The following is a 134,069-nucleotide window of genomic DNA, read 5'->3' as shown; positions in this document are numbered from 1 at the left end:
GAAAGTTAAGATTTTCCTTTCTCATAAATTAGATTATTTAGGTGCTAGTACTGACTGTGAGTACAGCCATCTGCAACAAGGTTTCAGGAATGCCACCATCCCTAAAAAGCCTCAGTGTGCTGCAAAAGCATCCCAGAGGGCACCAGAAGGTCACCTGATTCACTCTGCATTAAAAGCTTCTGATCTGAAAGGTTTCATTCACTTTCAGCAAATGCATGTAGGAATTTATCGCTCTTTACCCAGATTTTAACAAATTTAGAAACTCCAAAAGCAGCGAGAAAGCAAGAATAAACCCAAAAGAATGCAAAAGCTTGCCCAGCCCAGGGGCCAGCAGGACAGACTCCCAGTGCACTGAGCTGCTTCATTCAGGGTGTCTCTCTGATTCCCTCAGCTTTTGTGCTTTTCACAGGTAGGAAATACCAGCTGGCAGGAAGCCAGAGCATGGAGATCACACGGAAAGCAGAGACTCATTCTCCATTTAAGCACATTGCTGCCTGTGCTGTGAGCTGCCTGGAGGCTGCAGCCCCTGGAGAAGGGAGAGCAGGGTTCCCAGGAGAGGGAGGAGGGGGATGCCAGGCCGTGCCCCCTGTCCCTGTGCCCGAGGAGGGTCAGTGTGCACCCACAGCATGGAGAGGCACAGCCCGGCCCTGCCACACTCCCTGGGCACCTGGGCTGCTCCTGCTCCCTGCCCAGCCTGCTGTCCCTGCAGCCCAGACACACAAATCCTGCAGCCAGGCTGAGGCCAGCCACAGGAGCTGCAGCCCGGGGCTGGGGCTCCCTGCCTTCCCCATCCTGCTGCTGCCAGAGCAGCCTGGCCAGCCAGGACCCTGCTGCTCTGCTTATCACACACCCCAAAACGGGCCCACTTATCTGCTGGCACCAGCCCAGCCCTGCTGCTCGGGGTCACCTGAGCCTTTGTGCCTCTGGCACGGGCAGATAACTCCCAGCACAGAACAAAACCTGGTGCCTGACTGAGCAGAGCTCCCCCAGGCCAAGCACGGCCCCGGGCAGCAGGAGGAGGCACCCCAGAGCAAAGGGGGGCTCATTTACACTCGGGGCACTGCTCAGACCTGGGTTTGGGCACGGTTTTACAAGCTGGGGGCTCGCAGGGGGCTGTGATGAGGCATCTGCAGCCAGAAATGCAAATGCTTCCGAAGCAGCAGAAACAGCACACCAGACAAGGAGCACAAGGGGCATCACCCACATCTGGCAGGGCAGCAGTTACTGTGACACAACACTCTCTCCAGATAAGGTTTGTCTAAGCTAAGATCCAGCTCAAGACCCTCTGCTGTTCACGGCCCCTGGGAGGGGCTGCAGAAACAGCACCTGGGAAGGCACCCTGCCCTGCAGAGACAGGGGAGCACAGCTCAGAGCAGACAGAGCGCCTGCACACGCTGCAGCCTTCCCCAGGCTGGGCTCCAGGCCACCCCGGACCCCAGCTCACACACAGGCACTGCTTTGGTGGCACCTCCACGCTGGGACCACGGAGCAGGAGCACTGACCTCCCACCCCACGCTGGGACCACGGAGCAGGAGCACTGACCTCCCACCCCACGCTGGGACCACGGAGCAGGAGCACTGACCTCCCACCCCACGCTGGGAACACGGAGCAGGAGCACTGACCTCGTTTACGTTGATTTTCGACTTTGCAGACGATTCTAGAAAGGCACAGTTACACCACTGGCGTGCTAAGTTCTGCCCCTGCTCCTTGCCCACGACTCGCTCTTCCTCCAGGTCGCATTTATTGCCAACCAGAATCATGGGAACCTGCAGAGGAGCAAGCAGAGCAAGATCCATCAGCAAGTTCATCTTCAGACAGCTCTGTGCTGCTCTGGCTCTCAGACTGGGGAGGAGGAAATGCAGCCTGGGAAATGCAGGGTGAAAAATGCAATGTGGGAAATGCAGGGTGAAAAATGCAATGTGGGAAATGCAGCCTGGGAAATGCAGTGTGAACTATGAAACCCAAAAAAATCAGGAGGCAATGATGAAGTGGCTCTGCTCCTCTCCAGTGGGAAATCACTGCTCGCTTCATTTGGTAATTTACAATGCACTGTGTGTTTTTAATCTACTTCAGTGTTAATATTTGTGGTCTCCTCCTGACACAACTACACTCAAGATTATTTTTTCTCTTTAAAACTCCCAGCCATACCCATTAGAGAATGATCATATTTTTATTTTTGAGACATAAATTTTCCTTATTACATCAGGAACCTGAAGTCACAGTACAGATGAAGCAAATGCAAAAAACGCTCATTTGAAATCAGATCTACAGGATATTTACGACTCAATCAGCTTAGATAGAGCTGTAAATATCCTGCTCTTTACAGTTTTCTAGGCAGTTAAGAGAAGATTTCTCATACTGAAACATGAAAATGTGTTATGAACGTGTTCAGCAAAAAACCAAAGTGTATGAAAATGTGAAATAATAGGGCAAAAAGTGATCCTGAGATGAGTAAGCAGTACAGGTTTGAAAGACATGAAACTGTGTAAGATTATTGCAGAAGGTATTAATGGTTTACCCAAAAATGGAATTTGGTGAGCAACTACCTTTGATAATTTACTGTCAGGTGTACAAGATTGGAATTTAAACTCTTCCAGATACAGATAATGTCATGATTTATGTACTGGGACTTTAGACACATTCTGGTATGAAAGACAGAAAGGAGCACATTTCCTAACCCAGCAAAATGCAGCTTAAACGTTCAAAAGGTTCTCAAGCCCAGTTCAACAGGTAACACACAAAGCAAATGAATGCATTTTAACTTTCAGTCAGCTCCTGAAGCCAAGGACAGCAGCAGGGTCTGCTGAGGGATGAACCTGCCCAGCTTAGGGCAGAATTCCCCTGTGAGCTCCAGCACAGGGTCCTGCCAGCAGGGATTTATGGCACCCTGCTCTTTTGAGTTTTAAAGTTCTCCTGAAAGTTCCTGAGCCTCCTGATATTTACATATTTCAGCTGAGCTTTCCCACACACTGTTCATGTAAATAGTGATTGTTTTACATTCTTCTCTGTGGGAGCAGAGAACTGATGGGCTGTTGGTTTGACCAGTGTGGTTGGAGAGGTGGCAGTTTCACCCCCAGTCCACTGCCACTTTTACTATTGCATATATGGTGGAGTCAGAAATTACGTTTGCCTTTTTGGGTTCCTTTTCTTTCCTTTTACATCCAGCCTGCTTGTGTGAGTTATTTGGTATTGCAGTGTGACAGATTCACCCCGCAGCAATCCCTGCCCCAGGGAAAAGCAGCTCTGCAGAAACAGAAGCTCAGCTTGTTCAAGCAAGGAGAGCCCAGGGCCAGAGAAGCAGCCCAGACCACGACCCAGGGGCACAGCCACCCTCACCCATCTTGTGCCACACACCAAACTCCCCACAGCTGTCCGTCCTTCCTTTCAAAAGGGCTCTGAACAACCAAAACCCCCAGCCAGGACTCTGCCAGGCCCTCAGTGGTTCTGTTCCTGCCACTGTGTGAGCTGTGGGTGACAGGTTCTGCTGAGTGCTCAGCAGCTGCTCCAGGGCTGCAGAGAATTCCCAGCTGAGCCCTGCAACGCCCCAGCTTTGGGCTTCCACTGCCCCTTCACAGCTCTGCAGGAACCCTGCCAGGCTCCAGAGCTACGGAGAACATCCTCACTGATATTCCTGCCTAACTCTGAGGGAAATAAAGCACAGAGAAAGAGGAAAATGCGAAGCCTGGAAAGGAGTTTAAAGGAAAAAAGCTAAGTAATGTTGCCTTCAATCAACTCCCAGCATTGCAAAAGACTGTGGCTTCCAGGACATGGGAAAATCTGATTTTGTGATGCCCCTTAGCAGGTGCTGTGCCTCAAACAACACCACTGAAAACTACAAGGCTCTGAAAACTTACTCAACACTGCCCAAGGATATTTGAAAGAAGCTTTGTATGCAAACATACAGGCCGTAGTGGTTTTGGGAGCAAAGCTTCTTCACCATTGGCTGAAGTAAACCCCAACATGTTCTACTCACATCTTCAGTGTCCTTGACCCGTAGGATCTGTTCCCGCAGGTCCTGCAGGTCGTTAAACGTGGACTGTGCTGTTATAGAATATACTAGTGCAAACCCCTGCCCGTTCTTCATGTACAGATCCCTCATGGCTGTGAATTGCTCCTGCAAGCAAACGGTTTTTACAGCAATTAGCTGGGGAATGCAGCTAATGAACAGTTCCAAAGGAATACCTTTATTGTACTGGAGACGAGAATGCAGTGCCATGCAGCAAGGATTTACATATTTACCCCTCACAGAAACCCACTGAAGCATGGAAATTGAATAAAGGCATTAACACTCTCTTTCCCTTTGGTGTTTTTACCCCTTAATAAAGGGCTTCTTGAGAAAAGGGGGAAAAGATGAAGAGCAGCAATAAACCATCTCTGAGACAGACTGAAATGCCAGAGCAGGCTGGACAATGCCAGGGCAGGCTGGACAATGCCAGCTTGGAGCTGCCTCTGTCCCAGCAGGGCCAGGACTTTTTCCAGACCCACACAACAACAATTCCTGCCCCTGCTGGTGGGAATTTCCAGGGCTTCCTCAATCAAAGCAGCTTGCAGGGGGCAGCAGGTGCCTGGGGTGTGCTGCCAGCCCCTCGGGGTTTGTTTGTTTGGGGCCAGGGCCGTGCCAGCTGCAGGTGACACTGGGGGGGACAGCAGGAGCCTCCCCGGCAGCAGGGCAGTGCCAGGGAGGTGCCAGGGCCAGGTCTGCCGAGGACAGAGGTGCCACACGGCCGTGGCACCTGCTGGGGAGCAGTCCTGTGCCTGGCACTGCCTGGCACTGCCCTTGCACGCTGGCTGCTTGCAAAGCTCCTGTTTAAAATCCTCCCAGAGCACACTGCTGACATGGGGTGGCACCAGCCTCTGTGTCCCAGCACTGGGGCACCAGCTGGGCACAGAGCTCACCAGGCCACTGGCACTCACCTCACCGGGTCTGCTTATTGAACAAAATCCTTTATGTAATTGATTGCCTCTGCCTGGGCAGGATCACCACTCTTAAGGAGGAACTGCACAGCAATTAATAAAGAAATGCCACTTACTGTCCCTGCTGTGTCGAGGATCTCCAGCATACACTGCTGACAGTCTACTTCCACTTGCTGGGGAGAAAGGGGAACAAAAGGCTGAGTGAATTGTCTGCAGAGGGCCAGGCAAGAGGGATGTCAGCCCAGCCTGGAGCTCTGCACAAAGGGCTCTCAGCAGAGCAGCACCTGCCCTTCCCAGGGCTGAGCAGCTCTGCTGTCAGAGGATTAATTCTGCCCCACGCCAGCATTTGGGTCAGCTCACATGCTCCACGGCTCCCTTCATTAGCAAGGCTTAAATGAGCAGCTCACTGTAAACATCTCAACTTAAGTGAGATTGGAAACATCTTGGCTTAATCCACTCTTACAAACCAAAGCACCTTCAAACTTTAATTTTTCTTTGCTGCCCGGAGAGAAGGGAATAAGGAAGAGAAGAAAATGCAAAATATTTCAGGGTCCTCACAGTGAGACTCTGCAAATCTTCCATTCACTGAGAAATGTCTTGGATCTAACGAGGGTAATTCCAGGAAAGTCAAGTAAATTTTACAACAGAACTCATACCACAATTTAATTTAATTTAATTATCAGAGGCACAAATGTCACAAGTTTTTAGTGCATGTTTTGGTGCCTTTCATTTGGTGACATTTCTGCTAATCCGTGGAACAAAGGCTCACTTGCCATCGGGCAGGGAAGAAAGCAGCTCTGTGCCTGGGGTTACGTAACAGCTCACACCCTGCACCCACAGCAGCCCCCAGGATTCTGTGTTCTCTGTTCTGTGTTCCCTGCAGACGGGGAAAGAGATAAAAACCACGGTGCTTTACCTTTCTGTATGAATCTTCTATTGTTGGGTCATATTTTTCCACAAAAATTCCCTGAACGAACTGTACAGTCTGGGGAGGAAGGGAAGAACAGAAATCCCAAGTGAGCTGAACACAACCAGAAACATTCACCAAGAAGCACTTCAGCAAAAAGTAACAACACTAAAGCTGCTGTTAAAAGTCAATAGTGGGGACCAGAGAAAATGACATAAAATTTCAATTTTGGAAATAAAATTTGTCGGTTTTCTGTTAAAATCACGTTATTCAAGCATGCTTTCAATACTTTTTTGCACGACAACTGTTTGCTGGTTTGTCTCAGAAAAGAGATACCCTCAAAAGTGCCTTTACTCCACTGCCTGTGACTTCAGGATAAAAATCACCAAATACAGAGGCGTTGAGATTTCAGCAGCAGCACAGACAACCTGTGCACGGTGGGAAATGCACATTTCAGTGGAACTCAGCACAGAGCTGCCCGGGCCAGCGCAGAGCAGCGGTGCAGGGCAGCAGTGCAGGGCAGCAGTGCAGCCTGGAGGGGCTGCAGGCACTGAGGAGCCCTCACCCATGCACAGGGCAGGTTTCCTTCCCTGCACTCACAGCAAACCTGCTCCAGCCCTGACTCCCAGCTGGCACATCCCTGACAGCCCGGTGAGTGCCCTGCCTTCTGCCAGGACTGTTTTCCTCCTCCTCTGGGAGGCAAAGCTCCTTTTTCCTCCTCACCTGCAGTGATCTGCAGGGAAGCAGTGCAGGAGGGTCTGAAGAGTTGCTGGTATTTGTAAAACAAGGTGGTGTTCGTTTGTGAGACTGAGAGCTGAGGTCCCAGCACTTAATTCTACACACCAAGTATCTTTTGCCCACTGAACCTTTCACAGGTTTTATACACAAATTCTGCAAACTTGTGAGGAAAGTCTGAGAAGCCACAACTACCTCATTTCAAAATCGTTCTGTATCACTAAATAAGCATCCTACACTCCAATGAATGAAGTCTCTGCTTCTCCAGTGTTTTCTGCTCGCACTGAGCAGCAGTGCAGTGTGAGGAACAGGTCTCAGAGCCCTGGAGGTGGATCACAGGGCCCCAGCAGCCAGAGCTGGGTCAGGCTGTGCCTCACATGGCTCCTGTGCCTTTCAGCAGGGTCAGGCTGGCACAGCTGCTCCCACGGAGGCCAGAGAAGGCAGCTCAGTGCCAGAGGCTCCCAGAGCACTGGCACATTTGTGCCCTATTCCTGGGGGCTCTAAAGCAGCCCCGAGTGTGACAATCTGACCTGTAACACTCCTGAGCTCTGGTGGACTTCATTTGTTATAGGTGAAAGGAAAGCCCAGGGGAGAAGCTACAAATCTGGGGGTGCTGGTGGCTTCTGTGCAGATCCAAGACTTCTAGAAGTTTCTCTCTGTTTGGGTAGTGCAGTCCAGCTTTATTTTCCAGTTCTCTGCAAGGCTTTGCACCACTGGGCACCCTTGTAAATTATGTCACCCACTGCCACTCCAGGAGAGTTTTAGCCTCAGAAATGGGATTAAACTGCTGTACAGGAAACAAAAGTTGCTAAACAACTGTGGCTTTATAACTGTGAAGGTTTTCTGCTACTCCACCACTGTTCCCAGAAGCACCATCAGCACTGTGCTGGCACAGAGGAGTTAAAACAAGGAGGATGGATCTGCAGTGAAACAACCCCATATTGTCATCTGCACCCGAGTGCAAACAGAGCTGGAAACGAACACCAGGCTCTTTGTTGCACAGGTCAGTTTGTACAGTTGGAAGAATGACATTTAAAGTGACCCCCATAGTATTTTAAACCCCACCTTGTAACCTCTCCTTGCTAATGCCTGTAAATAAGTACACAGACTCTGAAAGCTAAATATTATCCACTCCTAGCTGCTAATTGGCAATTACTGTGTGTTCCTAGAAACATTATTGCTGCATATGAATTACCAAATATGCTGACTTAGCACCCAGCCTGTCAAAAGGAATTTAACTTTCATTTACCAGACTATTTGAGTATTTGCATTTCAGCTGTTAAAAAGGTCGGGGATGGTGCTGACTCAAGACTTCACATCACAGAGAAGGAAATTCAAGTATGTCAGATGCTGAGTAATTTTTATTTACAGCATACTACTAAGTGCCCCATTTCACCTAGTGAGTCTTGCAGTGTTACATAAGAAAATTAAGATAATCAGGGAAGTTCTGGTGGAAAAAGTAATACAGATTGCTTACATTGCTGTGGAAGAACAGAGCTTGTAAAACAATTACACCTTGTAAACACCTTGTAGTGATTAGGACGGGATTGCTGAAAGTGCATCAAATTTGATATACAAGTGAATAATCTGCTGCTATTCACTGGGATTCTGCAGGTGATTTACCAGGATTATTACCTGGCTGTACCAGCAGAATAAACAATGAGGCAGGACGTGAAAGGCTGCTCAGGCATTATCATGCCTGTGACAAGGAACACTGCAGTTCCTTGTTGTAGATAACTCACACTTGACCAGTTCTTTGCCTCTCTGCTGGGGAGAGCTGCTTGACTGGTGAGTGATAAATGGGTGACACAAGTCTCTCTCACAGTGCTTCGCTATCAACTCTGCTGTGTAAGCCTCTCCTCAGGAACAAGACAAGCACTTCAGGAGTGCAAAGTGCCATCAGCCTGCTCCTCCCTCTGCAGGGGCTGCAGATGATGCTCAGGGCCGCTGTTCTGGGTCTGGCTGCTCACCCAGGATGGAAACCCACAGCCCCTGAGGTGTGCAGGGCTGAACCCCAGTTCTGTGATTGATTCCAGCCACAGCTCTGCTGTGCCACTGCTGGCTGGGCTTTTCCCACTCACAGATATTCATCCGTGTGTAACGGGGCGCTCCAGCGGGAAGGGACGTGATACGCTAATTACCAGCAATTAATCACCTCTGCTAAACCACGGCACGCCTCCTCAGCGTGTCCCAGTGGCTACGTGGGGTCCTGGCACACACGAGAGGTCCCACAAGCTCCCCAGAGCAGCGGCGTGCAGCCAGCCAGGCAGCCGCAGGGCCGGGCACGGGCTCCGGGCTGCTCCCCAAACTCACCAGAGCAGACTTGCCCACGCCTCCTGAACCGAGCACCACCAGCTTGTACTCACGCATGGTGCGGTGTGTTCAGAGAGCCACGACCTGCGGGCAGAGAAAGGGCAGCAGGTAAACACAGAGCTGGCACTGTGACCCACCCTCCCGACAGCGCTGGGCTCGTTCTCCACCTGAGCACTCCGGCTGAGAGGAGCCCAGGAGCCCAGCGCAGAGGAAATGGCCAAAGCTGGTCCTGGCAGTGCCCGGAGGAAGAGGATGGACACAGCAGGGGACAAACACAGCGGCTGTGCCGGGCACCGGAGCTGCCACCGCCCGGCCTCTGCTTCCTCAGCATTTCACGGCACAAACCAGAGCACGGGGCAAGAAAATTAGATCAGAAAGAAGCAAGTCAAGAGGTTTCCTTCTCCCCTCCACCCCCAGCAGGGAGGGATTTAGGTCAGTGTTTTCTCTCTGGAAAAGGTCAGGCCCGGCGCGCGGCTGCCAAGGCAGAGCGCTCTGCTCTGCCCGGCACAGGCTCTGCCTTTTTATGGAAATCTTGCAATTCCCTCAAGTCGCTACGCAGCAGCAGCAAACTTCTCCTTCTCCCCGAGATTCCCTGACAAATAAGGCATATGACAAAGGCGGTGATAAACACTGGCAGGGTGTTTACAGAGAGCAGGCGGGGCTGTCCCGCTGCAGCAAACAATGAGCTCAGCCCCGATCCCTTCCGCAGGGACGCGCTTCCTTCCCAAGTAAGGGCAGCCTCCCCGGCTCCCCGGCCTTCCAGACGGACCTGCCACAGCTTTTCTGGGCTCCCCGCCTTCCAGACGGACCTGCCACAGCTTTTCTGGGCTCCCCGGCCTTCCAGACTGACCTGCCACAGCTTTTCTGGGTTCCCTGGCCACAGCCTTTGAAAACAAAAATGTCTTCCGAGGAGTTTGGTACAGAAATGCTTCAGGAGCCTGTGAAGAACAGGGGCTGTATGTTCAGCTGTGCAATGTGGACAACTCCCTGACAATCTGTGCCTCAAGTTTATGTCATCATTCAACAGGGCAGGTTCTCTTCTGTCATTTGGACTCCCAAGGGAAGATGCCAGAGTCAAGAGGAACCCCATGTGCTCCTGCTCACCCACCACTGGTCTGAGCTGAACTGGGACCAACAGGGAGCTGGGACCCTCCCCAAACATCCCCACAGCCTGTGCCAGGGGCTGAACATCACCCAAGTATGGGTTAAACAGAAACTCAAAAACCCCATGTGCCGCCGCAGAGAGACACAAATCTCTGGGCTCAGTTTAGCACGACTTTACACTAACTCTTAAGCCAGAATAACAGAAATAAAGGACTTGCCTGTGCTGAGGCTCTGCAGTCACAGAGCCCAGCTGCCCTTCCCTCACCCCAGCCTTGGAGAGGGAGCAAGGCTCAAGCAACCAGTGAGCCCATCAGTTTAAGCACCTGGAGGAGGTTTTTCTTCAACTCTTGAAGCCCACGTGAGCTGCAGCTGCCTAGCTGCAAGTTGTGAAATCAAGTCAAACAGAAAGGGGTTTTCCAGAAACTGTCTAAAAGTAGAGCAGGCGATGTCTGTGCACTCTAGGACATTGACAACAACCCTGGCTAAATTCTGGGAACTGGGAGCTCTTCTGCTTGATCATTTCCCTGAGAAGTAACATTCACTTCCTTTCTTTCAAAAAATCATGATTTTGAATGAGAAAGAGAGGGGAATTCCACTTCATTATTTTCCCTTTGATAACCCCTAGAAACTAAAAGCTGATGCATCTTTAATAAAGCATAAATGCAATTTATTGATCCAGTTTTTCTTCATTTCCCTACAGTCTCACAGTCAATTCCACCAAAGAAAACTCAGAAAGCAATCAAGCTAAGGGTTAAATTTAGCTGTGAACTATTTCACTTATTTATAGTAGAAAATAGTTGTGGGAAAGTTTAAGCTGGGAGCAGCACAAGACTAACTTCTCATTTCTTCTCTACAGTATTTGCTGATTTTTTTTTTTCAGGTGCAACAGGAAACCAAGATCCTGAAAGGCACGAGCCTTATTACTGTAAACCCCACATGCCTTAATTATCTTGTAGCTCTTTCACAAGTATGTTAATGTTATCTGTTTATACAACATGAATAGAGTGCTCAAGAAATTACTATGCTGCATCCCAGCCAACTTTTCATTTGGCAACTGCTGAAGCCCACCTAAATACAGTCGGACACAGCAGCATTCATTTCCATCCAGAGCTCTCTGTAGCAGAGTCACATGCTGCGAAGCAACGGCTCCACTTCCAAATGGAATTAAACTATGGGTGCTAAGTGTTCCTTTAGAGTCAGGAGTATGATCACTGAAGAGTGTAAAAAAAAATAACAGTAAATGTTGTGAAACTGGTCTCATTACTTCTGAATGCTGCAGTGCAAGAACAAAGCACAGCTGAGTGTGTGTCCTTGCTCCTCTCGCCAGGCACGGCCCCTGAGCTCCAGCAGGACAAGCAGGGGCACAGAGCACAGTCCCACCCCAGCACTGCCTGAGCTGCAGCTCCCTCTGCCACTCCAGCACTCTCCAAACCACCCCCAGGGTAATAAACCACAGGGCTCTGGCATCTACAGTCACAAAAAAACTGCTGCTACACCGCACACCTGATCCACCAGAATCCACCTGTGCTCGGTGTTCTTTACCAGGAGCATCTCTGCTCTGCTGCTGCCGTCACCAGCACTGCCCAGGAAGAGCCAGAAATGAACATCCACCCATCCACAGCAGCAGCCCCCAGCTGCTCAGCTCCTTCCTGACAGAAAAGGGAAGGGCTCTGCCCTGGGAGCAGGTAGAGAGGTCTGCAGGATATTTGTGTCACTAAAAAGCTGCAGGGTATTTGTGTCAATAAAAAAAGTGGCACAATATTTGTGTCAATAAAAAGAGTGGCACAATATTTGTGTCACTAAAAAAGCTGCACAATATTTGTGTCAATAAAAAAGCTGCAGAGTATTTGTGGTGATACCCAGGGCTGTGCAGGCAGAAGCAGCACGGGTGGATGCAAACACAGCGGAAGCTCCAAGCTGAGACGTGGCTCCCACTCAGCTGCTCCTGTGCCCAGCCAAGCCCTCTGCACTCTCCAGCCTGCAGAGCCATCCTCCCTGCTGCAGCCCAGGGAGCAGCACAACTCCAGCAGCACAACTGGAGCAGCACAACTCCAGCAGCACAACTGGAGGGTATTTCCCAAGCAGAGGAAGGAGCGGGGCAGAGGCTGGGGAGGCGCTGGGGACAAGGGCTGGGGCCCTTCAGGACAGAAACCTGGTGCAAAAGCAAGCTGCTTCTGTTTCTCGAGTTTCAGCAGCTCATCACGAAGTTTATAATTTGGGCAGTGGGGAGAGAGAAGCATGAACCAAAATAAGCAAACAGCACAGAGTGAGTGTAGCAACTTCACTTACCAATTACCCACTCCAATGTTCACAGAAATTTCATTTAAAGTATGATGAGAACACTAAAAAACTCTTACCTTGGCATAAAAGATCTCTCATCAGTGTTAGCAGCTCTACTGAAAGTTCTTCCAGGCTCCCCACAGGAACTGAAAAAAAGAATTAAAAAAAGAGTTGATAGTTTTTCAAGTGTCAGCATTTGCAAAGCATCTCTGTAGTGCTAAAGCCAAACCACTCTGCTCCTGTGGACTTCTCCTCCCTAGAATACTCCAAGCAAGACTTCACTTACAACAGACAAACTGAAAATAACCATGCTTGAGGTTGCATTGAGTTCTGCAACACCTACAAAGCACAATTAGTTCAGGGAATCCAGCAGGTTTGTGGCTGGGGTTGGAAAGGTCCTCCCAGCCCAAACCACTCTGGGATTCTGAGACAGTCCTGGGGATCAGAACAACTCCCAGCAGCACGTCCCCCTGCCCCAGGACCTGCTGGCTCCTTGTCCAAGAGCTTGGGAAGCTTTAACACTTCCAGCAGCCCAACCCTCTGCTCAGTAACACTGAGCAGCAGCAGTGCTGATCTTCAGACAGTAACCACAGCACTGCTACACCTGCTGCTCTGCCAGGCAAAGGGCTGTCTTTTACAGGCTCAGCACTTCATCCTTTCTTTTCCAGGGATAAAAAAAATAATCAGCTGTTCCTCTGGAATCATAGGAAGTTTAAATGAAAACCTACTATACTGTTTTTTTTGAAAATATTTCTTTTTAGCAGCTCTGGAGTCACAGAAATCAAAATTATTTCCAAACAGATAACAGAAGCTCTCGTAATCCTTGTCAAATATTTTTCCAAGTGTAAGAGAAAGTGAATCCAGAGGGCAGGGTTAGATGGGATATTGGGAATAAATCCTTCCCTGGCAGGGTGGGCAGCCCTGGCACAGGTCCCCAGAGCAGCCGGGGCTGCCCCTGGAGCCCTGGCAGTGTCCAAGCCAGGCTGGACAGGGCTGGGAGCACCTGGAACAGTGGGAGGTGTCCCTGTATTGGCTCTGAGGTCCCTTCCCACCCAAACCTTTCTGGCATTTTCCGTGAAGGTGCTGCCAGTGGCAGCTCCAGCGCTGCACACAGAGCATGGCTCAGCAGCAGCAGCTGCCTCTGCACCCAGAAAGCACAGCCCGAGTTCAGAGGAGGGTGAGAGAGAAGGAACAGAAAGAAGTGAGGCACAGAAAGGAGAGCACAGAAACCACAGCAGCAGTTCCTAGAGCCAGTGTGAGATGCCTCTCGAGGGGCAGCTCCTGCACCCTCAGCACTGAGGGGCTCTGCCCTCTGCTCTTCCCCAGGAGGATGTCTGGGACAGAGGAAGATGTCCCTGGCCGAGAGGAGAGAGGCAGGAGCAAGGACCACTCACCTGGCTTTAAGGAAGGAAAAAATAGAATAACTCCTTGCCTGCTCATCGCTCGCACCTCCCTTTCCCTGATTTTCACCAGCAGAAACCGGAATATTGAACGTTTCCAAGGGAAAAGTGATGTCAGCACTGTGCACGTTTGGGAGTGAAGCACAGATGTCCCTGAACTCCAGCACCTCCACTCAAGGCTGGTGTGGCACCCCTGTGGCCGTGCCCTTCCCATTCCCAAATCAGAGGCAGATTCTCGGGACGTTGCAGCCACGTGTCCTGCTTATTTTTATCCTGGCAGTTAAATACTGAATCGTGGCTACTATAAACAAACCTGCTGGATTTTCAACTGGTAAATGTTCTCCGTGCCAGTTTTTTTCAGTTACTATAAACTAGGCCATGGAAAGGGCTGGATTTTCTTTTTTTAAAAGTGTCAACTAAACATTGCTCAACACTCTACCAAAATCCCTCCATTACTCAGAGCCATGTTGGCAAAACAAACCCAAACCCAGCACTTCTGCAAGGGGAAGATTTACAGCGATCAAAACCACACTCAAACTGACAGATTCCCTCCACAGTATAAAAAAAAAGAGTCCAAACAAACAGAGAGATGATGCAGCAGCAAAGGCTGGGAACACCAGGCCAAGGATCTCCCCTTGGCTTAGACCGGCCCAGCCGCCGCTCCCGGCTCTGCCCAAGGACAGCTCCACTCAGCACCTGCTCCCTAATTTGTTCTACACCGTGTTGGGAGGTATTAAATTACTCAATGAAGTCTAAAGCACATGAAATACCTCCCTAGTGCTCACCAAAGCTGTCATCAATTACTCAACAGCTCCGTGCAGGGAACAGGGATGTGCACCCCAAAGGAAAGGGGGTTTGGAAATCCCACAGCTCATCAGCAGATGCAAAGAGCAAGATAAACACAGCGACAAATTACCCTGTTAGTTAGCAAGGAGACTATTTCATTAATAAAAATCACTGCCATGGACTCACTTGTTCACAAAACGAGCCCCTTCTCCAAGGCAGTCAAATTCCCTGGCTTTAGGGCACAGGGAAAACCTCCTCCACCTTTCCTGAGGCCACCAACACCAGGAAAATGGGAGGGAAGAGAAAAACAAAAGACTGAAAGACCAGACTAAGCAGAAAGCAGGACTTCAGTGTGACTTCCAAAGTACAGCTTGACAAACTTCCGTTCACAGACTCTGCATTTGTTTTCTTACTCATTATCACTGTGGTCTCTGACACCAGAGTAAGTGTGTTTTAGACATTAACATTACATAAGAGGTAACATTTTATTATTTGTGGCAGGAATCTCAGCCTCAGTTTTGTAATTTTAACACCGAAATCATTATCACTTCTACTGACTTCTTTCAGCATCAAATCAAATACCAGTCAAGGCAACACGTGTGTAATTAGCTATGCACAAGCCTGCTATAGGATAAATCATGACCCCACTGTGGTGCATTCCTGATGCTGGAACACACAGGCTGTCCCTCGTCCAAATCGTCAGTAATCCAAGTGTAAATATATTTTCCTTTTGTTTTTCAGGTAACAAATAACCCCAAAAAGACACAGCAAGAAGCACACACTGAAAAAAAAGCTGGTGACAAGCCAAATAAGCAAACAGATATGTGAGAACACAGGAGAAAACACTGCCCAGAGGTGTTACCTGAAGAGCTCCATCAGGAAAGGCAAGAGAGCAGCCTTCAAACCTTGCATCCATTCCCAAAACCTCCCAGCCACATCCCAATCACCACTTTCTGCATCGCTCCACATCCTCTGAGGTTCCTGAGCCAGGGTCATAAAGGCTTGGGCAAAGAGTAAAGTCCTGCAGCAACAGAGCCCTTCCAGCCCAGACTCCAGAGCTGAGCTGGGGCTTCCAGCAAATTAACAGCAGCCCACACAAACACGGCACTGAAACAAACTCCTTGGAAAACAGCAATAATTCTGCCATTGCAAGTAGTCATTTTGTGCACAAACACTCTGGGACTGATCCTCCTCAGCCTGTAATCTTTTGTGCAATCAGCTTCATGCTGAACCTGCAATTTCAAATAACATAATGTTAACTTCTATGGAAGTGACTGCCTAATTATTCATTGGAAATTGCTTTGCTATAGAAGCTCTCCAGGCAAGGAACAAGGGCTCTGGGCAGCCAAAGCCTGCCATGCTGAAACGGCTAATTTATTTTTTGTCCTATTGGTCTGCACTTGCAGAAAGTTGCTAGGGACATGTGCCAGCCAGACAAAGGCAGGGGAAAGGAAGCCAGCAGCACAACTCAAAGATGGACACACACTGCATCCCCAAATTAGAACAAAGCCCTACGTCAGGGGCCGGAGCTGGCAGCCTCCCCTCCGGCCGGGCTGCGGCACTCTGCGAGTGAATAATGCCAAGGAGAGGGGCTGGAGCAGGGCACAGCCAGCTCTGCTAGCACAGCCAGGGGAAATACCCTGTGCCCAGGTACTGATACCTGAACCGAGGGAAAAACACCCTGTGCCCAGGTACTGATACCTGAACCGAGGGAAAAACACCCTGTGCCCAGGTACTGATACCTGAACCGAGGGAAAAACACCCTGTGCCCAGGTACCGACACCTGAACCGAGGAAAAAACACCCTGTGCCCAGGTACCAACACCTGAACCAAGGAAAAAACAGTCCGTGCTCAGGTACCAACACCTGGAACCGAGGGCACAACACCCCGTGCCCAGGTACCAACACCTGAATCGAGGGCACAACACCCTGTGCTCCGTTACCAACACCTGGAACAGCTTGGCAGCAGGGATTGTGAAGTCACAGGTCCTCCCAAGCAACACCACGGCTACATTTGCCATTCCACCCATGTAGCCCTGCTGGAGTAGTTCAGCAGAGGGTTTATGCCATTCAGAGGAGTTCTCCACAGCTTTTTTTGGAAGAAAGAAATGAAAAAAAACTTCCTTTTTCCCTTCCTCATCAGCCAAACACATAAACATTAAAGGGCATCGCCATTAGACGCAGCAGCCCTTCAGGGGACTTCCTCCATTTGCTGCCTATCACATCCACAGCTTGCCACTGATTTTTAAGCCCTATAAAGGTTCTCATTCCTCTCCATTTCTTTTAGTGGGAAAAAATATCCTGACCTTTTATAAAACAGATTAAATTCCACACAGACCCAAGGAGGCTCAGTTATAGCAAAAGTCCAAGTCCATTCTACTTGGTAGGAATAATTTGTTGTGCTGATAGTAGCTTGGCAACATTCGCCACTATTCTTCCTGGTTTACATAATTAAGAGTAAATAAGTGACATGAGGTAGACAGATTGCCACTGAAACTTCAGCTTGCACTTTAATTATTTCATTTCTGCAGTAGTAGTGATGAGACGTTGGTCATAAAGCCCAGTTTGAGCTTACTTGGTCTCCAGCACAAAAAATATTAATGGAGAGATGAAGCTTCCAGGCCACTAAGGGTTCTTTGAAACTTCTCAATAAACTTCTCAACTTCTCGTATTTCTCAAATAATAAATCTTCTCAGAGGTTCAAATTGCTCTTCCCATGTATTTCAAACTGACATTGGGTAGGTTAAGATTAGGTATTGGGCAGAGTCTTTACTCCAAGGGTAGTGAGGCCCTGGCATGAAGACACTGTGGCTGCCCTGGACCCCTGGAAGTGCCCAAGGCCAGGCTGGAGCACCCAAACCTTTCCATGATTCTATGATTTACACCCACCAGTGAGAAATCCTAAGACTAATACCAAGCCTCTAAACATGGGCCACATCCCAGCTCTTCAGGACACTCAGAAATTCCAGAAAATGCTGAGATTTTTAAATCTCCCTGGCACAGCTGCAATGGCCTGTGTGTGTTTGCACACTGGATCTGAGCATGCAGCCTGTTCTAAAGGTCAGCTTTGCATGTGCAGCCCAGAGATCTGCACTTGCCTGGTGTGTGGCAGCCACAAGCAACCAAACCCCCCATTCCCACGCAACTGCCACTCATTAAACGCCTCTTTTAACAACAATTTCCAGAATGAAAAGCCTCACTGACCATATGGCCACTTATTAATACTACATTTGTTTATCAGTTTAAATAAACCCCCTGCAGCAGTGAGTATCCATGTAATGAGGACTTAAACACGGCTCACAACGGATGTGTTCTAGCGCTGCCAAGCAGGACTGCACCTCCTGAATGCTTTTCATGGCAGATTTTAAGGCTTGATAGGAACCTGAATAGCAGTAAAGGGCACAGAATTAGCTTCAAATAGAGGGGAAAGTAACAGTTTCATTATGTTTCATAAAGAAATTAAGTTATTTAATGTGGTGCTTAATCCTTCGGTACTTAGCTCAGCCCCTTAATGCTGCTTCCTGGAACCTTGGGGCAGAGTGGGGGTGGAAACTGAATTTTCTTCTACAGCGAAAATGAAACTTTCTTCTGTGTGAAGGTTTTAACTGAAGAATATTCAAACAGTTATTAACACTTCAGTGCCAGAGAGAGAGCTTCGAGGCCTTTGGGGTTTTAACCAAACCATTGCCAGACCTGGCCTCTGCACCAGGGCTTCTCTGAAGTTCTTTAATCCCCCTGAACCTGCTTAAAAGGGCAGAACTCCTTTGACAATTCATCCTGGAATTTCCTTTATGGTGAATAAAAGGTGACATTAAAGGAAACAGCTCTGATAGTTTAATCAGTTTTATACGAGCCATTCCAGTATTTATAGGTCAAGCTTGATCACAACCAAAATAGACAATTCTACAGCTGCCTCTAAACAGCAAGGAGCCCAGGGCCAGGGGCAGCTGGAATCCTGCTGGCACAAGAGGGGCTGGGTTTGACTCACACGGAAGGGAGGGCACATCCTAGAAGAGTCTTATTTTTAGGATGTGCCTTTGAAATAATAAGACCTAGGGCAAAAGGGAAAAAACCATCTCTCCACATGAGTGTGCAAATTTGTCAAACACAAGGCCTGGGGCCAGGCTCTGCACTCTCAGGACCCGGGAACACAGCACACTTATCCCAGTGCCAATTGCCATCTCCACAATTTCTGTGCCTTCCCCGTGGTGAGGACACTTCCCTCCACAGCTCCAGCTTCCACTCATCTGTTTTTGTCTGGAGTAAATCTGCAAATGCAGCGTCCTGCAAACACAGCCCATGCCCTCAGCACAGTACTACCATCACTGGTGCTAAAAAGTTCCTAAATCTATTCCAACTTCCACCCAAAGAGATGCAGTGGGTGTGAACCTGGCATGAAGAGGAGCAGGGAAGTCACAGCACCCCAGGAGACACAGCAGACACAGCTCCATCCTTCTGACACCTGCTGAGCACCAGCTCCATCCTGCTGAGCACCAGCTCCATCCTGCTGACCCTGCTCAGCACCAGCTCCCAGCTCAAGTCTGCCCTGCTGCAAAAGGGATTTGGACTCGACACTGCTTGTGACAAGGGTTTGGGCAAACAGGTCATGTAACAGAGGCTGCAAAGGACTGGAATTACAGAAAAAAGGACGAGACCCACTTTCTCAGAATCACATCACCGAGGAAAGTGCCCTGGAGCATGACAACATCTGTTTGATCATTTCAAATGGGATTCCTGAAAATGCCCTGACTGCATTCTAGTGATCAATATGCCAATGCAGGGTGTTCACAAAACAAGGCAAAGCCATAATAATATTGTAACCTCCACAACTTCGTAAGTGATCTGATGAGTTAAAAGCTCTAAATGCATAAATATTTCATGAGAAAGGCTGTCTGGAACCACTTCAGTCTGTATCTTTAATCTTAATGTTATTTTCAGCTACAATTACTGTTATAATCTAAAGCAGAAAGCAACAATTGGCTAAATTTATTTTATCTTCACCCATATTTACTTCATAAATCCAACAAGTTTTCTCTTATCCAGGCCTGATACCCAGTAACTGTTACTCAGTACAGGACTAACGAACACATCAAATCTCAGGGTAAAGCGAGATGTGCTGGAATGAGACTGTTACACAAAAAAAAAAGAGAATTGCGCCAGAAATAGCCTTACCCAGTGAACTATGAGTTACTTTTAACTATCACGTGGTGAGTGGCATATAAAAAGATATTATTCTGCATGTCAGCTGTCTGTAATGAAAGTTTTCCTCTTCTCAGCTGCCCCTCCCTACTACTTCAAGTTTATTTGCATGAGAGAAAAGAATCTTACATAAAAATATAACATAAAAGGCACTGCAACCAACACATCCAGCTGAAGTGCTCCTCCCACGTCCTCCCTGCTTTCCAGATTAAGTCTGTTTGCAGCTAAAAATGTGGGAAATGCTGCCCGATTCCACGGAGATTCTTCCCTTGGACAAAATGCTGCAGCAGCCTCCCTTGCAGGGCAGGAGCAGCCCCAGCTGCAGCCACGATGCAGCAGGAGCAGACTGCACTGCCCTCAGCTCACACGCAACAGCCTGACTTAAACATGACCAGCTCACATTTTTGCAGTATTAGAACACTGCAGAACACAACAGCATTGAATCCAACAAATATTTGGACTAAAAAAAAACCCAAAACATTCCAGGCAGGCTTGAATCTGCAGTCATTGACAAGTGAAATGCAAGTGTCTCTTTTCCTGCAATGCTCCAGCAAGCAGCAGTTATGCAACACAGACCATTGACAAACACGCTCCCAGGTGCAGAGCATTCCCAAAAAGCAGGGTTTGGACAAAGCAACCAGCACCTCTCACAGAAATGCTCATCCTGCTCGTTACATTGAGCACATTTCTGAGCACATTTTGCATCACTGAAGCGATGAATAAAGATTTGTTTCAGCCCCAGCACAGCCACTGCTGTGGGCACATCCACATCTCCTGCTTCAGCGCCCCAGATGGATTTAAGTATTTTCCATCTTATCAATATTCACAATAAATAAATAAATAACCAACCACAAGGCCTCGGGCCACCTGCTCAACAAGACTGCCATTGCCTGGCTCCCCACATTTTAAGTCAAAGAAAGTCAAATAGGTGAAACAGCCAAGTCAGCCACCTGCAGCCACGGGCTGGGAGCAGCCCTGGAGATTCCTTTTTGGCTCTTTGTCCTGTTACCTGTTTATTCCTGGGCATAAAAGCCCAATGCAGGGTCAGGCTTCCCCCTCAGACTGATGACTGTTCATCAAAAGAAAGCACCCAGCAGTTTTCCAAGCATACCGAGTCTTCTTTTGTCAGCAGCTGGACTTCTCAACCAAAAAACATCCACTGGTGCCTTTACCCGGGTCAGGTGAAGCCAGTGCAGCTGCAGTGAGGAAGTGCCTGGTCAGGTATAGCAGGTATTTCCCAACTCCCAGGACCTGCTGGAGCAGTGGTGGCAGGGAGCAGAGCACGCACCAAAACATCAAAACACATCTTTATGTGGCCACGGCGGGGTTCAGGGAGCCACCCGACCTGCTCCAGCAGCTGGCACGGTGAGAAAGAGCCCCAGCCCTGCCCTGAGCCCTGCTGCCAGGGGAGAGACAGGAGCAGGCAGCTCTGAGCTCACCTGCACCAGGTGTGCTGCCCGCCAGTACAGAGCCTACAGCCCCAAAACGACTGCAGATCCACAGGGATGGGTTCTGCTGTCCCATTTTCTCCCACACACACCCCAAGGATCTTCCCAGAGCACATGAATGCAATTTAAGTTTAAACACACCATTTCTGATCAGGAATGTAACGCTCAGTGCCTCCTCCTGGAGCACCACCCTTCTTCCCACAGCCTCCTCATTTTAATATTGTTAAATGGATTTCTCTACACAGCCTTCATTACTGCAGTATTTGCAAGGGAAGGAGTGATCTCTCAGTAACCAGTTCCTGCCCCTCTGCAGAGCAAAACTTGTTTCAGAGCAGACCTGGGAGTGAAATGGCCCCAGAGGTGCAGCACAGAGTGCTCCAGTGTAAAAACCAGGTACCAAGTGCCGAGCAGGCCCAGGTGTGTCCTGACTGATGCTCTGCTGCCACTGGGTCCCCTTTCCTTCAGAGGGGAGCTCAGAAAACAGGCATTAATTAACAGAATTATGCTATCACAGGAAATAACAGGAAGCTTCTTATAATGAGCCATTTAGCTCTGAAGGGTTTCAGTCAGACATGTCAAACCAGCTCACAGAGGATGTCAACAGGCACCAGCACACAGGCAGCTGAAAAACAACCAGCAGAGCCCCTCAATCTGCTGCAACAGCAAGGCAGCTGCATGTAACTCTCACAAACACGGGCTGGCCCTTGCAAATAACAGCCTGGTACCTCTGAGGACAGAGACCAAATGTCACCCATCTGGTATTATCCTGGCAGCCAGGGTGAGCCACAGGTTCCTCCCAGCTCCCACAGGCCCAGCAGAGTCACCACATCAGCCCTGCTGCAGCTCGAGGCTGAAGGACACTGCCCTGGGTCAGACGTGCCAGGAACTGCAGTTTCTTGTTCTCCTCAACTCCTTCCTCCATCAGCAGTGGTGCTGGCACAATTATCGTGCATCTTCTTCACTCCTGCTTCCGTCCTTTCTCCTCTGGCATCACAGTTCAACAGGTCTCCACTTAGCCAGCACAGATGGTTCTTCACTCTAATGCTCCTGCTGGAGACCCTGAACTGCAGCAGCTGGATTCCTGCTGGGGTCTTGCTTCCAAGAGTTTCTGAATCTCAACAATAAACGGTCCACATGGGAAAGCAGAGTTCAGTCTGTCTTGCCTTCCTCACCCCACAGGGGGTGAGAACCCACTGCAGCTCCATTTCCACCAACTGAAACGTCCTGAGTCTAATTCTACCTGCCAGGACCTGCGGGGAAGGATGGAGAGGGACTGTTTGCATCTCACACAAGTTTTAACATCTGAGCAGGACAGGCTGGACCAAGTGAGAGAGCTCAGCAAGATGAACAGTCCTTTCAGAAGCCTTTGGGACATCCTTACTTATCTCTGCCATTAGGTGTCATGTTTCCAGCAGCAGCAATTTTCCTAAAGAGCAAACACAAATGCCTACAGGAAAATTTGACCCTGGGATTTAGAAGCACCCTTTTAGGAAGATGCTTTCATTAAAATTCTGTTTAATTTCCAATTATCTAGTAAATAAAAGAGCAAAAGAAAAGAAATAACTACTTCAGCGCTCAACATAAAATGAACTGAGGCTATACTTTAACCACCATCCTCACTACCTCATCTTCAAAAAATAACCCAACAACCCCCAAAATCAAGGCCAAAAAAGGCCAAACGCCACCCTCGGACTTGACCAAGTTTTAAAAATTGTGTCTCTCTTGAATCTGCTTCTGCAGAATTAAATACACGAAGTTATAAGAAGCGACTGATGTTCAACATGAATGTGGCTCATCAGAAATTAAAAGAAACTGATAAAATAGTAGGTCTCCCATAGTGCCCTAAAACCCAAGAGTTTTGATCAGCATCCACAGCCAGAGCCAGCTAAGCTGATTTTGGCAAGGTTGAAAGTAACACTGGATCAAGGATAATCCTGAACTTCAAACAGCTACACATAAAAAACACTTCAAATATAAAGCCTAAAGGTTTGAACTTATGTATGTTCAAAAGATACACTTTGTTTTCTCTAGGAAAGCAGATAACAGGTTCCTGTTGTCAGAGCATTAGGATTCCTCTTGAAGATGATTTTTTTAAGTCTGCAAAGCTGCACAGAAGCAATCTGTTCTCTAAACACTGAGCACGAGTTCAAAGTGCCACCGAGTGCGCTGTGCACGTGCAGGGTACGAGAAAAAGCACTGCAATATAAAGTACAAACAAGTGCTTGCTGTTGTTTATGCCCAGCACGATGATTCAATATACAATTACAACTTTAATGTTCAAGCACATCCACATGTTGCCCTCCTGCCATTTAATTACTTTTCAGTTTTTTTAAGAACAGTCCTCAGACTGGCCGAGCAGCCACGAAATGTATCACTAATAACCTATGTCCGTGTATTTGCAGCTCATGGCTTCACATATAAACTGTTCTGATGCCCTGTGTAAACACCAGTCTCCAAATAAAAGCATTAACCTGTGCTGGACTTGGGCAGTGCGAGTTAATTCAGCCCGTTTGGCAGGAGATCCTCTCAGAACCTTCAGCAAAGCTACTTACCCTAAAAACAGCCACGCCAGAGCCAGGACACGTGATGGCAGGCAGCGCTGGGCTCCGGGGAGCCCCAGGGTGACAGCCTGGGGTGACAGCTCCGGCCTGGCGGGCACTGGGGTGACAGCCCGGGGTGACAGCCCAGGTGGGACAGCCCGGCTGGGACAGCTCCGGGGTGACAGCCCAGGTGGGACAGCTCTGGCCTGGGACAGCTCCATCCCAGGCTGGCCCTAAGGCTCCCCAGCCCCGCAGCTCCCGGGCAGCCCCATCCCGTGCAGGAGCTGCCCTGAGCGGGGCAGCTCTGCTCCTGCGAGGCACGCCAACGCTGTGCATAAAAACAGATTATTTTTAGAAGCGGTGCGAGCGCAGCACTTCCTGCCGGCTCCACCTTGAAGAACGACAGACGCTCTGTCACCCTCCGTTCCAAACCCAGGATTTCACAACTTCTGCTACCTGCCACAACACAGAGAGGCAAGGGACAATCTGCCGAGAGCGGCAAGCGACAATTTCCCAGTTTGTGACTTGGCACTAAGCGCTTCTGTTGGAATATGTTGCCAGTCTTCACTCGCGTCAATAAATCGATGCCTTTTTTCCTGCCGCAGGGATGAACAGAACATTAAATGTTTTTATTTATGACACTGATTTTTTCCATAGCAACCGGATGTGAACATGGCATTCCCAGCGCAATGAAGTCACTATAGCAACGTGATAATGATGTCAGAATAATCAGACAGCATTTCATACTTGTGAAATATATCGCTTCTGTGAATTCAGAAAGTTGCGGAGACCACAAAAGCTCCATCTGGAACTTCCCTTTAACTTGCCTGGTTTTGGATAACTTCTCATTAAAGGCACAGAGCTTTGCTAATGCACCATTCTCTGTTTCTACAAGCTTCATCCATTACTTCCTGAGAGTCTCACAAATTCCCGCATTAAAACCCTTTCAGATCCGAGGATCCGCTACACCAGGGAGAATTACTGACACACCATTTCAGCATGAAAAAGGCAATGACACAAATCACAACAGTGAAACATTTCACAGCAGACAGGCACTGTCAACTGAACAGACGCTTTCCTCAAGTCTTCAAATAATCTGGTGTCTCTTTGCGTGGAGCAACACAACTACTCAGAGAGAATTACAACAGCAGCAGAAATTACAGAGTGCCGGTACAATACTCCGAAGGCAGACAGGCGTTTTCAAGTCAAACACTATTTTAAGATATATTATCTCCCCTGTTAAGCTACTGAAAGGAAAAAACGCAGTTTTCATCGTTTGCCCTTCCTGTTTGCAGCTCTTTCCAAGCTGTGCGCAAAGCAAGACCCAATTCCAGCTCTGTGTCAGGGGGAACTGGCTCACTGCATCCAAACCCCAACCTTCCCACCGAGGAGACTTCGCAGGAATCCCTGCACCAAACCCACATGCCCTGTACCTCAAATATCGCAAGCAAAGGCACCAATTAACGAGAAGTATCTAAACACCAAAGCTTCCCTACACAGAGCACAGTTTCTCTTTAAAGCGACTGAAGGAAGTGCAAGAACCCTTTTCAGAGCTGAGGTGGTCTGACACAACCAGTCCTTGGGAGTGGAGGATGAGGATGGGCTGGGAGGGTGAGGATGGGGATGGACAGGAGGGTGAGGATGGGGATGGACAGGAGGGTGAGGATGGGGATGGACAGGAGGGTGAGGATGGGGAGGATGAGGATGGGCCAGCCCGCTGCTCCACGTGGCTCACGGGGGGCTGCCCCTTGGCTTGTCCCAGCTGCCCAAACCTCCTGCCGCCCATCAGGCCGGTTCGTACAGGCTGTGCCCCGTCCTGCCGTGCCTGTGCCAGCCCACCCTCCGTGCCTCCGGCCTCGCTGTCCCTTCACTCCGGCGCTCCTCGGCCCCGCACGATCCCCGCGCCCCTTCCCAGCGCGGGGAGCAGCGGGGCACCGCACACACCTGACCCCGCCGCCACCGCGGCAATTGCGCTGATCCCGAGCCCGGCGGCACCGCGGGCAGCGCGCAGCCCGCCCGGGGCCGCACGCGATGGATGCGGGACGGACCGGCGGGGCCGGCCGGACGGACGGGGCCAAGCCGCCTCCCCGCGCTGCCGGCCGGGCCGCGGGAGGGAGCGGCCGGCGCGGCCCCGCCGCCGCCCGGCCCCGCCGGACCCCGCGCCGGCCGCTGCCCCGCTCCGCCCGCGCGGCCTCCAGGGCCCGCCGGGACGGCCGCGGCCGCCGCTCCGCCCGCCGCCGCCCGGCCCGGCCCGCCGCCGCCCCCGCTCACCGCCGCCCCCGGGCCGCCTCCCGCCGCCGCTCCGCCGCCGCTGCGGGCCGGGCTCGGGGCTCGGGCCGGGCCGGGCCGCTGCCGCTGCCGCTGCTGCTCTGCGCGGCGGCGGCGCCGCGTCCGCTCCGCCCTCCGCGGCCGCGGCCCGGGGAGGAGCCAGCGGGGCGGGCGGGGACGGCCGGAGTTCCGGGAGGGCCGGGGCAGGTGCGGGGCTCGGGCCGGGCCGGGGGTGCGCGGCCGGCGGGGCCGGTTCCGTCCCGGTTCTGTCCGGGTTCCGTCCCGGCTCTGTCCCGGGGGTGCGCGGCCGGCGGAGCCGGTTCCGTCCCGGTTCTGTCCCGGCTCCGTCCCGGTTCCGTCCCGGCTCCGTCCCGGTTCCGTCCGGGTTCCGTCCCGGCTCCGTCCCGGCTCCGTCCCGGTTCTGTCCCGGCTCCGTTCCGGCTCCGTCCCGGTTCCGTCCCGGTTCTGTCCCGGTTCTGTCCCGGCTCCGTTCCGGCTCCGTCCCGGTTCTGTCCCGGCTCCGTCCGGGTTCCATCCCGGCTCCGTCCCGGCTCCGTCCGGGTTCCATCCCGGCTCCGTCCCGGCTCCGTCCCGGTTCTGTCCCGGTTCCGTCCCGGTTCCGACCCGGGAGAGCACTTCAAAGTGTTTTGTTTATTTTTGTAGAAAACTATGAAAAGAAAGAGCTGTAACACGGAAGTGCACATGTAATTGACACGAAACAGATAAAACTGGGGAAGAGGGAACGGCACATACAGGTCCTGATGGTGTTTTTGTCACCGAGGTTTGTAGGTGACGGCAGCCGGACAGAGAGGATCAGGTCAGAAGTCCTGCACAGTCGCTGATCTGGGAGATGGCCTCATTAGCCCCAACTTCAACTATAATTCAGCTCCAAACTGCACACTCCAGAAAACCTAATGTCAACAGTCAATAAAGTTCAGGGGCTTTTTTTCTTGTTAAGAATGCATAAATACCCCAGAGGAGCTGTAGTAGCTTCCGTGGTTGCGATGCCCGCTCTCCACGAGGTGCAGAGGGATCTCTCGAGCTCCAAGCACTGTCACCTCCTCACGTAACCGGGGACAGGAGGAGCACTGCGGCTGTCCCTGGGGATGCTCCTGCAGAGGACGGTGCCAGCAGCAGCAGCAGCACACCCACGGGCCTCCCCACACTCCCCACCGCCGCTTGCAAAACTTCAGGGACACGAGCAGATTCCCTGAGGTCACACGCTACAGCAACAATATTTTAGCAGTCATGCTGCCTCTCATCCAGAACTCCAACAAAAATGCTAAATATTACTTGTGTGGCTGTACAGATGAGAAAACAAAGATTAAATGACTTATCCAAAATGCCCAGCAAGTGAGCAGCCAGGAGGCACACAGAGCTCAGCGTCCCCACTCACCCTCTGTAACTGAAAGTGCTCCAGTTCTCCTCTCACAGCTCTGTGCGTGCAGCAGAAATAAATACACAGCGCACAATTTTGCTTCCAGGTACAATTTGTGGCTGCTGATACCCATCTGTAAATCCCTGTTTTTATGGCTTAAGAGGTGTCTCCTTCCCTGGGGACCACCGTGCTGGGAGCCAGGTGAATCACGGCTGCATTGGAGTCGCTGGAGGCAGGGCGATGTCAGCAAAAGATTTCCACACTTTGCAGGATTTGGCAGCCTCAGCCCTGAGAGGCTCAGGCACAGTGGGACAGTCGGGGTGGCAAAAGCATCTGCCTTGAAGGATGCTCAGCACTCGTGGTTGAGCACCTCGTTTCTTCAGAGTACAAATGTTATCGTGAAATCTATGAACTTAGGAAGTTACTAGGTCAATGTTTAAAAACATTGCCTGTGTCTGGAAAACAGGCAGGGACAAAATCAGCAGTAACTTCTGTTTTAAAAGCTGTGTAAAAACACATTCCTATGGGCAGAAACGGCAAGGGATGCAATTCCTTTAAAAGACTCAGTGTACATTTGAGCATTCTGAAGGCTTCACCCCAAATTTCCTTTGAAATTAAAGCTTTAACAAGCTTTGCCCCAGATATCAAGACATTTGCAGCTCTTCCCACTGAACACCAACTGAAGAGTTTTATTGTATCTAAGAATCACACACTTATCTATTTCATGGCTTGTGGACCATCTTCCAAGTTTCAAAACAATAAGGGTCCAGGCACAGTGAGGGCCTGACTCAGCAAGACAGAGCTCCTTTTTGATGTGTGTTCTGGGAAGGTTGACTTCTTCCCCCGTTTTCTGCAGGTTTCAGTGGAGGCTGATAACATTTATTGCTGAGTCAGGCTTTGCAAGTACATGAAATTAGATCTGGATGAGTGTGAACCTGGCTATGAAATGATTAGAAGAGGAGAAGCAGGGCCAAGTTCAGTGAACTCAGAGGCACTTTTCCTAGTGACTCGTGCAGGGCAAACATCTGGATCCGTTTCTCCCAGTCCTGCCCTCGCTCGGGCAGATGCAGCCCCTGAGCCAGAGCTCTCCCTCCTGCCTGCTGCTCCGTAGCTCTCGCCCAGCAGTGGGCTGTGGTCAGCAAATCCCCTCTGGCAGCAGGCAGTGACATCCACGCCTGTGTCTCCTGGGTGCTTTCCCTACTTCTGGCAAGTCCATGACTGCAGGGACACCTGCCTGGAGGGCTGGAACCTGCACCAGCCCCAGCTCCACTGCACACCAGCTCAGCAGCAGCACAGGAGGTGAGCACAGAGAATCGATTCCCTGCACCCTGTCACATACAGGACACAGCCTGTAATGTCCTGGACGCAGCCCAAGAAATCCAGTGACCCGTCCCTGTGCAGTTTTATTGCAAAAGGTGTCATTTCTCACAGCCCATCTGTTTGTACAAAGCAGGAGTTGCCACAATAGCTTCTTTCCTGAACTCTAAATCCATTCATATTAAATTACACCAAGATTTCACTCCCCTTTTCCTGCTGTATGGCAGTGGTAAAAGACTGAAAGGAAAACACTTGTTTATCCCAGAACCTGCAACAGGATTGCAACTTTTCACCTGCTTTTGCAGCTGAGTTGCCGAGGTTGCACTGAGTCTTCTGCAGGCAAATTAATATGAAGCAGAATCCTTCGGGACTTCTTTTATTCCAAAACAATAATTGCCCAATTGGATAAATTATCACAAGTTCAGCTGATGTAAATATGTAGCTAAGGCCCATTTGCTGATTTAATGAAATTCAGAAACAATTTGTGATTGCATAATGACCTTGGATTCCTGGCTGATAGAATCAGAGGGCTGGAAGTAAATGAAAGTGGGTTTGACACCATGCAGGCTAATTACACGTTATCCTGTGCCCTGGCTGTCAGAAGTGAAGGTGCTGACTGCATCCTGCTCCTGTCTGAACTTAAGCTGCACAAGGAAGGAGCTGGTGCTCTCTAAACTTACAATAATCACTCTTTAAACTCTAGTCAGGGAAGAATCAAGAGAAAAACGCTCATTCCAAAGACCTCAACACAAGCCTTTGAAGTGCAAGCATAATATTTTCTTTCCAGATGAGATTGCAGTGTATAATTATGAATAATGACTAATGATGTAATTAGCAGTGAGCAGGCACATGGCTGCCAGCAGCTGCCCTGGCTGAGGGTCACCGAGCTCACAGCTCACCTCCCACGCTGTCCTTGCCGAGCAGAAGGGATCATTTAACTCAGCCCAGCTTCCCCAGCTCTGCAGGGCAGGAGAGCTCCGAGCCTGAGCTGTTCCCAGAGCAGACAGGACCAGATTCCCTGGAAGCCCCATCCCTGATCCCTGCTCCCACTGCAGGCTGGCTTTGTTCCAAGCCCACTGGCTGGCTGGGAAGCTACCAGGCAATTAGGCAGATTAGAGGGGAGCTGTGGGGTCTGGGAGGGGTGGCTGGTCCCAAGGCAGGGCTCTGCAGAGCTCCAGCAGGCTTCCAAAGGGAAAGCCTGCACTGGCTTTGCTCCTGGGCAGCAGTGCTGGGGCCATGCTCCTCCCCAGCCCATCCAGTGTCCCTAAATCCCTTGAAATCCCAGGCAAGGCTGGATCCCAGTGCAAACTCAGGTATTTTCCAGGTTTGAGCCCTAAGGATGTGAGCACCGGGACTGCAGAAAGGGTGAGGAGGCAGGAACAAGACCTCCCCTACCAAAACCACCAGCAAGCCTGGGCTTTCCTCCTTTGTGGCTCCGAAAGGGACATGGGATGCAGGGAGGCTTCTTTTGCAGCTTCCCAAACATTTCCCTTCCTTGTGAGCATGCCAGAAGGGCCTGGAGTCTGTCTGGTGTCTGCAGCTCTGCAGAGTCAGGAGAAAGGCAGAGGCTGATCGGGGTTTCTGGTTCAAGGGCTCTATAAATACCATCAGAGGCTGTGAAACTCACTGGGGAAGGAAGCACAAATCCCACTTCCCCTGCTCAGCTACGGCAGGGAGCTGCCAATTGCCATGGACAGGGATTCCCATGGTTCAGGGTGACAGCAGCACAACGGGCTGCTCGCTCTCTGCTTTCTGCAAGCAGGAATTTCCCTGTCCAAAGCTCTAGCAGCCTGGATTTCCTCCCAGAGGAGCCTGTGAAGGAAAGGACCCTCAGAGAGCTGAACCTGAGCAGAGCCAGCAGCCTGGGCACCTCTCCTGGCTTAGCTCCCAGGCGCTCCCAGGCACCTGCACAGAGCCCCCAGAGCACAGCCCAGGGCCTGGTTCTGCCCCCACTAACCCCATCCACAGCTGGCAGCACGGCTGGGGCAGAGCTGCTGCATTTGCACAAGAAAAACCCAAACCAGAGGAGCCTGGAACTCCCCAAGCCCTGCGGGGACAGGCCCAGCCTCAAGCAGGAGAAACTGGGACAGAGAGCTCAACGTGAGCAGCAACAAGTGTTATTCTTCCAGCTGACAAACTGTGCTCACTGCTCAGAGGCAGCTGCAAGCACACATTTTCTATTGCCCAACCTCTTCCTGTGCAGCCCTGTGGAGCCAGGCACTCGCTCAGCCCGTGGCCGGGCGGTGCCTCCTCCATCTCTGGGTACCAAACCTCCCCTGCACTGCTGCTGCTTTCAGCCAGTCCTGGGGCAGCTGCAGCTGCCATTTTCCTACTTCTACTTCGTAAAATCCAGGCAGTAGAGTATGGGGAAGTTGGGGGAAAGGAAAGAAAAACACGAAGATAAGATGAAAGTTAAAATGCAACTACAAGAGGAAGTCAGAGACATCCTTTGACTGGAGATCTGGTGGAACCCACACAATGAGACAAACATTGCCTTGAAATAAATGTCACATATATTGAAATGAGAGCATGTCTAACTCAGTAAGTACTCCTTCCCATGTTTCCTTTCATGGGTTTAAACACTTGTTTTCTTTAAACACAGTCACACAATGCCTGTATTGTAGCCAAGGGGCAGTTTTTGATTAGCAGGTAAAACAATCCAGGTGTTTGTCTATCAGCTCCTGGAAGCCCTGCGACACCCAGGGAGTTTCTCCATGAGCTGTCCCAGCCCTCTCCCAGTTGAGGACTGGTTCCAGTCAGGGTCAGTGCCAGCACCCAGGGGTCAGACACCCCCCATGCCCTCAGCCCAGCAGCACGGGGCTGCAGCACAGGGGTTAGAAAGGCACCAGTGGGGGAACAATGAACTCACCTGTACCTGGAGAAGAGATGTGTGCTTCCAATTAGTGCTGCTCTGCTGTCCTAAGAGGATTTAATCAAGGCACACTCCAGCACCTTCATTCCTCCTGCTTCCAGGGGTTAGCGGGAGCTTGTCCAAAACCAGCTGTGTCAGGAGGCAGCTCCCCAGCTCCCTTTAATAGCTGCTCACTGTAATTATGATTACAGTAACACTTAGACTTTTGACAGCACTCTTTGTTTTCTGATTGCTTCCTGAACACAAGTGAATAGCCCTGGCTTTGAGCCTCTGTCTCGAGAAGAGCAGGTATTTTCCTTGGGGAAGGCTGAATAAAGTAAAGCAAATGCTGGATAGGAGGAGCACGAGGCACCTGTGTCTGCTCCCGGTGCTGAGCTTCCCCTCCCAGTGCTGTCACCCCGGGTGCCCTTGGTGAGTGTCACAGCTGAACCCAGCTCTGCCATCAGCTGTCGCCCCCTCAGCGGATCATGAGTCACTTCCAGAGTCACTTCCACTCCTGCTCTGACTCAGAGCTTTGGCTGGAAGCTGCCTGAGAACGGCCTGCATGTCCCGAGTGTCTCCCACCCTGCCCTGGTTCTCCCCTGGGCAGGGAACAGCAGTGTCACTGCCTCGCCAGGCTGGGCAGGTGGCCCTGGGCAGCTGGGCAGCACAGGGGGATCTGCTCTGTGCACCCAGGGCTGGGCAGCACAGGGGGATCTGCTCTGTGCATTCAGAGCTGGGCAGCACAGGGGGCTCTCTGTGCATTCAGAGCTGGGCAGCACAGGGGGATCTGCTCCCTGTACCCAGGGCTGGGCAGCACAGGGGGATCTGCTCCCTGTACCCAGGGCTGGGCAGCACACGGGGATCTCTGTGCACCCAGAGCTGGGCAGCACAGGGGGATCTGCTCCCTGTACCCAGAGCTGGGCAGCACAGGGGGATCTCTGTGCATTCAGAGCTGGGCAGCACAGGGGGATCTGCTCTGTGCACCCAGAGCTGGGCAGCACAGGGGGATCTGCTCCCTGTACCCAGGGCTGGGCAGCACAGAGGGATCTCCGTGCTCCCAGAGCCTCTGGGGCAGGAACTCCCACAGGCTGAGCCGTGCTCTCGGTCCTCACAGCAGCCTGTGTGGCTGCAGCCCAGCTGAGACCCTGGTGACATCCTTGGCACCTTTGGGTGTGCTTTGGCTCCCAGCACTTGGCTCTGCTGCCCTTTGTAAAGAGTGTCTGCATAAATACCAGCAGATGCCTTTGCAAACAGCTCTCTCCCAGCCCGAGCCAGCAGTGGAAGTGAGCGGAGCTCAAACTGCATCTGATGTGAGGATTCAGCAGCCGGCTCTGCCGGAGCAGCCGGCCCGCCAGGGAGGATTGCGGCTCACGGGCTGGAGGTGTCTCCGCACTCGCGGCAGGGACCGGGAGTACCCGAAGCAGTGACAGCAGAGCGCTGGGGCCAGCAGTGACCTGAGCGGGTGGGGACAAGTGCCAGCTCGGAGCCACCCCCGCCGTGGGTGCCGCTGGGACACGGGTGGCTGTGGGACTGGGTCCTGCCCGGCAGGAGAGCCCAGCGCCGCCGGGCTGGGACGGGGCTCCCGCCGCTGTTTTCCCAGGAACGAGCATGCCAGGGATGAGGGCACTTATCTGCCAGATCTCGCTGTTACCCTAAACAGACAAAAAGTGTCCCAGGACCTGCTGCCCCGTCTGACAAACCAGGAGGGAGCGGAGCTCCTGGGCTGATGGGGGCCGGCTCTTCAGGTTACCTTAATGACAGAAATCTCCTCGTCTTTCCAGAGTTACGGAAACCGCAGAGGTATCAGAGCATTTAATCGCTTGTTTTACTGCCTGAGCTGTGTGTTGTGGTGAGGAGCTGCATTCCAGACTGACGGCTGCTGCCGATGGCTGCTGTCACCACCGGGCGCTGCTGCCGGGCACGGCCCCAGCGCAGCCCTTTGGGCACATCCTCATCCCTGCAGCTATTCGGGCACATCCCCATCCCTGCAGCTCTTTGGGTACATCCCCATCCCTGCAGCCCAAATCCCTGCAGCCCTTTGGGCACATCCCCATCCCTGCAGCCCTTTGGGCACATCCCCATCCCTGCAGCCCTTTGGGCACATCCCCATCCCTGCAGCCCTTTGGGCACATCCCCATCCCTGCAGCCCTTTGGGTACATCCCCATCCCTGCAGCCCTTTGGGCACATCCCCATCCCTGCAGCTATTCGGGTACATCCCCATCCCTGCAGTCCTTTGGGTACATCCCCATCCCTGCAGCCCTTTGGGCACATCCCCATCCCTGCAGCCCTTTGGGCACATCCCCATCCCTGCAGCTATTCGGGTACATCCCCATCCCTGCAGCCCTTTGGGTACATCCCCATCCCTGCAGCCCTTTGGGTACATCCCCATCCCTGCAGCCCTTTGGGCACATCCCCATCCCTGCAGCCCAAATCCCTGCAGCCCTTGGGTACATCCCCATCCCTGCAGTCCTTTGGGTACATCCCCATCCCTGCAGCCCTTTGGGTACATCCCCATCCCTGCAGTCCTTTGGGCACATCCCCATCCCTGCAGCCCTTTGGGCACATCCCCAGCCCTGCAGCTCTTTGGGCAGGGCAGGGTGAGAGCAGCTCAGCACGGGCTCTGTGCCCTGTTCTCCATCCCGGGCAGGGTGAGAGCAGCTCAGCACGGGCTCTGTGCCCTCTGCTCATCCCGGGCGGGTCCCGGGCGAGCACAGCTCGCATTGCCGCTGCAGGTGAGCAAAGCCCGGCTCGGCAGTTTCGTCCCCCGCGTGTTTGGGGCGCACTGGAAGTGAGGAGGGGCTGAGCAGATGGAAACCATCGCGCTTTATCTCCCCGTCCTTCCAGACCTGCGCTTCCCGTGCAGCCTCTCCAGCAGAGCCTGCCGGGGCTGTGCCAGCCAGAGGTGCCCGGGCTGCAGGAGGGCAGAGCTGCCTCCCCCCACACAGGAACAGCAATTCGTTATTATTCACAGGAACAGCAATTCGTTATTATTCACCCGGGAACACACTCCTTTAAATTCCCTTCCACTGCAGTGCTGGGACTCTTTCACACAAATCTTAGGGGCAAACTCCAGCTACACCACGGTGAGGCTCCAAAACTTGCAGCAGTATTTCAGAATATTTCATTTCTCCCCAAATCAGGGCAGAATCCTGACAATAAATGGCATTAACAAAACAGTTTTCTACAGCAATGAGAGCTCTGTGTAAGGAAAAATAAATTCCTTTTTCTCGTGAAGGAACCAAAATCTCTGAGTTAATTGTAGAACAAAAGAGGCCTTGATTTCTGCCATCCATCATGGAAAAGGTTGGATCCAAATATACATACATTAAAAATAAAAAGGTATAAACAATGCTTCCTCCCTAAAGAGCTTCCCTGGCAAACCTGGGCCGTGCTGGCCCCTGGAGCCCGGCTGCCTCCAGCTTATCTTCCTGCTGGTGGAGCTGAGCTCCTGGGGACACTCCAGGCACCTCTCAGGACCACTTCCCTGTAAAATGGTTTGTTTTCAGCCCATCTTTGATCGAAGGAAGGCCCAGAGGCTTTCCTTCCTGGCCAGCAGCTCTGCGGGTGGCTGCCCCTGGAGCTGTGTCCCGCTGTGGGGACTGAGCCTTCCTCCTTCCCCTCTGCTCCATCAGCAGCCCCCGAGCTGCCCTGCGGAGCCCAGCAGCTCTGGCAGCCTGTGTGGGATCAGGGGGGATTGGAACACTCTGCTCTCTGCTTTGGAGCCCGTGGCTCTCCTCTGTCCCTTTGGAATTGCTGCTCCTGGGGGAAAGCCTCTGCCCCCTCCTGCAGAGGATTAGTGCAGCCCAGGACCGAGTCCCTCTGTAAAGCTGCAGGAAATAAATCCTGTTAAGCCATTGGGGCCACTCTGGGCTTACCCAGACAGAAACAGCAGCACTATAAATAAGATCTTGGTTTGATTAGGGAAATAAAGGCAGGAAAAAAGCACTTAAAAGATATCCAGAGGAAATATAAGCTCTCCCCCCCAGTCATGCTGACAGTGATGAATTAGTCCACGAATGCCAGTCAGAGAGTGAGTCATGATTCATAAATAAATTACAGCAAGATATTCATAGAATCATAGAATATCCTGAGCTGGGAGGGACCCACAAGGATCATCAAGCCAGCTCCTGGCCCTGCACAGGATGACCCAAAATCTTAAGAATCTTAGGAAATACCTTGGTAATATTCATTTAATCTGCAGCGTTTGTAGCCTGAGGTGCCACTAAATGCTCAAAATCCAGAGTAACTCAGTGAGCCTGTACCAAGCACTTATATTTATATAGAGCTGATTTCTGGCAGTGTCCACTCAACCTTTGTTGGAGACAAAGTGATTTGGAGAAGCTGCTGAATGGGTTTTACACCCCGTGTTCTCAGCCCCGAGGACTGGCAGGGCAGTGGCAGTGGGTGCTGCCTGTGCCAGCTGAGTTGTCCCCTCCTGGGGATGCTCCTCGGTGAGACAATGGCACTTTCCTCCCTTTCTTTCAGAGAAAGGCTGCTTCTGCAGTGCTTTGCAGTTAAATAATTTGCTGGTGTTCAAGAATAAGAGCTGGGGAGGGAGCTCAGGGCCTTGGCTTTGTTGTTTCACCCCGTCCTGCCTCCCCCAGCCTTGCTGTACTGAGATGCAAAATTATCAGTGGAAGAGTTTATAAAATGTCAAAACAGTTTCTCTCCTGTCAGGCAGACAATTTGTGTAAATAGAGCCTCTCTAAAGAGCATCCTGCCAGCTTAAAGCTCCCTTTCATCTCCCCAGGATTTATTGTATGCCACTTTCATGGAATTTTAAAACAGTCTCTAATGAAGAGCGAGGATGGAAAGTTCTGTGCTGTGCAGAGGGATCTGCTGCCACCTCCCAGGGCCGGGCAGTGCAGCACAAGCCCGGGTGATTTCCCCTCCTCACACGCAGGAGGGGCTCTCCAAGGCCTGGCCATGGCTCTGACCGAGCGGGGAGAGCAGCTCCAGGAATAAAACATTCCAAGGAGCCGCTGGGAGCAGCCGTGGGACTCGCTCCTCCCCAGCCCGGCTGCTGTGGGCAGGAAGAGCTGGATAAGCCGGGGCTGGCTGCCCCGGGGCTGCCAGAGATCTCTCCGTGTGCAGGGGCACAGCTGGCATCACACGGGGTCCCGTGCCAGCCGCTCTGCCCGCTCCACTGCCACACCCAGAGAAAACTCCACAAAACTCCAGTTACAATGCAATTCCTTTCAAAACGCACAAAAATGTGATTTGTCCAGGCCCCTGTCGCTGCACTCCTGCCCTGTTTGTACCTGGAATCGCGGGGGTGCCCGGCGGGAGCAGTCTGGAATCCCAGCCGTGTCCCAGCAGGGCACTGGGCTGTACTGGTTTGGCAGCCCCGGCTCCTCCCGCGGGCCCGGGGGCTCGGCAGGACCCGCAAAGGCAGCTCAGCCCCGGCTCCGGGGCTTGGAAACCCAAAGCCTCGGGAGAATCCGAGCCCAGCACGGCCCAGGCTCAGGGAATGGGATGGGGAAGGGCGGGGAAGGGGAGAAGAGCTTTCCAGATCTGATTGTCCTCTGACAATTTGCTCTTGACAGCAGCTGAAATCATCTTTGGAACCAACCCTGCATTCTAAGGACAGTGAACTTTGCCTTTCAGCACAGCTCTGTGTGTGCCAGACGAGGCCTTTCTTCAGGTTTTTGCATCTGTGAGAAAAACCAGCGGTGGTTTTCCAACATCACTGTGCCCCTGTTGGAGGGGCAGGGGAAAAAATCCCAACTGGGGAGTTTCAGAGGGAAACCAAAAGGGTTCTGCTGCTGTCCAGCCCTTTGCAGCTCTGTGTAGGCCAGATTAACCCTCCTTTTAGCACGGATGGGGAAACTGAGGCACAGTGACAGGGAGCTGTCCCCCACACCAGGCTCCAGCCTCTCATTCTGGCTCGTAATTCTCCAGCCCACAACCACTCAGCTGGGATTGTGCTCCACACTCACATCCTCCCTCTGCCTTGCTTTCGCTTCCTTCCCGGGCAGGGAAGAGCCAGGACAGAACTCGCCACTCACCACCGCTTGGTTTAGGAGTCACCTGGGGCTTTTTCCTCTAAAGTAAACATTAGCTTTGAAATCCAGAAGAAAACTCCTCCACACCTCCTGGCACAGGAGCAGAAGCTGCTGGGATGTAAGGAAAGAGGGGGCCCAGGAAAGATGCAAGGAAAGATGTCCCAAAGCACGGAGGGGGCTGTGGCTGGGCCAGCCTGGCTCTGCGTGTGCCCGCCGGGGTGCCAGGCAGGAGGGGAGCTCCGCCGGGGATCCCACCTTCCAGGAGGCTGCTCTGTCCTCCCCGCGGGTGTTTCCAGCCCCAGCAGAACAAAGGCAGACGTGGCTGTCGTTGACTCACAGGATAAGATCATTGTTGTGGGATATTTTGTTTTCTGCGTGTCACTTAGACATAATTTTTTTCTAGCAAATTTGTTCTCCTCCCCTCCACCCCCAAAGTGAAAAGGGAATCTGTGCTCAAAGCCGGAGCTGAGATTGCAGAGACCTTCCCTTCCTGATCCTTATCTCACCAGGATGTAGGAGGATCCCTCGGGAATAGCTGGAAGCCTTTCGCCGGAGCCATCCAAGAAACGAGTACAGCCTTTAAATGGCAAATCCATCAGTGCTGGGGGAGCGGGATCCAAAGCCTTTAACCCCATCTCACTGCGGCATCCCCGCCTCGCCCGGCTCCGGTCCCAGCCTGCCGGCACGGGCGGCTCCCGGAGCAGCTCCGCGGGCTCTGCCGCCCCATCGGCAGCTGAAAATCCACCTTGGAGCCCCAAACCGCACCCGAGGCTCCGAGCGCCGCCCCGCAGCGCCTGGGCCGGCGGCAGAGCCGGGCTGGGGCTGGGTCACCTCGAGCCCGTCCCGCAGAACCGGGCTGGGGCTGGGTCACCCCGGGTCCGTCCCGTAGAACCGGGGCTGGGTCACCCCGGGTCCGTCCCGTAGAACCGGGGCTGGGTCACCTCGAGCCCGTCCCGCAGAACCGGGGCTGGGTCACCCCGGGTCCGTCCCGCAGAACCGGGGCCGGGTCACCCCGGGTCACCCCGAGCCCGTCCCGCAGAACCGGGGCTGGGTCACCTCGAGCCCGTCCCGCAGAGCCGGGCCGGGGCTGGGTCACCCCGGGTCCGTCCCGCAGAGCCGGGGCTGGGGCTGGGTCACCCCGGGTCACCCCGGGTCCGTCCCGTAGAACCGGGGCTGGGTCACCCCGAGCCCGTCCCGCAGAACCGGGCTGGGTCACCCCGGGTCACCCCGAGCCCGTCCCGCAGAACCGGGGCCGGGTCGGAGCCGCTCCGGGCCCGTCCCGCTCCGTGCCGGCAGCGCTCCGTGGCTTCGCCAGCTGCGGAACTCCAGCCCCGAGTGTCCCGAGCCTGAGGGAGGCAGCGGGACAAGGGCCCCGCGGTGAGGAGCAGGGCCCGGGGGGCGCGGGGGAAAGCGGCGCTCATGCGGGGCAGGGCAGCAGAAGGGCGCAGGCTCGTCCCCTCCATCCTCTCTGCCGGCAGACGAGCCGCAGCAGCCCGGCAGCCCGGCTCCGCCGTTTGCGGCAGGAAACAGATGCTGCCTGGTGAGGAGCACCTGAGGAGTGCCAGAGCACCTTGTGCCCGCCCCGGCAGGACCCTGGTGGGAACGGGGGGTACTCGTGGAACCCCCCCGCAGCCCAGCCGGGCTCGGTGGCATCGGACACGGTGTCCCCACGGAAAAGCTCCTGTTTGGAGGAATGGGATGGGCGGGCTCATTGCTGCGGGGCGTGGGTGCTGCTGGAACGCCGCCGGCACAGGCGCTGCTCCATCCCCCAGCTCAGCCGCCCGCTCCAGCCGGGCCAGGCGCTCTTACAGAGCAAACAAACCCACAGTCAGGAATAAAGGTTGCACTTGCCGGGTTATCCCTTACCACTGATAAACCACCTGACTTTGTTAAGAATCTCTTGGAAAACTGCAGCAACCTGTGGGTCTGAAGCTGCTCTAAAGCTGTATGTGAATGTATGTCTTTATGTAACACAACTTCTAAACACAGAAGATGGAAATTTTGTCTGGTTGGGCGTTTGGGGTTTTTTAACATGAGGATTGGTTGAGTTGATTGAAAACCAGGATGTTCTTTGCTGTTGATAATCCAGCAGCTCACAAGCTCACTGCCTGTTCTTGTCTGTCCATTTAGACTAAACTTGAGTCTGTCATCTTGTGCTTCAGCCAGTGTTGTCACATTTTTATCAGTAATAATAAATAGTAGATGGATTTTACATTAATTCTGCCTGCTGAGTTCTCCCATGACAAAAACCCTGCCCAGTTTCAGTCAGTGTCCTGCCTGGGATGGCACAGAAGCTGCAGCTACACCACAGCTGACACAGCCCACATTTACGGGTCAAACTGAAAAGAGGTTGGTAAAGGCCAGGCTCTTTTTTTCTCCATCTTCAAATAATAAAAGTGGTCTAGAAAAAGCAGAAAGGTGGTGCACTGAGGGACCCCGGCCCCCAGCTCACCTTCTAGTGAGGCAGGGAGATGCTCCCCCAATTTTCTCTGTTACATGGAGCCTGAAGGAGCTGCCAGGGCTGAGGTGAGAGCAGAGCACAGCAGAACAAGGAGCACAAGTGGTCCTGCTGAGCCTGTGGAAGTCCGTGGCACCCGCAGCAGTCTGTGCCAACCCCACAGCACCAAATTTCAGAGCAGCGAGGCTCTGGTGCCTCTGCAGCCACCCCGAGGCTCGGCAGGGCTGGGGAGGCAGCGCAGCCCGAGGGGCTCTGCTGGTGCCAGGGCTGGGGGCAGCAGGGACAGCCCAGCCCAGCCCCAGCCTGGTGCTGCCATCAGGTGGGGAGCCAGCCTCCAGCCCTGCTCCGACACTGCCAGAGCAGAAAATCACCCCCAGGCACAGGGAACGAGTTCTGCTCTGTTCCTGGAGCACTGTGGTTACAACACGTGAATGAACATCCCCAGAGATTCTGGCTGTCACACTGTGATTGTGCATTTCTTTTATGGGATCCAACCAGGCCACAGAGATCCAAACATTTCATTATCATCACTTCAATACCAGAAAATAACTAAGCAGAGCACTTGGCAATCAAAAAAAAAAAAATATTAGAGTTTGTGACAGAAAAGGGAAACATAAAGGCATGCTATAGATCTCATGGATAGATGCAGAGAAACATTTTCAGTTCTCAATTCTCACTGGTAGTTGTCACAAACGGAAACTTTACAAGGGCAGGGAGATTTCCACAGACGAGGAAATCCTGTACAGAAACTCTCCATTTGCCCACAGCCGTTGGCAACCACTTTGGAACAGGAGACAATTTCCTGTCATAACTACAAAAAGAGCTGTGTTACAGAGGGCACGGGGGCATTCCCAGGGCATTCCTCGGTGTAACATCCTCGTGGCTTTTGATGTCCAGAGAGTGGGAACATTCTTATTTCATTTGGAACTTCCTCATCACACAGGCAGTGGTGTCCTGCCCCGCTGGAAGACCAGAGTGCTGTAGGTCACTTCATTCTGGGGATGTGAGAGAAGCCACAGACATTAGAGAGTGCACAAGCAGTGCAGGTCAGCAGGAATTTCCCACTTGGACCTTGTCCTCAACACCACACACCTTTAACAGCTGTCCCTGCTTGGGGGAAATTGGAAAATGCTGGTTCATCCCACTGGTCAGCCTGGTTCAGGGTTCTGGATTAATATCACAGAGGAAAACTGCAGAAATGCTTCCCCTTGAAAAAGATTTCTCCTAACCTCCTAGCCTTGGCAGTGGTTAAGCCCCAGAACCCCTGAAGTTGTCCAAAGAACTGCTAAGTAACAGCCGAGTCTCAAAGGTGACTTTTCTCCCTCCCACCCCAAATTAATATTTCCCACACTGTCAGGAATGTGAACTATCTGCAGAAAGCATTACTAATGACACTTGTGACGTTTACCTGGGTGTTCCTAAGAGATTCCTCAGCTGTCATCTGGAATAAAGTTTCCTCTTGTAAATTTTGGTGGGATCTTTTGGAACCTAGGAAGGAAAGGGATGCCAGTGGCAGGTGCTTGCACTGTTTGCAGGCAGAGGGGTGACACACAGGTGATGTGCAACCTCTGGCACAGCAAAGGGGCAGTTTGGGCTGCCCAGTCCCTGCCCACCTGCAGGATGAATTCAGTGTAGCCAGGACTAGGATGAGAAAAGCCCACAACCAACAAGAGCCCACAATTCATCAGTGGCACAGTTAATTCTTCCCTGAAAACGCTGCTGGGATGATTCACGAGGAGTTACTGCCAGGGAGGAGCTGCTCACCAACACACAATTATCCACAGCAGACATTCTTTGAGCAGCTCAGTAACTTCTGCAGTCACCATCCCTCTGCTGTTATGCCCTCGACTGTGTCACTCACTTTTCCTGAAGAGGAAGATGATTGCAAAGACCAGGAGGGTCAGGAGGATGCCAGAGATGAAGGCAAGCGACATGTAGAGTATTTCATGGCTGTCGATACATAGGAAATCCTGTCAGAATCTCCAGTTTCAACAGGGGGACTGAGGCTTCAGTAGTGCTCAAGTTCACCAAACTTTATGGAGTGTAACATTTATCCCCAGCCCCATGAGATTAACGTGTGTGTATCTGCATTGAGCATCTCTAGGAATCACCCACCCAGGGCACAGACCAGGCAATGCTAACCAAATTTTAACCCCTCCAAGATGTTAAATATGTGATATAGAACCCTCCCCTTGCAGAAGGAGGCTGCAGTCTCAGGGAACTCTGGGTTTAAATCAGGAAATAAAGGTGCAGCATTTACTTATACATAAGTAAGTATTAATAAGTAATATATTTACTTATTAATCCAGCATCTGGCTTCTGCAGCTTTGAAATCAACTGTAGGGGTGTGGACAGTGGTAGGGACAGTGCTGGGGACAGTGGTAGTAGTAGAAATGGTTTTTGGTTCAACTGCAATAGAAAAAACACAATCAGAAGCTTGTTTTAGAAGGTGCACATTTCTCCTGTAGTACTACAACAACTAGAAGCACACAAGTGGCTGTGTCTCTGCAGCCTGGCTGAAAGTGGAACCATCAGACAGGAAAATTCTGCTCTCAGATGATGGCTGTGCCAGGCAGCCCTGGCAGCCTTGCAGTTCTTCCCCAGCACCCCCAGTGCTGAGCCTCCCCAAAGCAGCCCTGGGCAGGACATCAACCCAGTCAGCAACACTGCAGCTAAGGGAATTCCTTAAAAAATAAAGTACCTGGATCTGCTTTTGAGTAAATGCCTCCCATTCTCTCACAGCACTAACTGACAGGAAGAGAAGCTGAAAGAAAGGGAAATAGTTATATTTATCTACACGTACACATAAGCAAAAAACCTTGTTACACTCTTCTAACTCAAAATACTTGATTTAGTTTTTATCCATTTCTTGGAAGTCTTATAAAAGTGTCACAAAGGCACTCAAAGCTGGCAGTTCTGCAGCACCAGCCCCGTCCCAGTGTCCTGTTCCTGAACACACGAGTGAGTTCCCTGCTCCCTCAGGGGCACGGTGCCTTCTCCACCCAGAAAGGGAGGATATTTAATAACTCAAGAGCACACACAGGATTATTTTTGCAGCAGCTAAGCCCCTATGAACATTTGCATAATCAGAAGCAGCTTTGAAAAGTTCTTCCCTTGAGGTTTTTGTTTAAGTTAAATTGACTTTTCCCACCAAAATAGGAACAGTAACTTTCTTCTCCGATTTGTGTGTGGAATCTCAGAGACAGGGATTCTAAAAGATATTCCACCACAAAATCCCTACACTGGTATTTCTCAGCACTTGCTTTGCAAACTGTGGATTGTGAACAATGTGAAAATATTACAGCATGAAAATAAACACCCTGTTCCCTGTTGCTGCTACTTTTCCTACTGCATCCCATTGTTGCCACATTGCAGAGGAGCCAAGCCATGAAACCTCCCTGTTTCCCACACCAAACCTCACAGACTGCTGTTTGCAGTAAGAAACAAGAAATAATACAGTTCCATCTTACCTCCCACCATGGAAGTGCTGCTGGAAATCTCCCCAAGTGTCAGCACACCAGTTTAAGCACTTGCTTTGTAAGAACAATCTGTCACACCAGCTAAAAACTCAAATGTCAATCAAATGTGGGCTTTCACAATTGTGGAAGTTAAGCAACTTCAGTTTTTAAATTTAAATTGACAAAAAACAGGAAACCATGAAAGACACCTGCATTTTCTGGAACTGTTAGTTTAAAAAAAGTAAGGCAGCCCCAGCTTGCAGCAAGGTTCCTGCCTCTAAAAAACAGCATTTTGGTGAGCTGATGTACTGAAGTGTAAGAAAACCCCACTGAGAAATGGGAGTGCAGGCACCCCAGCCACTTGGGTTTATGGGCGACATAAATCACAGCACACACAGGAGGAGTTTACTTGTGTGTGTGCTTTGCTGGGGTTTTTAACCTATTCCTTCACAGAAACACTTCCTATAAAAAATGAACAGAGTTCTGGAAGCCCAGAACTCCCCTGGAATAAACGAACCCATTTCCCTGTTTGGGCTGAGTGCTGACACGAGCAGCTGAGGGAGTTTTTCAGGAGCTTGTGACACATTTCCTGCCCAAACATTTTTTTCCCAGACCCAAACTCTTTCAACACTTGACGAGGCTTTATGGTGAAAGGGGGATTCCAGTTCCTTTTAGAGAACAAGAACTTTCACCCAGACCTCCTCCCAGCACAGGGCCAGTCAATGGCAGCACAAATCATTTTTAGATGATTTTAGAACACGTGTACAAGGACAGCAGGTATCTGGGGCTGCCATCACTCAGAATTCTAACACAGGGATCAGTTTCAGCACCAGGATTTTTCTCTGTGAAGTTCTGTATCTTTGGAAGTGTTCCTGACCAAACAGGGAATCCAACAGGATCTCACACACTGTGGTTCCAACTCATCCCCCACCATAAACCAGCTGTAGTGGTTGGTGTGACCATCCAGTGACTTCAAACACAAACAGGCAGGTACTGTTGCTAGTGAAGACAGCAGAGGGGTTTTGTTTTGTCTGTTTAATGATATTTTAGAGTCACACAGTTTCCAAGAGGAGGTATTGGGACATATCAGTGGCTCAGACTGCTCACACAGCTGCGTGGGCACTCCTGGACAGCGCCTTCAGGTCCACGATGCACTTGGCAATGCTTTCCTTCTGCTGCAAGAGACAGGAAACAGCCTTCAGGAGACATTTCAATAAGAAAACAGACATTTAAGCACATTCTAGATAAACCTTTTCAGACCTGTAAGCTATAGAATAAAAGGGATGCAACTATAGTTCACGAAGTCAGAGATTCACATCCAATAAAGCACAGATTCCTGGAATCCCACAAGGTTTGGGTTGGAAGGGAGCAAAGCTCATCCAGTCCCACCCCAGGCCAAGGTTACCCATCACCTCGTGAGTCAGGATCCCTGAACAGCAAATGTTTGTGCAGGCTAAAACCTAAAGCAGGCAAAACCCAGCAAGCACCTGCTGAGGCGTGATGCTCTGAACAACGTTCCTCTCCACCCACTGGATCATGTGGTCCTGCTCCTTCTGCCGCTTCAGGGTCTGCATGGCCACCTGGTAGTCCAGCCTCTTCTTCACCTCGTTGTACACCATCAGCAGGCGCTCCCGGTAGTTGGCTTCCAGCAGCATGGCAACGTTGTTCTGCAAGGAGCAGCAGACAAGAGGCTGGGGCCTGGCAGCCGGCCCTGCAGTGGCAGGAGTGGCAGGGCCCAGCAGGGCAGGCTGCCCTGGCACTCAGCAGTGGTGATGTGCCCGCTCACCCGCTTGGCGTCGAACAGGTAACTGCGCCCCTCCGCCCGCCACTGCTCCTTCTTCTCCTCCTCGATGGCCGTCTGCAGGCTCTGCATGGCCTCGTTCTTCATGGCCAGAGCTGTGGCCACCTTCTCCTGGAAGGAAAAAAGACTCCACGCTTCAGGGTCAGGTGCAAGGAAAACAGGTGATCTGCAGTTCAGCCTCAAATGCTGCACTGAGCTGTGGGAAACGCCCATGCCAACTGTCCTGTGCCAGGGCTGAGGTGATGCCAGCAGAGGGGAACGAGGGCTCACAACCAGCCATGGAATCCCAGACTGGTTTGGGCTGGAAGGGAACTTCAATCCCATCCAATCCCACCCCTGCCACGGCAGGGACACCTCCCACTGTGCCAGGGCTGCCCACCCTGCCAGGGAACAATTCCTGCCCAATATCCCATCCAGCCCTGCCCTCTGGCAGTGCAAGCCATCTGTACTTTAACAGAACCATTCCTTACTGAGGACCGCAAAGTCCAGCTGCAGTTTCCTCGTTACCTCGTTAAGTTTGTCAGCAAAGGCTGCGACATCAGGGCCGAACTTCTTGATGGCATAAACAATGACAGTCAGGATGCAGGCAGCTGCTGCTGTCTCGTGATTAATCACGTAGATCTCCTTGGAAAGAAGGTAGAGCAGGAGGCCAGTGCCCAGCATGTAGGGCCCTAGAGGAGAAATGAAGCAGTGTTACTTGGATACAGCACTATGAGGCTCAATGAACTCCAGTACCTAAAAGGGAGCTCCTTTAAAGGCTCCCAAAGTCAGGAAGAAGTGTTCTGTTTTACAGGACAAAATGCAGAGCCACAATTCCACCTGGGAAAGGTGCCACAAGGAACCTCACTGCAAGTGGAAGCAGCTTGCACCTGACATGGGACTTGCTGCTTCTGTTCCTTCAGAAACATGCAGAATTTAAATTTTTTTAAGACCAACAGGCAACTAAATCGTTCTACAAAATCAAGCTCGTGGAATCCTTTCAATCATTAGCCAGGAGTCCTGCAGTGGCTTGTTCTTCACACGCTGCACATGCAAAATACTCATTTTCAGTAATATTTCACCTTTTCAGCAGCCAGAACTGGCAAACAGAACCATGTAAAAATAGCTTAAAATGGCAAACATCTGTATTAACCTGTGACTCCTGTTTTAGGGTAGAGAAACTGGAAAAACTCCTCAGGGATCAAACCATGACGAACTTCTCCTCCCTTCTCAGGCAGAGGTGGCACGGGAGCCAAACTCTGCTGAGTTGTGTGCAGCGGCCTTGTGGTGTGCAACACCCTGTGAACAAGGAGAAGACTGCAGTTATGATTCTTACTTAAAAACCAGACAGAAACAGTCCCCCAAAGCACCCCTAGGTGAGGCAGAAGCACATTTCCAGCTCAGTGAGTAGGTAACACGGAGGGCACAGGGTGCCCCCTCGCTGGCAGAGTCCAAGCCGGGCTGGCCCCGCTCTGTGGCAGTGTCCGAGGCACGGCAGGCGGCGGAACGGAATGAGCTCCGAGTCCTTTGGGCCGCGATCCGAAGGTGGCACCGAGCGGCCACACCTCCTCCGGGAAGGGGTGGGACCAGATAACCTCCAGAGGCTCCTTCCCAGCGCTCCGCTCCGCAGCCCCAGTGAGAAACACGGCAGCCAAACCCCCCAGTAACGCTGTTCAAGCACAAGCCCGCCCGCTGCCCGAGGGGCTGCCCCGGTACTCACCCCACGGCGACGGGCGGCGGCAGCGCCCTGAGCGCGGCGGGGGCTGGGGGGACAAGAGAGGGCAGAGAGCGTCAGGGCAGGGCTCGGCCGGCACCGGCACCGCCGCCCGCCGCCCCCGGGCTCACCGGCGCGCAGGACCAGGCGGGACAGCATGGTGGGGCCGGGAGGGGCGGCGGGGCCCTCAGGAGCAGCGGAGCTGTGAGTGAGGAGCGGCGGGGCCGTGCGGGGCCCTGAGTGAGGAGCGGCGTTGCCGAGCTCGCCCCGCCGGTGACCGCGGCTGCCGCCGGGCGCTGAGATGGCGGCGCGGCTCTCGCGAGAGCGCCCGCCCCGCGCCCGCCTCGGCTGCGCGCGCTCTCGCGAGAGCAGGCGGCGGCGCCGGAGGCACGTGGGGGCGCCGCCGGCCCCGCCGCCGCCGCCGCCGCCATGGAGGAGCCGCCGCCGCCGCCGCCGCCGCCTCAGGCGGCCCCGCCGCCCGCCCCGCCCGACAGCGCCGCGCCCGCCGCCTCGCTGGATGGGGACCTCGCGGCCGAGGCCGCCGCCGAGTGGAACATCCCGCCCAGCGCGCCCGCCTGCATGGAGCGGCACCTGGAGCGCGCGCACTACCGCGCAGGTAGCGGGGCCCGGCGGGCCCGGGGCTCTCCCTGAGGCTCCGTGATGCGCGCCCTGAGGCGCTCCCCGGGGCTCCCCGGCCCTGCCCGCCCGTCTCCCCGCGCCTCCCCTCGTGTCTCTCCCGCAGACGGGGCTCTGCTGCTGGGCGCCTCCGGGCTGAACGGGCGCTGCTGGACCGGCTCGCTGTGGGTGTTCGCCGAGCCCCGGCGCGCCCCCAGCGAGGGCTTCTGCACCGCCGGCGTGCAGACCGAGGCGGGGGTCGCCGACCTGTGCTGGCTGGCCGACCGGGGCATCCTGGTGGCCTCCGACTCCGGTAAGCCGTGGGGATGCTCGGGGTGCACCTGTCCCCTCTGCTGAGCGGGTGTGCCTGGCACTGAGCTGGGTATCCCTGGCACTGAGCTGGGTATCCCTGGCACTGAGCTGGGTATCCTGGCACTGAGCTGGGTGTCCTGGCACTGAGCTGGGTGTCCCTGATACTGAGCTGGGTATCCCTGGCACTGAGCTGGGTGTCCTGGCACTGAGCTGGGTGTCCCTGGTACTGAGCTGGGTATCCCTGGCACTGAGCTGGGTGTCCTGGCACTGAGCTGGGTGTCCCTGGTACTGAGCTGGGTATCCCTGGTACTGAGCTGGGTGTGCCTGGTACTGAGCTGGGTGTGCCTGGCACTGAGCTGGGTGTCCCTGGTACTGAGCTGGGTGTGCCTGGCACTGAGCTGGGTATCCCTGGCACTGAGCTGGGTGTCCCCCTGCCTCCCCCAGGTGCAGTGGAGCTGTGGGAGCTGGAGGAGAACGAGAGCCTCATCGTGAACAAGTTCTGTAAATATGAGCACGACGACATCGTGACCTCGGTGTCGGTGCTGGCCGGCAGCAGCCAGGCTGTCAGCGGGGGCAGGGATTTCTGGTGAGTGTGCCAGCCTGGCAGCCGTGTGCCCGGGCTGTGCTGGGCACTCACTGCTCGCTCTTGTCCGCAGCGTCAAGGTCTGGGACATCCTGGAGCAAACGGTGCTGCACTCCTACAGAGGTGAGTGCCAGCCCAGCCCTCTCTCTCCTTCTTATATCCCCGTGACATCCCTCTTTGACCTTTTCCCTGAGCCCTTGTCTGGCTCCCTCGAGCTCAGGGCTGGCACAAGCACTGTGGCCATGGTTGGAGTGGGCAGCTCATCACTGTGGTAGGAGGCAGTTAGCAGCAGCTGTCCCGTGTCTGGGCATAACTGTTAAACTGCTGTGCCTCTGGAGGGCCTCGGGAATATGTGGGAAAGTCGGATACCTTCTTTGAGGCTCTTTATCCTTTTGTGCTTTTGGTAGCTCACTCCGATGCAGTGACATGTGTGGCTTCCTGTCCTGGTAAGGACACTGTGTTCCTGTCCTGTGCTGAGGTAAAGCTCACTCTATTGTCTAAATCTACCCCATTTAAATGAGATTTAACTTTAGGCATTGACAGTTTAATGCACTTAGAAACCATCTCCTGTGCAACCTGCTACCTGTGTTATTGCAGTGTTCCAGTCTGATAATTTATAATCAGTTTGCCTAGCTGATTCCTACAGGTTTGTATTGAATTTTGGGAGCTCCTAGGTCTGTCCTGGGGATGACTGAAGGCTGCACTTGGTGACAGCATCATTTTAACCCAGAGGAAAACACAGGGTCATTTTGCCTGTGAGTCAGCAGTGAATCTGAATTTATGCCACAAAGAAATGGTAAAATTCTTCTTGTTCCTTTTGGATTTATAGGACAACAGAACTTTACTCTGGGACACCAGATGCCCTAAACCAGCTACTCGAATTGGTATGTCCCTGTATGGTCACTGCTTCTGCATGGGTGTGTTGGGAGAAATAAATTATTTTATGCCTGACTTCTAACTCCAAATCTAGCGATGTGCCTGTTAAAAGTTAAGGAGCTCTAACGCTGTCACAGAAGTACAATAAGCTTAAAACACTTGTCTTGCTGCAGTAGCAGTGCTCAGTGAGATAGATGAGGAATATCTTTGTGCTGCCTCCTTCCACGCTCACCCAGTTTCTTTCCTCACAGTTTGCAGTGCCTGTAATTACCTCCCTACCTCAGTCATGTGGCATCCACAGAAAAGTGACATCTTTGTCTTGGGTAAGAACCTGCACTCTCACCAGGCAAATGGAGGTGGCTGTTTGCACAGGACAGCTTTTCCTGTAACTCCGGTGCCCCTGTCTCCCAGGTGATGAAAGTGGAACAGTTGCACTGGTGGACACAAAGAATCCTGACTCTGCCCTCAGCGCTGCCGTGCACACCCGAGGCATCACAGGCTTTGCTTTCTCTGCACACAGGTACGGAGTGATTCTGGCACAGAGTGTGGCACTGCATCCCCTTAAAAGCCTTGGTTATTTTTGAGTAAAACCTACGAGAGTGCCAGTTTTGGTCTTCTCATCAAGGAGATTGTAGCAGAGAATAGAATAAACCAAGCAACGTCTCACATCTGACATGTGAATGTCCACAACAAGAGTTCTGCAGCTCCAGAATAACTGACCCACACACTGTGGGGATTTTTCTAATTACAGTCACTTCTTATTAAAAAAGGATCACTTGTTTTCTGACTCTAATTGAGTATTCCCCACTCAGTGTACTGGCACCCTGCCAAATGCTGGTGAAAACATTTTTGTAAGACTTTTGTGAGTTCATCCAGAACCTCAGTCTGGATCACTAGGAGTCCTGCTGTTCACAAGTATATCCCTAAAAATTCTTGTATTTGCATATTCTAACTGTGCTCTCATCTCACTCTAGCTCACCCTTACTGGCTTCCATCAGTGAAGACTGTTCAGTTGCTGTTCTGGACTCAGACCTCTCAGAGGTGTAAGTACAGACAGAATCCTGACTGCTGTTGTCTTCTTGAGTTCATTATTAATGCACAGGATGGTTTGGGGTGGAAGGGACCTTAAAGATCATTCATCCCACCCCCTGCCACAGGCAGGGTGCTCCAAGCCCCATCCAGCCTGGCCTTGGACACTTCCAGGGCTGGGGCAGCCACAGCTGCTCTGGGCAACCTGGAGGAGAAAATGTTCCTAAATAGAGGAGCATCATCCTGACAACCCCAACTTGCACTTGGGGTTTTTAGCAGTTAGGGACTGCACAAGCCCACATAGTCTCTAATGATGGCTAATGTTGGTGTTTTCCAGGTTCAGAAGTCATTCTCATCGGGACTTTGTAAAAGGCTTGTCCTGGTCTCCCTCAGATGATGCCTTGCTCACGACAGTTGGATGGGATCATCAGGTTTTACATCACACTGTCCCCCTACCAGCTGGTGAAGCTTCTGGAATCAACTGTGTAAAAGAATAGTTTTATAAACTCGTGGTCCAAGTTCCTTGCTGGCATCACTTTGATTCTGCTGAAGTCACAGGTGTGTGAGCTGGAGTGGGGTCTGTTGTCTGCCTCCAAGCTTGTGGCTAGGAAGGTTCCTGTAGTAATTTTAAATTAGGCATAAGTTAGTTACAAACCAAGCTTTATCTCCTCAGGAGTGGCTTCTCCTGTTTTACTCAGAAAAAAATTGACTTCAGGCACAGAGGAGACTTGGAGAGACAGGGAATTAGGTGTAATGAAAAAAGAAATAAAGTCCAAAAGACTTGATTCTTTCCTCAGTTCTCCAGACTACCCATGGAATTCATAGAAGCTTTTGTGGGAGGTTAGCAGCATGCCTCTTGTTGGGTAGATGTGAGGGCCTCACCCTTGAGGGACGTTCTTTGCTCTGTGAATCAGGTGGGATGAAAAGCCCTGCTGGGATTTGGGGGCTGAAAGGGTTCCAGGTTGTCCTTAAAGCAGCATTGGCTGGTGGGAGGGTTCAGCCTCAGCAGCAGTGAGGAGCACTGGTGAGCACTGGTGTGCACTGGTGAGCACTGGTGTGCAATAGCAGCGTTTGGTGCCAGCTGTAGAGCGAGGATCCCAGCTGGAGCCCTGCAGTTAACACCTCTGGGATGGTGCTGGGATCCTGGCGTGCCAGGGGGCACTGGCAGCAGCAGGGAGCAGTGCTGGGCACCACGGTCCATCTCCTCTGTGCTGAAGGCAACTTACTTGAGGGTAAGACCTGTGAACAGAAGGTTTATGTGGGGGAAAACTGGACTAAGGACTTCAGTTGTCATTGCTTGCTCCTGTAGCAGACTCTGCTTAGTGATAACCCAGATCCCTGCACTTGTGACAAGTGACTTCTTGTGCTGGCTCTGAGGGGACAGCCCATTGCCCTGCAGACTGCACACAACCTGTAGAGAACATACATTTCTAACTCAGCTGTTTAGCTGGAGAAAGTCACTGCTCTGCATGCATTGCTGCTGCTCTAGGTATGGCTTGGTCTGGCCTAGTATTTCCTAGACAGAATTAAGCAAGTCCTGACGGATGAAACAAAAACACAGTTGAAATGAATGTTACCCCAGTTCTTTAGCATGATAGCAGCACCTAAATGTACACTGCTTCCAGTTTCTATCTCTACTTACACATAGGTTTAGCTGTGCAAAGCCCACAATTAATTTTTCGGCAGACTAAGCTTTCCCAGGCTCTGTACTTTTCTCATACTCTTTGTAAACCTCACTTGCTGCTTTTTAAATTCCTGTGTCATACAGGTGTTCACAGCAACTTCTGTTCTAGAGCAGTGTATGACAAGAAACGGTAAATTATGATAAAAACTGGCACATTTCCTCAGAAATACCCCTGAACCACCAAGTCCCCTGCTGGGGACCCGTGATGCTGTACTTGAACAGGTCTTGGGCTGGTTCTGAAAAAGTTGTCTTGGAAGATGGTTTTCATTTGTAACTGGGTTTGAGTTCCACTGGGCCACTTCTGTAGCACTGAAGAGCCAGCTGAGATCATCCACACAGTTCAAGTTGTGCTTTCAGTCCCTGATATTAAAACTGTTCTTAAATAAATGTTCACCGTATTCCTGTTCAATGCCAGGGTACTACAGTTCTTCAGCACTGGTGCAAGGCAGGCTCTGGCTCCTGCTTTTCAGGAAGTTTTTCTTTCCAGAACTCTGAACTTGGGGTTCCATTGTGCCGAGCTAAAAACAAAAGTTCAAATGCCAGACATTAAACCACATTAGGTTCCTCATATTGCCACACCTGAGGAAAACACAGCAGTCCCTGGCAAAAGACTCGTGGGTGCTGAAGCCTGTAGGGAGAGCAGGTCATTGGTGCTATATTAACTCTTTTACAATTAAAGACCAAACAAGTATCGGTGCTTCAGCCTCTGGCAGGTGTTTGTGGTGCCACAGGATGGCAGCAGCTGCCCTTGGCAAGGGCAGGGCAGCACAGCCACAGCTCTGCACGCTGCCTGAAGGAGGTGTCCAGCACTTCTGGGTGTCCAGCACTTGCACTTGGGGTTTTTCACTCGTAAGCACGGAGGAGCAGCAGCTCAGGAGTCACTCCTGGGGTGCACTCGGCTCAGGGTTGTTGTGGCGGTGTTGGCACGGCTGCAGTGCAGTCAGGGGCAGAACAGCAGCAATCCCAACCAGCCCTTGCTGCCTCTGAGCTGCCCCCAGGACTGGAGGGGATCAATGCTGTGGGGTTGTGCCTTGCAGCTGTCCCTGCACCACACAGCGTCCAGGTCTGGGGACACTCGGCTACATCCAGAGTGGCTCCAGCGACAGCTTCCAGGCACACACTGCCCCTTTCCCTCCTCACAGAGCCTGCTTCTGTAGCCAGAGCTGGAGGAGATGATGCAAATCAGTTCAATTGTGAGTGCAGAGGAGCAGCCACGCTGCAGCCAAGCCTTTGGTGTTGCTGCTTGCATTGCTCATACCGTGTTTGCAGTTTTGGGCACAGTGTTCGAGTTGGGACCTGTTCGAGAGTTTCGTCCCTGATGAGCAGCTCCAGCCCAAGGACTATTTATAGAGGCAGCTCCTCTGCCAGCCTGTCCAACCAGCTGGGTGTGAGTGACAGAGCTGTGACAGGGCTCCTAAAAACACTGAAATGGCCACAGGCTTTGGATCAACCGCCCAGAGAAACTGGACCAAGCCCTGGGTAAGCTGAAATTCAAACCCTTGCTGAGCTATGTTCCCCCATCCTTTCAGGGACGTGCAAACTTCCCACTCCTCCAGCAGACAGACCATGTAAGCAACACTAAAAAAAGTCAGACCACACATGTAATAAAACATCCAGAAATGTTTAATGCAAGAAGGTTGGTGTTCAGTGGCACTCATAAATAAGAGACTTTGTTCAATACTTTACACCTAAAGCTCTGTTACGCTCCCCAAGCAGGAACTTGTGAGAAGAGGCAGCTGCAGGGGATAATTTCAGTTGTATCACGACTTGAATTACCACCCTGCATCAGAGAGGGTGAAGTGAGAATAATCCCACACTCAGGCTTCGGGATTGCTCTCAGCACTGGGCGGAGGCAGGTGCTTTGCCCATTAATACCCCCTGGTTTTGTTTCTTACCCTGTTGCTAAATTTCTGTAGTGAAAGAGCTGGGAGGAGCAGGAGCAGGAATGGGAGGACAGTTTACCCAGTACCTGACACAGTTACCTGCCCCAGGAGGAGGGGCTCGTCCCCATCCCTGCAGTCCTCACTCCTCAGAGATCTAACTCTGTCTCCAAGTGCTCTGGCTGCCAACAGCTCTGACAGTGGCTCCTTTGTCACAATGGCCCCAGAATCAATGCTGGGCTGTTCCTGAAATACCAGAATTTGCTGAATGCATTCAAAAGAAGCAGGGATAGTCCAAAGAGTTTGAAGAACAGAAGAGCCACACTGCTGAAAACCTGCATGCTAACCAGTCCTACAACTGGGAGCAGTCCAACCTGATTTAGTGACAGCTCAGTCCCCTGTGCAGTCCCTGAATGGTGTTCTTGAATGAAGAGTGGCTATTTTATAAAGCTCACTTATATAAACACACTTCTAATACTAAATTAAAACAGCTATGTCTGCTAGCAATGAGACACTCTACGTGTCTAAGACCATATTTCACCTACACATGAATCCTGTGTCTGGGTGAAGTAGTAAATGTGACATTTAAAGCAGGTACCAACACTGGAGTGTCACATTTTTCTCTAAAAAGAACAAAAGCTTGGGTAGATTGCAATTTGGAAGAATTCTTGAGGTGGAACATTGCACACATACCCCCCTGCCCTCCCCACTTCTGGGCAAAGTCAGTATCAAAAGCTGAAATTGTCCACCCAGCCATAAAATTGTTTTTGAGAGCTCATTTGCAAATATAGCTTATTATTTAAAGAAAAAAAAAAGTATTAGGAAGAAAAAACCATGAACTTGCAACATTATCAAAGAAACTTCTTTGTTTGCCTTCAAGTTAAACTGGTAAAACTTCATCCAATACCAAAACATGATCCTGAAGCTCCTCAAGGAGGATCTTGGATTTACTTCTACAGATGAATAAGAGTGCTCAAGATGCTCCTTGCATGGAGAAAATTCCATGTTTTAGAGCAGGTGGTATTCCAATGACACCTGGCACACTTCACTGTCCTTACAGTTACTCCATAGTCACTTTTCTCCATAAATATTTTTTTTAAACCAACACCCAGATTAAAAGCCTATTATTTCAATACTGGCTGGGGTGAGCAATGGAAATCTTCTAAGTCACTGTGACTTGCTGGCATAAAAATGCCCTTTGAATTAGCTATTGGACTGATTATTGTATTTGCATTTTAATTTTATTCACAGCAAAGTGAAGTTCAGAATACTTTAAAGCTGCTGCGATATCTGAAAGGGCTGTTAAATTATTAGGTAAAGCTGGAAATAACACAAAACACAGAATGTCAATGATATGACTCGAATATCAAGATAACTTTTGAGAATTCCACTGTGAAAGAAAATTTATCCCTGATTTTGAGCTGAATTATAGAGCAAGATCTGCTTGCAGGCCACATCCAGGTGTGTGCCAGGCAGGGTAAGCTGGAGTGGAACCAGTGGTACTTGTAGCATTGAAAATAGAAAGTGCTTTCCATAAAAACAGACTCATGTCTCAAAGTGCTTTTAGTTTATCAGCGATAAGAAACAATTCTCTACAAGTTTTTACAGTTATCTTACAGTGATTTTCAGCAGGTTTACCTAGGCGGAAGAGTTTCTGTTTCTAGTTTCAGCAAGTTGGCTATTCACAACTCGGGTCCGCTGTGTGAGCTGCTCACTCTGGAAGCTGTAGCCCCCCTGAAGGCTGCTCCCAGCTCCCAGCCCCGCACGGCACCAGCGGGGAGCAGGGGCTGGTCTGCACCAGCAGCACCCCGAAAAGCACCCAGGGAGGGAGCGGGAGCCAGCTCCCTCGGGGGTGTCCCTGCAGACACCCCGCATGCCACAGATAAATAGTCCCACTGAAATTCAGCTTCTCGCTCCCCAGACCAGGCACGTGGAAGCCAAGCCTCAGTGGAACAGTCAGCAAGGACACTTTGGGGGTCACACGGGTGTGAAGTGGCAATAGAGCCCTCAGGGAGGGCGAGTCGCTGGCACCCGCCAGCCCATGGAAAAGGATTGCCCCGTGTCCTACATCTCCAAACTGTGTTTCAGCCTTCCAGCCAGGCCTCACAGCCTCCTTCCTCGAGGAATAATTACCAACAGAAACATTTACAGTGACCAAAAGGCACAGCAAAGCAAGGCCCCTGCTCCCCAAGCTGCTCCTGGATGAGGGGCAGAGCCCGGCTCGGCAGGACAGGCACTGACTGCTCAGAGCTGCGTTTAAGGCAGAAGTGATTTGCTCCAAACTCTTGACAGACAGCAAGGGTCAGGATCTAGGCATCCTAAACTCTCCTTCTATCCCACTGGCCTCACATTCTTATTTTAATCCCTGACATTTATCTACACACTGCTTTGCTTCCATTCTGCACATCTCTCAGTTGGTTTCTCCCTGCTCCCAAACATGCTGGAGTTAAACCAATTAAAAAGCAAATCGAAATCAATCTTTCCAGTGGTGATGCTCTTTAGAGAGAGTTGAGGATGCTCTTTGGCTTTTCTAGACAGCCTATCAGGCTGCAATTGTGAAAATAACCCAGGAGGGACAATGGGAAAGAGGGAAACCACGTTTGCTCACGTAACGAGGCAGCAGCCCGCCCTCCGCAGTAACAACTCTCCGTGGCAGTCTTTTGAGAAAAGTCCAGGCTCAGGCGCGTTCCCCACCTTCTCCGTCAGCAGCGTGGAGCGAGTGCATTTTCAGGCTGGCTTGGGGCCATCCCTGGTGCCCATGGAGAGGGAAAGGACCAAGCCAGGCACCTCCTCGCCCCTTGGCAGCCGCGGGCCGCCCAAAGCCCGGCCTACCGGTGGCTCTGGTAGGCGTAGGAGATGGGCTGGCGCGCGCCCGGCCTGACCGTGAAGGTGTTGGAGGGTCCCCCGTAGTGCGAGGTGCCGTGGGCAGGCCTGCGGGGAGAACGGAGGGGCGGTCAGCCAGCGCCGGCCCGGCACACCGGCACTTGTCAGCACCACGGTGAGGAATGTCACCGCTCCCGTGAGGAATGTCACTGCTGTGGTGAGGGATGTCACCGCTCCCGTGAGGGATGTCCCTACTCCAGTGAGGGATGTCACCGCTGCGGTGAGGGATTTCCCTGCTCCGGTGAGGGATGTCACCGCTGCGGTGAGGGATTTCCCTGCTCGGGTGAGGGATGTCACCGCTCCAGTGAGGGATGTCACCGCTCCCGTGAGGAATGTCACTGCTGCGGTGAGGGATGTCACCGCTGCGGTGAGGGATATCACCGCTCCAGTGAGGGATTTCCCTGCTCGGGTGAGGGATGTCACCGCTCCAGTGAGGGATGTCACCGCTCCCGTGAGGAATGTCACTGCTGCGGTGAGGGATGTCACCGCTGCGGTGAGGGATTTCCCTGCTCTGGTGAGGGATGTCACCGCTGCGGTGAGGGATTTCCCTGCTCGGGTGAGGGATGTCACCGCTGCGGTGAGGGATTTCCCTGCTCTGGTGAGGGATGTCACCGCTCCCGTGAGGGGTTTCCCTGCTCGGGTGAGGGGTTTCCCCGCTCCCGTGAGGGATGTCACCGCTGCGGTGAGGGATGTCACCGCTGCGGTGAGGGATGTCCCTACTCCAGTGAGGGATGTCACCGCTGTGGTGAGGGATTTCCCTGCTCTGGTGAGGGATTTCCCTGCTCCGGTGAAGGATTTCCCTGCTCGGGTGAGGGATGTCACCGCTCCGGTGAGGGATTTCCCTGCTCGGGTGAGGGATGTCACCGCTCTGGTGAGGGATGTCACCGCTCCGGTGAGGGATGTCACCGATGCGGTGAGGGATTTCCCTGCTCTGGTGAGGGATTTCACCACTCCGGTGGGGGATGTCACCGCTGCGGTGAGGGGTTTCCCTGCTCCCCAGGGAGGTGGGGAGGGATGTGGGCACTGGGGTCACAGCTGGCACCAGGGAGGAGCCGTGAACGATCGCTGCCCTCGAGCAGCAGCCGGGAGCGAGCCCGAGCCAAGGGGCAGCGCCTTCCCTGGCACTCCCAGTTCCAGGGACACCGAGGACAGGGAGGGGTGGGCTCGGGGGACACGTACCTGCTGGCTGTCAGCACGCTGGCGGGCGAGAAGTCCCCGTTCTGCCCCTTGAACTTGGCCTCGGCGCCGCCGTACGCCGTGGGTTTCCCAGCCGCGTCCGTGGACGCCCGGCGGCCCTGGGCGCTCGGGGGGCCGTTCCTGTGGGGAGGGCCCAGGCGGCGAGCCCCCTCCCCGGGCGTGGAGCTGAACCCCCCGGGGCCGTAGGAGGAGAGGGTGCCCGAGGCCCGGGGGGCTGCGGCTGCCCGGGGGTAGGAGCTGTCGGGCTCCGACATGTACAGGCGCTTCTTGATCAGCGGGCGCGGGTTGGGGCCGTGGCTGGGGAAACCGGTGGAGCTGCTGTAAGCCGGGTACTGGGGTGTGGAGTCGCCGTTCCTCCAGCTCTTCTCCGAGGGCAGCGGAGCTGCTGCCTCCCGGTTGCCCCCGTAGCTGCGGCTGTAGCCAGCCCACCTGTAATAGCGCGGCTCTCCCGAGCCCCGGCTGCTGTCAGGGACGCTGGGGCACTTGCGGCTCTCCTCCCGACTGGGGAGGGGACCCTCGTCCGCCTCGTTGCTGAATTCGGGGGGTGGGGGGATGATGCCGAAGTCCAGCGGCGCGTCCCCGTTCTCCTCCTCGCTGGGCGCTCCGTGGCGGGCCGGGCCGGGCCGGCTCGGCTGCCCCGAGTCCAGCAGGCCCCGGAGCAGGCTGGAGGCCGCGGCTCGCCGGGGCCCGGGGGGCTGCGCCTGGCCCGCCGCCCGCGCGTCCCGGCCCTGCTCCGAGGAGCTGGAGAAGGACGGGGCTTTGCTCCCGCCGGAGCCCGCTGCTCCGGCCGCCGACGGCCGAGGCACCACGGTGAAGGAGAAGGGCTTGGACTCGTGGCGGAAGAAGCTGGGGGAGGCGGTGTCCGACGAGGCACTGCCGAGCCTCGGGGCTGGCTTCGCCCTGAGCGTGGCCGCCCCGTCCCCGCCCGGGCGGCCGCGCTGGGCACGCTGCCGGGCCGCCAGCAGCAGGGCCATGGGCGAGCCGCGCTCCACGCGCTCCCCCGTCACCGGGTGGATCAGCACCTCCTCCTGCCCCGCTGCCGAGGTGTCCGGGGGGCTCCTGCCCGAGCTCCCGGGGCAGGGCGGCTCAGCTGAGCCCTGGGCACAGGGCGGCTCGGCCGAGCTGGCCCCTGCCCGGTGCACTTTGTACTGGAAGACGGCCGAGCTGGGCTGTGGTGCCGGGCTCTGTGCAGGGGACACAGGGGCCGAGGAAGGGCTGAGAGCTGGGGGCTCCTCTGCTGGTCCCTGGGGTGGCTCTGGGGGACTCACGCTGCTGTTGAGGGACCCAGGAGCAGGGCTCACGTCCTCTGTGACCTTGGCAGCAGCAGGAGCAGGATGCTCCTCGTGATGTGTCTCATCCTTCTCCACAGCAGTCGCCGGGGCTGGGAGTGGGCTGGGCACTGGTTTTGGCACCACTGGGTCACTCGTGCCAGGAGAGCTCTTCCTCAGGTCAGGGGGGCTCTTCCTCACCTGTGGGGTGCTGATGCCATTCTCCACACCCTGTTTCTGGCTGCTGAGCCCTGGGGCAGGTTTCCCCTCTTTCTTCAGGGACAGCACAGCCTCCAGCTCATTCCTGATCGTCATCACACTGCGGGGCTGTGTGTCAGGGCTGCTCTCCAGGGCAGTGACTGCAGCGCTGGGAGAGCCCGCAGTGGTGCTGGGGGGGCTGCTGGGCGCCTCTTTCTTCTCACTCTCCCCTCCCTTGGATAAGCCCGTGTCCTTCCTGGCGGGCTGGGGCTCGCTGAACCCCGGCTCACGGCTGCCAGCGTGGCTGGGACCGCTGTCCACGGGCCGGGGAGCCCCCTGCCTCTCCGGCGGCCTCTCCTCCCGGCGCGGGGAGCGCAGCAGGGCCGAGAGCTCGTCCCGCAGCTTGTTCAGGTTGTTGGCATCCTTCCAGTCATCCTCGCAGGTCGGGTAGTCCGGAGGAGGCAGATCCAGGTCGTTTGCAGTGAGAGGTTCCGATTTCGGAGGGGAGTCTCTCCCGGCTGTTTTCAGCTGAGGAATCTTCTCCCCGTCGGCGCCCGGCAGAGGGGACCGGCGCCCGGTGGGAGTCACCGCTTGGCCGAGCCCCGGGCCCGGCTTGGGGCTCAGTGGAGGGGGCACAGGCGGCTTCCCAGCGCCCTGTCTGAGCCCGGAACCCCTCTGCTCGCCTTCTCCCGGCCGCGTCTTGCCCGCGGCTCGGATGGTGAAGCAGGGTGGCAGGGCCGGCCGGGCGTGAGGCTGCCTGGGCACGGGCTCCCGCTGGCCACGCTGGCCCTCCTGCACCGGGATGGACGAGGAGCGCGCCGGGGCCGGCGGCGGCACCTTGAAGGACCTGGGGAAGGTGAGGTGCGGCTCGGGCTTGGGCTGCAGGCTCTCCTTGGGGCTGGGGGCTGCGGGCGCCCCGGCCTCGGCGGGGCACAGCGGCCCCTCGGCCTCCGCCTGCCGCGTGTTCAGCACCGTCTCGGACTTCCACTTGGACAGGCCGGGGCCGAGGGGGTCGCGGGCGCCCGGCGGGGCTGGCGGGATGAAGTCTGGAGGAGCCGGAGTGCTGGGGGAGGGCAGGGCAGAGGCGGGAGGCGGCGGGGCTGCCGTGGCAGGAGGCGGTGGCACCATCTCGGGGGGCAGTGGTGGTGGCACCATCTCGGGGGGCAGTGGTGGTGGCACCATCTCGGGGAGCAGTGGCGGCGGCGGTGGCAGCATTTCGGGGGGTGGAGGGACCGGCGAGGCCAGAGGGGGTGACACGGGCGCCGGAGGGGGTGGCGGGGGTACCGATGGTGGTGGGGGGATGTCTTCGTCCAGCTCATCCCCATCGAGGGCCTGCGGGCGCAGGTCCCCCGCCGAGCTGTACATCCGGTAGTTGCCATTGAGCTGGGAGCCAGAGCCTGCAAGAGCAGCGAGAGCACAGCCCTGTGAGACCTCTCCATCAGTGCTGAGCCAGCCTGGCTTGTCTAAAACTTCCTGAACTGTAACAGCCACTCTGCCTCACCCCTTAGGAATTAATTAATTTTCAATGACTTCAAAAAATAATTAATAACAGACTCTATTTCAGCATGAAAATAGATGAGCAGACTGTCTGCTCTGGAGCTGGGTACACACACGCTTCCTGCCCTGAGGGCTCGGTGAGCGCTTGGTGCTGGCCAGGACTGCACAGAGAACATCCCTTACCAAGAGCTGCCTTTTCCACAAAGTCTTCTGGCACCGACGGCGTTGGCACAGCCACCCCATGGGATTCTTGGGCGTTCTGCAGGAGTTGAGAAAACAGAGCTGTCAGTCTTACAGCCAGGATCAGAGCGAAGGGCTGACAAGCAGCTGGTAATTTGTCCACACAAGCCCTGATGGGATTCAGGGCAGTGTCGGTGATACGGAGGTCCCTGTGGAAGCTGTGGCTGGCAGGTTTGAGGGGATGAGTGAAGTGATCAGGGCAGCACAGGCCATGGACACAATTCCCAGTGGTCAGGTGTGAGGGCTGGAGAGGAATTCAGGTATGTCACACCGCCCTGGGGCTGCCCAGCCACCCTGGAGAGGAATTCAGATATTTCACACCTCCCTGAGGCTGCTCCCAGTGCCCTGAGCAGCTCCCCTGGCATCGGTGGGTGCCCTGGTGGGAATTTCTCTGCAGCAAGCACTGCCAGTCACGCACACACAGAGCTCCAGCCTCTGGGGAAACTGGCACCAGCACATCTGAGCACCCTGGGGAAACTGCTCCTTGGGTGGTTTGTGTTTTGCTGGCAATTGCTCCCTCTGCGTTCATGCTGAGAACCCAGCAGTGCCTTCGGCTGGCGCAGGACCGGCAATTTGGCAGCCTACACACCTGGGGGATGCCCAGGGAGGGCACTGCGGGTGATGGCAGCCGCCGGTGAGACACGGGCAGGCCGACCCCCTCACCTGCAGCAGCAGCCTCGCCTGCCCCTGGATCACGGCGGCTCCGAGGGGCTGCGGTGGCTCCGGGCAGTGTCACAGGGATGCAGAGCTCCGAGGGAGCGTCCAGCGAGGGACACGACACGGGCAGTGCTGGGGACAACAGTCCCGTTCCCAGGCTGCACATCCACCCCGCTGCATTCCTGCTGACAGCCCTCGACAAAGGAAATGCTATCCTGCCATCAGCCTGCGCCTCTCCCCGGCCATTTCCTGCACACAAAAGCCTGGATAATGATTGAGCTCCTGCCCTTTGCCTTTCTCCGCCCTTATCACCATTTTTACATCAGATTGCCACGGGATTCCAAAGTCTCCTGGCTCAAAGGTCAGTTGGATTTGTCCATCAGCCCCATCCAGGCTCAGACACATCCCAGCTACATTGCCCTGGCTGGGAGCTCGGCAGCTGCTGGGGCAGAGCTGATTCAACAGCAGCACCTGGGCTCCTGTGGAAGAGCCCTGGGATGCCCCAGCTTTGGCCAAAATAATAGGAAAATGCACATATTTCACTTGGTACATGCATTGCCCTGCAAATGACCAAGGATCCCCTATAACCACGAGGGAATGAGGCAGTTACAGGTGACCCAGGAGTGAGGGAATTCGTACCCCTGGCATTGCACAAAGGACCAGACAACTCCGTGCTGATGGAGAAGCCAAGGGCTGCAAAGGCATGAGGGCAGATCCTGAGCCTCACCTGAGAGCCAGAGGGAAGACAAAGAGAGGCACTTGAAGAGCTGATAGTTAAATTGTCCAGAGCAATGAGCTACCAAAATCACACAGAACAAACCACGGCAGTTCCCATTTGCCATGGAAATCCATGGCTGCAGGTTTGCCCCAGGGCAGCTGCTGGTTTGCAGGCAAACAGAGATGTCTGAGCTCTGCAGCACATGCATCACCTCTTTGGAGGAGTGCAAAGGGACTGGCAGTCAGAAGAGAGCAGTGCAAAGCTGCAGGACACAGCTGCACTTCATAAAGGAGCAGGAATTTTGGACGTGTCATTTCAAACCGGGCAAGCCTGTTCGTCACCAAAACCTTCTGTGGCAGTTACTAATGCTCAGCATCTCTTAAAAACCACCCATCCCCACGTCATGAGCTGGCTTCTAAGATGGAAAGCATCCCCAGCACGCTGCCAGTCTGCAGAGATGGTTGGGCAGATTGTTGCCGGTGTTTGCTCGGGTGTGGCCAGCCCAGAAAACCTCCAGCTGATTCCGGGCAGGCTCTGGGTGCTGTGCCAGGAACCTGCATTTCCAGTTTGTGGTACCTGAATCAGATTTGTGCCCGCTGAGGATCCTGAGGGGGGAAGCTTTCACTGTAACCACCAGGAATCACTTTTCATCCCTGGAACAGACTCAGCCGTCCCCAGGGAAGGCAGCCTGCCTGTCCCCAGTTCCCCGGGCTCTCAGCAGCCCACCCATTCAATGGCCAAGGTTTGAGGCTGCCTGTTACAAAGCCACCCCAAAACACAACTACTGAGCACCCTGGGGTCTCAGAGAGGCCAGGAACGTCTCTGGGAATGAAGAGCTGCCCCCAGACTCCTTGTTTCTGAGCTGGGGCAGGGCGGTGGTTTGCTGAAGGAATGGATTCCCCGGGGTGCTGCAGTGCTGGGGAGTGGGGGGACATGGGGGGACACCTCTCCACAGCCCCGCTGGGACAGCCCTGGCTGCTCCCAGCCCAGCCTGCTCGAGTGGGAAGGGCTGCCAGGTGCAGAGGCACAGGGGCCGTGGGGCAGGGCGTGAGCATCCTCCTGACTCACCCGGAGCTGCTCGCTGGGTGGGGAAAGGGTTAAGGCAGGAGCTGCAGAACAGCCCCGCGCAGGTGTGTACCTGGGGCAGGTATGTACGTGGCAGCAGAAGAGTCTGTGCCAGATCAAATCATGGTCAAACCTCACCAAGAGCGTGCAGACATCCAACATGCACTGGGCCTTCAAAACGCTGCCTTTTCCTACCAATTCCTCAGTTAAAGCTGGTAGTGCAGAGAAGCCCAGGTTTGTGAGGGACCCTCCGGAGGGAAGAAGAGCCCCAGGGCCAGCTGTGCCTCCATGGGCAGCAGCAGCACCAGGGTTTGGGTGACAGCCCTGAGGATTTGTCCCGGGGGCATTCCTGCTGTTAACCCCTCCACCACTCACATCCCATTAGCAGAGATCTCCCTGTCTTGACCAAAGGATTTAGGATTTTACTGTCTTCTCTGACCTGCGGGTATCACTGCCTTTAGGTCCTGACACCTCCAGATCCTCTCTGAGCACCCTGCCCTAGCGCCAGGGGTGGAACAAGATGAGTTTAAGGTTCCCTCCAGCCCATACCCTGGATTCTGTGAGTGCTGTGCCCCTTTGAGCTCTTTAGGGGATAAAACCTCTGGGAAGTGCTGCATGGGGTTCCTCACAGCCAGCCATGAGCAAGCCTGGCTTCTGGAGGTACAGCCACCCCAGGCCCTCTGCTCTGGCTGTTCTGCTGCTGCTGCAGCTCTGGTGGCTCTGCAGGGAATGGTTTTTCATACAGAAATTGAAAAGAATCATCCTGGCACAGCCACAGCATCATCTCATTTCTCTGCTGCAGCAGGACTGGGTTCAGCACTGCTGCTCCAGCAACACAACTGATCCTGGGGCAGATCCTGGCAGCACCGGGAGATAAACTGCACTGCAAGCCCCATCTGTCATCTCCGTGCTCAGCAATTACTTTTTAATTGAAAATGCAAATCTGACGGTGCTCACACCTCTCCCCCAGTCCTGGGCTGTGTCAGACCAGCCTGAACTCAGATCACCTCCCAGTCCCTGGTACAGAGGGGCTCTGCTGTCCAGTTCTGCCCTCCCTCGGGCAGGGGCTGCTCCGGGCACAGCTCCAGCCCCGACTGGGCACTCACCAGGGGCAGGAAGGTCAGCAGCGGCCGGACCCTGGGACGGGGCTTGAGCGTGGCAGTGCCGGAGTCTGTCACCGTCCCGAAGCGATTGTCACCGTAATAGACCTCGATCACATCACCTGAGGGGAGAGGGGACAGCAGACCGTGAGCAGCACCGAGCCTGGGCACCGGTGCAAACAGCACGGGCACCCTGGCAGCTCAGAGAGCTGGGCAGAACCTGCTGCAGCAGCTCCCGGCACTGGGCAAAGCCCATCAGCCCCAGAGGAAAACCTGGCTGGCCTGGAGCTGAGTGGAAGACAGGAGAGGAAGGTCCCCTGTGTGCAGGACAGGCACTCACAGCCCTGTCACACAGCTGCAGAGACAGAGAGCCTTCCCTGAGCTCTGCAGGACGAACTGAAGCAGCTCAGGAGGAGCAGGGGGCAATCCTGGCTGAGCACAGAGAGCCTTCCCTGAGCTCTGTGGGATGAAGGGAGGCAGCTCAGGAGGAGCAGGGGGCAATCCTGCCTGAGCACAGAGAGCCTTCCCTGAGCTCTGCAGGACGAACTGAAGCAGCTCAGGAGGAGCAGGGGGCAATCCTGGCTGAGCACACAGAGCCTTCCCTGAGCTCTGCAGGACGAACTGAAGCAGCTCAGGAGGAGCAGGGGGCAATCCTGGCTGCTCTGAGCAGCTGGAGTTGAGGAGCAGGCAGCAGCAGAGCTGACCAGCACAGGGACAGCTCCTGCCCTTCCTGTTCAGTGAGCACGCTGTGGGCACAGCACTGGCATCCAAGGCAGAGGAATTCCAGGTGCATCCAAGGCAGAGGCAATTCAGGTGCTTCACAAGTCGCACACTCCAGCCTGCTTTGGTGGCTTCCCACAGGATGCTGCCGTGCACAGGGGACACAGCAGGGCAGGAAGTCCCAGGGCCCTGCTGTGACAAGCAGGAGGAGCCGTCAGGAATTCCTGGTTCCCAGCCTTGTGCTTTCACCTTGAACCACACCTCTTGGGCCGGTTTATTTCTGACAGTGAATAAAGCTCATAAAATTAATTTAATTACGTTCTTTGTGTCTGATTAGCAGCATGAATTAACAAGCAGAAATACTGAAGCACGTAAACCCCACCTTGGCTGGAAGGAGATACACAAATAACTCGTAGCCAAGGAGACCGACATGAAAGAAAATCAGAGGGCTTGAGGAAGGAGAGGGAAGCAACAACATGGCTGTGATGGAAGGGGAAGCTGCAGGAGTGCTCCCAACAGCAGACTCTGATAGTGAGGGAGCGGGGACAAGAAGAAGGATGGGCAGAAATCAGAAGGAAGCTCCAAGGGAAACTTTACACCAGCTCTAGAGAAAAAGGAGGAGGGCAAATGCCTCTGTGTGCATCCCCCAGAAGGAAATCACTTGCATGAACATCTGGAATGGAGAAACCACAGCAGGGGCTGGGCATGAGGCAGCACAGCCTCTGCTGAGGGACTGGAGGCAGATGAATTCCACACAGCCTTCAAACACACCACAGGGCCCAGAAGCACCTCAGCCTCTCCCTTCTCTCACTCACCACCTCCAGGAGTATCTGCCTTGCTATCACTGCCCTTCCAAGCAGCCACAGCTTCCCCTCCCTCACACCAAACTTCTCCCACTACAAGTGATTCTTTTCCCAAAGGACATTTTCTCCAGCTTTCAAATCGCCAATCAGCTGTGCTTCAGCCAGCCTGCTCCTACCAAGACTTTAGCACTTCCCTGCCTGGGAGGGGCCCAAAAGCACTCAGGAGGAGCTGCTGGAGTCCCAGAGAGGATAGAGGTGCCAGTAAAGTGCCTGGAAGTGTTCAAGGCCAGGCTGGATGGGGCTTGGAGCAGCCTGACCCAAGCCTGGGCTTGGGAGGTGTCCCTGCCCATGACAGGGAGTGGAATGAGATGAGTTTTAAGGTCCCTTTCCACCCAAACCACTCTGTGATTCTGTGATGATTAATTTTGTGAGTAAAGAGCAGGAATTAAGGCCAAGGCAACAGGAGAGCTTGGACTCAGACAGCCTGAACAGCGACAGAGTAGTTCTGAGACTTGAAACGATGAGTTTCCTATTTAACAAGTCACTAGGTAAACCCAGTGAGAAACTGGATTAAAGATCACAAGGACTTTGATCCTAGATTACTAAGCATCGCTACCCTGAATGCTTTAATTAAAGGAAAATGAAGTGCTTGTAGTTGTGTTTTCTCTGCTAGATAAACAGGACTTGCCTGCTGGGAGCTCATCAGCAGCAGGACCTGAGCTCTGCCAGCCTCCTTTCCTGGAAGGAGGCAGCAGGAAATGCACCCTTGGAAGCTCTGGGAAGCAGCTGCCTCCAAGCACTGGCCTTGCTTCGGCCACTTGCTGCCACTCAGCCTGTCCCGGAGACATTCGTGTTTGCTCGCCATGGGAAATTAAAGAAACAATTTGCCACGCATGTAATGGAACTTCTTCCTCCCCGGGGGTTGCATCACCTGGAGGAGGTGCAGCAGGTTTGAGCCGGGGTATCCACAGCTCCCAGGAGGAGGAGGAGGAGGAATCAGTCACTATATTCAGGAATCTCTGAGTCAGGGACATGCAAACCTACACCCATTGCACATTGCCCAACTTGTGTTTACTTTGTATGAGAAACCAAGGTGGGGATCGGCAGGAGCAGGGGACTCCTCCAGGCACGGAGCCCTGCAGGAAATGTCCCAGAAACAGGGCCAGGGCTGGGGCTGCCCCGGCAGGACGAGCTGTGTGTGGGCTGGGGACAGCACAGCTGGAGCTGGGGCTGCTGCACCCTTGGGCTGATGTCCCTCGGGCTGCTGGCCCCACTTTAGCTGATGTCCCTTGGCTGATGTCCCTCGGGCTGCTGGCCCCCCTTGGGCTGATGTCCCTCGGGCTGCTGGCCCCCCTCACCCCGCTGCCACCATGTCCCACTGTCCCCCTGCCCCTGCACCCCCACCAAGCCAAATTCGGCAGAAACGCCCGGAGGATGCTGAGGAGCGATTCCCCAGGTGCTCCTTGGGCTCAGCTTTCGGGATTCCCGGCTCTCCCCCTGCAGTCTGCCCCACACCTGAGCAGAAAGCTTTCGCAGGAACACAGCCACGGCAATCAGGCTCCTAACAAGCAGACACAGCAACTTCTTTTCTTTTTTCTAATCCAAACCACATCAGAGAGAAGCTTGAACCCTCCTCAGATTTACGACAGTTAGAAATCAGCAATTTTCCTTCTAGGTTGCAGAGTTGCATGAAACTCCCCGTCACATTTTCATTTTATCTTGGTTTCAGCAGCTTGGCCTTTGGGGTGTAACCACCTCGCAGTTGCTTTCACAGACAATACTTCACCCTGCACAGCTCAGCAGGCAGCACTTCCATTTTTTTTTTAATCTTGGAAGAGTTTGTTGGGCTCTTACAGCCACCAAACTTCATCCACAAGCTGCTATCTTCTATCTACCTGGCTCCATTACTATTAATTTGGCTCCCTCCTACATGAGCCTGCAGGGCACCGTATTGCAATTAAAACCACAGAGAAACACAAATAAATCCCGAAGAATATGCAACCCTCAGCTCCCTCCTCGCTCACAGCCCTGCGAGAAACAGGTTTATGAGTAAATAACTCCAACCTGGGAAGGCGCAGCTCAAACATGGCGTGGGAAAGCGCGACGGGAAGCAATAAAACCAATTTTCATCCTCTTTGAGCCGAGTTTAACTCGGCGGGAGCGCAGCGCCCGGCCCGGGGCACGGCTCGGGGACGGCGCTGCCGCGTCCCGGGGCACCGAGCGCTCCCCGCGGGCAGCACGGAGCCCCCCGACCCTTGCTGCCCCCGGCCCGGCCCCGAGCCCCGCGCCGCCGGGGACACTGACCGGTGCCGCCCGCGCTGTCCGAGGTCACCTCCTGCGTGAAGATCCAGGGCGGGTTGGTGGCGAAGAGCGAGGCGGCGCCGGGGCCGGAGTGGCGCTTGCCGAAGAGGCGGCTGAAGGTGCCCTGCACCGAGTGCGCCTGGTGCTTCTTCATCCTGGCCGAGCCGGGCGCTGCCGCCGCGCTCCGGGCCGGGCATCCCCGGCGGCGGCGGGGCCGGGGCCGAGCGGCTCCGGAGGGCGGGGATGCCCCACCCCCGGCCCGCCCTCCGCCAGGTGCCCCCGCTCCGGGACCGGCGCGGCCGCGGCGAGCCCGGCCCCGGGAGCCACGGGAGCCGCGGGAGCCGCGGGAGCCGCGGGAGCCGCGGGAGCCGCGGGAGCCGCGGGAGCCGCGGGAGCCGCGGGAGCCGCGGGAGCCACGGGAGCCACGGGAGCCGCGGTGGCGAGCGGCGAGCCCGGCTCCGGGTGCCACGGGAGCCGCGGGAGCCACGGGAGCCGCGGTGGCGAGCGGCGAGCGGAGAGCCCGGCCCGGAGAGCCGCGGTGGCGAGCGGCGAGCCCGGCTCCGGGAGCCGCGGTGGCGAGTGGAGAACCCGGCCCCGGGAGCCACGGGAGCCACGGGAGCCGCGGTGGCCAGCGGAGAACCCGGCCCCGGGAGCCGCGGTGGCGAGTGGAGAGCCCGGCCCGGAGAGCCGCGGTGGCCAGCGGAGAACCCGGCCCCGGGAGCCGCGGTGGAGAGCGGCGAGCCCGGCCCCGGGAGCCGCGGTGGCGAGCGGCTGCCGGTCCCGGGAGCCACGGGAGCCCCGGGAGCCGCGGTGGCGAGCGGAGAACCCGGCCCCGGGAGCCGCCGTGGCCAGCGGAGAGCCCGGCCCCGGGAGCCGCCGTGGCCAGCGGAGAACCCGGCCCCGGGAGCCACGGGAGCCCCGGGAGCCGCGGTGGCCAGCGGCTGCCGGTCCCGGGGCGGCTGCCGGCCCCGCACAGCCCCGAGCCCGCCAGGGCAGCGCCGCCCGGGCGCTCCGAGCTCCGCTGAGCCCGCTCCGCTGCCCAGCCCCGTGCCCGGCAGCCTTCCCTACCCTCGACACCCGCGCCCACCGGGCGCTGCCCTTCCAACCCTCCCGTGCTCTCCGTCCCTTCAGCTCCCGCCGGGCCAGAAACGCGCGGGGAGCCCGGGCGGCTCCGAGGCTCGCTGCTTCGGATGCAAAACCCGCAAAGCACTGGGACTTACCCCAAAACATCTCCAGGTTCAGGTACAAAAGCAAATTTCCAGCACTGGTAACGATTTTTGTGCCATGCAAATAAAAATTGAGAGTTCTAGCACCGGTAATGATTTTTTGTGCCATGCAAGTAAAAATTGAGAGTTAATGAGTAACATTGGATACTAATAAATGCAGGGAATTCTGGAGAACTTTAAACCCAAAATAGTTGTCAAAATATTAACTCTGAAACACAGCTTCCAACTTCAGGTTAAGATCTTGCACCTCTTTCTATCTCCACCAAGTTTTCAGAGTGAAAACAATATAGATTCATTTTTTTCAGTGACAAATATAACTTTAATTACTTTGAAATTATGCTTTTCTTGTGAAAAGCATTTCCTTTTTTGCTTTAAAGAACAAATTAAAGCAACACATTAAATTCCCCATGAAGAATGGAAAATGAGCACTGTTATGATAGTCCAAAAGAGAAGTCTAATCGTGGCACAGGTATGAGGCAGCACTTAAATAAAGTGAATCATGAATGGGAAATGGGGACGGAAAAGGAGAATGGAAGTGTAGAATTCAATCTGTGGCTGTGCTAGCAGAGCTGTAATACTTTAAAGGATTTTCCGGGGGGTTTAACCCGGAGCAGCCCGAGGGGCGGCTCTGTGCCCTGCTCCAGGCCTGCAATTAATGACTGTCCTGACAGTTATCTTAAGTGCTGCTTGTGAGACAGAAACGGCGCTGCAGACAGACAGACAGACTGACAGACAGACAGACTGACAGCCACTGACAGCAAGAAGTCAGCTAAGTCTTTGATATCTCAACATGTTTTATAATAAATTTTATTTCTCTTTAGGAAAAAAAAAAATAAAAAGGGAACATAGCTGCAGTGGCCAAGCCAATAAAATCCAGTGGAGTGAGAGCACAAAGGTGTCCCACAAAGTCTCGTTAGAGCAAGGAGACTTCAAAGGGGCTGGTCATGGCAGCAGGGGGGACTCAGCTCCCGCCAGGGCTCGGGGAGCTCCGGGGCCCCGGGGCTGGGGGTGCCACAGCCCGGCCCTGCCACCCCCCAGCAACGCTCCCACCTCGGCCTGGGTGCCAGGAAAACACCACGGAGGCATCTCGAGGTGCATTTATCATCCCAGGGAGCACAAGCTGCTGGAGCGTTCTGCCAGGGCTCCTGTGCTCACTCCCATCTGCTTGCTCCTGATGAAAGGTGTTTGTTCTTTACCTCCCTGCAGAAGGGCAGGAGCAGCTCAGGGGCAGCTCGAGCAGCAGCCTGGCTGTGCTGCTGCCTTCTGAGAAGTGCAAACCCCACAGACACAGGGCAGCTGCCAAGCTGAGTGCCTGGGCTGTGTTTTCCAGGAAGGACAGCGGTCACTCCTGCGTGATTGAGGCCACACTGCCAAAGGGACTGGTGGGCTGGGCTGGGCACAAAGCTCAGGAGGGCACTTGGAAGATCTCCAGCAGATTTTATGGCATAGAAAGAGCCATGTGAGCACTGCTGTGATGTAACACAGCACAGTGTGAGGCTGCCTTTGATCCCAATACAGGTAAACATCCCAGAACAATCTGCTTCCACATCAGGGTGAGGAGCTGCACCCTCAGGTGTGGAGGTTCCTGCTGCACTCGCAGGTGTGACAGGGATTGTGCAGCGAGGGCAGCGAGGGCCAGAGCTGAGGAGGAAGGGACGTGAGGAGAAACTTCAGGTGTGCCTGCAGAACAGCAAACAGCTCTTGGGGACAGAGGAGCAGCTCGTGCCACTGTGGCCAGGGGGTCAGGGTCAGGGTTAGGGGTTAGATTTTGGGTTAGTGTCCTGCAGAGCCTGGCCCTGCCCAAGGTGCTCCCAGGGCTGTAGATCCTGTCCCCATGGCTGAGCCCCTGCACTCCTCTGCAGCCCTGTGACATCCAGACCCAGGTGACACCCGTGGTGTCCTGGCCTGGCATTCTGAGGTCACAGTGCCAGCCCTGACTAGCAGCCCTGCCCAGGGGCAGTGCTGGCTCCTGCCTCTGCTCCAGGCAGTCCCACCTGCAGGGCCTCCATCCTGAGACAAGCTCAGGTGGGTGTCCCAGGCTCGCAGCTGGCAGCAGGGTCACTGTCCCACCACGGCCCCTTCCGTGGGCTGCAGGTCCCTGCCCAGGGTGACAAGGTCGCAGTGATGGCAGGGAGATGCTTCATCCCATCCCTGCTGTGCAAATCCCATCAGTGCTGTGCCCCGTGGGGCCAAGAGCTCAGGGCAAAGCACACCTGGTGGCCTGGGATGGCTCTGGGATGGCTGTGGGATGGTTGTGGGATGGTTCTGGGATGGCTCTGGGATGGCTCTGGGATGGCTCTGGGATGGCTGTGGGATGGCTCTGGGATGGCTCTGGGATGGCTCTGGGATGGCTCTGGGATGGCTGTGGGATGGTTGTGGGATGGTTGTGGGATGGTTCTGGGATGGCTCTGGGATGGCTCTGGGATGGCTGTGGGATGGCTCTGGGATGGCTCTGGGATGGCTCTGGGATGGCTCTGGGATGGCTGTGGGATGGTTGTGGGATGGCTCTGGGATGGCTCTGGGATGGCTGTGGGATGGCTCTGGGATGACTCTGGGATGGTTGTGGGATGGCTCTGGGATGGCTCAGGGTGGGCAGCCCTGGCAGCTAGGCTCTGGCAGCTGCCCAGGGAACTCCTCCCTCCCCAGGGAGCACCTCTGAAACCTTCCTGCTTCCCTGATGACTGAGCCAGCTTTCCCTGGGCTTTGATGGACACCAGGCAGTTTGGGAGGGATTAGGGATGTCTCTACGTAGGAACGGGTGCAATAGGATTAGTGGGGCTCTTCATTCAGGCACGAGCGCTGGCAGGGCCAGAAATAGCAGCAGGACCTTAAGCTGGTGCTTGCCCTCCACGAGGCAGGGCTCACGCAAGCAGGTGCATTCAGCCGGGCAGGGAGGAGGTTCCTGCAGAGCTCCAGGTGCCCCAGAGGCGAGCAGGAGCCGGGGGCAGCCCCGGGGCAGAGCAGAGCCAGGGCTGGGCACGCCTGGCTCGGGACCTGCGGGCACTGCAGGGACTGTGGGGTCTGTGCCCAGCCAGGCTCGCTCGTCCTGGCTGGGTCTGCATGACTTGGCAATGGGCTGCCAAGGAGCTCCAGCCTGCCCTCCACGCCCCAAATATTGACTTCGTGCTCCTGCTGGGTGGGTGCACAGGCAGCAGCACAGTCGTGTGGGTGCTTGTCTCCTCCAAGTGAAAATGGCCAGGAGCTACCAGCACACACCTGTGTGAAAACAGCAGCTTCTGAACAGCCTAATTAGGGAACAGGGGTGCACAAACCTCACTGAAATGGCTGTGGTGGTATAAAATCTGCTTTTCGGGAGTCAAAATCCCATTATTTTATCCCCTGGAGAAAGTGGACTGAGGTTTCCTAGCAGCAATAACCGCTGTGTGCTGAGGTCCAGCCTTTCAGGCATTGGGCATCTGCCCTGGAGAAATGAGTGACAAAAAGAGCTGGTGAGCTGGTAGGGATCTGGTGATTCCCCTCAAAGGCTTTAAGGAAATTTCAAAACAATATGCAGGTATTCCCCTTCTTAATAGATTTAGCAGCCAGGGAACAGAAATAGCAGCGAGTACGTCACGGAAAGTAGGAAACCTCTTTACAAGGTTAAAAATAAGCAAAGCACTCATTTAGGACAGGCAGGAGTAGAGTGGCTAATTGCTGAGGGAAGAGCAGTTTCCACTCTCACAGAGGTGTTGTCAGTGGGAGCGAGAGAACTGAGTCACCACTCAGGGCTCCTCGCTGCTCCTCGTGCCCTGCCCGGGGCTCTCACATTTCTGGGGGAAACCTGTCAGAATCGACCCACGGGGAGATTCACGGAGAGCCATTCCCAGGGCAGGAGGAGTCTCGGGGGCTGTGGGGTCCCTGCAGAGGCACCCAGAGCTGCTGAGCAGATGATCCAAAGGACAGTGTCGGGTTCTGCCCTCACATCACCCTTTTGAAGGCAGGTTTGTCACGGCTGTGGCTGGTGACAGCTTCACCAGGAGCGTGTGCTGCTGGCATTTGTCACTGCTGAACTGAGAGTCAACAGAGAATCAAGTCCTTTATGTCTCATCATTCGTATTCTCTCAGCATATGTTTAAAGTCACTTCCATATTTCCAGAGCATCATTTGAGTTTAAAGTCCCTTTCTCTAACAGCACCAGCTCAGATTTTTGGCTAAGGATGCGCAAACCCCCGGCTCCTCAGCACTCACACCGCCCTGACCGCCCTTGCGGGAGCTCCCAGGCCCTCCTGCTGGGGATGGTGAGGGCTGGTGGCAATCGCCACACGTTTCTCTGCATCTTTGACTCCACAGGCGGCTGAAACACCAGAAGCCCCTGGCAAAGACCACGCGAGCCAAGGGAATGGAGGGGGCCCAAGCGGAGCTGCAGACCCCCACCCCACCGCCCCGGCCGCGGGCCCGGCCGCCTCCGGCTGCTGCCCCGGGCTCTCGCCTGGTGCCCGTGGTTGCCCATGCCGGGGGCCGTCCCCTCAGCTCCTTCCGCTTCGTGTTCCACCAGCCCGGGCGGCCCAACTCGCTGGCGCCGTTCTGCACGGCGCAGAAACCCTCCTGCGGCCTGCGCTTCCAGCACGGCGCCCGCCACGGCCGGCGGCGCCTGGACGTGCCCAGCTCCGACCCTGGGCAGTGGAGATCCTGCCACGGCCCCAGGCCGGGGCCAGCCCAGCCCAGCAATGAGGGCTGAGAGAGGCAGCAATAAAGGCTGAGACAGCCAGCAATGAAGGCTAAGAGAGAGAGCAGCAATAAGGGCTGAGAGAGGCAGCAGCAATAAGGGCTGAGAGAGGCAGCAATAAGGGCTGAGACAGCCAGCAATGAAGGCTAAGAGACAGAGCAGCAATAAAGGCTGAGAGAGAGAGCAGCAATAAGGGCTGAGAGAGGCAGCAGCAATAAGGGCTGAGAGAGGCAGCAGCAATAAGGGCTGAGAGAGGCAGCAATAAAGGCTGAGAGAGGCAGCAATAAAGGCTAAGAGAGAGAGCAGCAATAAGGGCTGAGAGAGGCAGCAGCAACAAGGGCTGAGAGAGGCAGCAGCAACGAGGGCTGAGAGAGGCAGCAGCAACAAGGGCTGAGAGAGCCAGCAGCAATAAAGGCTGAGCCAGCCAGCAGCCCGGGCAGTGGAGATCCTGCCACAGCCCCAGGCCAGGGGCAGCCCAGCCCAAGCAATAAAGACTGAGCAGCGAGCCAGTGCCAGCGGTGTGAGAGCACGGGCAGTGCCAGGCCAGGATGGGCAGGGAGGCTCTGCCCTGGCAAACATGCAGAGGGGGTTTGCTCTGGAATCCTGCCCAGCTCGTCCTGCCATTCCCTGCGCTGGGCATCACAGCACAGGGCACCGAGAGTGCCCACCCTGCCCAGCTCGTCCTGTCCTTCCCTGCAGTGGGTGTCACAGCACAGGGCACCGAGAGTGCCCACCCTGCCCAGCTCGTCCTGTCCTTCCCTGCAGTGGGTGTCACAGCACAGGGCACCGAGAGTGCCCACCCTGCCCAGCCTGGCCCAGCACGGCTTGGGCTGTGCTCAGGACACCCCTGCAGGCTCACCTTGCACCCCTGCAGGCTCACCTTGTGAGGACACAATTAGCACATCCAATTAGTGTTCCTCAGCTTAATTCCTCTTCCCTAAGTGTTTTGCGATTGTGTAATGTTGCTTTTCTTAGCAGAGTTATTCCTGATTTACTGTGGTGCAGGAGCAATGCTGGCCTCTGTTACTCGTTAGGTAATGCAGCTGCTGGATATAAGCTGTGTGTTATGGAGAAAGCTGTGGGACACCCTGGACTCACATCCTTCCACTTCCAGCCCAGGCTCTGGCCCTCGATGCTTTCTGAGATTTTACTCCCAAGTACTTCTCAGAATGCTGCGTGTCAAAGTGAAAGCAGCATTGGATTTGTATTTATGTGGAGAACTTTTCATGGTAACCCATCAGAAGTGGAAATTGCAGCTGCATTTAACTGCACTGGTGTGAGCTGAGTCTGCAGAGCAGCAGCCAGGGCACACTGCTGGGGTGAGCAGAGTGTGGGGTCATTTTGAGGAAAAACCACTCAATTAGCAGGACCAAGACTGGACACAGGACCCCTGGAGCTGGGGGGTGAGGGCCCTTCCCCTTCCTGCTGTCTGCAATGAAAGCAGACTTAAACCTTTACCATTCAAAGCAATTACGTTTCTATATTTGTCTCCACACCAAATTTACCCTCCTGGCATGTCTCTTCCAGGAGCTGAAGTGGCACTTCCCCCTCTCTGAATTCCAGGCTCTGGAGCCCCTCTGGAATCCTCTGGCAGAGTGAGGTGAAGGGAAAGCAAAAAGCAGAAACAGCACAGAGGATTCAGAGTGGTTTTCTCTCATTCTTCTTACTCTGGTTCTGGTCCAAAAGTTCTTGCTTAGGTGACACCAGCCCTCCCCAAATGATAAATGAAGTGGATTAAGAGATTAGCTCATCACAGAGAAAATTCCACCCTCCTAATCTCCTGCTGGGCCTGTAATCTTCAAGACTTCCCCATTTTACCTCTCCTCTATTTTAACCTGAACTCTTAATGCCTTGCAGGAGCCCACCGCCCCTCCGAGCCTCATTGGCTGGGGAGGGATTTGCTGGGTGCTTAAATGTCACCTTGCCCTCCAAGGAGGGTTTTGTGCTTTTGGGATTTCCCAGGAACACGAGTCTCCATCACCGCTGGGATCTGCACAGCCCCGGGCACTTGGGCTGCTCCCGATGCCCTGAGCCTGCCCTGCTGGGGACGTGTGGGCTTTGAAGGCAGAACTGGGAGATTTTCCCCCACAATTTCACAAAGCCTCCGTTTTTGGCTGCAAAGGGACCGGCCCTTGGTGTGGAGATGGGGAACATGGACGGGAAAAGCGTGGAGGAGCTGAGCACCACCGAGTGCCACCAGTGGTACAAGAAGTTCATGACGGAGTGTCCTTCTGGCCAGCTCACCCTCTACGAGTTCAAGCAGTTTTTTGGCTTGAAAAACCTGAGTCCGGCAGCGAACAAATACGTTGAGCAAATGTTTGAGACGTTTGACTTTAATAAGGTAAATATTGCCCTTCCACTCGGCCGTGCAGGGATGGGCCGGGCTCTGCTCTGGGATCCCGTGAGCTGGGGCTGGGTGGGTGTGAGACAAAAACTGCTCTGGGTGCTGCACCCTGAGCCACCGCAGCCCCAGAAACTGCAAACGGGTTCTGGAACGTGAAAAATGCCACAAAAACTCTTCACCCACTGCCTGCTCTGCAAGGACACAGAGGCTCCCCCCAGAACTGACATTTTCCTTTTAAAACAGTGGGGTTTTATCTGGCATCTTTGATCCCTCTAAGATGAAGTGCCCTTTAATCCTTAAGCACTGGATGTTGTGACAGGAGCTGCGAGGACAAGGGCTGCATTCACCCAGGGACAGGCAGTCCCCAGCTTGGACTGGGAATGTTTGTGCTTGGAACTGGCCATGGATTGCACTGGGATTGGTTTTATTCCATGGGAAAAGGAGCTCGGGCTCCCTGTGCAGAGACTTTGCAGCCCAGGCTGTGGCTGTGCCAGGCCCCAGAGGGGCAGTCCCAGAGCAGGGATTTGGGAATGCAGTCCCAGAGCAGGGATTTGGGAATGCAGTCCTGCAGCAGGGATTTGGGAATGCAGTCCCGGGGAAGGGATTTGGGAATGCAGTCCTGGGGAAGGGATTTGGGAATGCAGTCCTGGGGAAGGGATTTGGGAATGTAGTCCCAGAGCAGGGATTTGGAAATGCAGTCCTGCAGTAGGGATTTGGGAAGCAGACAGATGCTGTGTCTCCAGCAGGAAACTGCATCCTCCTCTCCTTGCAAATGACCTCAAATTGCACCTCCTGTGAGATGAGGAATCTATTTTATGGCAACCCAAAGGGCTTAGTGGCATTAATCCCATTGACAAAAATGCAAATCGGGCCCTAAATCCTTCAGGTGTTTGGTTCGTGCCTTGGCCTTTCCCTTGCTCAGTGCCCTGTTTGAATGCATGCCTGAAAAGGGAATTGCTGCCCAGGAAATCCTGCTGGGAACGGGGCTTAGCAGTGATTTGTCCCTAATCTGGCTCCTGCAGCACTGGGATAAAGCAGATGATCTCCTCTGGAAGGCCCTGCTGCCTTTGCTCACTGACAAAAGCCTGGCTTAGGCCTGTGGTGGGAATCATGGAATCAGTGACGCTGGGAAGGGCCCCAGGATCGCTGAACCCCGGCTCTGCCAGGCTCACCAGCACCCTGTGCCCAGTGCCACATCCACGGGGCACAGCAGGAGCCACTGCCCTTCCAACACCAGGGAACGCTCTGTGCTGGGCAGGAGGCATTTTAGCAACCCCCTGGCAGCTGTGAGCATCAGGTCTGGGGGCGCTTTGGTGGCCTGGGAGCTCGTGGCAGCAGCTTGGCAGTGGTGCCACGTCCTGGGTCCAGCTGGACACCTCAAACGCCGTGGCACGAGCTGGGGAGAGCAAACACCCGCGAGGAAAGTCACAGATAAAAGTGTTTGTGCTCCAAACGTGGAGCAGGTACAGCAATGGCACGGGCACAGAGAAACACCTGCCAGCCCGAGATGTCAGCAGCGTGCCGGGGTCACTTCTGAATTCACTCCTCTCCTGGAAATGAGACCCCCTGGCAGGAGAGAGGAGCTGTGGGTGTGTGCAGGCAGGATGGGGGTGGGTCATTTCTCAGGGCTCATCTGCACAAACCTCTCTGACCTCTGAATTCCGGCTGCTTTGGGCTGGTAATTAATGCCTGGCGTGTTAATTCCCTGAGCACAGGCCAGCTCTCAGTCCCCAGCCCGACCCACCCACCCAGTCCCTGCCTTCCCAACATCTATCGCTCCGAGGCTGGACTTGAGCTTGGAGGCCTTTCCCAGCCTTTATGGCTGTATAATTCTATCATTCCACAGCATTTCTCACAGATTCAGGTGGAACCTTGGCTTTCACCACTGCACCCCACGAGCCCCTGGTCTCAGCGTGGAGGGAGCAGCTCTGGGGAACTCCAGAAGTGACCAAGATGGTCCCTGAAACTGCCTGACTCTGCTTTTTGTCTCACCTTCGCTTCTAACCTTCTGCTTCTAGGATGGCTACATAGATTTCATGGAATACGTGGCAGCTCTGAGCCTGGTGCTGAAGGGGAAGGTGGATCAGAAGCTGAGGTGGTATTTCAAGCTCTACGACGTGGATGGGAACGGCTGCATCGACCGGGCTGAGCTGCTGAACATCATCAAAGTGAGTGGGCCCTGCTCCCCACTGCTGCCACAGAGGGCTGCAGGACACGGAGAGGCTGCAGCAGGAGCTGCCAGCCCCTGAATCCCACTGCCCCAGCCTGCTGCTGTCCTCTGCCAGCGCTGCCAGCTGTGCCAGCCCCAGACCCTGCACCCCTCGTCCTCTCCTGGCAGCCTGCTTGACCCTGTGCGCTGAAACTGGGGCTGAGATAAGCACTTGAATTTAATCTAAGGGTTTTCAGAGGTGAATGGCCTCTGTCTTATCCCAGCATGCCCACTAAATCTTGTAAAGCATCGATTGCCTTTTTAGGTGGTTTTAATCTCCAGCCTTTTAGACAGGACTCGTTCCTTTCAAAGCCTAACTGCCTGAAAACAAGTTTTAGCATTTGGCCTTTCATGCCTGGCCATTTGGGCACTTGTTCTGGTGGGCACACAGCCCTGCAGGGCACTCAGCAATGCCTGTGCCCCTCTCCCCTCCAGGCCATTCGATCCATCAACCGCTGCAACGAGAAGATGACGGCGGAGGAGTTCACAGACATGGTGTTCAACAAAATCGATATAAATGGAGATGGTGAGGCCCTTCCTCGGGCAGTGCCCCTGCTCTGCCTTCCCTCCCCTGCCCCCCAGGCTGCCAGAGCAGCTCCTGCTGCTGGATGTCCCAAACCACCGGCATGGGGAGAGCTGGCAGAGGGTGGCTCCCGGTGGGGCTGAGCTCCCCATCCCCTGTGGGCTGCCCAGGGGACACTGCCCACAGCCCCTCCAGGGTGGGCACAATGCCCAGGGGACACTGCCCACAGCCCCTGCAGGGTGGGCACAATGCCCGGGGATACTGCCCCAGCCCCTCCAGGGTGGGCACAATGCCCAGGGGACCCTGCCCCAGCCCCTCCAGGTGGGTCTGCGCTGGGCTTTGGGGCACAGTGCCCGGTGCTGAGACCCCACTGCCAGGCTCTGTGCCATGCTGGGGCACAGGGAGCAGCCATCCTGCAGGCTTTAACGCAGCTCTGGGATGTGCCCCCAGGTGAGCTGTCCCTGGAGGAGTTCATGGAGGGCGTGCAGAAGGACGAGATGCTGCTGGACATCCTGACCCGCAGCCTGGACCTGACCCACATCGTGCGGCTGATCCAGAACGACGGCAAGAACCCCCACGAGGGCGGGCAGGACGCCCAGGATGCCCCGTAGCTCCCGGGATGATGCCCAGGCTGCCCCGTAGCTCCCGGGACACTGCCCCGGCCCCCCTGGCACCGCCAGCTGGGCTGGGGCTGCGGGGCTGCAGCTCCCCGTGGCAGACCTGGCATCCCCGGGATGGCCTCGGGGCCCCGGGGTGCTCTGCTGAGCTCAGAGCGGGGACAGCCCCCAGGCAGGGGAGCAGCACCAGCCTGGGTGGGCCAAGAACCCCCAAAATCCCACCGAGGCTGTGGCCGACACCCCCGGCGGGGTCCGGGCAGGGGCTGCCCGTGACTTGGCCCCGGTGAGAGGGGTCCTGGAAAAGCAGATCTAAACCTTCCCCTTCCTTTTGTATTTGCAGCCCGAGCAATCAGCAGTTCTGGTCGCTCCTGCCTTCACTCCTCATCGTTCGCTCAGCAGTGATTAGTGACAATGTGATAAAACATTTCTGAGCTAGAAAAAGGGGAGGGGTGAATGCAGTGGCTTTTCCTTGTTTGAAAGCATTAAAAACATTGAATGGTGCCTTTTTTTAACAACCTCCTGGACTGTAAGGAAATGTTTCTCCCTGAAGCATCTGGAAGGAAGGAAGGAAGGAGGGAAGGAGGGAAGGAGGTCCTTCCAGATAAGAGAACCAGCAGTGCAGGAACCTGAAGGGAGCTGTAGGACTGTTGGTGTTTCCCACCTGGCAAAGGAGCCCCAGGAGGTTTTGACCCCCTTGGCAGTGTGGGTTCTGGAGGGCGAGGCTCAGAGTGCCCGTGGTACCCGAGGGTCCCTGCCAGGCCCGGAGCCGGGTGGGATCAGGGCAGTGCCCGGGAGGGATCAGGGCAGCCCTGGCACAGGAGCAGGGGCAGCCTCACCCGAGCTCCTGCAGGAGCTCCTCACCCCTGGGGGCTCTCCCAGGCCTGGTGGGGCAGCGCAGGACACCAGGAAGGATTTCTTGCCCAGCTGAGAGTTTTGTTATTTAGCACTGGGTGTTTGCAATCCATAAGCAGCTTCCTGACCATTTCTCCTGTGCGTCCTTTTCACTGGACGGAGTTTTACCTGGAAGCTTTTGTACTTCCAGTCCTTTATTAGGTGAGCTAATAAAGATGTTTTACAATATTATTTCAGGTCACGCTTCTTCTCTCTCGAATCAACCCTTCTGTTTCTGGCAGGGCAGATTCAGTGGCTCTCAGCAGTACAGACACAGCTGCTCTGGGGATGTTCTGGGGCTCACAAACCACAGGAGCCCGTGGTGGCCAACTTGGCCCCTCACAGCACTGCAAGAGGGAGCAGCTGCACCCCTCAGCAGGGGTGGGCCGAGCTGTTTACTCACAGTGGAACTAACTCTGCCTCCTGCAGCAGAACCGGCTCCCCGCACATCAGCAGCAGCACGCTCAGAGCCCTTTGGCTCTGCAGCAGCACAGGAGGGAGCTGAGCTCAGCGTGGGCTCTCTGAGCTCCCCCCGGGCACAGACCCCCTCAGCCCTGCCCGAGCTTCCCTCTGCCTCCCTCTGCACCCAAGGGCGGCAAGAAGCAGCTTTGAGCAGTCAGATCTCTAGTTATAAAGCCAAAGTTGTTCTAAAAGGGCTGTCCCTGACCCACCCCTGTCCCCATCCCATGGATCCCATGGATCTCATGCCATGCCATGCCATGCCATGCCGTGCCATGCCATGCCATGCCATGCCGTGCCATGCCATGCCATGCCATGCCATGCCATGCCATCCCATTCCCGGTTTTTGGGGCCCCCCCTCTCCCCCCGTTCCCGCCGTGTCCGCCCGTCCCGCAGCGCCCCCTGCCGGCCCCGCCGGGAGCCGCGGAACGCGCCGGGATCGCCCCGGGACCCCAAACCCGAGAGGATCCCCCAAAACAGCCCCGGGACCCCAAACCCGAGAGGATCCCCCAAAACAGCCCCGGGACCCAAACCCCAGAGAATCCCCCAAAACAGCCCCGGGACCCCAAACCCGAGAGAATCCCCCAAAACAGCCCCGAGACCCCAAACCCGAGAGGATCCCCCAAAACAGCCCCGGGACCGAAACCCGAGAGGATTCCCCAAAACAGCCCCGGGACCCAAACCCCAGAGAATCCCCCAAAACAGCCCCGGGACCCAAACCCCAGAGGATCCCCCAAAACAGCCCCGGGACCGAAACCCGAGAGGATCCCCCAAAACAGCCCCGGGTCCCAGAATCAGGCAGGATCTTTAAGGGTGATGCACTTGAGGCACTCCCCAGGCTCCCGAGGTGCACTTAATTTTGAAGGAAAGAAAGAAGAGAAAGGGAAGAAGGAAGGAAAGGAAAAGGAAAGTCAGCAAGGAAAGAAATAAAAGAAAGGAAGGAACGGCAGGCAGGAAGGCAGGAAGGAAAGAAAGGGAGGAAAGTAAAGGAGGAAAGGGAGGAAAAGAAGGAAAGGGAGGAAAGGAAAGGAATTTTGCCATGGCACAGCAGAGCACAGGCGCTGTTAGAGAAGCACAGGCAGCGCCTGCAGTGAGCGGCTCGGGGCTGAGGAGGTCACTCTGGCTTCCCACGGGACATTTTCCAGGGATCCTGCCCACCAATGTCCCGGACACAAAGCCCCGGAGAGCCGCCCCTGCCCAAAGCTCAGCTGAGCTCAGAGCTGCGTGCGGGACCCTCGCTGCTCCTCAGCCTCCCGTCCTGCTGCTCAGGGATGCATCTCCCGGAGGATTTTAGGATGTGACGCCTCCTTGGCTGCTGCTCCCTCTCCCTTCCACAACAGCCTCAGCTCCAGCTCTCCAAGCTGATTTCTGCACCTTCGCTCCCACGCAGCCGCGGGGCATCGGCAAGGAGCAGATGGTAGCCCAGAAAAGTCAAGTGGCATTTGCCTTTTCCAAGCCATCCTGCTTCCCAGTTTAGAGCAGAAGGAAATCCGATCAGCCAAATCCAATTGGAGCTGGGCCCTAAGTCTGGAAAACGGATTATGCAAACGCCTGCCATCGCCAGCCTGCTGTGAACGGAGCCGGGGAGGAGGTCAGGGCTTCTGCAGCCCGGCCTTTAAAACAGCAGCCAGGCCAAAGCACCCTGCCATTTCTTCAGCAAAGATGACACAATCCATAAGAGGAGCGATTTTCCGCGGGTTCTGCCAGCTCTGGCACAAACAGAGCCCCTGCCCTGCGCCCACAGGACTGGAAGCACCCAGCTGCTGTCCTGCTCCAGTCCTGCCAGATTACACTGGGGGCACCTGGCTGCAGTTTCTGCTCCCCTCGTTTAGGCACCTGGTTCCAGTTCCATTGAGAAACACTGGTTTGTTTTTTTTAATTATCCTCTCATGGATTTCGCTGTCATCACAGGGAAGTTAAACAGAAGAGGCTCCTTCCCTCCTCTGCAACAGCATCCCACCTCTGCCTTATCTCTGTCAGCTGCTCACCAGCTCCTCCCCTAAATTCAATATATCACACTCACAGGCTACAGTTTCAGTCAGGTGCTTACGCAGCTCTTCATCTAATTAACAAACAGATTCTGGGAAACAAAGGCTTTTAATAAATATTTCTTTATTCAAGTCGTGTTTTACAAAACTTCTACCGACATCTGTACAAGTGCTCACCAGGGGAGCGCTGCTGGCCTGGGGACAGCCCCTGCAGGGCCTGGGCTGGCCAGGTGAGCAGAACTGGAGAATTTGAAGCATTTCAGTGAAGCAGCAAAGTGCAATTCTATGAACTAAACGGCCTCTCTAAACCCGTGCGAGAGGAGCAGGCTGTGTTACCTTGGTGAGATGCTGAAGAGTAAGGAATTCTTAGAGATTTCTATCCTCCAATGAAAACATTTTTTCACAAGCTGGAAAATCAATAAAAGTGAATGCTTTCATCCAGGCTCTCAAGTCAGAAGTCAGATTTTTCTTTCAGATCCTGAGCTGATAAACTATTGACCAGAGAGAGTTTGAGCAGCTGCCTCGGAGCAGCAGAGAGCACAAGTCCAATCAGCAACCACAAACTGCTCAGTGAACTCACAAAAAGCTGTTTCCAAGTGGAAATGGGCACCGCTGAACTCCACCAACGATTGTGTCTAATCCTGAGCACTTCCCCATGGAATTTAAACACTGGCTAAACTGACAAGACCACAAACCAGCAAACTAATCAGCTAATGACAGCTACTACAGTCCTAATTAAAGGCCACAAAAGAGGGGTTGTAAATCTTTTCATTGGTATGACCTGGCCCACTGATCCCATAGGAAAATTAAAATGGAACAGACAAGCTCATGTTATTTTCCTGGGGGGTTTTCTTCTTTCGAATGAACCAGTAAATCCAATAAAGGTGAACCAAAATATCAATTCAGCCCAAATTCTTTTCCCACATAGTTCTATGTAGAAACACGGGTTAGAACAGCAGAGCTCAGCCTGCAACTTGTGTAAATTCTGAATCTGCAGTCTGGGGCTAAATTAAGTGCAGTGTAAAACCACTGTACTGGAATTTTTGTCACTTTTTCCACTTTTCAAGGCCAGTTTGAACAGGGCTTGGAGCAATCTGATGTGGCATCGCTGCCAGGGCAGGGGGCTTGGAAATCCAGGAGTTTTGAGGTTCTCCCAGCCCAAACCATCCATGATTTCTGATTCTGGGGTCCTGCCGTGGAGCAGCACAAATCCTCTCATTGCAGAGGCCCCAAGATCAGGGGCTGGAAGGAGCCGGGTCCCACCTGGGCTCTGCGTGGGGCTGGGAAATGGCAGCGTTTGGAGTCAGCATCCCCAGCCCCTGAGGCTCCGGGCAGGAGCAGGAGCAGCCTCTGGTCCCCGGGAGCTGCTGCTGCTCCTGCCCAGCCCTGCCCTCGTTTCCCTGGGGGGCTCTGGGTGCTGTCCCGTGCTGGGGGCTCTGTGCTGGCCAGCAGGGATCTGACAGGGCACCAGTGAATGCCATGGGGCACACAGAGAGCCCCCGAGCATCCAGGAGCTGCCCGTGCTGCTGTGAGAGCTGTGAGAGCAGCAGTGAGCCCTGCCAGCCCCAAACCTGCGCTGGGGACAGGACAGCACTGCTGGCTCCATCCCTCCCCAAACCTGCGCTGGGGACAGGACAGCACTGCTGGCTCCATCCCTCCCCAAACCTGCACTGGGGACAGGACAGCATTGCTGGCTCCATCCCTCCCTGCCACCAGCCCCAAACCTGCTCAGCATCTGCTGCACGAAGTTTGTTCCTTGGGGTGTATCCAAAAAGCAGAGCTGGCAAACACGGAATTGTGTACACAGCAAGACTTATTCACGGGCCAGAAATAGTCCCCGGGTACCAGCAGAGCTCAGCACGAGGGTTTTACATCAGAGATGACTCCTTAAACCACGCCGGTTTTCATCTGGATGCTGAGATGGAATTAAAAAGGAAAGTCACTACCAGGCTAGAGGAGGGGCCGCCCTTGGGACTCAGCATCACCATTTCAGCTGCGTGAGAGCCGAATTCGCTCAGAACAAAGCACTCTTTCTCCTCTGCTCAGTGATCCATCCCCCGGGGTTCACATCCATTTGCAACATCTTCATCACCCACTTGTCCTTCCTGGCTCCATCAATGAACTCGTCAAGAGACAGCTGCCCTGTGGGTGAGATGGGGGCACAGATGGGCACTGAGGGAGATAAGAGAGGAGGAGGAGGCAGGATTCCACCCAGGTGTCAGATAAAACGCTAATCAGACCATCTTAGGCGTGCCCACACCTCTGGGGCCAGGCAGCTGAAAGACAGGCCAGGGGCTGAGACCACCCCAACGGGACCCAGGGGTGCCCACCCCAACGGGACCCTCCGGACCCTGCAGGGGCTCACCGGGCCCCTCCAGGACCTGTGTCAGGCAGGTCCTGCAGGTCCCAGTCTGCTGGAGCAGCGCCTTCACCCAGCTCTGTGCTGGCACCGGGACCTGCCCCTGCCTGCTGGGGCTGTCAGAGTGACACCAAAACTGCCCCAGCAGCGACTGCTCTGTGCTCTACAGCAGAGTAACAACCGAAAAGATTTCTCCCTGCTCCACCAAGGGTCTGCTGGCCCTGTGGAACGGAGCAGAACCAAGTCCAGCTGTCCTTTGTGGGACACACAGCAGAGCCAAGGGAGCCCTGGCAGGCAGGAATGACCTGGGCCACCCAGACTCACCGTCCCCATTCTCATCCACCAGCTGGAATATCCTGTCCACCACCTCCTCGGGAGTCAGCAGCGGGGTCCTGTCCTCCACGTCCGACCAGCACACCTTCTTCAGCCTGTAGATGGACTGGAAGGGGCTCACAGGTTAGGACAAGGACTGCGAGATGAAAAGCAGTGAGCCCTGCTGCCATCCCATCGCTGTCAAGGTCTCTTTCAAAGGCTTTAACCTTTCTGGGAAGTTCTGCCCCGGGGCACCTCAGCTCTGGGTTGGGACCTCTGGCCTCAGCCTGCCCTGGCTGCACATGAATCACCTCATTGCCCTGTGAAGCTGCTGCCCCCCTGCCCTCCTCTCTCACTGCTCACACCTCTGGGCTCTTTGCAAAGCACAGAGGGAGAGTTTCAGAGGGGCAAACCCCAGCCCCTGAGGGATTCTTTGCTGGCACCCAAAGGCTGCCCCTGCCCTCTCTGGGGAGCCGTGCCCCGGCTGCAGCCCAAGCCTGTCTCAGCTCACGTTCTGGGGCCAGGCTGGACCTGCTCCTGCCGTGGCACTGCTGCCCCTGGGTACCTTTCGTGCTTAGGGCGAAGGCTTTTGTCTAAAGTCTTCCCAGAGAGAGGATTAGCAGCGGCCTCACAGCTCTGGGCACTTGTGGCTGACCTCAAAGCCGTGATGGGAGGTGGCCCAGACAGGCTGGCCTGCTTTCACACCTGCAGCAGGTGACTGGCTGCTCACCCTCCCAGCCCCGCTGCCCACGGGGCAGCTCCTGGCACTGCCCTTCCTGAGGGCTCACAGGGCACGAGCAGCTTCTGCTGTGCCCTCAGTGCAGAGCACAGCTGCCCGTGCCCGGCTGGTGCCCAGCATCCCCGAGCCTGCCCACCACAGCCCCGGAGCCCTCTGCTCACAGGAGGGGCTGGGCAGTGCCCACTCACCTCCACGATTTCCAGCAGCTCGGGTTTGTCTATGCAGCCGTTGCCATCCTTGTCGTACACCTTGAACGTCCACCTCAGCTTGTGCTCCAGCTTGCCCCGCAAAACCAGATTCAGGGCAGCCACGTATTCCAGAAAATCAATGGTGTTATCCTGTGGCAACACAGAAGCAGCAGCTGGGTGACCCTTGGCTGGGTAGAAGGTGGGTGGAAAAGTTTTTACAGCTTCCAGAAAAGCTGGGTCGGAGCTGCCAGAAGGACAGGGCAGGGGCAGGGGCTTGTTTGGCACTTGGAAGGAGGTTTGTGGCAGTTCAGCAGGCACAGCCACACCCTGTGCAGCCAGGCTGGGCTCCTCCCCACTAAAAACAGGAAAAGAGTCCCTGTCCTGTTAAAAAAACCCTGTAAATGAGGAGTGGGACTTCAACTTTTATGCACAGTTTGCTCTGCTACCTTTTCCCCACAGCTTTCATAAGGGACTTTGGGACCTGAAGCTTTCATTTTTTGCAGGAATTTGGTTTTTCACAACTTGGAATACTGAGAGAAGCCTGACCTGCTGACATCTTCTGTGGCCTTTTTAAATCCTTCCCACAAACTGACTTTTGCTGCCACTGCAATGAGATTTTGACCCTATTTCCAAAGGGAGCTTAAGGGAGATGAGTTGATCAGAGATGAACAAGCTGAGTCCCCTTTTCCTGTATTGATACAAGGAACAAACATCCCCAGAGCAGCTGGAGAATGATCAGGAGCCTCAGGAAAAGAGTAACTGAGGCATTTGGCAAGTGCTGCCCAGCCAAGGCAGCTGAGAGCCCACAGCATCCCTGCTGCAGTGCAGCAGTGCAGGGATGCAGAGCTGTGGCTGCACCCAAAACCCACCTTCCCCAGGTGTCTCATGGCAAATGCAGCGAAGGGAATCAAAGCCAGAATGTCCGAATTGTTCAGCACACCTCTGCTTTTGGAAAGCAAAGCTAAAATTGATATTCTATTACAAACCACCTGCTCGTACCTGATACTGACACTTCTCCAACACAGAACAAGCCTGAGTAGGATTTTCCTGCACAGGAATTTCCCCTCTACCTCAACAAATTAAAAAATTTTTGCCATGTGGGAGCCTTGGCTGCTTGAGGGTTTCAAAGTGTGACTGCCTAAGTTTCAACTTTTTAATCCACCCTTAGTCCCTTAAGGGGACGTTCTGACCTTAATTTAGGGGGAGATTTGAGGAGATAAATCCAGGCCAGCCTGTGCTCTTCTCCTGCTCTCACTGGTCCCTCATTACGTATATAATAATCTCAATAAATGACTGTAAAACCTTCTCAGCACTTACCCCGTTCTTGTCAAAAGCCCTGAACATGTTCTCCACATACTCTGCTGCCTCCTGGTTGTCCTGGACTCCGAAGAACCTCTTGAACTCGTGCATGAAGAGGGTCCCGCTGGGACATTCCACCACAAATTTCTTATACCACTCCTGCAGCTCTGCAACATCGATCTCTCCTTGCTCCCCTTCAGCATTGGTGAACTGCTGTCCCATTTTCCTTCGGAAAGCAGGATTAAAAACAGGAGGAAAAGAAGAAAAACCCTGCCAAAGTCCTTTGCTCTTTTCCTTCTTGCTGTCTCCTGCCTTCCTCTGATGTCAGTGCTGTGTCTTGCCCTGTCACCTTCCCCTTCTTGTGCTTTATTTTCTGTTCCTGCTCCCCTGCCCAGCTCCTGGAGCTCCGTGTGCTCCCAGGAGATCTCAGAGTGGCTCCTGTGCCCCGGAGCACTGAGCACTGGGCACGGATAAAAATAACTAAAGATCATTAGGAGATTCCCACCCATGAGCCCCAGAGACCTTCAGATGTTCTAGCTGTGCCCTATTTAGAAGCAAACTCCAGGGGCTCAGGGTCTTTCTGCACATTAATTCCTCCCTGTCAAAGAATCTGGGAGCAGAGGTTCCCTGTACACACAACACACAGCCCCATTCTCTGTCCTGTAGAGTTTTCTAGGGGAAAAAGGGATTATGGGGGAAGGAACAGGAATCTTTGCAGTGCTGGCTTGTGTTACCTGCCTGTGGGGGCTGCTCAGTGCTCCAGTGAGATGGGGCACAGGAGAAACAGCAGCTACAGAGAGGGAATCCTGAGAAAACAAACACTGCCACAGGAAAAGCTGCTGATGGATTAAATGAATTCAATGCCTCCGTAGGCTGTGACACAATTAGTGAAGGCACCTAATACACACACATTCCTCTTACTGCCACATCTCCTTCTTAAAGCTTGCAGCTAAGGAGAGCAGGGATTGCTTATTTCCATATTTGTAGAGCATATTCTCCTTATTCCCTTCCCCTCTTTGTGTCCATGGAAATCCTCCTGCTCACCCCTTCCCCCCGTTCATTTTTGGCTTTGATGACAGACACAAAATGCAGCTCGTGCCTGGGCTCGCTGCTCCTGTCCAGCACACTCAGAGCCCTCTCCTCTTCCTCAGCAGCTTTTTGGCACACAGAGCCATTGTTCTGAACCCAGCCACTGCCTGTGTCAGGGGAAGGAATGACCTGAGCTATAAATGTGCCCAAGCCAGCCCAATATCTTCATTAAGAGGATTGGAGCAGCATTAATAGGAAACCATAGGTTCTCTTAGCCTAAATGCAAGGCCCAGATGCATTTAAGCTGCTCGTTTTTTGGAACTTTTTTGGTGTTAGTTAGGGAAGAAGAGCCTCTCTCACGTAAGAATACTGGTTAAGAACCTGGCTGCAATTTGAATTTGATATTGCAGAACAGTAGAGCAATTCATGCTGCACTGTCAGAGTGGGATTTGGCCCGAATCCGCTCACACCTGCAAGTGACCCGGCAGTGGTACTGTATATATATATATATATTTATTTATTTATATTTATTTGTTTATTTATTTATATTTATATATACACACGGAGGTTTGCAGGAGTATAACACAGCCTTACACCTTTACATGTAAGGATATCCAGGCAAGGTTTGGTTTCACTGAAAAGAACAGCAAAGAGAGGACAGAGACAATGCAGCAGAAGCCTGGAGATGGATGGGAAGGGCCAGAGAAGTTGCCAGAAAATGTAAGACTCTTCTATTTCAGTTAAAGCATTTTTATCTAATGATATTCTTATCTATCCTTGTGCCTAGAAGAATGCAAGACAATCATGAACTCAACCCCTCCTTTTGGGAGTGCTTCAGCCCCTGACTCGGAGATGCCTTGTCCACAGCAGAGCAGCTGTGGGGCTGCCCGGAGAAAAACAGCAATAAATCCATGCCCCCATTTTCCTCTTCTAGAGCTACTGGACAGAAGTATTTGGAAGCCACAGTCATGTTTATAAATGATTTGATCTAACTTTGGAATTATCTTGGCTGGTGAGGCCAGGAGTTCTCCCTGGGTCACAGAGAGCCCCGGCACAGAGGGGCTGCCAGGACAGGCTGGGAGGGATTCATTCCTCTTTCCTGCAGGACAGCTGGGGAGTCTGGGCTGTGCTGGGTGAAGCCTCTCCACCATTGTGTGCTGCTCTCCTGCACGGAGCTGCCTGCTGGAATGTGAGTGCTGAGAGCACGCAGCAAGACTCCACATGCCCAGGACATTGTCTTGACTCATTGCATAATTTTGTTTTGCCTTATGGGAACTTGGTGATCTGTTCCCAGGAGAGAAAATGGTTCCTTTTTGTTTTGATGACTGCAATCTTCTCCAGCTGGGAACAAAGGGCTGCAAGAGACCTGGAGTACAAAGCCCAGCTGCTGCTGTTGCAGGCATCATGACATACAATTGTGTTGATAAAACAGTGATATTAATTTGGCACTGAAATAAAGTAAATCGCATAGCTCCTGGTATGAATATTCCTCTGCACATCCTCTGTGTGCTCTGCAGACTGCACTGAAAGAGCTGCTGTCTCTCAGCCAGCAGGATGTCACTTCATAAGTTTATCAGCCAAAAGATCTCCATTTGATTAAAAAAAAAATGCAGGTAGAGGTAAATACAGCAGAGAGAGGTAAAAACAAAAAGACTAATCTCTAGAAAACACCGCAGCGCAGAGGCTGGTGCTGCTTGCCTGCCTGAAGGAGCAGGATCAGCGCTCTGTGTTGTGCCAGAGTGAACATTTTGGATGATCAGTTCCAGCCAGGTAACATCTGACTGCACGTCCTGCCTCATGACTTATCCTGCATTATCACCCCTGCAGCTCCAGAGCTGCCGAGTTTCCCAGCCAAGAGCATGGAAAAAGGCAGCTTATTTCCCGTCAGCTGCCTACCCCAACGTGCTGCCACACGCTCCAGCAGGGCTGGTAGAAACTCAAGAGGGAAAAAAAAACCACCAAACCCTGCAGAGGGCTGGGAAGACTCATTTGTTTGGCATCTGTGTCGGTGCTGGGAAGGCAGCAGAAGCTGTGGCAGAGGCAGCAGGGCGCTGGCAGCACAGCTGGCACAGGGGGCACCAGCTGCAGGGACGCTGTGGGCAGGACTGGACCCTTCTCCCAGGCTGGAGCTCCAAGCTGGAGCAGTCCTCACCCAGCTGCTTTGCCACATTGCTCCATTTTTTCAAATCCCCCAGCCCTGACCTGCCCCAGGACCCCTCCTGTGGCTTGGGCACCTGAGGAAGGCAGAACCCTGCCCAGGCACTGCCAGCCCTGCCCAGGCACTGCCAGCACAGGCAGCAGGAGCGTGAGCAGCAGCAGCACTGCTGTCCCCTTCCAGAGCTCCCTGCAGCCCAGAGCAGGCTGGCATTGCCTGTGTCCCAGCGGGCAGAGGTGTGCATAGCAGGAATGCAGGGATGGGATGTGCTGGCCCGTCTGAGGAGAGATCAAAGATCCCTCAGAGCTTGGCCTGGAGTTCAGCCCAATGCCTCCCTGTGTCTCTTCCTGGTTTCTCCCAGAATTGTCCTACCCCTGTGTGCTTTATACAGCAGGAATAACAAGGGTGGTTTACTCCAGGAGCAGCTGTGCCTTGATGTACACGTCAGGAGTGGTCAGGTACCACTAAGGAAACCCATCTCACCAGCACAGAGCGCTGACCTCGGAGTGTCACACCTTGTCTTCTGCTTCCTGCCACAAAGATTCTCTTACCAGCAGACAAACTCCTGCATGTTTCCTCTGAGTGGGAGTCCATGCTGGATGAAGTCTGAAATATTTAATTTGCACTTGGTATCCAGCAAGCCAAAGTTCCCCAGAAAAACAGTGAATTGTTTCATCTCTGTGAATATCTCCAAGATTTTGTCTAGTTCCAACCTCTTGGCTCGGGACTGAGCTGTGGGTGTAAGTCAGCCTTCCCAAAGTCAGGGTTCAGTGTTTTCCACAGTGTTCATGGGGAGAAGGAGAAGGGAAATTCCCATTTTTTTTTTCTGGTTCATTGAAACTGAAAGGTGAAGTATTGTATGATCCTTGAAACCAAGATTCACCACTGAGTCATGGCTCTCCACCTACGAGGAAAATAAATAAGACGCGAGGCTGGAGGGCTGGAGCCTGTGGAGGGACCAGGGAGAAGCTGCTGAGCCCCCTCCCAGGGGTAGGTGTGACCCCAGAGTGAGCATGGAGCCAGAGAAGAGGGACATTTTTGTGCTTTTCAGGGAAGAAACTGTGAGCTTGTGACTTTAATCGGAGCTGACTTTAGGGTTTGGCTTCATCCTGTGTTACCATTGACTGGATATGCATTTATACAGATGGATGGATGGATGTAGGACAAGAGCAAATGTACTTAGGTGTGCTAGGGGAGGTTTAGATTGGATATTTGGGGGAATTTCTTCACTGGAGGGATGGACAAGCTCTGGAACAGGCTGCTCTGGGAACGGCAGAGCCAGCACCCCTGGAAGTGCTCAAAACCCTGCGGATGTGGTGCCAAGGGACACGGTTTGGTGGTGGACATGGCAGGGCTGGGTTAATGTTTGGACTCGATGATCTTCGAGGGCTTTTCCAGCCTTAATCATGGCGTGATTCTATGAGTCAGCTGAATGCTTTGAACTGCGAAAAAGCCCAGGAACGTAAGGCTTTCTTTCCAAAATATTCCATTTAAAAGGCAAAGATATCCTGCTTAAAAGCAAACCTCCTTTCTTAGATACTCCATTTACCGGGGAAACGGAATATCCACTTTGGAAGTTCCCTAAATATTCCGTTTGACAGGAAAAGGGTCGCGGCAGAAGGGCGGGGGTGCGGGGTGCTCCGCTCGCCCCGGATCCGCGCGGGGTTCGGGGGGATCAGCGGGGCGGGGCGGGGCGGGCGGCGCGGCTGCGCCCAGCGCACCTGGGCAGGTGAGGGGAGGGCCGGGCAGGTGAGGCGGGGCAGGTGAGGGCCGGGCCGGGCCGGTCCCTGCGTGAGCGCGGCCGCCGCTGCCCCAGCGCCGCTGCCCCACGCGCGGGCCCCGCGGGGCGGCCCCGAGCCCCCGCGGGACGGACCCGCCCCGGCCCCACGGACGGACGGACGGACGGACAGGCGGACGGGGTGAGCCGTGCGGGGCGCGGGGATCGGACGGCCCCGGAGCCGCCGGGCGCGGCCCCGTCCGGCGTGGGGCTGGCGGGCGGAGCGGGACCGGTGCGGGACCGGAGCGGGGCCGGAGCGGGACCGGAGCGGGGCCGGAGCGGGGTGGGGCTCGGGGCCGGAGCGGGACCGGAGCGGGGCCGGAGCGGGGCCGGTGCGGGGCCGGTGCGGGACCGGAGCGGGACCGGTGCGGGACCGGAGCGGGGCCGGAGCGGGGCCGGTGCGGGGCCGGTGCGGGGCCGGAGCGGGGCCGGAGCGGGACCGGAGCGGGACCGGAGCGGGGCCGGAGCGGGACCGGAGCGGGGCCGGAGCGGGCGGGGCTCGGGGCTCCGTGCGGGGCTCCGGAGGCTGCAGCGGCCGGCCCCGGGGTTAGGGCGGCGGTGCGGGCGCCGTGCGGGGCAGAGCCCGCTGGAAACGCCGATTGAGCGCTCCTTGCCACCGGCCCCGCGGGCAGCGCCGCGCTCGCCCCGGGCTACGCCTCCCAGGGCGCTGTAAAGCGAGGCCTAAAGTTAGGGCAAGGCTGGTGTGTTCCCCCCAGTCCTTCACCCCCTCACCCGCTGCAGTCTTCGGGTCGCGGCTGTTACACCCCAAAGCCCCACGCTTTGTGTAACAGCTCCTGCCCCTTCCAATTTCAGGGGCTGCCTGGCCGTGGCTGAGGTGACCCGGTTGGGGTGTGCAAAGTGGGAATTCAGAGTTGATCGTGTTCAGGTGTGCTGGGGACGGCGGGGGTGGTGGGAGGCAGGAGATGTACAGAGCTCTGAAATGTGGGAGCCCCGGGTTCCCGGTGTAGGGAGGTGATTCAGCGTTGGATGGGAATTCAGCCCGTTTCTCTGTGAGAATGTTTGCCTTTGAAAAAATGAATACAAGTCCATGAAATCCAGGATACTATAGTGGATAATACAGTCAAACAAAGGTAACGAGCAAGGAGAGGGGTCTGTGGGTTTACAGCAGTGAACCCGAGAAGACTCTTCCATCTTCAGAGGCTTTAATGGATGAGGTGGAGCAGGAACTCTGAGTATATTTGGATCTGCAGGCGGGGAGCAAAAACATCTGTGCAGCAAGGCTGTGTTGGGCTTCAGGATGGTTTTCCTGGTGCTCCGTGTGCTGTTGGACTGTCTGGCACCGAGTCCACCACAGCTGACCGGGGCTCTGTCCCTGACCTTGGTCACTCTCTGCAGCCCTGTTCCTTCCTGGCTTTGAGTGGTTCTTCTTGGGCTGAATGTCTCCAAGGAGAAATACTAATAATTAGGGTACAGGCAGTAATTACATCACTGAGCAGAGAGACATTAGCAGCACAGGGATGTGCTAATTATCCCTCCACAGCACCCGAGCTGAGTGGGAATAAAGGGAGCCGGATAGTCCCGGGTTTGTGCACTGCCGAGGAGCCTCGGCAGAGCCGAGTGTGCACAGACATTCCCCGGGTGTCTGGCATTAGTGGAACCCACCGGCTCGAAGTTGAAGGTTGTGAGTGGCTGACTCACCGTCTGAGCCCAGCAATGGGATCCAAGTTGATTTGCTCTCAGTTATTGTGTCAACAAGTCACTGGTGATAAAAGGTCATAAAGCATTGTGGTGTGGAGCGCTGACAGACGCTGCCTGCTCGGGGACAATCCCGGCCAGCACCCACCCGCCCTGGCACACCCGCCCTGGCACACCCACCCTGGCACCCGACCCCTCTGCTGTGAGAGGCACAAATCCTCCTGTGCCGGGGATTTGAATCACCGTGTCTCACTGTGTGTGCACAGCACGGGTTATTAGCAGGGACTGCTTGTAAGGTTAAGTGTAAAAGAGATGTGGAAAGCAGCCCCACTAAAGATTCTTCAAAACGACACTTCTTTTTTCCTTTTCAAGAAGTGTCACTGACTGGTTTTGGTCTCAATTCCACGTCCAGGATTAACCTGGATTTTGTGCCTTTGCAAGCACTCTTCTGAAGATTTTAATTCTGACAGCATTTCCAACATGGAGAACCACCAATGCAGTTTCAGGAACACTAAAATAATTTTGATTATTGCTTCCTGATCCTTTGCAGCTCCTGAGAAACAGTCTGGTAATGTGCCCACACATTTTCAAACTATTATTTAAAAATGGTTTGTAGTTGAAGCTGAACATTTTCTTTGCAGAAAAGATAAACAGATAAACGGAGTTGTGTTTGGATTAATTTTGTGTGAGCCCTTGCCTCTGAATGGGATCTGCAGGTATTTGAACAAATAAAACCTGTTCCTAGACTAGTTCTTGGATAGGATTTTTTTAATCTTCTCCATCTCTGCTACCAGACACATTTTGCAACTCCTCCAGCAATATTCTTATGGCTTATGGCAAAGGTGTACTTGTCATATAACTGCTTTATTAATGGAAATATTTGTAATTTCTCACCTCTTTCAGGAATTACAAAGGAATATGGGACATACACCTTCTGAGCACACGTGTAGTGCAGAAATCGCCTTCCAAAATCTAGACACTGAATGATGCCTCTACTTAGAGAGGGACACACGTTAATTTTGTTTGTTTGGCTTTGTTCTACACAAGGAAAATCTTGTTGGCTGGCTGCAATTGTATGAGCAGCACAGGGCTACTTAACAAAAACATTAAGTAAACAGCAGTCGATTTTTAGCAGCAGCGCAGGCAGACCTGCAGTTCATGTCCTTCTGGATAAACATCCTGGTTATTACAGGTCACTGCTGTTTGCCAATGATCATGCTGCATTCAGGGCATTCATGGAAAAGCTATAAAATGGTTTTCAGAGTCTGAGTCTGGTAAAACTGCCCCTGTGCCTCAGCTTGGCCCCTGCTCCTCGGCTGGGCTAAAGCCTCCCAGCCAGGCGAGCCCTTCTCCTCCTGGGTGCATCTGACAGGACTGGAGGAGCAGAGATCAGATCAGCCCCTTCTCCCAGGTCTGTGTGGAGGCTTTGGAAACTCTGCTGCCTGCTCTTGCTGTGGCTTGCTCGTGGCTTTGTCTCCTACTCGGGGTTTACAGCCCAGGTGTGCTCAGGGCTCGCGCTCCGTGTGCCAGCTGAGCTCTGGGAGGCTGAGTGTGAGCTGTGTCCCTGTAACAGTCCTGGACCCCACTTAGGAAGGTGTGTGTGACTGCTGAGGGTGTGAGCTGTGTCCTTATAACAGTCCTGGCCCCATTTAGGAAGGTCTGTGCCTGCTGAGGGTGTGAGCTGTGTCCTTATAACAGTCCTGGACCCCGTTTAGGAAGGTCTGTGCCTGCTGAGGGTGTGAGCTGTGTCCTTATAACAGTCCTGGCCCCACTTAGGAAGGTCTGTGCCTTCTCCTGGCAGAGGAGGCACCCAGCTGCAGCTGACCTGGAGCTTTCAGGGTGCAGTACCACAGGAACCACAGCAGTTACACAGCACAGGGCCCTTTGTGGTTACATGAATTCCGTTTCCCTGAAGCCAGTGAGGCTCAAGTGAGCTCTAGCGTGGCTCTGCTGTCACCCCTGCAGACCATGGCCCTCCACCCGCGGCGGGTGCGCCTGAAGCCGTGGCTGGTGGCCCAGGTGGACAGCGGGATGTACCCCGGGCTCATCTGGCTGAACCGCGAGGCGAAGCGCTTCCAGATCCCCTGGAAACACGCAACTCGGCACAGCCCCCAGCACGAGGAGGAGAACACCATCTTCAAGGTGAGAGAGGGGAGCTCGGCCATCCCACGGCTCTGGAACAGACACAAAGGGCTGGATTGTTGGCCGGGAGCTGGGCAGGCATCTTGGGAGCTGTTTGCAGGCACATTTTATTTATCTGACCTCAGAAAAGCCACTTTGTGCACCTGGATGCCAAGCCTGGCACTGCCTGGGATGGTGTTGAGTTCTTTAACCCTTTCCCACCACCAAAGGCCAGATGCTGTGTGATCCTTGGTCTGGGGAAGATGATTGCTGTTGGCTTCATCTGCTCAGGCTGGGATGTGGTCACTGGCTCGTTCTTGGCAGCAAACCATGAAATGCCGTTACATAAGTCTTAAGAGGTCCACCACAAGCTCATCACAAGCACTCATCGCTGCTGTCCCTAATATTCTTATCCCAAAGGATTCACTGTAACTCCCTGCACTCCTTTGAGGAATTTCTGACCTTTGTTTTGGAGGCATCTTGGACCAATAATCAGATTTTGGGGTGAGAGAGGGAGAGGCCAGCCAGATGTCTGTGGCTGTCCTTCTACTCCATTTTAACCGAGTCCATTCCTCCTGCACAGGCTCCCTGCCAAAAATTACTTCTGGTGTTGAATCTGAGACCCACAAAATCTCTAACCCAGAACTGTGAACATTCTTTTGGAATTTGGATTTACATCTATTTTTCTCCACTTTCTTTTAATAGAAAAACTATTAAAGTAGGAAATTCCTTCTTTGTTATCACAAGAGTTCTAATTAAGACTTCTGCACGAGAAGGATTTTACGGTGAATTTGTTTGGAAGTTTGGTTTCTGATAAAAGCTGCTCTGTGAGGAGGGCTGGACTGAGCTGGCTGTACTTTGTCCCCAGGCATGGGCCGTGGAAACGGGAAAATACCAGGAAGGAGTGGATGAGCCTGACCCTGCAAAGTGGAAAGCCCAGCTCCGATGTGCACTTAACAAGAGCCGAGAGTTTAATTTGATGTACGATGGCACCAAGGAGGTGCCCATGAACCCCATTAAAATTTATGAAGTGTGCGACATCCCGCAGTCCCAGGGATCAATCATTAATCCAGGTGAGGGCCGGGCTGGCTCCTGGGCAGGCGTTGGTCCAAGGGAGCTCCTTCCCTCTCTGCATTAACTCTCCAGCTGCCCTTGTGCAGCAGCAGCAGCTGCCAGGTGAAGCCTGTACTTAAACTAAAAGGATTCTGAACCATCCTTTAGTCCTAAAACTAAAAGTCACACACAGTTGCATGTTTTCCTGCTAAACAATCTAATATTGGCAATACTGTGTCTTACTTCATCAGTACTTTTACCTTCACTTCTAGAATTATATATTAAACTGAAATTAGCATGTTGTTTGGATCAGGTTTATCCTTTTTTACTGAAATTTGAAAAATACACGAATTAATATTCAACAGGAAGATGATCTTTTCCCAGTGTTTCATGCTGATAATCCACCCACAAGAATGTGCTTGTTTGCAGGTTCCACTGGCTCAGCTCCGTGGGATGAAAAGGATAATGATCTTGATGATGAAGAGGAGGAAGAATTGAATCAATCTCAGCATGTCCCAATTCAAGAGACGTTTCCATTTCTTAATATCAATGGTTGGTGGCACAGACTAATGTATTAGTGAAGGTATTTGTTAGTAAATTGCTGAATGCTTGAAATAAAATCTGGATTTATTGAGGAGCTGTTGCCTTTCTGTAGATTCTCCAATGGCTCCAGCCAGTGCAGAAAACTGCAGCCCTGAAACTGTGTGGCCAAAGAATGAACCCCTGGATATGGAAATGCCCCCAACGGCGCTGCAGCACGACTTCTTCAGCAGCCCCGAGCTCTGGATCAGCTCCCTGCCAAGTATGTGCATGGGCTTGTAATAGTGCTTCTGTTTTGTACTTGAAAACCCCACAGAAAATGGTATTTTGCCTTTCTTCCTGTGGCTGTTTGTGAGTGAGTGAGTGAGGCGAACGTGTGTAGTTTAAATAGGATTGTGTGTGGTGTAAACATGCCCATGAGGGCAGCAGGGCTTGCGTGGTGTCCCTGCTGCTGCTGCTCCAGGAAAAGCCACACTGATGGTTTCTCTCTCAGTGACAGACCTAGAAATCAAGTTTGAATACCGAGGAAAGGAGACCGGACCCACAACGACCGTGAGCAACCCGCAGGGCTGCAGACTTTTCTATGGAGAGCTGGGTCCTATGCCAGACCAGGAGGAGCTCTTTGGGCCCATCAGTTTGGAGCAGGTCAAGTTTCCAGGGACAGAGCAGATCACCAACGAAAGGCAGAAGGTGTTCACGAGTCGGCTGCTGGACGTTATGGACAGGGGACTGATCCTGGAGGTCAGCGGCCACGCCATCTACGCCGTGCGGCTCTGCCAGTGCAAGGTGTACTGGTCTGGGCCCTGTGCCCCCTCCTCCACCACCCCAAACCTGATCGAGAGGCAGAAGAAGGTCAAGCTCTTCTGTCTGGAAACGTTCCTAAGTGGTAGGTAACTTCTGCTTCTGGAAAACGGCTTTGGACACTGGTCATGGCACTGTTGGAAAGGGTGGTCTGCACCGGACTCTGCCTGCATGCAGCAGGTGTGGACAGCGGGGCAGGGCCACTACTTCTCCCCTGACTTCAGGGGAGCCTGGAGCAGGTGTGTGGTGGGAGGAGGTGTGTAGACTCCTTTAATGCTCTGAGAGACATCAGAGGGCCTTGTTTTTAAAGAAAGCCCTTCACGTGCAAGGAGTGAGCAGTAAGTGTGAGAGAGGTGGCAGAGGACAGTGTGTAGGTAAGGCTGGGGGTGATGCAATGAGGTGGGATGTCGTGGGTGTTTCCAGCCTAAAGAGCACAACCCTGCAGCACTCTGCTTCTCTTCCTAGAGCTGATTGCCCATCAGAAGGGACAAATTGAGAAACAGCCACCATATGAGATCTACTTCTGCTTTGGAGAAGAATGGCCTGATGGAAAACCCAGGGAGAGGAAGCTGATCGTGGTGCAGGTAGGGCTCTGGGGTGACATATGCCAGCCTTGTTTAGTTTAGGATCAATTCCCGTGGAGACTGAGATCTGTTCTTTTCTGCTGTGGCTTCTGACACCAGGAAAACTGCAGTAAGACTGGTGGTTTGGGAGAACAAATAGAAATGTGACACGTGCTGAATCGAACTGGTTTGTGAGTGCGTTTTAGGGCATTGTGGAAAGCATCTCTGCATCCAGGACAGGGGCTCTGCAGAGTAGCAGGGATATTCCACATGCCTTCAGGCTAACAATGGGGACTTCTCCAACAGGTCATCCCCGTTGTGGCGCGGATGATCTACGAGATGTTCTCCGGGGACTTCACACGCTCCTTCGACAGCGGCAGCGTGCGGCTGCAGATCTCCACGCCCGACATCAAGGACAACATCGTGGCACACCTGAAGCAGCTGTACCGGCTGCTGCAGAACCACCAGGAGGGCTGGCCCATGCAGGCCCCGGCCCTGCACATGGCACAGCCGCTCCCAGCACAGTGACCCGCCTGCCACCGGGGCTTCTGGCCTTGTACATACACACAAGTGTTCCTTAACCTGTGCCTTGCCTGAATCTGAATAAACCAAATCTGTACGTCTCGTCATCTTCTACAATTTCAGCAGTCTGTGGTGCTTTTGTTTTGGAAGTGGTGCAAAACAGAGGGAATACTTCTAACTCCTTCAACATTCTCAGCTGTTTGCTTAAACAACACCCCTGTATAAATCAGATATCAGTTCTGTAATATTTTTTAATCTACTCTAATACAATGTATATAAACACTTGATCATTAGAGAGGGAGAAAGAAAAGAATCTGTGCTCTATTAAACTTGCCTTGACAATATCACCTTGTCTCCTTTTTTTCTCTTTAATGGGGCTGTAGCAGCAACCTCAAAGGCTGATGCTCCTTACAGTGTGGGGGATTTTTATAGGGATGCATATGGGCACGCATTGTAAATGCATATATAACAGAATGGGATTGGAAGGAACCTCTGGAGCTTCTCTAGTCTTCTCTGAGCACTGATTGTTCAGATCTGTACAAGCCTGAGCACTCAGTGATGGTACAGAGCTGTGAGCGGCTCCCAGCACGGCTCAGCACTGTTCCTGCATTGCCTGGTTTGTGCCCAGGCTGTGAGCACTGCTCCTGTGAACTGTTCCTGTGCCCAGGCTGCCAGCTCTGCTCCTGCGCCCTGCTTTGTGCCCAGGCTGTCAGCTTTGTCAGCTCTGCTCCTGCACCCTGCTTGGTGCCTGGGCTGTGGGTGCTGTGCCTGCATCGCCTGCTTTGTACTGGGGCTGTGAGCTCCGCTCCTGTGCCCTGCTTGGTGCCCGGGCTGTGAGCTCTGGGAGCTCTGCTCCTGTGCCCTGCTTGGTGCCCGGGCTGTGAGCTCCGCTCCTGTGCCCTGCTTGGTGCCCAGGCTGTAAGCTCTGGGGCTGTGCCCTGCTTGGTGCCCGGGCTGTGAGCTCTGGGAGCTCCGCTCCTGTGCCCTGCTTGGTGCCCAGGCTGTGAGCTCTGCTCCTGTGAACTGTTCCTGTGCCCGGGCTGTGAGCTCTGGGAGCTCCGCTCCCGTGCCCTGCTTGGTGCCCGGGCTGTGAGCTCTGGGGCTGTGCCCTGCTTGGTGCCCGGGCTGTGAGCTCTGGGGCTGTGCCCTGCTTGGTGCCCGGGCTGTGAGCTCTGGGAGCTCCGCTCCCGTGCCCTGCTTTGTGCCCGGGCTGTGAGCTCTGCTCCTGTGAACTGTTCCTGTGCCCAGGCTGTGAGCTCCGCTCCCGTGCCCTGCTTGGTGCCCAGGCCCGCCCATGCCCGGCTCCCGGCCCTTCTCCCGGTTCCGGCCCTTCCCTCGGCCGTGCCGAGGCTGCCCCGCCCAGCAGCCGGCGGGGCCGGGGCCGCGCTCGGGCCCGCCCCGGAACCGCGCGGGCCCCGCTGATGGCGGCGGGGCCGGTTCCGGTGCCGCTGCCGGGGCCGCTGCCGGTGGCGGGGCCCGTTCCGGAGCCGGGGCCGCTGCCGGGGCCGGGGCCCGTTCCGGAGCCGGGGCCGCTGCCGGTGCCGCTGCTGGTGGCGGCGGCCCGCGAGGCGCAGGGCCCCGGGCGGCGGCGGCGGCTGCCCGCGGCGCGGGCGCTGCAGGCGGCCGGGGAGGTGCTGGCGGTGGCGGCGGGGCTGAAGCCGGCGCTGCTGTGGGAGTGCGGGCCGGCGGGCGCGGCCGAGCTGCGGCGGTACCTGCAGCGGCTGCGGGCGGCGGGGCTGGCGGCGGCGCGGCTGCACGTGCTGGCGCTGGGCGGCTCGGCGCTGGTGCTGCGGCCGGGGCCGGCGCTGGCCCGGCTGCTCCGCGCCCGCCCCGCGCCGCTGCTGGACGTGTCGGCGGCGCGGGGCCGCCCGGCGCTGCTCGGGCCCGCCGCCGCCCGCGCCCTGCGCCGCCGCCTCGCCGCCCTGCTGGGCCGCCTGCGCGACGCCGAGGCCGCCGCCGCCGAGCCGGTGACGGCCAGCGAGGCGGCCGCCGGCGAGTGGGGCCCGTGCGCCGCGGCCGGGGCGCTGCTGGGCTACCCCGCCGTGTACACGTTCGCCGAGGGCGCCGAGAACTGCCTGGCGCTCACGCCGCTGCGGGTGTTCACGGCGCAGGCCGCCTGCCCGCGCATCAGGGACGGGCTCCGGGTGCGCCTGTGCTCCTTCAGCGTCCCGGAGAGCCTCTGCGCCCCGCTCCGCGACGCGCTGGACGCCTGGTGCCGCGAGCTGCGCCAGGCCTTCGGGGCCCAGACGGATTTCGTAGATCTGCGCATTTCCAGCGAGGTCGTGTCTCTTCCAGCGGTTGCCTTGTAAAACGCGAGCATGCTCGGACTTCTTAGCCTTCCTCATTGGGACCGAGGCAGAAGATCCAGCTCCCTGTGTGTGCTGTCGCCTGCATCTCTCATGGTCCTTCAGCGCTGAAGGCTGAATTGTGACTGTCACCGCAGGCCGGTGGCAAAACCAAATACATTTTATTTTAAAGAACAACGAGTGTGCTCCCAGATACTCTGCTGCCTCGGTCCTGCCTGCCTGCGCATTGCACCCTGCAAAGTCAGTGTGTATTTGCAGTGGGCAGCTGAAGATTAATAAATGATTTGAACACTCTAGTGCTTTGAATTAGTGAAGTTTATTGTCAGCTCCGTGTGTATTTACTATGTGTACAGTGTGTGTATATTATATTTCAGGTATGTTTACTTCCCATGCGAGGCGGAGTCATGGCCTGCATTGTATCTGAACCTGCACATGAATGAGGGACAAGTGCTGCTGTAGAATGTCCACGGTGCGGCTGCAAAAGGGACTTTAAATCCCCGTCTCTGATGAATTCTTGTGCTGCTGGCAGTGAAGGGGAAGCAGCTGTGGCTGTGGGGATGCTCGGCCACAGCAGAGGCTGGAGGAGTGGGATGGAACAGGGCCCGCGGGGTGTGAGGTGGGAGAATTGCTCAGGGCACGTGAGGGGACTGTGCTGAAGAGCCCCCTGAGCTGGGCTCCTTTGTCAGTAAGAGTGGAGGTGGCTCAGGACTGAGTACCTCCCATTCAGGGAGGCAATAAATGCAGGAGGAGAACCTGGGGGCATAAACCCCAGGCAGGCTGGGTGCCAAGGGCCCAGGATGCCCAGGATGCCCTGTCCCTCTCGCCCTGTGCAGGCACAGCAGCACAGGGCTCTTCCCTCGGTGCCTTGGGGACGGTCAGGGCAGCCTCGGGAGGAGCAGAGTAACCAGGGCTGCCGAGGGAAGGGGTGATGTCCCCGTGTTCATGGGATCTGTCTGGAGCGAGACCAGCTCGGGTATGAACCCAATGTGCACATGCAGAACAGCAGAAGGTGAGGTGAGCTGGGGTTGCTTTTGGTGAAGCAGAGGTCAGTGCCTGCAGTGAAGTCAGTCATCGAGGAGCTCCTTCACAGCCCGTAACTCGCCAGGAAGGCGGCGATGGCCACTCCTGCCACTGCCAGCAGGAGAGGGAAGCAGGGACTGCGCCGAATCTGCCAGGAGAAGCTGATGTTAGCAGGAGTGTGCTGGGGCTGCCACTTCCACCCCAGCCTAGCACACGTGCCCTTGGCTGGCACAAGGGGGTCTGTCCCGAGCTCCCACCTGCGCCTGGCTGCCGTGGCAGCGGTTCAGCTCGGCGCGGCACTGGCGCAGCCGTGTCAGGCAGGACTGGTACTCCTGGCTCAGCGCCTCCAGCTCCGAGCGCAGCTCCGAGCACTGCGAGCACAGCCAGGGGCTCTCGGCAGGAGTGCTGCCCCGGGCTCTGCGGGCACCCAGAGCGGCCGGGCAGCTGCAGCCGCTGCAGCGCTGCGCCCGCGGCTCTGCCCGAGCGTCCTCGGGTACCTGCGGGGACAGAGAGCAGCTCAGCGTTACTGCAGCATGCTGCTGGGGCACTGCCCGCCTGCTGCCACCCACTGTGCCCAGCTGCCACCACCCCACTGCCATCACCCCACTGTGCCCGGCTGCCTCCACCCCACTGTGCCCAGCTGCCTCCACCCCACTGTGCCCACCTGCTGCCGCCCCACTGCCACCACCCCACAGTGCCCGGCTGCCACCACCCCACTGCCATCACCCCACTGTGCCCACCTGCCCCTCTGTGCCCGCCTGCCGCCTCCTGCCACAGCACAAGCCCTTTTCCTTTCCTTTTCCTGTCGGCTCTCAGCTCTGCTACACCAGTGATGTTTCTCTAGGTCCTTTCTAATAACTCCCTGCTGGCTGAACATTGCTGTAGGAATTGGTTGGCAGGAGGCTGGCTTGGTGGCAAGGTGTGTCCAGGGCTGTAAAGCTTTGCTTGGTTGGGGCTTTTTGCAGCCCAGTTGTACAGGCCTTGCTTCTGTTGGCAGACCCTTCCTGGTTTTTTTTATTGTTGCTATTATTGCAAGCATTTTCTTTTCCTCCTCTCCTTCCTTTTTGCTTGGTTCTTAAAATGTGGCTTTGGTTTTTCCCCGGGGGGCTGCTGGGGCTCTCCTGTCTGTGAGAGCAGGAGGGGTTTGCCAGGGAGAGCTCTGCTCCTGCAGCCAAGGCTGCTGCTGCTGCTGTGGGTGCTGAAGCAGGGGATTAGGCAGGAGTGGTATCAGGATCAAATTTAGGGCAGGTAATGCTTGCAGACACCAAGCCTGGGTTACCTGCAGGAGCTTTGGTGTGTGGTGTTTCTGCTGAGTGACTTCCTCACCTCGTTCTCCTCTGCTGTGAGCTGGAATGTCCTTTTCTGCATCTCATCCTTCAGACTTTCTGTTCCCTCCTCCTCCTCCTCCTCCTCCTCCTCCTCCTCCTTAGGGTGCTCTGACAGAGCACTTTGTTTTTCCTTGGCAGGAATGAGAGATGGGGTCTGTGTGGTGAAAACCTGGTCTAGAAAACAGTCAGGCTCCTGATGAGAAACAGCTCCAGGCTCTGGGCTGGCTTCAGCTCTTGTTTCCTCAGCACAGCTTAAGGATAATATCTGTGTGCTATGCACAAAGCAGAAGACGCAGGAGATGAGTTTGTTATCACAGGCCCGTCTCTGCTGTAGCTACAAGTTCTTAAGAGCAATATTTCTAGGCAGTTGCCAGAAATGGAGGGGAGGGAGAGTTAAAATGCCTTTTTTATTGCTTTCTTTTTGTCAAGTACAGCTGGAATTGCAATTATAAACTGGAATGTGTTTTGTTTGGAAAAAATATGGCATAGCCACTGAAGTAGAATTTGCAGTAAAATCCATTTATTTTCCCACCATAAATATGTTTATGTTTTAATGTTAGCTAGCAAAACAACTCATTCTGTGCAGCTTTGAAATGACCTTTTATTCCTAGAGCACTGTAGACTTTTCCTAGAGTCAGGGCTAGTGTTCTTGTGTCCGGGGAGTGCTACCTGGGGGTTACAAAGTTTGCTGACCTTTCCTTTGCACCGTCACCTCCTGGTTCTTCTGTTGGTTGTTCTGCTTGTGGATCAAGTCTGGGAACACAAAAAGCAACATTATTATTTATAGCAATAAAGGAGGTCTCTAACTTTGTGTGTTTCTGTGTTACTTACTCTGCAAATGGCTGATTGTTGCCTCCAGTGTTACTTTCTGCTCTTGTTCTTTTTGCAGTTTATCTGAAATGAGGATAGAAGATCAAGGTTGGTGTAAATCTCTGTGTATCTGTATGCAAGGGTAGTACTTTTCTGTTCTGCACGTGTGTAGAGTGGAGCAGACGTTGTTGGCTGCTCTGGACTTCCTTCTCTTTCTTCTCTTTCAGGGATGTGATTTTTAGCTGTTTATTGCCCTTTCTTTTTTGGCAGCGTTTTCTCTCGTGCCTTGTGTTCAAGTCATTCATGGTTTATTTTAAAGCTGTTCATGCAAGACCAGCTATGAGATTAGAATTGCAACCCACTTTCTCTTCCTTAATTATGTTTTAAAATAGCCATGTGTGAGTTTCAAAGAAGATGTGTGAGTCTCCTTGCCTCTGCCTGAGCTCTCAGCTCCTCTGTACTGCCCTCGCCACCCAGCACCCGGGGCAGCAGCACTGGCTTTGGGCCTGCCAAGGGCGAGAAGTCCTGCTTCCAGCCGAGGACACATCTTAGCTTTTTATTTTTCTGGTGTCCCATTTCATCCTTTCCTCTGGGAAAGCCACTTCTGTGAACTCTTTAGTCGAGTCAGGAGCAGCTTTTGGCGGGCTCTGGCAGTCACAGCCCTGGTGGCACGCTGGGGCGCGCAGCTGGGAGTGAGCCCTGCTCGGAGCGCCGGGCTGCGGGAACCCTTCCCCGGGCCCCGCGGTGGGCACGGCCGCTGTGCCAGCCCCGGTACAACGGCTGCTGTGCCAGCCCCGGGCACGGCTGCTGTGCCAGCCCCGGTACCACGGCCACTGTGCCAGCCCCGGGCACGGCCGCTGTGCCAGCCCCGGTACCACGGCCGCTGTGCCAGCCCTGGGCACGGCCGCTGTGCCAGCCCCGGGCACAGCCGCTGTGCCAGCCCCGGTACCACGGCCGCTGTGCCAGCCCCGGTACCACAGGCGCTGTGCCAGCCCCGGTACCACGGCTGCTGTGCCAGCCCCGGGCACGGCCGCTGTGCCGGCCCCGGTACCACAGGCGCTGTGCCAGCCCTGGGCACGGCCGCTGCGCCAGCCCCGGTACCACGGCCGCTGTGCCAGCCCTGGGCACGGCCGCTGTGCCAGCCCCGGTACCTTGGATGTGGCGGATGTGGCCGGCCTGGCGGTCGTTGGCACTGCGCAGAGCGCTGGCTCGCTGCAGCAGCTCCCCGTGCTCATCCCGCAGCGCCCGCAGCTCCCGCCGCAGCTGCTCGTTCTGCGCGTCCGCTCGCTGGCCAGGACAGACAGATGGACAGACAGACAGACAGACAGACAGCGGTGTGGCTTGGGAGCACACCACAGCTCGCCTCGTCCTGCCCACACCACCTCCCACTGGCCCAGGCTGCTCCCAGCCCTGCGCAGCCTGGCCTGGGCACTGCCAGGAACCCGGGGGCAGCTCAGCATCAGCAAAATGCAGCAAGAGCTGCTGGTGCCGGCGTACCTGGAGCTCGCTCTGTGCAGCCTGGAGCTCGCTCTGTGCAGCCTGGAGCTCGCTCTGTGCAGCCTGGAGCTCGCTCTGTGCAGCCTGGAGCTCGCTCTGTGCAGCCTGGAGCTCGCTCTGTGCAGCCTGGAGGTCACTCTGTGCAGCCTGGAGCTCGCTCTGTGCAGCCTGGAGCTCGCTCTGTGCGGCCTGGAGCTCGCTCTGTGCAGCCTGGAGCTCGCTCTGTGCAGCCTGGCAGCTGTTGGTGAGCTCGCTGTGAGCCGTGGCAGCGCTGCCCAGCTCGGCTGTGAGTGCGGCGTTGTGCTCCTTCCACAGGGCCAGCTCCTCTCGCGCCGCTGCCAGGCTTCTCTGGAGAGCAGGGCAGGGACCGGGGCGTGTGACCCAGGGGTGGGTGTGACACAGGGGTGGGTGTGACACAGGGATGGGTGTGACACAGGGGTGGGTGTGACACAGGGATGGGTGTGACACAGGGGCAGTGTGACACAGGGGTGGGTGTGACACAGGGATGGGTGTGACACAGGGGCGGTGTGACCCATGGGTGGGTGTGACACAGGGATGGGTGTGACACAGGGATGGGTGTGACCCATGGGTGGGTGTGACCCAGGGATGGGTGTAACACAGGGGTGGGTGTGACCCATGGGTGGGTGTGACCCAGGGATGGGTGTGACACAGGGATGGGTGTGACCCAGGGGTGGGTGTGACACAGGGGCGGTGTGACACAGGGGTGGGTGTGACCCAGGGGTGGGTGTGACACAGGGATGGGTGTGACCCAGAGATGGGTGTGACACAGGGGCAGTGTGATACAGGGATGGGTGTGACACAGGGGCAGTGTGACACAGGGATGGGTGTGACACAGGGATGGGTGTGACACAGGGATGGGTGTGACACAGGGGTGGGTGTGACCCAGGGATGGGTGTGACCCAGGGATGGGTGTGACCCAGGGGTGGGTGTGACCCAGGGGCGGGTGTGACACAGGGGCGGGTGTGACACAGGGATGGGTGTGACCCAGGGGTGGGTGTGACACAGGGATGGGTGTGACCCATGGGTGGGTGTGACCCAGGGGCGGGTGTGACCCAGGGCCCGGGATGCTGCCAGCCTGCCCTGGGCACCAGCTGGGCTGTGCTGGGCAGCGCTGGCTCCCCGAGCAGAGGCACAAAGACCCGTGTGGGGCTGATGCCATCTGATGGACAGAGCCAACAAGGGCAGCTCCCTCTGGAACACGTTCCTGGGGTAATGCTCCCTTATTTCTCTGCAAATACCAGTTATGCTGCGGGTCAAAGCAATTTGCTGCCTCTTGGGGAAAACATATTTTTATAGAAATGGGCAGTTCCCTCTGGAACACGTTCCTGGGGTAATGCTCCCTTATTTCTCTGCAAATACCAGTTATGCTGCGGGTCAAAGCAATTTGCTGCCTCTTGGGGAAAAGCTATTTTCATAGAAATGAGCACCTCCAGAAAAAACCCAGCTCTGGAGACCTCGTGCCCTGGTGCCTGTTGGTGTGAGCAGGGCAGGGAATGACCCGGAGGAATGGAGAGGGGAAGGGATTGCAATTCAAGCTGACAAAGCCAAGGACATTTCCCCAGCTGTGAGCTGTCTGTACCTTGATGTGCAGTGAGCACAGGTTGCATTAAAGCTGCTTTAGGCTTTGCTGAGTAGCTAAAACTTCATTTTTTAAAATCTTTGCTGCTAATGGCAAGCCTGTCATTGCCTTTCCCTGACGTGTGCTTTCTTTGTCACAGTTGGACTGCGTTAAAGCCAAGCCAGGTGTAAGACATACTGCTCACCTGAGAGTTCTCCAGCTGCTGCTCTGTTAGGAGTTTGTCCTCCAGAATCTTCTGAAAATCCTCTTTTGCCTTCTGCTCATAGGCCTGCTTCTGGTCCTCCATCTCTATCAGGATTTTCTTCACACACTCCTTTGAGTAACTCTTTAAAGAAGGAAGAGCTTGAAGTGCTTATCTGTCAGATTCCCACCTTGCTAAACCTGAGTGTTAGCAAACCCAGAGCGTGTAAACGCTCCTGTAATGTGCTGTGAAGCATTGCTTCAGCAAAGAGTTAAAGGCCTTTTTGGATAGGCATCTAATCAGATTGATGTAGAAACTGAGACCCGGCCCAGCTACAAGGCTTGGTTTTTGTTTTCCTGCCTTTCCTCACCCGTGTTTGTCAGTGAATCAGACATTACCTGGGTGCAGGCCTGGAGCTGATTTTCCAGCACCCGTAGTTTACACCTCAGTTTGTCCTCGTTCAGCTGGCCCTGGGGAAAAGCAATTGAAGTGAGATGTGAAATCATGAACTGCACAATGTGCCCCCAGTGTTTTGTTGGGTTGTTTGGATTCATTTTCTCCCTTCATCTGTAATCAGATCAAAGTCTCTTCAGGGCTGAGAGCTCAAGTAAACCTTCCCAACCTCAGGATAAATGGGACACGGGGGAAGTGAAACTTTTATGGATTGAAAACCTGTCCTGAGGCAGTTTCTGTGGTTTCTGAGTGCAGGTGTTGGCAGTGACATGTCAAGTTAGGAGCGAGGGGATTTTGGGTTGTTGTGGCTGGCTTTGGCACAAAGCCTCGAGCTCAGCTGCTGGAACCGTCTTGTCTGGCTGTTTCCTCAGAAAATAGGCTGGGTCTGTGTTGCAAGATCTGCAGCTGGGCAGGGGGATCAAGGGCACTGGTGATGATTCATTTTCCTCACTGTCATCATCTCCTCTCGCTGTTAGTCAGGCTGCCAGGCTTTGTGGGAGCAGGCTGCATGCAAATTCAGATAACATTTCCAGCAAAGGGTTCACGTAGGCTGTTTCCCACCAGCAATACTGAGAACACCAATATCCTCTCTGCCCACTGCCGTTTGAAGTCACGACTCTGAAAAGAAACTCCTTGATGTTACAGGAGCAGTTGACAGACCCGAGCAAAACCAGACTCCCTGGTGTCTCAGCACCGGTTAGATTTGCACAGAAGCACCCCAAGGACTAAATCTTCCCCGCTCAGTTGTTGGTGAAAATAGCTAAAGTAGGTGGAATTTTGAAAAGCAGTGTTAGATGTGCAATGTTCTGCCTGGTTTTGCTCAGTTCCCCTCCTCTGTTGTCTGCAGAGGTTCCAGCTGTGCACAGATGTGGCAATCAGACCCTTCCTGTGCTCTGGAGCAGAAATCCTGAAGGGTTTGGGTTGGAGACACTGTCTGAGCATCCTCCTTCATTTGGCAGCGCTTCTCAGTCAGCCAAGCCACTTTTACAGCTGGTGGGGATTGAGGCACAGCCCCGGGCAGGAGGGTCTCTCTGACCTCGGGGTGAAATCGTGGGAGGGGGAAGGCACCAAGTGCTTGTCCTGCAGTCTGACACCCGTGCTCCTGCAGGGCGTTCACTCGCCCCATGAGCCTCAACCACACGTGAGCAGCACCTCAAAAATAACTCCATCGCAGGAGTTGCTGCCACATCATTCGCAGGTACTCAACAGCTCGTCTTTGAAACCCAAACCGTTCGAAAGGCTTAAAAAGCTGCTACAGCAAAACCTTGGCATCTCACCTGAGGCTGGAAGGGGCAGCCAGCCCTCACTTTCCATGGCACAGCGTCAGGGGGAAGGCTCCATCCCTCCCTCCCTCCCTCCCTCCCTTCGCCAGCGCCCCTGGAGAAGCCCCCAGCCCCACCTGCATCGCGAATCCCCTCCCGGCAGCAGCATCTGCCTGGGGGCTCCAGCACCGCGGATGGCCAGGCTGAGCAAAAGCTGAGTTTTAGGCTGAGGAAGAGCTGATTTTTAGGCTGAGCAAAAGCTGATTTTTAGGCTGAGGAAGAGCAGTGTGCTTTCCTGCAGCAGGAGCAGCAAGGAGCACCCACCTGTTGTCATCTGAGGTTTCATGGCCACTTCCTGCGCATGTGGCTGAGTGTTTTTTCCTGCTCACGTTATATTGAAGGAGCGAGCGAAGGCGGAAGTTTCTGACCACAGGATGTCTAAGACAAGTTTTTGTACCCCCTCACCCAATCACTCGCCTCTCTGCCCCAACAGAACTTTCAAACCACTTTTTTTTTTAGTGCCACAGCAGCATGAATTGTTTAAGGATGCTATAAGAAAGCCTCCTCTATTATATAAAATGTATAATTTCCATTTTGCATCCCCATGGGAGACAGAAGGGCCTTTCCTGCTGGGTTGGGCCAGCCTCCCTGCGTGGGGAGGGGCAGCGAGGCCGGGCAGGTGCCGGGGGCTCTGCAGCTCTCTGGTACCTGCCAGGATTTCTCCGAAGCCTGCAGCAGGGTGGACAGGAGCTCCTGTAAAATCACCATCTTCTGCTTGAGCAGCAGCTCGCGGTGCAGGGCCTCCTGCGGGAGGGCAGCAGGGTCAGCGGGCAGAGCTGGGGCACAGCCAGAGCCCCAGCCAGGCCTGGCCCTGCCTGGCGCTCTGGCTCTTTCTTTTGGTTGGTCTTTTGGCCATGTCAAAATCGGGCTTTTAACACCCTTCATTTAGCAATATTAATAATAATGTAATCAGCATTATTCTTGATGAAAAGCAGCTGTCCCAGGGGGGGCTGAGCACTGTTTGGTACCTACCTGCAGGTAGTTGGAGAGCTGCACCATTTCCTGGAAGGGAAAGGGCAGATGTTTAAAAAAGGATTGTTTCAGTTTATAAACATGTCATGAACTTGCTACAAAAAGCTAAATATTTCTAAATGAAGTGAATTAACAGCCTGTATTTGGGTGGAGAAGAACCTGCTGGGGTCCATTGGGTTAGTGTTTCCAGGGAAGTGGAAATATTTCCACAACAGCTGAACTTCCAGGCGTTCAGGCTGGTCATTACCTGTGCTTTGCTTACCTTATTTAAAACTGCTATTCCCCAGCTGAAATGAAAAGCAGAGTGTGTTACTGAGGCATCAGGGAGGGTCTCCAGCCTGGGCAGCCCCTCCCCAGCCGAGCTGTGGGTGTCTGTGCCCCCAACCTTTCTGGGGGAGCACTTTGGGCATGGGGAGCTGCGCCAGGGAGGGGCAGGAGCTGCTTACTCTGTCTGCTGGCTCGAGTCTGTCACTCCTGACCTTGGGCTTGGGAGGGTCTGCGTCCCTGTGGGAGCAAGGTGAGAGGGTGTGAATGGTCCCCCTGAGGGGCTCTGGATGTTTTTCCATCTCTGGAGGGTGTCCGTCTCTGCTCCCATTGCTCCCAGTTTAAATAAAAAATAAATGGTTATTAAATAGTGTCCAGTGACAGCTCAATGGGCACAAGAGGCAAAGAAACGCCCGCTCTGATGGGCAGAGAAGCAAAGGAATTTATTCTGCAGGAAAGTCACTCCCCGGCTGACCCCGGGGCAGAGCAGCTGCTCAGCAGCACTGGTGGTCACTCTGCACTGGTTTATCCTTCCCCAGGAAAAATATTCCTAATTCCCAGAGTGTGCAGGGAGCCAGGCTGCGGCGGTCAGAGGGATGGGAGGGGGGATGCTGGCTGGGGACCCCGGACAGCTGCAAGGAGATGGGAGCGGGGCGGGAATGTGCTGGGAAATCGGAGCGTCCCTCACCTACCTTGGGTGTGCACGGAGCGCCGCGGTGCCCGGGGGGGGCTGAGGCTCGGCGGGGACTGGGCAGGGGGGAAGCTGGGGCAGCTCCTCGGGTGCTGGAACGAGAGGGCAGCTGGGCTCAGCCTCCGCCAGCAGGTGAGGGCAGGGGCTGAACCCGCAGGCACCGACGGGGGCAGGAGCACAGGGAGATGCCAGGGAGCTGTGGCAGCCCCGCGGGGATCTGCTGCTCTGGCTGCAGCAGCTCCAGAGCCCTGGCACAGAGCGGGGAGCAGCCTGCTGCCTGTGGGGGTGCGGAATGAGCACCCAGAACGGGACGGGGGGCCCGGGCAGAGGTGCCAGCCCTGCCCGCCGGGCTGCGGCTCTGCACAGCTCACAGCGCAGGGCTCGGCACCCACAGCTTGCTCCAGGAGCTGCTGGAGCAAGGGGCAGCAGGGCTGGGGCACCGCTCTGCTCGCTCCGGTCCAGGCTGGGGCTGTGCGCATCACCTCGTGCTCGGCTGTCTGCTCGCACAGCTTTGTGACCCCGAGGTGCCCCGGGGAATTTAAATCGACAAGGAGATGTGTTTGGCTCTGTCTGGGGTGTTCAGCACAAAGGTGCTGCTGAAGGCAGGGAGCCCTCCGGGTTCCTGTGTGCCACAGGGTGGGTAACGAGTGCCAGGGACTCTGCTGCCCCCTCCACCCTTCCCGCCCGCAGCTCGGGTGAGGGAGGGAAGCCAGGGGGATGGAGCTCACTTATCAAGGGTAAAAATAATTCCTGTAAGTGCAGAGCTGCAGCCTGGCAGCAAAAAGGTGGAGTTGTACTTGGAGAAGTGGCAGAAAAACCTCCATTGGGTTCAAGGCTTGACAAGCAGGAGAAGAGCAGGGAGGTGACTGTGAAAAACACAAAACGCGGGTTTTTATCTGTTCAGTCTGCATTCTGGCTGTGTTTTGACTTGGATGCTGATGGGCCGAAGCGGGATGAGCTCCCAGCCGTGCCCCGGGGCAGGAGTTACCGGGGCAGGAATTTTACCTGGAGCGGGATGCTTGCTCTGGGCTCCACGTGTGAGGAGGGCTCCGGAGGGCTCGGTGCCTCGGGCGGGTGTCCCGGCAGGGTCCCCCCGGGCCCCAGGTGCCTCCTCCGGAGGAACTCGCTCTGGCGGGCGCTGCTGGCCGGGCGGCGCGGGGCCCGGGCAGGGCTGGCGCCGTCCCTGCGCCGCAGCCGCTCCCGCTCCCGCTGCCGCCGCTCGCTCCGCTCCTCGAAGCTCTCGCCCGGGCACGGCCGTGCCCTCCTGGGCATGGTGGCCTTGTCCCCTGGCGGCCTCTGCCCTGCGGAACCCAAAACGCAGGGGCTGAGCAGAAATGAGCTGTTTCTGGGGTTTCTGGGTGTGGGGTGGTGGGCAGTGCTTCTGGAGTGCCAGTTACATCTGGGACGCTTCCATACTGTTTAGTTTGTATTAAAATCTGCTCTGGCTTTCTTTTTGCTGTCCCAGTGGTAGCTGTGGGGTGCTCAAAGCTCATTCCTGGTGCTATCTTTTACTGTAGGGGCCTCCTTTGAAGGCAAGCTGCATTTTTGGGGTGGTGCCTGGGTGGGGAAGGTGCCCACAAGCCCCAGTCTGGACACGGCTCCAAAAGCTGAGCGTTTTTCAACTCATTTTGCTCCGGTTTTGAAAAGGCCCAGTTGTGTGTTCTGCTCAGTCTCCATTCATCCATCTCTTCACTCATCCATCAGGAAAAGCTCAGCCCTCTCCCACCTCTGCTGCCTCTGGCTTGCCCTGCCTGTCCCAGGGCTGTAAAAGCCTCAGTTCACCAAAAATGCACTGAAAAGCAGGATAAAGCTTAAAGAAACACAGTCCATTACTCACCCCAGGCTGAGCAAACCCTGGACGCTTTCTTGACAAGCTAATGTTCTATTTCCTCCTTTTCTTACCCCAAATTACCCTCTCTAATTAAACATGTCCTCCATCTTTGCTTTCCAAGCTCTTACACTTCTTCCTTCAAGGGAAACCAGGAAAGAACCCCTCTGCTTGTTGCTGGCTCACGCTACAGTTCCCCGGTGCAAGCTGTGGGGCTGAAAATGGGGTGGAACAGGAGGGAAAAGGCTCCGGGTGCTGCTCTGGCCTCTGCTGCCCCGCAGCGCCTGGGGTGCTGCCACCCTTACCTGGAGCCGGGTCCCGTGCTGCCGCCGGGGAGCCGCGCCGAGCCGGGCGCTGCCGGGCAGGAGCACGCCCCGGCTGCCCTGCTCATGCCAGCCTGCTCATCGTGTGCCCCCGCTCTCCTGCTCTCTCTCTGCAACAGGAAACGCTGCAGCTGCGGCCGAGCCCCGGTTCCTGTGTGCGCTCACAGCCCGGCTCCCGGCGGGGTCAGCCCCGGTGCCCAGCCCGGCTGGAGGCACAGCCAGCAGGTATCTTCTGGGGCATCTCCCCGTGCTGCTCTGGGACACAGAAGTGGAGTTGGAGCTGCCTGTGGCACTCGGGGATGGAGTTTCCCTGAGCGGCTTTGGGGCAGAGGAATCCAGACTTAGGGAAGTACAGTAATGCTATTATTTTATGCCTTCTTGCAGATTGGAAAGAGGAAAAAAAGTGTGTTTTGGCAGCTGAGGAGAGGTCAGGAATGGCAGAAATTCATTAAGGTCTTTAGAGAAGTGAAAGCTTCGTTAATACAAATCGGGAGGAGGTCGGTTTAGCCAGCTGGACACTGATAAGGGCGCTGTGCCCTGATAAGGGCTCCTGGCTTGTGCACGTGGAGAAGAAACACCCGGAAAAGCAGAGATCTGAAAGTAACGTTGGATTTATTTCTACAAAGACCGGCATGGAAGGGATGTGTGACAGAAAATCTCCAGATTCAGAGACTCTCTCGTGGCTTCGGGTGGTTTGTGCTGCTTGGCCCAAACTGTGGTTCGGGGCCAGGGCTCAGCTCAGCTGCTTCGGTGGCTTTCCAGAGGGAACAGTTTCTGCAGGCTGAGCAGGAGCCCTGCTGGTGGGCAGGGCACTGGCAGCAGATCCTGCTGCAGGACTTCTCTGAGTGTTCCTGGTTGGAAAAAGCCCTCTACAAGAGCCCGTTACCACAAAGGACAATTCTGTGCTGCGTTCCAGACTCCTGGAGGGTCCTGGCCCGGGCTGCCAGGGCTCAGCACAGGGATGCCCCGGGTGTGGGAGGGCACCAAGCAGCCGGGCTCCCAGCCAGACCCGTCCTGCCGGGCCCAGGCGTCCGGCGCGGCTCCAGGACTACGTTCTCCTGACGTTTTCCAGGCGGTAGCTGCTGCGGGCGAGGGACTCCAGGAGCTCCGGGGCGAGGCTGCGGAGCAGGAGCATGCTGCCCACGGCCGGGGCCGGGTAGTGCAGCTCCCGGCGGCGCAGGGCTCCGGCCCGGATGATCTCCAGGGCACACTCCTCCTTGGGCGACGGCGTGTCTGGGATGACGTGCGAGACGGCGCGCACGGCGCTCTCTGCAAGGGCACAGGGACGTGTCGGGGGGACACAGCTCACCAGGGGGTCAGGGCATCCTCAAACCCACAAACTCCAGGGAGCAGACCTGCTTAACAAGGCTTAGAACGGTGAACATAACAATTATAAGGTGATTTTCCCTTTGCTTTCCACCTCCTGAGAGGCCACGGGACCTCCCCTGAGTCCACTGTGGCGGTGGCAGGGTCAGAGGCCTCAGGGCACACTTTTTGAAGGGTTGGGGTCCTGTTTCCACAGCTCACAGACTCTGCAGGAGGAGGCTCCAGCAGCAGTGGCAGAGCAGGCTGGCACAGGGGCTGGTGGGCTCAGCTGGGCTGTGCCTGGCGTGGGCTGAGCCGTGGGGTCCCAGGGGGGCTGAGCTCACCTGTGTTGATGTAGCCCAGGATGCAGAGTGTGATGGAAACGTTGACCTTGTCTATGATGAGTTCCTGCCTCAAGGAGCTGAAAAATCCATCTAAGGCGAACTTGGTTGCAGAATAAGGAGCAGTAAAAGGGCCGGCAATTTTACCTGAGCAGAGACACAGTGCTGGGCTTCAGGGGCTGGGCAGGCACCAGCTGCACAACCCTCCCTCCTCTTGCCCTGCCAGTGCTGGGATTTAGGGTGTTGGAATAAGCTGTCATGGATGCCTGAGAGAAATAAACACGCAGGAATGTTCAAAATGTAATGTATGGCACAAAGGGCCTTCCAGAGCAGCTGATGCTGCTCTTGTGTCCCTGCAGGGATGTATTGCAAATGTGTGTTTGGATGTGGCCGTGCCTGTGAAATCACCTGCACTGCAGCATGTGAAGGTGATCGGAGGTTGCCAGGAGACTGACAGGACAAAAGATACATTTCCCAGAGGATTTGAGCTGTGCACCAAAGAGCTGAATCAGGTGCTGACCCTGAGCCCCAGCTCTGCTTGCGGACCTTCCTCTGCCTTTGGAAGCGGAGCCTCAGCAGGGATCCACGGCAGGCAGAGGAAGGGCTGTGTTAGGAGCTCACCCGCTATGGACGAAACCACCACGATGCTGCCCTCGCTCTCCTTCAGCAGGGGCAGGGCAGCCGTGGCCAAGGCCACGTAGCTGACGAAGTTGGTCTCCATGAGCTTTCGGACGTGCCCCACGTCCCCGCTGAAGAAGGTGAAGCCGCTCTGGCCGATGTGGTTCAGGATCAGCATGTCCAGGCCACCTGGGGGCAGAGCGGGTTTGCCTCCAAACCTGCACTCCCGAGGCTGGGCCGCGCTGGGGGCGAGGGGCAGCTCCGCAGCACCTACCCCAGGTGTTCTCCGCCTCCCTGAGCACCTCCTCGGGCAGGCTGGGGCTGTCCATGGAGCCGCTGATGTAGCGGGCGGAGGCAGCGCCGAGCTCCAGGCACCGCTCCACAACCTGGGGACAGAACGGGCGTGGATGGACTCCCCTGTGTGGAACCCCGGTCCCAGCTGCTCCTGTCCTGGGCCAGGAAGGGCCGGTGCTGGGGAAGCCCTGGGGTGGGTCTGCAGGGACCAGGAGCGCCCGTGTGCCCGGGCTGGGGTGGGTATCCCCATCCGGCCCAGCGCGCCCTGCTCGCCGTTTACTTTCTGCAGCCTGGCCTCTGTCCGTGCCGTGAGCAGCAGGTGGGCCTCCATCCGGGCCAGGTGGTAAGCCATCTGCTCCCCGATGCCGCTGCTGGCTCCCGTCACGATCACCCGCTTCCCGCGGAGCATCTCTGCAGAGGAGGCGCAGGGCTCAGGGCTCGCCGTCCCTCTGCGGGTACCGCGGCTCTTGCCCATCCCTGCGGCTCCTCTCTGTCCCCGCGGCTCCTCTCTGTCCCTGCGGCTCCTCTCTGTCCCTGCGTCTCCTCTCTGTCCCTGCCGGCCTCCTCAGACCCCGCTGGAGTCCGAGCCCTGATCCCAGTGCACGTGTGAAGCTTCAGCTCTGCACCCGCCTGGCCGAGGAGCAGTGGGAGCTGGCCAACAAAAAGATGAAATGTTTGAAGTGGGAAAAGCGCTTGTTTCCCGAATCAGTCATTTCCAGAGGTCAGACGCTGTGGCGGCAGAGCCGGTGCAGCTCCCCGAGTTTCCCCGTGCTCTGACCCGGGCTGGGGCGGTCTGACCTGCCCTCCCTGCCGCTCTGGCTCTGCCAGCGCTTCCAGCCGCGGTGCGCGGCACACGCCGCCCCTCTGGCGGTGCTGCCGCAGCTCTTCCTTCTCCCGCACTCACCTTCACTGAAGTTCCCGGGTGCTGAGTAAAAATAAAGGGCCAGCGCTGCTCCCAGCAAAGGGATGAGAACCTTCAGGAGCAATCCCATCCCTCTGCAGAGGTACAGGCAGGACCGGAGGAGCCCCACGGGGAGGTGAAGCTGGCTGGAGCTTGCAAATGGGGCTGGGAAGTTTGGAGCTGGTTCTTATCTCACACAAGTTGGTATCTGTTGGACCTTTTCTTTGCCCTGCCGGTGATTTAGCAAACATTAACCTAATGAAGCGTGTGGCTTTGGACTTTAGGCTGTCCCTTTGCACCCTTGGCCTGCCAGGAGACTCAGGCAGCTTTTTGAGAGAGCTGAAGGGAACGCACTGAGCAGAGCAGTGGTGCACGGTTTGGTGGCAGTCTGGGGGCTGGGACAGCAGTGTCCCCTCCGAGCAGACATCCATGGGACGAGTGGACATCCCTCTCTCCCCACTCCACATCTAAACCGGGAGCAACCCTTCCCTTCCTCGCTGGCTGCCACAAGGATTTAGTGAGCAGCACTCTGTTGTGCAGGTTCACAGCCAGACCTGGAGAGATCGGGCTGTTCTATTTTCCAGCCCCTGCTGCTGATTCTGGTTTATCCTCTGGGATAACACTGGCAGTTTACTGGGTGGCTCTTACCCCTAAAAAATATCACTGTTGGGGAATCCATGGGTGGCCAAAGGCAGTAGAAGAGCCAAGTGAATGGATAGGAAAGATCCTCAGCTTTCCCAGGGTTGTGATTCTGCTCTGTGTCTGCTGGGCAGGTGGCAAATGGGTTTGAGGGTGATTTCCTGGAAGTTTAAAGGGCAGAACCCACTCTGTGTGTGCTGGTTTGTGTGGGTGATCTTGGGGTAAGGAGCAATTAGGAAGGAATTGTTCCCTGTGAGGGTGGGCAGGCCCTGGCACAGGTGCCCAGAGCACCTGCAGCTGCTCCTGCATCCCTGGCAGTGCCCAGTGGAGCTGTGCCCACGAACAGCTGAGAAAGGCGATAAAACCCCGCCAGCACACGCAGAGCTGTCCGGTTCATACACTTTATTTAATAATTATCTCAACAATTAGTGTCCCGCGGCCGGGCGGGGCGAGCAGGGCACGGAGCCGCCGCTGCGGGCCCCGCTCTGTCCCTGCGGGTGCCGCCAGCGCATCACGAACCGGGCGGCGGCGGCGGCGGCCAGGAACGGGGATGGCCGGGGACCTTCCCGGCGGCCGGGGACCCTCCGGGGACCCTTCGGGGACCCTGCGGGGACCCTGCGGGGACCGCGGCTCAGTGCTGCGGGCGGGGGCCGCCGGGGGTCGCGGGCAGGCGGTAGCGGCTCCGCACCAGGTAGTCGAGGAGCTCGGCGGCGCAGTCCCGCAGCAGCAGCGGCAGCCGCGTGGAGCTGTAGCGGTAGTAGAGCTCCCTCCGGCGCAGCGCTGCGCCCTTGAGGATCTCCAGCGCGCACTCGTCCCGCGGCGCCGGCCGCTCCAGCAGCACCTCCGCGGCAGCGCGCACTGCGCGCTCTGCGGGCCCGCGCTGGGGTCAGCGGGACCCGGGGGATGCGGGGACCCCGGGGGATGGGGGTCAGCGGGATCCCGGGGGATGCGGGGACCCCGGGGGATGGGGGTCAGCGGGATCCCGGGGGATGGGGGTCAGCGGGACCCCGGGGGATGCAGGGATCCCGGGGGATGGGGGTCAGCGGGACCCCGGGGGATGGGGGTCAGCGGGACCCCGGGGGATGCAGGGAGTGCGGGACCCCGGGGGATGCAGGGACCCCGGGGGATGAGGGGAGAGCGGGGACCCCCGAGAGATGGGGGTCAGGGGGACCCCGGGGGATGCAGGGACCCCGGGGGATGAGGGGAGAGCGGGGACCCCCGAGAGATGGGGGTCAACGGGACCCCGGGGGATGCGGGGACCCTGGGGGATGGGGGTCAGCGGGACCCCGGGGGATGGGGGTCAGCGGGACCCGGGGGATGCAGGGACCCCGGGGGATGGGGGTCAGGGGGACCCCGGGGGATGGGGGTCAGCGGGACCCCGGGGGATGGGGGTCAGGGGGACCCCGGGGGATGGGGGTCAGCGGGACCCCGGGGGATGGGGGTCAGCGGGACCCCGGGGGATGGGGGTCAGGGGGACCCCGGGGGATGGGGGTCAGGGGGACCCCGGGGGATGAGGGGAAAGCGGGGACCCCCGAGAGATGGGGGTCAGCGGGGACCCCGGGGGATGGGGGTCAGGGGGACCCCGGGGGATGGGGGTCAGGGGGACCCCGGGGGATGCAGGGACCCCGGGGGATGGGGGTCAGCGGGACCCCGGGGGATGCAGGGACCCCGGGGGGGGATGGGGGTCAGTGGGACCCGAAGGTCTGTTGGGCTGTGCCAGCCTGGAAGCAGTGCCCAGGTTTACGTGGCACGGGCAGTAAATGGCTTTGGGGGCTGTTTGTTTTGGGGGCAGACAGGTGGGATCCCCCCAGAGGCTGCAGCAGGGGTGAAAGGTTGAGGTGGGGCAGGACAGAGCCGGGATGGGGGTGCTCAGCCTGAGCAGGGCTGGAACAGCTCTGCTCTTACCCGTGTCGATGAAGCCGAGGATGCAGAGCGTGATGGAAACGTTGATGCTCTGAATGGCGAACTCCTGCCTCAGGGAGCTGAAAAATCCATCCAGGGCAAACTTAGTCGCAGAGTAGGGGACGGTAAAGGGGAACCCGACTTTACCTGGACACAGGGTGAAGTTCTGTGTTAGCACACGAGGCTGCTCTGCCTGAGCTGCTCTTTTGCCCTTCCTCAGAGACAGGATTTTACCACTGAGGTGTCATCCTGGCACCTGAACAGCAGCCTTACAAACATTCTTGCTGTCTGCCAGCTCTTAAGGCCAAAGCTGTGGCTCACATCTCTACTCAGGGCAGGGGCAACCCACAGGAGCCACAAAAATCCTCCAAGAGGAGAGACAGAGCAAAGGTGAAACTCCTGTCCCTGGTCTGAGCTGCTCACCAGGACACTGACCACCACAGCAGCTGAGGGGTTCAACTGAAGCACTGGTCAAAAACCAAAATGGGGCCATTGCATTGAGCAGAAAACAAATTCCAGCAAGACAATGCCAACCCCATCTGGGTTTGGGTGTTGGGGCTGGTTTTGGTGGGGTTTTATTGCTAAGCAGTTATGGCTCCCAGAGGATGCCTGGTGTCTCTGTCAACCAGCCCAGGTGCCTTTTGAGTGAGACCCGTGTCACCAGCCTGGTGACACTGCCCACTCACCTGCCATGGATGAAACCACCACGATGCTGCCCTCGCTCTCCTTCAGCATGGGCAGGGCTGACGTGGTCATGGCCACGTAGCTGAGGAAGTTGATTTCCAGGAGCTTTCGGACGTGCTCCACGTCCCCATCAAAAAAGCCAAAGTAGGATGCACCGACGTGGTTAAGGATCAGCATGTCAAGGCCTCCTGCAAGCAGAAAAATGGGCATCAGTGCTGGGGGAGAGGGCCGCACCCAGCACAACAACATTTTCTGGGAGCAGAATAAGTGCAATCCAAGGAAATCTGGTTTCTGGGTCAGAGCTATGGCCTGTTATCTCCGGAGCAGGGATACAGCCTGGATGGTGGCTGCCAGTAAATATTTTGTTGTGATCCATTTTTTAGTCCAAAACACAAATGCCATGTCCCGAGGGAGATCACCCTGAGCTCTCTGTGGGCCGGGGAGGAGAGGGAGCGGGGCTGGTGCATTTCTGTGCCGTGACCCATGGCCACAGTGGCCACGGCTGCCGGACCCCGGCGCTGGGCTGATGAAATCCAGGCCTGTGACACTGCAACAGGATGCCAGGAGGCCACAGAGCTGAAATCGAGAGTGCAGTTCAGTTTGAGAGGCAGCAGCGCAGGAGAGGAGCAGAATTAGGGCAGAATTTTTCCCATCTCGCCCCATCTCCCCGCTTTATTTTGCGTGTGGTGAAAGGCACGGCGGGGCCGGGAGGCTGGCGTGGTGCAGAGCAGGTTCAGACGTACCCAGCGAGGCCTGGGCCTCCCTCACCACGTGCTGGGCGAAGGCCGTGTCCTCCATGGTGCCGCTGACGAAGCGCGCCGAGGCTGCCCCCAGCTCCAGGCAGCGCTGCACCACCTGCAGACAGCGGGGCTCAGCAGCCCTGTCCTTCCCTGGGAACCCCATCCCTGCCCTGGGATCCCATCCCTGCCCTGGGAACCCCATCCCTGCTCCAGAGCCCCCATCCCTGCCCTGGGAACCCCATCCCTGCCCTGGGAACCCCATCCCTGTCCCGGATCCCCATCCCTGTCCCAGATCCCCATCCCTGCCCCAGATCCCCATCCCTGCCCCAGATCCCCATCCCTGCCCCAGATCCCCATCCCTGCCCCGGATCCCCATCCCTGCTCTGGGATCCCCATCCCTGTCCTGGATCCCCATCCCCGTCCCGGATCCCCATCCCCGTCCCGGATCCCCATCCCTGCTCTGGGATCCCCATCCCTGTCCCGGATCCCCATCCCTGTCCCAGATCCCCATCCCTGTCCCGGATCCCCATCCCTGTCCCAGATCCCCATCCCTGTCCCGGATCCCCATCCCTGTCCCAGATCCCCATCCCTGTCCCGGATCCCCATCCCTGTCCCGGATCCCCATCCCTGTCCCGGATCCCCATCCCTGCCCCGGATCCCCATCCCTGCTCTGGGATCCCCATCCCTGTCCCGGATCCCCATCCCTGACCCGGATCCCCATCCCTGCTCTGGGATTCCCATCCCTGTCCCGGATCCCCATCCCTGTCCCGGATCCCCATCCCTGTCCCGGATCCCCATCCCCGTCCCGGATCCCCATCCCTGCCCCGGATCCCCATCCCGGATCCCCATCCCCGTCCCGGATCCCCATCCCTGTCCTGGGCAGCCCTGCAGGACCTCGAGCGAGCTCTCACTCACGTTCCTCAGCCTGGCCCCTGTCCGTGCCGTGAGCAGGACGTGGGCGCCCATCCTGGCCAGGTGGTAAGCCATCTGCTCCCCGATGCCCGTGCTGGCTCCGGTCACGATCACCCGCTTGCCCCGCAGCATTTCTGGGGGGGAGGCAGGGCCAAGTGGCTTCCCCAGCGCTGCAGCAAAGCCCTGCGCCTAAAGCAGCACGATGGCTGCGAGCCCCTCCGGGCAGGCGTTGGCTGGAAGGTGAAGGAGCCCAAAGCAGCCACACCAGCAGGGCTCTCCCGTCTCCTGGAAAAGCTGCTGCATCCCCCCGGCACTGCAGTGACACAGGGACAGCTCTGGGCTCCCCCAGCAGCTTTCTCCACAAGCCAGGGCACAACTTATCAACTCTGTAATAAAGGCAATCCACTGAGTGCGTGCTCCAAACTTGGAACGCTTACGAGCCCTGTTTATAAAACTTTTCCTGCACATGGGGAAATGGAGCACTCGGTGCTCTCTCCCTCTCACCCCCTGCCTCACCTGCTCCCTCAGGAGGTTTTCTGCCTTGTTCAGTTTGGTTTTAAATCTTTGTCAAAGCAATTCCCAGTATCTGCCACCACACAAAGGCTCGGCCGTGGCGTGCTCCGAGCTCTGCCCGGTCTCTACGCAAAACACCCAAATGTGGCTTTTTGTCGTTTTTTCCTAAAGTCAGACTCGCTTTGGATACTTACCCGGTTTGAAAGTGTCCCTCGCAGAATAAAACCAGAAGGCCAAAACCAATCCCAGAGAGGGAATGAGAATCTTTTGCAAGCGACCCATCCCACTGTGGAGTCAGGAAATGCAGCACGGGAGAGAAGGAAGGAACAAAAAACCCTCTGCAGAGCTGCTGCTGAGGGAAGCAGCAGTGTGACCCTTTAAAAACTTGTTAGCAGAGGAGCTGCGGCTTCCAGAGCCCTGGAAAATCCCGGGTGGGTGGATGGATGAGCCAAGCAAAGCCTTTGGTTCGCTCCCTGCTGCTCGGCCTGGCCAGCGGGGCTGTTTGGGTTCTGCCCGGCTCTTTTCATATTTCCTGTCCTACATTAAAATGCAGAATTTTGTACAACACCCTGGAAGAGGTGTGTCTTTGCTGAGCAGCGTCAAGTTTCACTTGGAGAACATCAGAGGGAGCCCAGTGCAGGTGGCTGAACGTTGTCCTTTACTCCTGCAGCCCCGGGCAGGGATGTGCCCGGCTCGGGCAGGGACACCCCAGCTGCTCCCGTGCTCCCCAAAGCTGCTCCTGCCCCTGGGCTGCTGGCAGCAGGGACCCAGCAGCACATGGCACCCCAAACAGCCCCAGGAACCCTCTGCTGAGGCAGGGCTGAGTTTTTAATCTCTTTTTTTTTGTCTGTGAGCAGGGGCTGAGCTGGATCCATCTGTGGGGTGCAGCCACCTCAGCCCCAAGGGGCACAGGGAGCTTTGCAGGGAAACACTGGATGTGTTTTCTGCAGATAAATCAGTGGCCTTGCTGCCGTGGCTCCTCCTTGGGGCTTTGCAAGAGCTTTGTTCTGACTTTGAGATGAATATAATGGTGAGGAAAGCCCACAGAACGCCCTGTGGCTCCCAAGGCTGAGCAAACCCCACGCCGTGTGCCGTGGGGACAAAGCTCGTCCCAGCTTTGCTCTGGGGTCTCCATCCGCAGTTCCAGCCCTGGGGAAGGGCTGGGGGAGCTCCTGTGTGCCCTGCCAGAGCCTCGCTGCTCTGCTGGGACTAAAGCTGTGTTTGCAGGCTGAATCCTCACCTTCCTGGGGCACAGCACTCTGCTTGCCTCTCTGACAGACCAGACAGAATTGTCCAATGGCTCTTTGCCCTCCTATGACATCTTTAAAGCACGAGTGCTTTACTTCAGTGTTGTGCTTGGTAGAGCAGCTGCTCTCTGGCCTTGCTGCTGCTTTATGGATGATATTTTTCCTTTTCTGCCTTTCTGCTCCACTCTCAACTCTGCCTGTGACAAGAAGTGCTCAGCCCACTCTGGGTCAGATAAAACCAGCATAGCCACTGCTCTTCCTGCCTGCCTTTGGGCAAACTGAGCTGTCATCGTGGGGCAACCATTTCATTCCTGTGGAAAAGGAAAGAAAATGATGTAATTAACTGTATCTCAGCTGGGATCTTGTCTGTGGCTGGCAGGCAGAGAGGCTCTGCTCAAGATATTTTAGTTTATTACGGGCATTAGCAAAGCAATAACCACCAACCTTTGTGCAGCATCTGCGAGTACGACAGGAAAGAACTGTGTTCTTTGATCCGTGGGGATGGAGCACCGGGGGATTCCAGAGCCAGCACTGGAATCTTGCTGGTGGTGACGAGAACTGAGGGGTCGGGCTGGGGTGTTGCAAATAGCTGAAAATGAAGGACTGAAATAGGGAATATTTTGGATAAAGGCGAGCCCAGTTTTCCGTATAAGCAGCTCCAGTGCTGTTTTGTGTGTGGAGGGAAGCGGGGCCGGGGCTGCCCACAGGGTTTGTTCCCAGCTGCCATCCCCCCAGGGTGCTGCTGCTCCTCGCTCCCACTCGCGGCTTTTTCTGGCCTTGGTTTCCTGTGTGCAGCCGAAGAACTTGCTTTGAACTTTTCCTGGGGGCGGGGAGCAGGAGAGGCTGGCGGGGAAGGATTTTCTGGAGCTGGCTGGGGAAGGCTTTTCTGGATCTGGCCGGGGAAGGCTTTTCTGGAGCCGGCTGGGGGAGGATTTTCTGGATCCAGCTGGGGAAGGGTTTTCTGGATCTGGCTGGGGAAGGCTTTTCTGGATCTGGCCGGGGAAGGCTTTTCTGGATCTGGCTGGGGAAGGCTTTTCTGGATCTGGCTGGGGAAGGCTTTTCTGGAGCCGGCTGGGGGAGGATTTTCTGGAGCCGGCTGGGGGAGGCTTTTCTGGATCCAGCTGGGGAAGGCTTTTCTGGATCCAGCTGGGGAAGGCTTTTTCTGGAGCCAGCTGGGGGAGGATTTTCTGGATCTGGCTGGGGAAGGCTTTTCTGGATCCGGCTGGGGAAGGCTTTTCTGGAGCCAGCTGGGGGAGGATTTTCTGGAGCTGGCTGGGGAAGGCTTTTCTGGAGCCAGCTGGGGGAGGCTTTTCTGGATCTGGCTGGGGAAGGCTTTTCTGGATCTGGCTGGGGAAGGCTTTTCTGGATCTGGCTGGGGAAGGCTTTTCTGGATCCGGCTGGGGAAGGCTTTTCTGGATCCGGCTGGGGAAGGCTTTTCTGGATCTGGCTGGGGAAGGCTTTTCTGGAGCCGGCTGGGGAAGGCTTTTCTGGAGCCGGCTGCTCCGAGCCTTGGTGGGGCAGAGCCCAGAGCCGTGCCCAGAGCCGTGCCCGCTGTGGCAGAGCCGTGCCCAGAGCCGTGCCCAGCCCTGCTGCTCCTGAACACCACTCTGGGCCGTTCCCCAGGGATTCCGGTCCCGCGGTCCCTCCGTGCCCGGCAGCTGGAGCTCCCGGGGATGCTCCTGCCCGCTGCCCGCCCCGCTGGCGGCTCGGGGAGGAAACTTGTCCCGGCAGAAACCGGGAGAGGGAAATTGGAAGCTGGAAACCGGAGAGCCCTGCAGGAGCGCGTTCCAGGGCACGCTGGGCTGGGGCAGGTTTCTGCAGGCAGCTCCAAGGCTCAAAACACTTGGCAGGAATTTGGATACTGCTTTTTTTTTTTTTTTTTATCCCCTTCTTTTTTTTTTTTTTTAATTTTCCTTTTTTTGTGTGATATTTGTCTTTTTTCAAATCATTATCAAATCTGGGTCAAATGCAGAGGATTTTCCTTTTTATTTTTTTTTTTTTAATTTCCCCTTTTGCTTTCCTTTTTCTCAGAGACATTAAAATAATATTTTTCCTACCCAGCTGTGCCAGTGCCCTTTGCCATGAACACAGCTCTAATTATTTTTTTACAGGGCCATTACAATATCAAGGCTACCCCCAGTTCTACTTTTCTACTTGACATCCTGCAGAAGAACCCCATCACTGCACAGCTACACGGCTGGAAATGCACTCCCAGTCCCAAGGGAGATGAGAGGATTGTAGGGTGGCTCTGGCTCGGTTTGACATCACATTTCTGCACACTGCTGGCTCAGAGAAATTACTCTGATGTTTAAGTCATTTCCAAGACCTAAATTTGTGGTTTTTCTCCGTGTGACCAAATTGGGAATTGCTGCCTTGAAATGTCACGGTTGGAACAGCGGCTGCTTGGAGCCTTGGCCGCTGTCCACGTTCCCAGTGCCCTTGGGGCTGGGTGCCGAGGCTGATACTCTTATCTGCACCCCTAAATTTAGCCCGGCAGCCGCTGGGGTATGCAGCGTCCGCACTGCAAATAGCAGCGAGGGCTCCGAAGGCATCCAGAGGCAGCTGAGCCGAGGGGAGGGCCCCAGCTCCGGGGAGGAGGGAATTTGTGACAGCTCCAGCCTGAAATCAGATCTCTGAAAGATGGCCACAGACAAAGCCTCACTGGATTTTGTGCCAGCTGCATTTTCCCTGAGCATTTAATGCACCAGGAGAGTGTCACTTTACAGGCTGGAACAAACCAGGTTCAGACAGCAGAACTCAACCTCAGGGGCACCCAGCAATGTCACCCAGCCCTGGGCAGTGTGTGGCTCTCCCCAGGAATTTGTCCCGCAGGGTCTGGGTTTAACTCAGCCTTAAAGGCTCTCCCCAGCCGCTCCCTGGTCCTGTCTGTGCCTTATCCCATCTGCTCTGTCCCAGTGATTATAATGAAACTATTCTGCAATAGGCCCAGGGCCTGTGGCCATCCGGGCTCTGGGATGCTGTGGGGTGCTGTGGGGTGCTCTGGGATGCTGTGGGATGTTGCAGGATGCTGTGGGGTGCTCTGGGATGCTGTGGGGTGCTGTGGGGTGCTGTGGGATGCTGTGGGATGCTGTGGGGTGCTGTGGGATGCTGTGGGGTACTGTGGGATGCTGTGGGATGCTGTGGGATGCTGTGGGATGCTGTGGGGTGCTGTGGGGTGCTGTGGGATGCTGTGGGGTGCTGTGGGGTGCTGTGGGGTGCTGTGGGGTGCTGTGGGTGCCCTCTCCCCCTCTCGCAGTGCCCCTTTCCCGGGGGCAGGCTGGCACACCCGGAGGAGCGCTGCTCCGGGACACGGAGATTCTTTAACCCAGCCTTCCCTGCCTGCTGCGAATGTCACACCTCGTTAAAGCTGGGATGGGCAGCGCCGGACTTCCTCAGCTGTGGCTCCCTTCAGGCTGAATTCTGTTTTCCCATGAAACTTCCATCGGTATCAGGGAGGAGCAATTAAAAAAAAATTTTTTTTAAATTATTTTTTATCTCCTCTTTCCATTCCTCATTCCATTTCCTTCTCCTTCCATTTCTCCTTGTGTTTTCCCATCCCTCCTTCCATTTCTGCTTTTTCTCTTAAAAAACTTATGTTTTTCCTTCATCCAAAAAACCACCTCAAGGTTGTCTCAGCAGCCTTGCCAGAGACCAAAGGGTTTGTTACGGACTAAATGAAGTATTTCTCAAATATTATTTTAAATTGAACTCTAATTTTGATTGAGGAAAAAGTACTTGAAATTTGAAAGCTTGAGCAGAGTTTTTGTGCAGATACTGGGTGGGATTCTTTCTCCACTCTGTGCTGCTGGGTTTGTTTTGGTAACAGAAATAATTGTCAACAAAATGAACTGTGGGTTGTGTATTATGAAAATGAAATAGTGAACTTCAGCCTATTCTGATATTTTCAGGTCCTGATCTTACGTTGTGCAGCTCTGGGAGGAGCTGGCATTGGGCACTGGGGTCTGGCAGGGCTTGTGAATTTTCCATGATCCAGTGTTTGGCTCAGTTGTTTTGCCTTTAGAGCGTGGCACGCTGCTGCTGCATCCCGCAGCGCCGCTGAGGTGTGACTGCCGCTCCTCCTGCCCTGCGCTGCCTCTGAGCAGATAAAGAGGATTTTCTGCCTGCTCAGGGCTGGCGGGGCGGGTTTGCTGCCTCCCCTCTGGAGCGCGTTGGGATCTCAGCCGTGGCTGGCTGCAGACTTTGACTGACACGACTCAGTCCCAAATGCAACAGATTCTTGCTAAGCCCCAGAACATTTTTTAAATAGGTGAAAGTCCTCTAATGATCCTGGCAGCGGATCCTGAAGCCTGGAGCAGTCTCCTCAGCCTGCAGCCTGCCTGGGCCATCTCTGGCTTTTTCCATGTGACACCCTGTGACTCTGGAATCCAGTGTCACTCTGCACGCTCAGGTGTCCGTGGTGCCTTTGTGAAGCACCCCAGGAAAGGTGGGAGGCTTTTGGTTTTGGGATTTTTAGCTGTGCAGCAGCTGGAGCCTGCTGGAGGACTGCCAGGGCGAGAATGGGGTTTAGATTTATTTTAAACCAGTTCTGTGCACACGTGGCCGTGGCAGAGATAAATCTGTGCCATTGAACCCACATAACCCCTGAAGCACAGCCCCACCTCCAGCTGGGGCATGTGGCACCCGTGTGACACAAATGCCACCTCCGTGTGACAAGTGCCACCTCCTCCCCCCTTGGGAAGGAGCAGAGGGACAGGCAGGGCAGGGCAGAGCAGCCTCCGTGGGGTTTTTGGGGAGGGGCAGCCCCCTCCTCCTCTGTCCCCTGCGTCCCCCCTGCCCCGCAAAAGGAGCCAGAGCCGCGAGCAAACCCTCAGCAGAGCAGCACGAGAAGGTTTGGAAAATAAAAGCAGCAAGAGAGAGCACTGGTACCATATAAAATATTTATTGATCTTGCAAAACGGTGTAAAATGCGTCCGTAAGAAAAATAAAAGAAACCGTGCTGTGCGTCCTGCACAGGTTCATACCAACAAAAGGTATTTTTCCCCACTGCTGCACAGCAGCAAATAAAACCCTTCACTTGTGGCAGTCTCCTTGAGCCGAGCCTTCTCTTCGTGCTGGAACCCCCGGGGCGAGCGGGGTCTCTGTGCGGTGGGGGCCGGCCTAGGACGCGTGCTGCCGGGTCACCAGGGCCCTCTGCAGCCCCGGCAGGGCCGCCTTGCCCTTGTCCGGCACCAAATCCTCCCTTTTCTGCGGCACCGGCTGCTCCCGGGGCGCCGCCGGCTTCTCCTTGTCCTGCTCGTCGTCCAGGCTGGCCGCGGAGCTGAAGGGGCTGCACACGGTCTCCACCAGCCCGATGACCACCCCGAAGAAGGCCAGCACGCTGCCCAGCATGTACAGCTTGACCATCTTCCTGTTGGGCTTCTGGCTGAGCATTTCTTTGGCGAAGGGGATCAGCTCGTGCACGGTTTCCATCTGGGTTCTGCGGCAGCGGGTTTAGATGTCACTTCTGGAAGAGAGGAGAGAGGGACACGAGTTAAATCCAGCTGCTGTGGTGGCGGAGCTCTCCGGGCTCCCTGAGCCCCCTGCAGACCCGCAGCTGTGCTTTAAATGGGGATCGGGGATTTTTGCTAAAGGTTTGCCTCAGGAAAAAGCACCCACCCTGTCCCCGAGGTGCCCCAGGAGCCGGCCACCCTCCCCGGGACCGAGCCACCCTCCCCGGGACCGAGCCACCCTCCCCGGGACCGAGCCACCCTCCCCGGGCTGCGGTGCGGGGCACACATCGCTGCTCCCACGCGTTTTGAGCAGCGTCCCGTCCCGTCCCGTGCCGTCCCGTCCCGTCCCGTCCCGTCCCGTCCCGTCCCGCAGCCCCTCTCAGCCCTTACCGGCGTTGCTGCGGGGCTGTGCAGTGCAGGGAGCGCTGCGGTGTTGCTGCGGTGTTGCTGCGGTGTTGCTGCAGGGCTGAGCAGTGCAGGGAGCAGTGCAGGGAGCGCTGCGGTGTTGCGGTGTTGCTGCTGTCGCTGTCGCAGCCGCTCCGCTGCAGCCGCTGCCCGGGGCCGCCGCCGCCGCCTTTTATCGGTGCCGGGGCGGGCGGGGCGGGGGCCGGGCCGGGAGCGGGGCCCGGAGCTCGGGCCAGCCCGGCCCCCCCGCGCTTGGCAGCTCCTGCCCCTAATCCGGCCAGAACGAAAAAAAAAACCGCTTTTTTTTTTTTTTTTTTTTTTTTTTAAACCCTTTCCTCCCCCACTTTGTAAATATTTTTAATTTTTTATCTCCTCTTTCTATTCCATTCCTCCTTCCATTTATTTCTCCTTCCATTTCTCCTTGTGTTTTCCCATCCCTTCTTCCATTTCTCCTTTTTCTCTTAAAAAACTTATGTTTTTCCTCCCTCCAAAAAAACACCCCAAGACTGTCTCAGTCGAATTCCCAAACCAGAGATCTGATGCCCGGCTTGCTGTGCAGCTCCGTACCTGCTTCTGCAAGAAACATTTCCTGTGTTCATAGAAGCTTTGCCGCTCGCCTGGGAGGCAGGGAGAGGATCTGCATCCATGGCTCCCAAAGCAGGGCAGCGTTGGGATCGGGCCCGGGGCTGGCGGGGCCAATTCAGCAAAACGTCCCTGCCCTGCTGCCCGCGGGGGAGGGGGCTGAGAAAGGGGACGGGGCTGAGAAACGCCCCAGGGACGCGGCGGTGTCACCGGGCGAGGTGTGACAGTGTCTGGAGAGGGTTTCTCCAGGTGCCTCAGCGAGGGGAAGCGTCAGCAGGTGATTCTGCAGCTGTGACATCCCCTGCCCTCCTGGGAGGGACAGAACTTCGGGGAGCTCCTAAGCTGGGGAGGTTACATCAACTTCAGATCCGCACTTCACTTTTCCTGCACTTGGAGCTGAATCTGTGTCACCCTTTGTGTCACCCTTTGTGTCACCCTTTGTGTCGCCCTCTGTGCCACCTGCAGCACGCTGCTGTTTCCATCCTGGGCTGCAGCCAGGCAGTGTTGCACCAATACCCCCCGGCATTACTGATGATGCAAGAACGGTTGCATCATCATCACCATCATCACCATCATCGGCTGCAGGTCCGTCAGAAGGAATGCTCTGGGTTCCAGGCACATCTCAGCAGCTGCTGAGCCCAGAGGGCTGCTGAAGCCACGAGAAGTTGTTGGGATTTCCAGCAGATGATGGACTCAGGGACAGACTTCTTGGCGGATCCGTGTGCTGAGAGGAGGGGAATGGCTCTGCTGGGCAGTGTATAGAAATTAAAATATCAGCTGGTGTTGTAGCAGCAGTTTTAGGGAGAGGTTGGTGCGTGTGGAAGGAGGCAAAGCTCCCTCCCTTCCTTCCCTCCTGCTCCCCGGGCTTTGATGCCCCCACGCTGCTGGGTTCCCTGCCCACGAGAGGTGCCAGGGCGCTGCTGACCCGCCCAAAAAGGGGCACGGCCCTTGAATCGGAGGGGTTTTCCCTCCCCAGAGCCGAGCTGTGCGGGCTGTGTGGGGCACTGAGTCACCCCTGGCTCCTGACATCCCGCACGTCCCGAGGCTGCCCCTGCCCCAGGAAAACGCTCCCGCTGAAAACTGGGTTGTTCTTTTTTTCCTGCAAGTTCTGAGTCTGCTTAGGAAATTGTATTGCAAGACTGGCTGTAAAAGTTGCTAAAGACTTGTCTATCCCTCCTCAGCGTCTGGGTTTTTTTTACTTTAAATAAAGGGTCCTTATCTTCTCTGCCAACTTGGCAGCCGAGGTTGCAGCCGATTCCTGACTTCGGGCTGTGTTTTTTCTCTTCTGCAACGCTCAGGAAAATGGCCATTGGAGAAAAGATAGCTGGAGGAGACAGCGACCAGACAGGGGAAGTTCAAGGTCACGGCTGCTCCCGCAGCTCTTTGGGGGTCGTTGTGTGCTCCAGGGAGAGGTGGGGGCTGCCCTGGCCCTGCTCACGCCCAGCAGCAGCGGCCGAGCCACACAAAGGCCGCTGTGGAGCCTTGGAGTTGTGACATTTCACTTACAAAAGTGATTTTCGGCTGGTTTTGGGTTTTTCAGGCAGGGTTTTGTTGCCTGCTGAGCCTTGTGTCTGCAAGTCTTTTCCTGAGGGCTGGGAAGGGTGCTCGTGTTGGTAAAGTGCTGATGGAGATGTCCCTGCATTCCCAAAGTACTAGAGCTGGAGCTTTTGGGCCGACACAGAGCTCAGGATAATTTGATTACTATTTAGTTTAATAATAAACTAATCAGCTGATAATCATCTCTGGCAAACACTTCTCATAGCAGCACTCAGATTGTGTTGATCTAATTTAACAACATTCAATTCAATTTTGGTTTAGATTACAGTAACAAAGTCTGTGCAAGCTCGTTGTGTGGACATTTAAATTGAATTAAGTGGATAAAACGATTAATGATTTAAACCAAATTAGACTAATTTTAGCTGTTCTAAATCTTATTTAGGAGAGTCTGCGTGAGGATGCTGTCAGGTTTAATCGCAACTTTGATTAAAGGAGGCTTTGTGGCTGGGGAGCTGCAGGAGTTTCACGTCACGGGGGGAAGAGCTGAGCCCGAGCCCGGCCGGGAGGGAGCGGGATGCGGCAGCTCGGGCACGATGCTTGGAACCCGGCTGGGAGGGAGCGGGATGCGGCAGCTCGGGCACGATGCTTGGAACCCGGCTGGGAGGGAGCGGGATGCGGCAGCTCGGGCACGATGCTCCGGAGCCGGAGGGATGCGGCAGCTCGGGCACGATGCTCCGGAGCCGGAGGGATGCGGCAGCTCGGGCACGATGCTCCGGAGCCGGAGGGATGCGGCAGCTCGGGCACGATGCTCCGGAGCCGGAGGGATGCGGCAGCTCGGGCACGATGCTCCGAGCCCGGCCGGGGCCGCCGCCGGGCAGATCTGCGGGAGCTGCTCGGGGATGCTGAGCTGCGGCAGCTGGGTG

At 55.4% G+C, this 134,069-nt stretch overlaps 12 protein-coding genes across 13 annotated transcripts in view; 4 read left to right on the top strand and 8 right to left on the bottom strand.

Moving 5' to 3' along the window:
* Positions 1 to 25,960, bottom strand: part of RAP1A (RAP1A, member of RAS oncogene family) — a 28,624-nt gene extending 2,664 nt beyond the window's left edge. Inside the window, exons 1-7 of one of the 2 annotated variants that reach the window (XM_021539493.2) lie at positions 25,897 to 25,960; positions 12,331 to 12,399; positions 8,870 to 8,953; positions 5,831 to 5,899; positions 5,031 to 5,087; positions 3,974 to 4,114; positions 1,623 to 1,766 (exon numbers count right to left, since the gene is read on the bottom strand). In XM_021539493.2, the coding sequence (XP_021395168.1) occupies positions 1,623 to 1,766; positions 3,974 to 4,114; positions 5,031 to 5,087; positions 5,831 to 5,899; positions 8,870 to 8,926 (468 nt within the window). In that variant the 5' untranslated portion in view covers positions 8,927 to 8,953; positions 12,331 to 12,399; positions 25,897 to 25,960. Of the gene's footprint in view, positions 1 to 1,622; positions 1,767 to 3,973; positions 4,115 to 5,030; positions 5,088 to 5,830; positions 5,900 to 8,869; positions 8,954 to 9,638; positions 9,714 to 12,330; positions 12,400 to 25,896 lie in introns of those variants that run through there. The other variant, XM_077789092.1, reaches the window with a different exon arrangement.
* Positions 25,961 to 44,384: 18,424 nt separating this feature from the next.
* Positions 44,385 to 47,169, bottom strand: ATP5PB (ATP synthase peripheral stalk-membrane subunit b). Its single transcript, XM_021539486.3, has 7 exons — positions 46,990 to 47,169; positions 46,865 to 46,907; positions 46,298 to 46,443; positions 45,673 to 45,836; positions 45,151 to 45,276; positions 44,852 to 45,031; positions 44,385 to 44,539 (listed from the first exon to the last, which is right to left on the bottom strand). The coding sequence occupies exons 1-7, from the start codon at positions 47,015 to 47,017 to the stop codon at positions 44,468 to 44,470; spliced, it is 759 nt and encodes a 252-aa protein (XP_021395161.1). The 5' UTR covers positions 47,018 to 47,169; the 3' UTR covers positions 44,385 to 44,467.
* Positions 47,170 to 47,287: 118 nt separating this feature from the next.
* WDR77 (WD repeat domain 77) lies at positions 47,288 to 52,344 on the top strand. Its single transcript, XM_021539492.2, has 10 exons — positions 47,288 to 47,474; positions 47,601 to 47,786; positions 48,230 to 48,371; positions 48,442 to 48,491; positions 48,776 to 48,846; positions 49,198 to 49,252; positions 49,496 to 49,567; positions 49,656 to 49,764; positions 50,219 to 50,287; positions 50,611 to 52,344. Exons 1-10 carry the CDS (start codon positions 47,288 to 47,290, stop codon positions 50,768 to 50,770), a joined length of 1,101 nt encoding a protein of 366 aa, XP_021395167.1. The 3' UTR covers positions 50,771 to 52,344.
* A 4,321-nt stretch (positions 52,345 to 56,665) lies between these two features.
* C30H6orf132 (chromosome 30 C6orf132 homolog) lies at positions 56,666 to 68,678 on the bottom strand. The gene is made up of 5 exons (XM_021539475.2): positions 68,488 to 68,678; positions 64,667 to 64,782; positions 61,064 to 61,139; positions 57,900 to 60,780; positions 56,666 to 56,768 (listed from the first exon to the last, which is right to left on the bottom strand). Exons 1-5 carry the CDS (start codon positions 68,636 to 68,638, stop codon positions 56,666 to 56,668), a joined length of 3,327 nt encoding a protein of 1,108 aa, XP_021395150.2. The 5' UTR covers positions 68,639 to 68,678.
* Positions 68,679 to 76,519: 7,841 nt separating this feature from the next.
* Positions 76,520 to 80,063, top strand: GUCA1A (guanylate cyclase activator 1A). The gene is made up of 4 exons (XM_021539474.2): positions 76,520 to 76,717; positions 78,739 to 78,888; positions 79,365 to 79,455; positions 79,903 to 80,063. Exons 1-4 carry the CDS (start codon positions 76,520 to 76,522, stop codon positions 80,061 to 80,063), a joined length of 600 nt encoding a protein of 199 aa, XP_021395149.1.
* Positions 80,064 to 85,421: 5,358 nt separating this feature from the next.
* Positions 85,422 to 88,709, bottom strand: GUCA1B (guanylate cyclase activator 1B). The gene is made up of 4 exons (XM_021539485.2): positions 88,323 to 88,709; positions 87,006 to 87,155; positions 86,091 to 86,205; positions 85,422 to 85,549 (listed from the first exon to the last, which is right to left on the bottom strand). The coding sequence occupies exons 1-4, from the start codon at positions 88,524 to 88,526 to the stop codon at positions 85,422 to 85,424; spliced, it is 597 nt and encodes a 198-aa protein (XP_021395160.1). The 5' UTR covers positions 88,527 to 88,709.
* Positions 88,710 to 93,380: 4,671 nt separating this feature from the next.
* On the top strand, positions 93,381 to 100,604 carry IRF6 (interferon regulatory factor 6). The gene is made up of 8 exons (XM_021539484.3): positions 93,381 to 93,407; positions 96,887 to 97,063; positions 97,911 to 98,115; positions 98,525 to 98,647; positions 98,751 to 98,897; positions 99,129 to 99,521; positions 99,902 to 100,020; positions 100,306 to 100,604. Exons 2-8 carry the CDS (start codon positions 96,890 to 96,892, stop codon positions 100,525 to 100,527), a joined length of 1,383 nt encoding a protein of 460 aa, XP_021395159.1. The 5' UTR covers positions 93,381 to 93,407; positions 96,887 to 96,889; the 3' UTR covers positions 100,528 to 100,604.
* Positions 100,605 to 101,942: 1,338 nt separating this feature from the next.
* C30H1orf74 (chromosome 30 C1orf74 homolog) lies at positions 101,943 to 103,123 on the top strand. The gene has a single exon (XM_021539482.2). The coding sequence runs from the start codon at positions 101,943 to 101,945 to the stop codon at positions 102,828 to 102,830; it is 888 nt and encodes a 295-aa protein (XP_021395157.2). The 3' UTR covers positions 102,831 to 103,123.
* Positions 103,124 to 103,911: 788 nt separating this feature from the next.
* TRAF3IP3 (TRAF3 interacting protein 3) lies at positions 103,912 to 115,239 on the bottom strand. The gene is made up of 16 exons (XM_077789091.1): positions 115,106 to 115,239; positions 113,971 to 114,266; positions 112,967 to 113,057; positions 112,457 to 112,514; positions 112,273 to 112,297; positions 112,011 to 112,040; positions 111,687 to 111,782; positions 109,662 to 109,733; positions 109,267 to 109,407; positions 107,693 to 107,830; positions 107,137 to 107,272; positions 106,007 to 106,069; positions 105,869 to 105,928; positions 105,174 to 105,349; positions 104,105 to 104,386; positions 103,912 to 103,995 (listed from the first exon to the last, which is right to left on the bottom strand). The coding sequence occupies exons 1-16, from the start codon at positions 115,182 to 115,184 to the stop codon at positions 103,912 to 103,914; spliced, it is 1,827 nt and encodes a 608-aa protein (XP_077645217.1). The 5' UTR covers positions 115,185 to 115,239.
* Positions 115,240 to 115,709: 470 nt separating this feature from the next.
* LOC110475385 (11-beta-hydroxysteroid dehydrogenase 1) lies at positions 115,710 to 118,797 on the bottom strand. The gene is made up of 6 exons (XM_021539481.2): positions 118,579 to 118,797; positions 117,955 to 118,085; positions 117,655 to 117,766; positions 117,384 to 117,569; positions 116,766 to 116,909; positions 115,710 to 116,385 (listed from the first exon to the last, which is right to left on the bottom strand). Exons 1-6 carry the CDS (start codon positions 118,664 to 118,666, stop codon positions 116,165 to 116,167), a joined length of 882 nt encoding a protein of 293 aa, XP_021395156.1. The 5' UTR covers positions 118,667 to 118,797; the 3' UTR covers positions 115,710 to 116,164.
* A 1,048-nt stretch (positions 118,798 to 119,845) lies between these two features.
* On the bottom strand, positions 119,846 to 124,247 carry LOC110475377 (11-beta-hydroxysteroid dehydrogenase 1). Its single transcript, XM_077789035.1, has 6 exons — positions 124,160 to 124,247; positions 123,446 to 123,586; positions 122,544 to 122,705; positions 121,803 to 121,988; positions 121,120 to 121,263; positions 119,846 to 120,081 (listed from the first exon to the last, which is right to left on the bottom strand). The coding sequence occupies exons 1-6, from the start codon at positions 124,245 to 124,247 to the stop codon at positions 119,846 to 119,848; spliced, it is 957 nt and encodes a 318-aa protein (XP_077645161.1).
* Positions 124,248 to 130,096: 5,849 nt separating this feature from the next.
* On the bottom strand, positions 130,097 to 131,217 carry G0S2 (G0/G1 switch 2). Its single transcript, XM_021539479.2, has 2 exons — positions 131,053 to 131,217; positions 130,097 to 130,676 (listed from the first exon to the last, which is right to left on the bottom strand). The coding sequence occupies exon 2, from the start codon at positions 130,640 to 130,642 to the stop codon at positions 130,331 to 130,333; it is 312 nt and encodes a 103-aa protein (XP_021395154.1). The 5' UTR covers positions 130,643 to 130,676; positions 131,053 to 131,217; the 3' UTR covers positions 130,097 to 130,330.
* Positions 131,218 to 134,069: the final 2,852 nt, after the last annotated feature.

The sequence above is a fragment of the Lonchura striata genome, chromosome 30, assembly GCF_046129695.1.
Source record: "Lonchura striata isolate bLonStr1 chromosome 30, bLonStr1.mat, whole genome shotgun sequence".
Classification (NCBI taxonomy): domain Eukaryota; kingdom Metazoa; phylum Chordata; class Aves; order Passeriformes; family Estrildidae; genus Lonchura; species Lonchura striata.
This window is presented reverse-complemented; position numbering and strand designations above follow the sequence as displayed.

Coding starts and splice junctions, on each gene's coding strand:
- ATP5PB (XM_021539486.3), bottom strand. CDS start 47,017: ATGCTGTCCCGCCTGGTCCTGCGCGCCG. Junction 45,837..46,297: donor CCCTAAAACAGGAGTCACAG/GTTAATACAGAT, acceptor TTTCTCCTCTAG/GGCCCTACATGCTGGGCACT. Junction 45,032..45,150: donor ACCTGTTCGACGCCAAGCGG/GTGAGCGGGCAC, acceptor TGCTCCTTGCAG/AACAACGTTGCCATGCTGCT.
- WDR77 (XM_021539492.2), top strand. CDS start 47,288: ATGGAGGAGCCGCCGCCGCCGCCGCCGCCGCCTCAGGCGGCCCCGCCG. Junction 47,787..48,229: donor CCTGGTGGCCTCCGACTCCG/GTAAGCCGTGGG, acceptor TGCCTCCCCCAG/GTGCAGTGGAGCTGTGGGAG. Junction 48,372..48,441: donor AGCGGGGGCAGGGATTTCTG/GTGAGTGTGCCA, acceptor TCTTGTCCGCAG/CGTCAAGGTCTGGGACATCC.
- C30H6orf132 (XM_021539475.2), bottom strand. CDS start 68,638: ATGAAGAAGCACCAGGCGCACTCGGTGCAGGGCACCTTCAGCCGCCTC. Junction 61,140..64,666: donor TGCTGACCTTCCTGCCCCTG/GTGAGTGCCCAG, acceptor CAACTCCTGCAG/AACGCCCAAGAATCCCATGG. Junction 56,769..57,899: donor AGCGTGCTGACAGCCAGCAG/GTACGTGTCCCC, acceptor TTCTCCCCGCAG/GCCTGCCCACGGCACCTCGC.
- GUCA1A (XM_021539474.2), top strand. CDS start 76,520: ATGGGGAACATGGACGGGAAAAGCGTGGAGGAGCTGAGCACCACCGAG. Junction 76,718..78,738: donor AGACGTTTGACTTTAATAAG/GTAAATATTGCC, acceptor TTCTGCTTCTAG/GATGGCTACATAGATTTCAT. Junction 78,889..79,364: donor AGCTGCTGAACATCATCAAA/GTGAGTGGGCCC, acceptor TCTCCCCTCCAG/GCCATTCGATCCATCAACCG.
- GUCA1B (XM_021539485.2), bottom strand. CDS start 88,526: ATGGGACAGCAGTTCACCAATGCTGAAGGGGAGCAAGGAGAGATCGAT. Junction 87,156..88,322: donor GGGCTTTTGACAAGAACGGG/GTAAGTGCTGAG, acceptor GTGTTGCCACAG/GATAACACCATTGATTTTCT. Junction 85,550..86,090: donor GGTGGATGAGAATGGGGACG/GTGAGTCTGGGT, acceptor TCTCACCCACAG/GGCAGCTGTCTCTTGACGAG.
- IRF6 (XM_021539484.3), top strand. CDS start 96,890: ATGGCCCTCCACCCGCGGCGGGTGCGCCTGAAGCCGTGGCTGGTGGCC. Junction 97,064..97,910: donor AGGAGAACACCATCTTCAAG/GTGAGAGAGGGG, acceptor CTTTGTCCCCAG/GCATGGGCCGTGGAAACGGG. Junction 100,021..100,305: donor GGAAGCTGATCGTGGTGCAG/GTAGGGCTCTGG, acceptor CTTCTCCAACAG/GTCATCCCCGTTGTGGCGCG.
- C30H1orf74 (XM_021539482.2), top strand. CDS start 101,943: ATGGCGGCGGGGCCGGTTCCGGTGCCGCTGCCGGGGCCGCTGCCGGTG.
- TRAF3IP3 (XM_077789091.1), bottom strand. CDS start 115,184: ATGAGCAGGGCAGCCGGGGCGTGCTCCTGCCCGGCAGCGCCCGGCTCG. Junction 112,515..112,966: donor GCGCTCCGTGCACACCCAAG/GTAGGTGAGGGA, acceptor TTGCTCCCACAG/GGACGCAGACCCTCCCAAGC. Junction 109,408..109,661: donor AGCTCCAGGCCTGCACCCAG/GTAATGTCTGAT, acceptor CCTTCTTTAAAG/AGTTACTCAAAGGAGTGTGT.
- LOC110475385 (XM_021539481.2), bottom strand. CDS start 118,666: ATGGGATTGCTCCTGAAGGTTCTCATCCCTTTGCTGGGAGCAGCGCTG. Junction 117,767..117,954: donor CAGAGGCCAGGCTGCAGAAA/GTAAACGGCGAG, acceptor TTCTGTCCCCAG/GTTGTGGAGCGGTGCCTGGA. Junction 116,910..117,383: donor GGTGGTTTCGTCCATAGCGG/GTGAGCTCCTAA, acceptor GTCTCTGCTCAG/GTAAAATTGCCGGCCCTTTT.
- LOC110475377 (XM_077789035.1), bottom strand. CDS start 124,247: ATGGGTCGCTTGCAAAAGATTCTCATTCCCTCTCTGGGATTGGTTTTG. Junction 123,587..124,159: donor GAGGGACACTTTCAAACCGG/GTAAGTATCCAA, acceptor CCTCCCCCCCAG/AAATGCTGCGGGGCAAGCGG. Junction 121,989..122,543: donor GGAGGCCCAGGCCTCGCTGG/GTACGTCTGAAC, acceptor TTCTGCTTGCAG/GAGGCCTTGACATGCTGATC.
- G0S2 (XM_021539479.2), bottom strand. CDS start 130,642: ATGGAAACCGTGCACGAGCTGATCCCCTTCGCCAAAGAAATGCTCAGC.